Below are 129528 nucleotides of genomic sequence, written 5' to 3'. Positions count from 1 at the left end.
TGGCTTATGAGAGACATTTAATAAATTCCACAATATTCCCTAAAACCAACCTCAGCCCCAGTGGTGAGTTGATCAGGGGCTGCTGTTCACTGCACTGTTCCAGATGTTCAATAAATAAATCAAACAGCTAAATTTGCTAAACAGCTAGACAGCTAGATTTGCCTCATCATATTTCATATGCTCAGAAATAGATGGAGGGGCAATGTCAGATTAACAGCTGGAACCTTCTGTAGAACTATATGTAGCTCTCTCTAGTGGCCTGGAGTGGTTTCTGCACACAACCAGAAGGACGCAAGAGATTGATTAGAATGGTTTAGAGTGGTGCCCCATTAGTTTTCTTAATCACAGATTGAGATTGTATTGATGTTTTAGGGTTTCAGTTGCTGTTTTTCTTTCCTATCCACTCCTGTATTACCTAATTCTGTCCTATCCTACCATATTTGTCCAGTCTTTTTCTGGGACACATGTAAGTTGATTACATGCATTCAAACAGAATGTAATACAAAGTAACACAGAGTAATTAAATACTAAATACAACCAAATGTGCAGACACAAAAAGTATTTCTCAAATAAAGCCAACTTCAAGCCTCAGTGGCTTTTACAATCTGTACGGTATATGACACCCTCTGTCCTTAGACCTTTTTACCGGATAATGAAAAATTGTAGCCCCCCCAAAAAAACAGGTAGGAAGGTGGAAGAAACCTCAGCAAAAGCAACGAGGGATGAGTTGAGGATAAGTCTCTTATGCAGGAGAGACAGGCATGCAATACATGCTGCATATACACAATAGAGAAGACAGGGAATAAAGTCAAGGACAATCGGGTACTTTGTACTTCTAAATGGTAAATGGCCTGCACTTATATAGCGCTTTTCTACCTTTGGTACGCAAAGTGCTTTACACTACTTCTCATTCACCCATCTGCACTCACAATCACACACACTCTCACAGGGGAGCTGTTATGCAGTTGCCCAACACTCAGCGGGAGCAACTAAGTTGTGGTTCACTGTCTTGCTCAAGGGCACTGCGATATGTGACCGGAGGAGCTGGGGATCGAACCAACAACTCTGGGATTGGTGGACGGCTGCTCTACCTCCTGTGTCACAGTCATCCCGTCTTCTACTGTAGATGTTGAGAAGAACAGACAAATACCGAAATGTAGATTTCCCCCATGTTAGATTGTCTAAGTTTGGAAAATTTGGAAATTTTAGATTAAATCATTTTACATCTAATCAGCTAATTCTGATTAAATGTTTTTGGGGGGCTATGAGCATACAGTACTGTAAATTAGAGACCAAAATGTGTGTAGTACTGGGCAGACCAGACAGAAATGTAAAAGGGAAGAAAACAAGTACACAATTACACAATGGGCTGTCAGTAATGCGTTACAAAGAGCAAATGTAGCAAAATACGGGCAAATGAAAAGGTCTTAGTAAAGAACATCTTATAACTTATTATAAATGTAACATCTTATTTTTGCTTTACATTTGCTCAGCCACACGTCAAGGTCGCAACTTGGCAATGGCACTGCTCCCAAGGAACAATCACAGATCAAAGTTCTCCCCTCCTGCCTTCTTTCTCTCTGTCTCTCTCTCTGCCATCATCCCAATGCTTCATTGACTCGGCAGCTGAGCAGAATCAACACTGATGGCACCCAGTGGAACTCCAGTATGCAGCTGGAAGAGTAGCAAGAGAGTTTGTGTGTGTACTATATTACTCATGTTGTGGGGACTCAAATGTTGTTCACATTGTGGGGACTCATCTTTTAGTGTGAAGACTTGGTTTCAAGTTTGAGTAAGGTTGGGGTTATGTTGAGTATTGGGTGGGGATTAAGCAAGTACGGATTATGGATAAAGTCTTCAAACAATACTTGTACAGTAAGTTAAAGTGATGTCCTCTGACGTAATGGAAACACAGCTCTGTATGTGTGTGTGTGTGTGTGTGTGTGCGTGTGTGTGCACTTCAAATGGACGAATAATTCACATGTGTGTTTATGTTACACAGTCCACAGCCTGAAGAAGTCTGTGTCACTGTAGGTCTGATTGGGGGTTTCTGTTTACTCCCACATGTATCTGAGACACAGATACTTTATATTAACTAAAAAATTTCTCATCACTGACAGTAGCACATACAACGTGACGTGAAAAAGTGGACAAATCATCTCCCCTCTCATTTATCCAGTCACTGCAGCTTATGACGCCAGGAAGCGTCAGAACACTGCTGAGCACTAAATCAAGAGCCTTAGCTTTGTAGCTCAGCTCCCTTTATCACCAGAGTGCAAAATGACTCCTTCATTATTGCAGCAGTTGCCGCTAAGCAGCTGTCAATCACGTAATTGCTTTTACCTTCATTCATAAATAATCCTGCCTTCATGTGCTGCCACAAATACTGGAAATACAATGTGCTGACATAGACACTGCCAAAAAATGTCCTCTTGGGTCATTACTGCAAGTGGAAGTTTCAAAAATTATTTAGATATACCGGTACATGTTTCCCAAATATGACTTTCTTTTGTTGCATATTTTTGTATGTCCTCCATGTTTTAGGGACAAATGCAATTATTTCACAATTAATATGCAATACAATAGAAGCTTTAATATAATGCTGTGTAAATGAAACCAATACAGTAATTGCAGAGAATCATGAAAACAAATGTGCAATATACAGTAAATGGTCTGCACTCATATAGTGCTTTTCTACCTATTGGCACTCAAAGCGCTTTACACTGCTTCTTATTCACCCATTCACACTCACAATCACACACACTCACACACCAATGGGGGAGCCGGCCAACACTCACCGGGAGCAACTAAGTTGGGGTTCAGTATCTTGCTCAAGAACGGGGATTTAACTAACAACTGTGAGATTGGTGGACAACCGCTCTACCTTTCTGCACCACAGCCCAGTAACTACAGTAACTAAAGAAAGAGATGCTTTCAGGTGGGTGTTTATCAATTAAAGTCCATATCATGGATATATATATATATATATATTTAATGTTAAGCTGAGGCAATGAAAAGCAAATTTTAAGTATGCCAGTTTTTCTAAGACAGGTGACAGGTTTTTTGGAACACAAACAGATAAGCACTTTGCAGATTATATCATTAACGTATGTTTATTTTGGTTTACTGTATTAACATTGGTCTGTTGCTAGCTGTCACTGCCTTTTGGCATGATTTTTATTGCACATTGCAGATGATCACTTTAATGAAGCAGTATTTGCTTTTTTGCAACTCTTGTAAAGTTAATCAAAGTGTGTTCTACTTTGGCCCCCAGGACTTCATTTTAGGGTAGAGCAGATGCACAGTACAGACCAACCTGAGAAACCAGTCTGCTCCAACCTGGGGGCCTATAAGGGGGGCTGAGCACAGAGGACAATTTGTTCGTTGGTTTTGTGTGTGCATGATGGAGGGTCAGGGGACAGGCGAAGTGCAACCTGTCTACACATGAGCAGAAGGTATCCATACACACACAGGTGCACACAAACACACACACACACACACACACACACACACACATACTGCACATGTGACTATAAACATATGAATCAGTAAAAGCACATGTGGGGACATGCTGCACACACAAACATTCACATTAATGGAGAATCAAATACAATAGACCAATAAACTATGTCTACAGTGACTCCTAACTATTTCAATTCATTCCACTGCCTTTCTTGATGCATCAACATGAAACCTGAGGAAACAACAACATAAAACTGCAACAAGAACGTAAAGTTTGTAGGCTATCTGATCAGACTACATACTCCACAGACTGCATTTTGCTTCTGAGTGCTAAATAGGTGACCCAGAACAAAACATTGCAGAGCAGAGCCATGCTGGACAATACTGGCTCCCCGGCTGTCCTGCTGTACAGCACACCTTCCATACTGTGACTGCAGCTGCTCTGTCCTGTCTCGTGTGGGCATATGTATTTATGCATGTGTGTACGTATCCCCTGCACAGCGTCTGCCTGACCGCAGCTGTCCCTACCTCTACGAAGGTCTCCAGGGCAAGGCTGACCTCTCTCCTGAAGTCACTTCAAAGAGACCAGGGATGGCGTAAAGGGGTATGGGGTGCTGGGCAGGCCAGCACGGCTGCTGCTTCTCTGTGCTTTGGGAGCCTGGGAACTGGGGCTGGAGTTCAGGTTAGGGGGTGGAAGGGTTGGCTGTGTTGCAGGAGGTGAAGGGAGTCACAAACAGGGCAGACACAGGAGATATGGGAATCAGGATAGGGATGTTGTTATACTCGAAAGCTGGAAGTTCAGCTGTGTGTGCACCATTAAAACTGAACAGACCTCCTGTACTATGGTGTCAGTTCATAGTGCCAGGGGCTGTGTGTGTGCCTGTATGTGATTTACTCACAAGTGTAATGTCTCACCCACAGGGAGCCTGGGGTCCATCTTGGTAAGAAATTATGGCCCCCATGAGCCTGAGGATCAGGTTAGGAAGGACAAAATACAAAAACACCTGACGAAAGTAGGCAGTCTTCTTTAACAAAGCAACACAATTTCCCTATAGGGTTAGAAAAATTCTGAATCTTGAATCTTGACACAGCCATGAGATAGGTCAAGTTGTAAAGCTCATAGTTTGTTTTATAATGTCCTATAATGATAAATAATCTTTGACTTTAAACGAATCAAGTAAAACAGAGCAAAGGAGACAGAAAGGAAAAGAAAAGGAAAAGTGTAAGGAGAGGTGCCAATATTGAGATTATTTTTTATTTTTTGGAAATTTTAGTATTTTGGATAGATTGTACTGCACACAGCTTTAGGAGCAGCAGTGTTACGCTGATGGTCTGTCATTGATATATATTTAATTAGTGGGTTGGATATTTATTTTGTATAGACATTAATGGTTCTCAGATGACTTCTAAAAGGGTCCCCTCTATACCACCTTGATGTTCAAATTTGTGGTTTGACGGAAATGTCTCAAAAACCATTGGATGTGTTCCCATGAAATTTGTCTCCGTTAGAATGCATTGTAAAAATATTGGTAATCTCTTTATTGCCATCATCAAGTAAAGACAAATTTGTCGTTATTTTGGTTTATGGAAAAACTAATTACATTCTCATTACTCAGCTGTGTTTTGTGTTTAGTGATAATCAGTAAATGTTATCATGGTAACATGCCAATTTGAGATGTGAGGTGGTAAACATGATATCTTCTATATCTAAGAGTCAGCATTTAGTTAAAAAAATACTGAATGCACTCCGCTCTGTTTTCATACACTCAATACAATCAATGTTACCTTTCAGTGCAGAGCTGAAATTTTATATTTAAGCCAAAGTTGACAACCGACTGGCTGATGTACTGATTTAAGTTTTTTGTATGTGCATTTGGGCATGTAGGTGTGCGTATGCGTGTGTGTCACAGGGACACGTCTGGACACAGCAATGACAACAGAAGGTCTCCCCCATGTTGCCTTTTTTCTTTTTCAAGCTGTCTCTTTACCCCCACCTCCATGACCCACACATCCCTTGCATACACACACACATACCTTCCCAGGATGGTTATTGCCCATACTCCCAGGCCAGCTGATGGCAATGTGTGTATGTGAGAAGCCAGAACAGTATACACATATATTATCTGACACACAAGGTCCACCTGTGTCTGCACCTGTGTGTGCCCAGCCATGACCCAAACCTATACCCTCTGCCACTGCTGCCCAGCTCCACACTCCACACCATCTGGGGAAACAGACAGAAGAGAGAACAGATGAAGGAAGGCCTCAATGTGCCAGAACATTAACGCACACAAAAACTAAATTCTACTTTTATATTTTAAATAATATTTCATTCTCAAATTAAATATTAGTTCATTATTAATGGAGTATATAATAATGAAAAGAGAGCTAGGGCTACTTTTGGCCAAACCTATGAGAAGATGCTTACAGTTTCATTTAACAACACAGACGTTTTATAAGAAGACGGCTGATGCTGCTGGCTTAAAAAGTTATACACACAAATTCAAGAAATTAATTGAACCCTTAATATGCACTAAACAATTTAGTGTGCATTATACTGATCAGTTGTTGAGCAGGGCAGATACAGATACAGAGCAGTCAGATACTGCCTTGGAGCTGTCTGTTCTTGCTGGCTAAAACCAATACTTAATATAACAAATGTACAAATATACTTAGGCTGTAGGGACTTCTGACTCAGATAACACTCCTTTGCTAAGAAACGACACACATTCTGCACATCCTGTAACACATTTAAAAATACAACTAACAGGAAAAGACAGAAAGCTAACTAAAAGGTTTTTTAAAAGGTTTTTTAATGAGGAAAATCATTTAAAAATATTCATATTCAATATATTTATTCAAAAGAACACTTAATAGACCTATACAGATGTGTTAGAAATACACAAACTCAATACTCAAATAAAAGTAAAGAAGTGCAATATTTCCATAAAAGAAACTCCACTACAAGTAGCAGTTTGAAATACAAAAGTACTGTACATGGTCTAAAACTTAAAATTCAAACATACAAGTGCTTATGTGGCTAACATACAGCAGGTGTGTCCAAGTATGTCTTACATCAGATGTCCACTAACTAAAAACAATCATCTATCAGTCCACTTTACTATATAAAATATGTGGGGGATTTTTTTGACTACCAATTAAGTAAGCCAGTTTCTTTAGTCATGCTCCGTTTAACTTTTAAAGGGGAACCCAATGTACAGTAGTTTTGATAAGAAATATTGTGAACTATTGGTTTAATCTTTCACCCATCATTATATTTTATAACTTAAATGAAGTGTTTATTTAAAACACTGATGTGTAAGGTGACTATAGTGCTCACACAAATGCACAAGAGTAAAACCTTTATTTGCCTCCTAAATATTGAAGAGTGTAAAATAGAATCAAATGTGAATATATTGTATAGTTTCAAGTAAAAATTACTATTACTATCAGTAGCTCTGATATCAGTTTTCTTTAATAATCAAGTTGATTGTTCAGTGTCAGGAAAGCAGACCATGCTCTTCCTCATTCCCCAGCCCAAGATAACATTCAGATTTATTGTTTCGTCTGACAAACACACTAAACTGAAGAAAATGTAAAAAAACCAAATTAATTTACTGAAAAATGCTAAAGTGTTTAACTGGCACTGCATTAAAAAATAAATTTGAGAAACTTTTTCAAGGTTCTATTTGTTTTGTAAAGCCCTACATGTATTGTCACCTCATCTTTGAACTTCTCTGCCCCTATTTCCAGGTCTAGACCTCTCAGATCCTTTTAGTAGCTGCTTCTTAACTGTTCCACGAGTAAAGCTATTGGGTAAGAGAGAATGTGTATTTGCAGTAGCTGCCCTAAAGCTTTGGATTAGCCTTCCGCTTTCAATTAAGTTCTACCCCTTGACAATTTTAAATTAAGACACAAGACATGCTGGGTTCTCCTATTTTATTTTTTTATGTTTTTATTTGTTGCTTTAAATATATTTTCATATTTTTTTCAGTTTTTAATTTAAATCTATTTAGTTTTTATCTTCATATTACTATATAGATATTTTTATCTGATATCAGATATTATTCTGTTTCTATTAGCACGCATTCCCGCCGTTGTACCTTGTATTGTGATTTTACAGTTTGCCTATTTATCCCTTTATTTGAATTAACCTCATGCCACACTATTTAGTTAATAATTGAAATGAAATACTGTGGAAACACTAAGTTGAATAGAAAATACACTGGAGAATATTACTGAGTCAGTACTAATAAAACGAGGCCACTCAGCAACACTTCATCCAATTAATTTCACTGTTCCCCTTATTCCATAATTTAGAACCTCCACTGCATACTCTCACAAATGAACAGCCGCAACACCTGAATCTCGCGATATTTGGCTCATTCGCCGACAGGGACAAACTGGATGTGAGGGAGAGGGATGATCAGAGAGCCCCACAGTGGATGAGAACCAGACATGGAGCTGAAAACCGTGAAAACCGAACAAGGTAAGACGAGGCCAGACGGTGAGTGTATGTGTTTGTGTGAGAGAGAGAGAAAACGGTAGGGGGGTGTTGCCGTTTCTGTGGATGACGTCACGAGCTTTCCTGAAAGCCAAAGCAACCGTTGGCTGCGGTAACAGCAGCTTTCGTTGCTTCTCGGAAATCCGTTTGATGTTGCTTGAAACTGTTATTCCAGCACCGGCTGATGTTGACAGCGACGCTTGACTACAAACAGTTGGCAGTTTTGCTTGAAGTGCAGCGTAGCTCAGAAAGGAGGGGAAAAAACCCAATAAAACCCGAGCGGTTTAAGAACAGCAGGTGCACGGGAATACCATCGCACCTGCCGCTACAGGTAATGCCGTTAGCTAGCCACACTGTTGTGACAGTAAACATGACTTAAAGCCCGCTAAAGCTAGCTAGCTACATAATGTGTGTTTACATCGTGATAAAGTCAATAAGGTGGGACCCGCGTTTGGAGCTTAGTGCCAGCACAATCTGCATCTTTGTCTCGAAAACTGTTTAAAAAAATGCCATGTTTAACGCCATGTTTTATGCAACATGCGTCAATTTATGAGCCAGTTAGCACAGTCACGTAGATGACGCAGTGCTGTAATGAAGTGTGTGCAGTGGTGCAGTGTAAACAGCTGAAGTACAATTACTCTAGTAATGCAGTGTACTTAAATGCACTTGTATGTGAGCATGTTCTTTTAAGGAGTATTTTCTACGCCTGTACATATCTCAAAGTTACATTAACGGCAGCTACTTTGTGTGTACACCACTCACTAACTACATTTAACCTACCGGTAAGCTTCATTTTACGTTACTTTTTTTACATGGCCACAAACTCCTTTAAAATATGATTATTAAAACATCTTGCAAATTAGTTTGTCATCAGAGTGTAATAGTGTGATAATCTTTTAACGTCATTGTGAGGATAGGCTTTGCTATCTTTTATTTTTTTATCCAAGTGTTTTTGATTCACGTTTAAATAATTTTGAGGTTTGGGAACGAATTGCAAGCCAAGCAATAAATTAATTATAAAACTAATCATTCGTTAGCAATCTCTCCTTAATAATGTTATTTTTAGAACCATTTTCCTAATACCTTTGTACTTATGCAAATTTTAAATGCAGGAGTAATGTATTAGAGTATTTTACAACTCTGGTATTGCAAAGATATTAATACTTTTTCCACTGTCTGGTGTTACCTACCCATTCATGTTCTACCCAGCAGCAGTGTCTCAGTTTGACCACCAAAAATTTATTCTGACAAATTAATAGACTCACTTCATGCATTACTATTTAGTTAGAAAATTTATGTTGATGCTGTGTAGGTCACAGATTTGATTAAAATGGTATGTCACACATGACAGAGAATGGTATTTATGATGATAATAATGGGGATAGCTTTTCTGATGCTGCTGCTGCTGCTATAGTAATTACAATCTCAGGAAAAGTATGATCCTGTGACTAGAGTTGTTGTTACTATTTGTTTTAGGACAAAATCTGATTCAAAGTTATTCATACCACTAATTACTGAAAGCTGTCCAGGACAGGCATCAGTACACCATACAATTTGATTAAATCAATTTATGTATCTTTTTTAACTTTACATGTATTCAGATGAAGTCACTATAATTTTTACATGAAATGTGGGTTTTTCCCCCTGTCGACAAACAAAATTCTGTCTGTTAATATCATGTTTGACAGATCTCTGTGGTTGTAAAAAACATGCAAACTCTGTCGCTATAGATATAGAAAATAACTAATGGTTTCAGTCAGATGTGATAGTCTGTTTACCTGTTAACAATACCTAGTAAATGCAAACAATAGATCTGCTTATGTTTAATTGTCTTTCAGAACTGTGTTTGGCTTGTATTATGTTTTTCCAGTTGACATTCTTTTGCAGTTGCAAAGTGGTGTAACCTACTTCAGAAGCTACTCATTAAGGAACTAAAATGCCCATTAATTTTTTTTCCCATACACAATATTACATGACTCATAGCCTGAGCAATTCTGTGGCTTGAATCAGCATGAAACACTCCCAGTTAAATCATCAGTATGACAAATGATCATCTGCATTAGGAAATTACTGGTTATTTGACTTTGTAGTAAACCTGTGTACAAACATCAAGGTACATATTTACTTTGACTTCCAAGGTACATTCTGGCAAGAAGCATCCAATTACCAAGTTTTGAATCCTGTGCCATACAGCACTAACTCAAAACACAATTTGTTGCCTAACTCAGTTCAGTTGATTTAAATGTTAAAACAACTGAGAAAAACCTCATCTTTAGCATAGTTTATCTAAGTATTGAGATAGATAGATAAGATAGATTAAGAAATACTGAAATGGAAATTCACAATGGGGAAAACACTATCAAAACTAGCTGACCCACCCAGTTTGCAACTATGTTAACTTGTCGCATTGCTTTCATGGTGGGGGTAGCAGACTCAGGTCCATGTTGTCTGTTTCCATTTGTCCATTTGTCTGTCTCTGTTTCTTGTGATTCAGTTTTCTTCTCACTATTTCTCTTGTCACATTTCTTTCCATGTTGCTGCCTCTGGAATTAAATATCCTGAAATAAAGGTCTAGCAGGAGCTTCAGCTGGTTTGCTGGTTTACCATGTCAGTAGATATTGCTATAGCAACAGCTACTCTAGTGGCAAGGGGATGCCACTGTCTATTTTCTCCTCTCCTGTGCTCCCCTAAGTGCAGTTAGGGACATGCTGTTGCAGATTAATGTTAAAGCAAGCCGAGGCTTCATTCTACTGTTAAACACTGTAGTGTCAAAGCTTAATCCAGAATTGTGCAGTGCCTATAAAAAGGGATTCAATCCCCTTGACTGTAATTATTAGGGCTGGGTGTCATTTCACTTCTTGTTGGACTTCAGATGTTAAGCCTATGTAGCTGGACAAGGCTCTGGTCCCACCAAGACCCTATATAACTAATACATTCCTGACCAGTTCAAACCCAATTAGGCAAATAGCTTAAACTGTGTATTATTGTTTTTGACAATAAAACTATAATCACTTGTTCATATTGCTAAAATTCATGGAGGTTTTAGGTTATCTTTTCCTCATGAAAAATATGACACTTTATCAGCATCTCTACATGTTTGGGTTGCTAAAATCCTTTTTGCCTGTCCTGAAATGGAGAAAGATTAACATCTTATTAATCTTGACTAATAAAGCTTATGCTTTTGACATACTGTATGCAAGAGAGAGAAATTAAATTAAATTAACGCCTGAACTGATTATTTTAGCAGTCCTACATATTGTACAGTAAGTGTAAGTGTGCATTTGTTCATCTGGTTTCATATAGGTTAGTTCTCAGCTGCCTCAACATTTAAACAAAAAGCTCTATGTCTTTTAGTAGAGCGAGTGCGTGGATTTAAGTGCATCTGTTCTCGACTTGGTTATGACAATACAGTGCATCCAAGTGTCTGCAGCAGCACAGACATTAGCTGATCTGAATACTGATTTCAAGCTAGATTCCTGCAACTGCTAGTCTAGCCATGGTTGTGCTGATCTCCATTCAAGCTGAGCAGCGTAGTGTTGTTGCACGTTGTGTAATACAGTGTAGTAGGGTGCATTTAAGGTGAACGTGGCAGCTATGCAGAGGGAGTGAGGGGAGGGAGAGCGGGAAGGAGACAACAGAGAGGTGCAGAGATTTGGGTAGAGAGGAAGAGTGTAAGAGCATCCCTAACTGCTGTTGTTGCTATTTATAGCCAAACCGTACTCCACAGTACTGAGATGCTCTTCCAGATATGGACAGATAAATCACCCCCCCCCACACACACACACACACACACACGCACACACACAAACATTCAGACAACAATTTGACATGCAGAAATACAGCAAGCACAGAAAGGTAGGCTGTTTTTGCACACAGCACCACCAGCTCACCAGAACAAAAGCAGTATGAATGAATGAGAGGCAAAGCCCAGGGATATTTGTGTGGCAATCAAGGTCAGTTTTTGCTTCATCAAGAGCGATGCAATAATTCATCTTGTTTTCCATTGACTGTTAGGAGTAGAACTAAATGCATGAATGGGTGGGGAGGGAGCAAAGGGAGTATATGTCCTCAGTAACTAGTTGTTGTTGTCAGATTGTATGAAAGGGCTTTGGAAGGGAAGAGAGGGAGCAGCAGAGGAAGAGAAAAATAAACCCATGCCTTTCTTTTGTCTTTATTTTTTCTTCTTCCACTTCCTTTCAGGCTGACTCACTTTTGGTGAGGCGGAAGGTCTGGAGTGGGAACGAGAGAGGAGGTGGTGGAGGAGAAGGGGGAGAACAAGAAGGGAGGGAAGCACAGAGATAAGCCACAACAGGAAGCAAAACGACACACACATACACATTTACACTGCGTGTTTGTGTGTGTCTGAGAGAGAGAGAGAGTGCCCGAGCCAGAGGGTGAACGGGAAAGGAAGGGAGGGAGAGTGACGCGGAGGCTGGGAGAGCCGGCCCCCCCACCTCTCCACCTCTCCCTCTCTTTCGCTCCTCTCCTCCTCTCCTCCCCTCCTCCCTCTCTGTCTCTGTGGAGCAGGCGTGTAGCGGCATCAGACTCGGCGAGAAGGAACCATGAGCGATGTAACCATCGTTAGAGAGGGATGGCTCCAGAAACGGGGTAAGTACATTCAGTACCTCTCATCTCTGCATCTATTTTCTCTCCACTTCTTCTCTGCCTCTCGTCTAGACTGAAGGCCTGGCTTTGCCTGTCCACATGTGCCGGTGGGAGGATGTGAGTGTTTGCGATTGAGTGCGTCTATGATCACATGGAGGTCTTATTATCTAGTATGCGTGTGTATAGGTGGGTGTTTGCCTTCACAGGGATGTTTCTTTATTACAAGCTTGTATGGCTGTTTGTTTGCTGAGCCTGTGTACTTCCATGAGGTTTTGTCTGAGAGTATCTGTATGCACAAGTTCATGTGTGTGATGTTCTTAACAACTACCAGACCCATAGTCACACTGCTGGTGTGTAGTAAAAATAAGAAACAAGTCATTTGTATCTGGGCCAAACCAGTAGTTGTCAAAAAGTGAACTTAAATGCTCTGTAATTGCCAACTGTACTGTATGTTAGCACTTTTGTTCTCACAAAGCAGATATTCATTGGGTCGTATGTCTGCTGGGGTTGATTCTTTCAGGCACAAGTGTGTAAACATATCTGTTTTAAAGAGGAGTCTCAGGGGTAGAACTAGGGGGATTTCCAGACTTTTAGGCCAATGAGCATCATCCCCTTGACTACTGTTGACCAGGAAGTGACATGATACATAGACAGCAGGCTTATGGGTAATGTAGGCTCACACAATGGCACAGGAGGACACTGTACTGGATAACGCATTGCTCCTTACTGCATGGAGTGGATGCTTAGACTATGTCACAGACACAGTACATATATTGTTGCAGAAGTAGACGGTAGGGTCTTTGAATATGTGTGCTACTGTGATCCTCTGACAGTCCTCTGTGCATATAAAGAGAAACACTTCGCCCCCAGTCACGATGCAGTGCTACCAGTATGCGTCAGTGTGTCAGAGAGATAGAGGTTGTAGGGAAAGAGGGGTGGTGTTTGTGGCAGTAAAATTAATGTTTGTCTGCATCATATGCTAAATGTGTGTTTGTGTGTGTGTGTGATTTGGGGGGATGGAGCGGGGTCGGGGTGCTGACTCACTGTCCAGTGTCCAGGTCGTGATACAGCAAAGACTGCAGTCTCAGTCATTTGAAAGCCTTTTACTAAAACATACCACCAAGAAGGTAGTGAAACCTTTTAACACACACACACACACACACACACACTCACACACAAATTATATTTAGTTGTGTTTTCACTGTTTGGAAAGCACTGTACTTTCTAACCATAGTTTTCTTTTGACTTCAGTGACATGATAACAGTAACACAAAAAGAGAAACTAAAAGACAGAATCAGTTGATGACTGGAAAGAAAGGCCGGTGAAATAGACGGGAAGAGAACTGAAAGAAGGTCTTTTAGAACTCTATATAAAAGAGACCTTTAGGTCTCTTTATTGTAAAGTATTGTAGAGTATTGTAAATTACTTGAATATTTCAAGTTACATGAACTTAATGCAAAGCAGGGCTTCATATCAATATGGTCAAATGCAATTCAATACAGTATATCTGCCATGAATTCTACTTTTACAATGTTATAATTTCTCAGTTTTTAAGTTGAAACTATCAGAAAGGTGATAATTCTTCTCTCTGTTTGTTATTGAGTTCATAGTGGGTGGTGGAGTTGCATTATAAGAAGAAATGGCTCTAAAGTTTTGGCCACCCTATTTAAAATGATTGAGGGGGCCAAAACTTTAAAACCATCTTTGTCTTATAATGCACTCCAGTATGACTCCACTACCCATTATGACCTCACTAATAAACAGAAAGTAGAATCATTACCTATCTGAAAGCTTGTGATGCACACTTTCAGTCAGAACCTGCCAGAACATCTGCATGTAATATGAAGGTAATGTATACATCTTGTGATTGTGAAGGTTTTGTTTGACAAAGTCTGAATCATTAGGGTAATTGGTCAAATGTCATAGATGGAATAAAGTGTTTTCTCACTTGAGCTACTAAAGTTGTGTACTGTAACACTATAAAAGCTTTCCTTCCTTTTTCCCCCCTTTCATCTTTCAAACTTAAAATACTGTGGTTTATCTAGATATTGTAAAAGAATGAGAAGCGATGCAACATAAAATAACAACAAACATAAAGGTAGTTAAAAAAAAACAGTAAAATGCACATAAATGTATTTTACAAAAGTATTAAAGCAAACATCTACACCTATTGTTTTGGAACCAACTTTGCTCATCAGCATCAGGTAATCATCTTCTTGGAATACAGAGACAAATCTGCAAATCATCACCTCTGCAAAGTATAGCACAGTGTGTCCTCAGATGACCGAGCCTTTCACTACTCACTTGCTCACAACCATGGTGATGATTTCCTTCCTCCCTTATTAAATGAGAGTGGGGAGTGCATTCAGCTGCAGCATTTCTTTATCTTTGGAAATAATGAACATTTGAAAAATACCAGAATGTGTCACACAGTCTGGTGTAAAGGCAACCAACGGCAAGCAGACCAATGAAACTAATTTTTACAGAGACATGGTGTTATGTTATAAATAAAAACTGAATTATTCAGTATAAGACTAGATGTAATGGAAAGATGTGAGCTAAAGGGTAAAGCCTTGGGAAGATATGTTTAACTTTATCAGTGTTTGCTTTTGTTTCACTCAACGGGAATTAGAAGGCAGCTTTATTGCAACTTAAAATCTGAATCTGAACTCCATTTTCACCAGTTTACCTTCTGTCAGCCCATGTGAGGCCACAGAGGTCAATGTCAGCCAATGTAGTTGAGGATACTGTTTCCTCCACCAGCATCAGCCCACACAGCAGTCAGCACAACAGATGGCTAGGAGGGAGGGGATGAGGAGAAGCACTGAGAGAGTCACCATCTTTCCTTTGACACTTTCTGTCCCCCAGAAGTGTTCCTCTACAAAGCTACTAATTTGATAAGATGCAGCCAAGTTACTTTTTTTGGAACTTAAGATTGGTGATTATGTGTAACAGCCTATACATTTCACTTCAAAAACAGTCACCTAATGATATTAGAATCAATATCTCAGTATTGTGTGTTTTTTCATGGAGTTCAATGATTGTGGAGACTGAAGTGGAAACAATTACTATTGGCTTTCGAAAAACATTTAGCGTGAACAATTCAGGTGTCTTGGGGGGCTATGGCAGCTTAATCCTGATGTGATTTTGTATTGGACATGATGCAGTATTAATTTACATAGATGCATCCTACACTAAAGTATTTGCTCTGCTTGTGTTGCAGTGGTTGTGTATATTTTCTTATCTTGTGTCATTATAAAATTCAGTGGCAATTAAAAGTTTGCAAACCCTTCAGAACTTCTGTATTGATATAACTCTATATAAAACTGTATAGAGAACCCAATCAAACCAATGTGACAAGTACCAATACCAAAAACTGACAATAGGAAATTGGCATGATGGTAAGTCCATGATACAATATTTATTACTTAATTACAATACTTATTACTTAATTTTTTAATAAATAAAAATGATGTTGAAAAAGGGAATTCTGAAGACCTTTGTCTTCAACAAGAACAGTTGTTTGATTCTCACCAGGCTGGATAAGATTGCAGAAGAACTACTGAAAGGTTTGGACTTTTCGTGTTGAATGAAAAATGATGTGCAAATACTGCATTCGAGCTTAAGATGCTGATCCAATCTGTGAAAAGTGGCGGTTGCTTGTCATTATTGATGGAATTATGAATTCTGAGTTCTACAGTTTTCCATCACAATGTCAGTTATCTATCTGTATATGGAAGTTCAACAGAAATGTAGAGTACTCCGTAAGACAACAGCCCTAAACAGACTATTCTGTCAAGGTGTAGTTAACCTACATTGTAATTTTTTGGAATAGCCAACCTGCCTAAAGTTCTGACCTTAATTCTATAGAAATGCTGTGGAACTGAAGCAAATAATTCATAAGAGAGCCAACCAACATTCCTTTTGAAGGTGTTGTGTAAGGAGAATTGAGCTGATATGCATTCAAGCCAGTGTACTGATAAATAGTTACTGTAAATATTTAGGTGAAGTTATTGCTGCAACAGGGGGTTACACTAGTCTCCGAAAGGTGGTGGTTCACACACTTTAGTCAATATATTAGAGACATATTAAAGATAGATGTCTAAATTGTTTATTTTCTTCCACATTTTTAAGGGTGTTACAAATGTTCAAGCATCACTGTAGGTCATTTTACTTTGAAGACAAGTCAGCAAAGGGGTTCCCTTAATTATTCAATATCTTGATTTATAAAAATCCATGTATATGTCCCAACATAGCAATGCATTTTGGCATAATAGTATGATAGATATCAAACTGAACTATCCATCTCTAGTTAATCCCTTTGGGAACTGTATTGTATTGTATGCACTACACTGTACACCTTAAACTACTGTGGGGTTCATTGGGTGCAGTGCAGTGAGGCAGCCATCTTGGCTCAGTGAGTTCAGTGAGTTCAATGTTGCTCAAGGCTGGCTGGCTGGATCAGGTGGCAGTGCCAGATCTCTAATATCAATCACTAGCCGCTGCTGCTGCTGCCTCTGCCGCCACCACTGTCTGCTGTGTCACCCTTCTATTCTTCTCTTCTTCTGTCCTGCCTCTGGTATAGAGCCTGTCGATGCAATTCCACCGTTTTATTGCAAATCACATGCTGTTTCTTTCTCCATCTATTCATGTCTCCCTGTACTCTAGTTACTCTTTCTAGTTATTTCTGTTTGCATGCATATACTGGGCATATACTGGGCAGTAGCAGAAAAGCACACAGTGCAGGCATTGTTATCAAAGGCATCCTCTTGCACATCCGGAGGAAGTGTACGCTCCACTGTGGCTTTACAAACTGTCTCCATTGTCCTAAGAATGACTCACTCAACACTGCAGAGAATGGCAGTCAGCCAGACAATCAAACAGACCGACAGCTCACCGCAAAACAGACAGACTAGTCTGCAGAGCCTACAGAAAAATAGCATGGGAAAGTCAGGCAGAGAGACAGATAATTTGTGACAGATACAGCCAGCATTAGACAGACAACTTGCAACCACTGGGTACAAACACAGAATGAAAGATAGATGGCTAATGTACACACATGGCACATGGGGTCACCTTTGTATTCAGGTAGAATGTGTAATATTTGTTTTTCAGTCATTTGGTAGAATATTGAAATTAAATTCAGCTCCATCTGAAGCTCCACCCAGTATTGATTAAAAAAAAATACTAAATCATCATAATGTCACAAACTTGATGGAACAGAGAAAGATGTCTCTTCTGGTTAAAAAAAAATTTCTCTTGAGAAAATCTGCTCCATGCAATGTATGACGTGATAAATAAAACACAGCAATATGCATATCTACTCAAAAGAAAAACTTCTGCTTATATAATGACTTTTGAAAACTAGTCAGAGAAGTAGCGTAAAGACAAATTTCAGTGTAACTTTGTTGGCATTACTTTGACTCATCCTTATCTTTATGCTTGTCCAGTTGTTGTAAATGTCGTCGTAGCTTTTAATTTTCCTTAAAATTGCAGTATATTTACAGTAAATTTTAGAAACATAGAATATAAAGTGAAATTTCTGGGCTTAGTGGCCTGAAGCTATATAACTCTGCAAACTCAGTCACGATCAGTGATATGTTTTAGGATGCATTCTTGTAAAGGCCATCCCAATAGAGAGATGGTTTAATGGATGGCTAAATGAATGAACTAATGTAGTGTGAGGAAGTCTTATATAAATGAATGAATGGATCAGTGAATGGTTTGCTGATGATTGCAGAGAGAAGACTTGGGTAGAGGAAGAGAGAAATGGTGAATGGAGGAGATGTTGAATAATGGGATTACTTTTTTAGCTCAGTACACTGAAATGCTGATCTGAAACATTTGTTCACATTCCGTATGAATGTGTACACATGACTACTTTTATTTTATTGGCAGAGGCTACTTTTGAATGTTTTGCTCAGAACAGGGCTAGCAAACTCCAGACCCCGAAGACTCCACAGCCCTGGGATAGTGGGAAACAAGCAGGACTGTGGCCCAGAGTTCACCACCCCTTTTTCTTTTTTTCTTTTTTTTTTGTATTTTCTGCGTATCCCGTGAGATCCAGGTCACCACAGCAGCTCTTGACCGCATATTGATTTGGCACAGCTTTTACGCCGGATGCCCTGCCTGATGCAACCCTCCCCAATTTCTACCTGGCTTGGACCAGCACTGCACAGCTGGGGATGGGAATGGGCTGTTTGGGGTTCAGGGTCTTACCCAGAGACTCTTCGACATATAGACGGGATCAGGGATTGAACCAATGACCCTGTGGTCCGTGAATGACTGCCTTACCAAAAATAAATAAATAAATTACAAATCGTGATCTGTCCATCTCACTGAAAAAAATAAAAACAGAAATTAAATGTTTATTGCTATATTGACCATCCCAATTTTGATAAGAAATATATTTAACTCTGACAATATTACGTTTGTATCACCCTGAATTAAAATATTCTGGCTGTTTTACAGTGTTATAAGTTTATAACTTATAGTCTGCAGATTAGTCCTGCAGATTTGACATATTTCAATAATGTGTAATGAATGTTAATACGTATGTCAGGAAATATATAGTGCCAGCACTGCCAATGTGGCCAGGTTAAAGGGACAGTCAGTCTATTTATATCTTCTCACCTGTAATCTCTCTCTGACAGGATTAACTATCCACTAGTTGCAGCCTGCTGTGCTACTCAGACATTCTAAAAAAAACCCCCCTATAATCATGTTATGGGCTTTTTTTTCTGTCTGAGCGCATGTGTGCTTCCATGCTTGTACAAGACAATCTCCAGCCATTTATTAGCATTCCATGATAAAGTCTTTTAATCTGACACTAGTGTATAGTAGTGGACAGCAGTGGTAATCATGTCAGTGAGGTTTGGCTCAACGTTCTGAGGTGTCCTAATATCCCCCATATGGTCCACTGGCTGGAATCTACTCCTCACCAAGCTCTCATTTGAATACTGCTTAATATACCAAGGTGAAGAGGAAGACGCACATTTGCATACACTCAGTGGTAAGAAAGAAATCAAGACATCTGACAGGGGATTGGGCTCAAAGGGACAGGAGGACAAGGAGATGGTATTTGTGTTGGTGTTTTTGTGTGTGTGGTGTGTGTGTGTGTGTGTGTTGAGAGAATGACGCTGTACAATTGTTGACTTGCCATCTGTCATCAAGAGAAGGGTTCTATCTTTGTGTGTGTATGTGTGTGAGAGGAAAGATGAGATGCAAAAGAAAGAAAGAAACAGTAAGTGAGGTGCAGATGTCTCACAGCGCAGTGGCTGGAACATGAGGTTCAATGGCAGACTGCTGTATGAGAAGGGGTGGAGGGGGAGAACAGAGATGAAAAGAGAACGAACATCTGCCATATTCAGATATTGCTCTGTGGTTAGAGTGTTTCTACACAAAGCTTGAGCTTGAATAGACCTGGGACACAGCCTGCTCATTAAATATGTTGTAAGTTCAGAGAGAACCAGTACTATTAGGAGTTTCGCAAATATTCTTCAGTGTATTTTGGCCAAAATGTGGATCTTAAGGCAACATGTAATGTGTAACTTCCTACAGTAATATAGTAAATAACCAGAAAATATGCTTTTTTTTTTTATTAAATGTGTGTAGTCTCTTTACTTTTAGTGCGTAAAGAGACTTATAAATGTAATCTTACAAAGCAGAAAAATGTCACATTCATATACTATAGTGTATTGTATAGTGTGTGTGTGTGTTTGTGTTTGTGTGTCAGGCAATATATTGTACTTGAAGAAGAATCCAAAACAACTATAGTGGGTCTATAGCTGAGCTGTGGTCTGAATTTCCCCGTAATCATCAATTAATTTTCACATAATTGTCGTTGTTGTAAATTTTTCAGTTAGAATACAATACAGACCTAAATATGTTATAAGCATTAGCTGTGACTTCCTTGGAAATTTAACTAGCAGATTCAATTAGCCTGTAATTCAGATACTCATGGTTGAATAGAAACAAAGCAATTATTTTTATGAAGTTGCTTTGAAGAAGGCTTTGTATTCAAATACATAAGCTGATTTGTAAGCCTATTCCTTATGAAATATTATTTAATTATTTATTTATATTAGTGATTATAGTTTCAAATGTCTGAGTCTCAGTCGCCTGATGAGGTCCAGGTAAGGTGGGCATTTGGTCAGCAACAACTTCTTGTTTGTCATGTTGCAGCATGACAAACACGAGCTCCGAAGGAATTGTTTATATGTTATGGACTGCATTATAAAGCTGCCTGTCACCTCAGAGTGTCAGACAGTTAAATACTAATTGCAAGTGCAGCGCAATTTCTGTTGTCAAAACTCTACAGTAGTTACACTGACCAATCACATATACAGAGCATCATGCAAACAAAAGTCATATGGCCTTTTAAGTAGCCCTTTTATTGGATAGTGTTTTGGTAAACTGTCCTTACGAGACCCCAGGGATTTTGGCAGCAGGTGAGCCAAAACAAATATGATTCCAGTCTCTATAACTTAAGCATGTTAGTTGCGCATGGTGGAGCATGACTGATTGTGAAGGAATAAGAAGAGGCTGACTTGACCCTTGTTTGAGCTTATAATATTATGCCTTGCAAACATGATTTACTGGAACCTCTCAAATATCTCTTTATTAAAATAAAACTGCTCATCAACCATACGCTGTATAATGATGTGTTAAACCTCCGTTCATTTATGTAACCGGTGCTTTGAATAATTATAAAACTTTTATCTCCTGGGCCAATGTGCTCTTATGCTTGTTTGTATGTTTGTATCTATAGGTTAACAGGCAGGCAGGGAGATGTGTTGCTTCTCGGCTGCTATAGGAAAGGAGTCAGGCTTCACAAAAGACAAAAAGACGGGAGGGGGGTCTTATGTGGTCGACACAACCACACACACACATGCACACATAATGCCAGCTGCCACCCACAGCCGCAGCCCAGCATTTCTGAATTAATAATACAGAGCCAACCACTCTGGAATAATAGTTACTTGTACACACACACATGCACAAAGCTTTGCACCTGTTCACCACTGCTCAACTGGACAGGGTTGGGCTGGTTAAGGCCCCCTAAAATACACACACACACACACACACACACACACACACACACACACACACACACACACACACACACACACACACACACACACACACACACACACACACACACACACACACACACACTCCTTGTGGCCTGTCTGTTGTAGGCAACAGTTAGACAGCTGTGTCTGTCTCCAGACCCTCCCCTTGTTCATGACAGCTATTCTTATTGACTGATTGGTCCAGCTGCCCTACTCTTGTCCTCTAATTGGCTGGTTATACACCCAATGAGATGAATAAAAAGCTTAAAATTTAAATATGAAAGTCAGATTAAAATGGAGAACCTTAATGAACCCCACATTGATCCCACAAATGCAAGAATTTTGCAAAATAAATATGGAGGAATATGTAAACGTGTGTAAACAACAAAAATCTCAGATATCCAACTTAAGATAGACTCTAAAGGGAAAAATAGATGTCCTTCATCTAAATTGATGACACTTTAAGTTGGACTTAAGTGAACTTCACTGTCATTTAAAATAATTAATTAGAAAGCGATGTAAGGCATTTTGGAAATAAATTCTATTAAATGTCAGTGTCAGTGATAAATTAAGAAATCAATGATGCCAGCACACAATGGCATCCAAAGGAGAGAACAGAGAGATGCAATATACAAGCAATCAGTGCAATTTGATTAGCCTGCTCGTTGGCCATGTTTGCCTTCCTTGATCACATTGGGTCCACTGCTCTCTGAACACAAGCAGCATGGCATGTCTATTGTTATGGGTGTTTAAAAATAAAAAAGATTTTTATTTATTAGGGATTTTATATTATTGTTTTATTTTTACCTTCTTGGCAGGATAGAAGACATTCAAACGAATCAATCCTGGTGTTATCAATGGCATGTTATATCATTGTAGTTTTGTGTGGGTGCATGGATGTGTATGGATGTACTTTAATAAAAATAGAACATTTAATGGAATTGTGTTCAATATTCTAAGTGTGGTTTACTAGAGTCTACATATGAACTGCTGCGTTGTTATAGTTGATCATAACATGCTGTATATCCTATATGGATATAATATAAGCTTAATCTTTAGAACTGTAGCATATGATGTCTTTGTATAGTAACCTATAGGCGTTTATGAACTATCCTATTTTTTTTTACTTAATGAATAGGCTGTTGACTTCTTATGTTATAATTCTTTCTGTTCTTGCTGTTAGATCGTGAATCGATCCCTCCAAGAATTTGGATTCTGGATTGTGTGCAAACATTGCAACCTGCATTGTAGTTTTTTTGGAAAGGCTGTCATGAAATCAGGCAGTTTAGGTGTTATGGTTGTATTTGTAGAAGTGGATGAAAGAAAAGGCAAGACTTTGTAGTGTGAGGAGAAGAGCTCTTACTGGTCTGGCGGTTAAACTGGGACCATGTGTGTCTCCTGTCACTAATGGTCATGTTTCACAGGCCAGGCTTCTGCAAACAGAGTACAAAGCAAACAGGCGAGAAAAGCCATGAATAAAATCTTTAAATGATATGTTTTACATTCACAGTCTGCATAAATTTGATTAGATATTTAAGGCCACCACATCCATACAGGTCTTTTGCTTTCTGGCATTTCTCTATTCCAAATAACTTGTATACAAACCTCACATGCATTGACATTAATCGGCAAATATTATTCTGCAAAATTGTTTTCAAAGTCAGTTGGGCAGTCTTCAGTTGTACATTTTGACCTAAGTTAACCAGTACAATATCCCATAAAAATTCTAGAATTTAAGGGTATGGCCCTAAGTTATGTAGGCAAAGAGCCCATCTTTAGCCGCCTTGTCTCTCAGGCATATTAATTGTTGTCAATTGGGACACCAATTAATTAATTAATTAAACACCAATAACACCAGATCCAAGATTGGAACTTAAAACCTACAGTACTTCTGGCATTGTTTGTAAACTTTAGAAAAGTTGAAAAAACATTTGTATTTAAGTATTAATTATTATGGACACACCTTGCAGGAAATTGTAATTTAATTGGTTGTCTCTCTTCGTTAAATTGGTAATGTCACAGAAACTGCCAACTTGCTGGAGTTTGATCATGAGTTTATAGTGTACAAAACCTGTTGAAGTCAATTACATTTTAATGTAACAGAAAAGAAAAATGAAGACAAAATAATTATCTTTATTGTAAGAAAACACAGATGAAAGAGAGAGAGATAAAGTAGTTAGAGTAATGAATAAGGACAGTAAGCTTAGAGTCGCTGTTGGTAAGTGACTTTCATCTATCCACAGTGTGTATGTGTGGGTGGGTGGGTGTCTGGGTGAGCATGTGGGTGACTGGATGGGTGGGTAGATGGGTACGGCTCACTGGTGAGGCGGAGTTTGCGTGGTAGCCACAGCCTCTTGTCTGGTAAAGGTGGTGTTTAGCAGCAACCCTCCAGCTCAGATTTTAATATGCTAACACTGGAATAATCCCATGTTTTAGGAAGCAATGGACCTTACTGCCTTTCTAGCAACACACATGATTGAACACACAGACACACATCTCCAGGTGTAAGACGATGACAGCATGCAGAAATACATATTCTTACACATGTTATATTCTCTAATACCAGTGCTGAGAGGGAGGGCTTAGGATGAGAGTTGTCTTGGCTACTGGGTGTGTGTTAGCCACTTTACAGCTCTGTCAGCATCACAGCAGTGGCCAACATGCTCAAGGAAGCCACCACCATCTACTGGACTGGTGTGGTACTGCACGAGAGGCAAGGAAAAGAGATAAGGGGAGGAAAACAATAAGAAGTGGAAATGTAAAGAAGAAGAGGGGTTTTACTCCTAGTTTAGCAGTCATTTTGATAAATAAGGTATTCTTCCTGGGGTTTAGTGCTATTTATTCATAGTGTTATGAACTTACAATATGTTGCCACTTTGCGCGTGTATGTATGTTTGTATGAGTGTGCCTCCTTCTGTACCAGCTGGGGGAGCAGAGGGGCACCAGGGCAGCCTGCCTGTGTGAGTGTTTGACTGTGTGTCTGTGCTTCCAGCACAGCCTACCAGGAGGCTCTGGCTGTGTGCAGCTGGCTGGGTGAAATCTCCTAGTGGCCCCCAAGGGATGGCCACACTCCCATGGGTTTCCACTCAATCTGGCTGCCCTGTGGTTGCCCTGCCCTGTAACAGCTATGTGTCACTGTTATAGCTTTAACTGCATATTCTCTCATTCAGTTTCATGTTATGTTATGCTTAGCTCTCTCTCTTTTTTTTTTTTCCCCCCCATTCTTCAGTTTCTTCCCTGCTGCTGTAGCCTGCATTTACTATCATTCCACAGACTGAGGCACAGGCTTGCATAATTGCACCAGCACTAAACCTTTAAACCTAGCCTCAGCCCCAGCTTCAAACTGATTTTAATTAGATACTTCTAATGTTTTTTCCCCTCTGACAGATTTTGAATCACAATTAAGCAAGGGGGAAAAATACCTTGTGAACTTTGATAGGAACCTCACTGTGCGGCTTTTGTCGTCAGTGATGGTGACCGAATTTAAAGCACTAATGCAAATGCACATGCAAAGAGGCGTACTAACATCAGTCATACCCCGATGTGGTAGTGAGACTAATGCACTGTAAGTGGATTGGCTTTGGTGAGCCTGGATTCACCTTGATGTCTGAGCAGACAGGAGTTAGAATTGGTGGGATCAGGGTCATGACTATGTTGTATTCTTATAAATGTGCAGAATGAAATAAAATGTGCTGATAATAGCAAAAGTCTTTAACTGACTTTTGGACCAGTAAGAGTTCTGCAACTCGCATTCTTGCTTGACTCCAGCATTCTTGAACACACTAGGACAGATGCCTTCTTCAAGTATCTTACCACACAATTTCCCACATTCTTAACCTTCTAGTGCCCTATCTGCTGTCCAGTACCTAATCTCTTTTCTTCCTTCCTCCTCCTCCTCCCTCTCCACAAGTATTACTGCCTTTACTGCTTTTAAACCCCTCAGCACACTGTTGTGTCTGGAGGTGTCTTGACCTGTGTCTATAAGGAGATCATCTTAAGCTGCAGGCCAATTTAATCTCAAACCCACCCTGCTGTTGTTCAACGGTGCAACCCCCATAGTGCTTTGCTGTGCAAAAGCACAGATTAATTGGTTATTGGCCATTAATGTGGTCTATATTTTAATTTATTTAATTTTATTTTAATTTTATTTTAATTTGAAGTTCCCAGAGTTGCTTGTTTTGTAAATAAACACATACACTTTTAAATTGACTTGCTTATTTTGTACATGAATGAACTTTAAAAGATATAAGAAAACATTTTTATTTGCTAAATGAGTAGATCTATTATCAAAACAGTTAATTCTGTATATATTGATTGATTAATCAATTATTCGAACACTTGCAGCACACAGACATTTGCATGTGTTTATTTCCCTTAGCGTATCAGCTCATATAGTACTTTCCTGTCATTCAGTTAAAGACTGAGAAAGTTGCAGTCACCTAAAGTAAAAAAAGTTGTCCGTTAGCTTTTTCTTTTCTTAGTTTGCTTCTAGGCCGGGGGATGAGTCAAACCATTTCTCCATTACATGGTTAGTAAACTTTCTATGAATTCTGTCCTGTTACAGCTTAGTCTCCTGTGTTTGTGGCCTGAACACTGAATGTGTGCTTACACATTTACAGTCTGTATGAGTCTATGTATATGTGGACAGACAACACATTGCTCTTCTTACTGGTGAGCTGCCGTGTATGTGCTGGAACGTTGCTGAACCTCCCCTACACCCTCTCCAACCGCCTACCGTTACCTCTATACACCCCCACCAGCCACAACTCCACCTCCCAGAGTGCCAGTCAAACAGCTATGTCTCTGCGCCATCTGCATATCAGCTCCAGCCGCGGCCAAAGCATTAAATTAAATCCCTGTTTGGGTTGATTAACAAATGGCTGGTGAGCTCACATAGTTACTGAGTTATTTATTTAATTGCCATCAAGGTTTTTCCTGCTTGTCATCTGTCTTGATTTTTGCTGATATTTGGCATTGTGTAGCAGGAGAGCAGAGGTGTGCTGATGTCCTAAAGGATTGAGCGTGAAATGGAGAGAGAGAAACTGTAAAGTTTGTATGACTCTCTTCTGTTTTGCTGGCTCAACGTCAACCTTACCATTTGTACCTGTCTTCTGTTTTACATCTCTGCCTTTCTCTTTCTTTTTTCCCCCCTGTCCCAAAATGAATAGTTAATCAGTCCGCTAATTGAGTGACAGTTTCTCAGTGCGTTGTTGTAATTGTCCAATCAGAAGGCTTGGAACGGACACAGTCACAGCTGATTCATCTCTGCCTCTTACTGCTAAATCCACAAGCTGCAACTGGAGGATGTGCCAACAAGATTTATTTCTCGTAGACATTCCAAAATAACTTTTAAAAAGTCTGGTATCATTTTTAATCTTCTCCCAAAATCTGGTCTTGAGGGACAAACGCTTGCGAAAAGTTTGTCACCTTTTGCCACATACTACCGGTGGATTTGGATGTTTCCTTTCAATGTCTTCATTTATTCTAGATTTTTTAAAATCAGCAATCAGTTAAGTTGATTATTAATTTCTAACCAATAAAGGTACAAGGAACAGTAAGAAAAGTAGAACAGAAGACAGCACTTCAGAACTGCTGCACATGCCTTTGTTTTAAACAATTAAGTTTGTAATTTGAATGCACTTCAGTACGGTTTATTTTAACTTCCTAAATATCCTCTGTTCTTTAGATCTTTCAGATCACCCACATTCTCCTGTATTACCGATACCCTGTCGTTCTAACAAGAAACAAGAGACTCCTGTTGTCTTAAGCACTGTGTAGTGTAGTATTTACTAATTGGCCTTAAGGGAAAAGTAAAGTTGTGCAGAAAACTAAATGAAACTGAAGTGAGGAGTCCGAGAGAGATGGTGTGGGAAGGAGACCGGCTGTTCTGTTTTCTCCAGCAGTCCAAACTAGAGACATGTGGCTCCCCAGACAAGCTGTCCAGAGTGGGAGAGCTCGCTGGACTCATTACAGGCAGGGCCAAGACGGGATAGCTTGACAGAACACCATTGGATCATTCAGAGAATTGGAACGATGGAAACAGAACTGTGTTAGTTTGTGTGCACATGTAAGTGTCTGTCTGTATTTGTGTGTGTATGTTTGTTTGTTTGGACGGACATGTGCGGACAACTGTCCATCTCCTCTCTCCGTCTGTGCCACCCCTGGTTGCCCCGTCCTCCGCCCCCCAGTGGACATGTACACACAAACACACACTCAAGCCACACACATATATGCTGTTGAGCCCCGCCAGAAGGATTGCTTAAATGTTTTCAGTTGTACTGGACAGCTGAGCGATGAAGTGGCCAGCCACAGGCTTCCATTGGTTGGACACTTCCTCTACAAACTGACTCAGAGAAATGACTGGACTTGGACCAGCCAGCCAGTCATCACTGCCAGTTTATAATAGTTTATCAGTTTAACTTTCTCTTTATCCTCATCCATTTTGTCATTTAGTACATCTCTCTCCTATCCAGTTTGATGGTTTTCTTTTCCATATGCTAACATTTTTTAGTCTTTAGTTTTTCAGCTCAGTGCTGAAATGGATACGCCTGTCACCTGTCAGTTTCTCTAACCATTCAACCTGAGTGCTTACTCAGTTTTACATGTGTTATTGTGATAAGAACCTGCAGGAGCAGTTAATACAGTTAATAGAGACACTTGTCCTGAACAATACAACTTCAGCAACAGGCTCAAATATTTTAGTAGAGGTAAACCATGTGTATGTGTAGTGTATGTTTGGAATATTTTTAACTCATTGCAGAGCTTTTAACAGCAGACATTGTGTAAAAAAAAAACAAAAACAAAAATGTTACATTAACTTGCCTTACACTATATTGGTTTGGTCATAATAAATGAGATAACATTCTTGATTGTGGTGAGTTCACTTAAAACATCCTCTCCCTTTTTCCTATTTGCTTTCTATTAATTACTTTTGTATTAATTTTTCTGTACCTCTTCTTTGTCCTTCTCACTGTCCTCCCACCCCTCCCATTCACCCCCTTTCACAACACTCTGTTTATCACTAGCAACTGATCCAAAGAATATGTTTTGTTTCTGAAAGAATAGGAGAAGGACACGGGAGAGGAGCTGAGAGTGGGTGGATTTGTGAAGAAGAGAAAAATAGGACTAAGAGGGGAAAGAAGAGGTGTGATTTGGTAATTCTTGTGACACACTGGCACTCAACAGCATTTTGTTATCTATCTGTATCTCTGTCTGTCCCGGTGTGGTGGTTCAAATCAGCTGCTAACCCACACACATACATATATACACACATACTCCACCATCACCGGCAGCACCCAGAGGTACCAGCAGGGCCCGCAGTCGCGCGGTCCCTTCAGCAGAGCAGGTGTTTCTCTGTGATGTGTTAACGAGCACGGCCTGCTGTCATTTCCACTTTAAATGGATGTCACAAATAGAATACACACATACACACGCTGCGTATTTTCCCCTCACAGCAAATTCGCCAAGGTAATCAGAGCTGTTGCTGTGTGTGTATGTGTGTGTGCTGTTAGAAGTGTGTGTATGTGTGCATGAACATATGCATCTTTTTGTCTGTCTTCACAATGTGTGTAAATGTATGTGTAGATGTCAAGGAACCACTGATTAATTAAAAGGGCTTGAGACGTAGGTACCATTTGTGTTCTCATTTCACTTTTATTTCTATTGTGCATCTAAGTATTATTTAAGTTCTGTGTTCTGCGGGGGTACGCACAGTTTCCTTCCTGCATTTGTACTCATTGTACTTGTCCAACTATGTGTGAATATGCAAGTGTGTGTACTTTAATCCATGTGTGCATCCCTGCTGTTTCCAGTAAGTGTTATCAGCCTCTGTGGTGTGGAAATGTTTGACACTCATGTAATCCTTCAGCGGGTCATCTGATAAAGCTGTGGTGCCACCTTAGTGCCAGTTTATGCCAGCCAGTTGGGTAATACTCTGTCACCAGCTGCTCAGCAGATGTTGTTATTTGTTGCTGTGTTCTAAGAAGGTTTATTCTTTATTTGTAATCTTATCTCATCTCATGTCATCTCATCGCATTTGTCCGGTCCTCTTCACATTTTCAGTATATGTGTTTTCAAATTGTGAGTTTAGATATGTGTGTGTGTGTGTATGTGTGTGCGTGTTTGGTGGAGGGGTCATCACCTCGACACCTGCCCATGTATCAGCCAGATGATGTTTCTGGCATGGATAGTTTGAGTGTTGAGCTGGTAAACATGTTTTTGTCATTTTTTACATGATAATCCGATCTGAATCTGGCAAGCACTGTGGGAGTCATACAGATACTGTGTGTCTGTGTGTGTGTAAACACTAAAGTGTGTATATGTGTGTAATATCCTTTGGACAGATGAGAGTTGAGTGGACAGGCTCTTATCTGTCTAGGGAAGAAAATCTGTATTTAAAAGCAAGACCATCATCATTATTGCTATTAGTGCTTTCCATATAATCACTATGGTCATTGTGATCATATTTACCCTGAGTGCTCGTGGGCTCAAGATTTGAATTCAGTTGTTTGCACTGTTTGACACGTAAGACTTAATTCTTTACACCTTCTTTTTGTATACATTTTTTTGTCTTTAGGTGAATACATAAAGAACTGGCGACCGCGTTATTTCCTGTTGAAGACAGACGGCTCTTTCATCGGCTACAAAGAGAAACCTCAGGATGCAGACCTGCCCTATCCCCTAAATAACTTCTCTGTAGCAAGTATGTTACCTATTATATCACACCAGCATCTTGTCACTGTACCTGTCTCTTTATCAGTCTCATTCTTTGTGTAGCAATTCCTAACTGAAGAATGCAGCATTTAGGTTCCTGATGCACTAAATTGGATTTTGTTTGAATATTGCTTTAACTGTATCAACTCAGATTTTACCATCTTTGGGATAAAACACAGAAACATGCTGTTCACAGAAAGCATTTCAGTTCTCAGAAGTAGTGGACTAGTAGGTATGTGTAGCTAAGTGGATTGCATCTTCTCGTACTTCTCTGCAGGCTCATAATTGACAACAATCATAATGTAATTAAGCTTAGTGTACAACAATTCATCTTATGATACTGGTGTATTTCTGAAATGTCAGTGAAATCACCTCTATCATGTAAATTGCCCTGAGATGTTGCTAAAATGTTGGTTCTGGTTTCATCACATAGAGCCACACTGAAATGGTACAACAGCTATTGCATCAGTTTCACTCGTGGTGTGTCAAAACATCTTGTCAGACATCAGTCCACACAGTATTAGTATGCTTTACAGAATTCACTAAGGGCTCTAATTAACCATTTATCAGTATATCATCTGTCTGCACCTGGTTAACAAGCTCCACAGCGTCATTGACATGTGCAATTAACCAGCTAATGAGTTAACAAGATTAATTTTAATGTCTCTCAGTCTCATTACCACCACCATTGCCTCTCATTGTTCATGCAATAAATGCAGGTTGGCAGTAAAGCTTTGTTTCTGCTTTCAGGCATTTCAGTTTTGAAATAAGGGTTTTTGTCATCTTAAATCTGTGTCCCAAAACCCAACGCAAGATAAACTACTATATGCATGGCTTTTGAATAGATATTATATTCATTCTTAAGAAACTAAACATGACTTTATGCAATTACTTTATGTATGTAAATCTGTGAACATTAAAAACAATAGGGTTGGTTAAACTGGTACCAGATTTTTTTTTAATTCTCTCTATGCTATGCTGCTTTAATACAGGCATAACACTTTTGCTTATTATACTGAAGGATACTAGATACAGTGTGTGATCAATAATAATGGTTCTTAAGAACACCAATCTACAAGATAAAATGAAAAGGAGGCTCAAAAGGGGATCATGCAAACAAACGCAATATAGATCACTTATATTAATCCAAATGGCAAACATCTATACAGAAGAGAAGAGCAGGGTAAGAAAAATAGCGTTTAAATGCTTTCGTATAATGTGATTGTGTGAGTTAGTTTTTTGGTTTATTTTTATAAGTTGTATTGAAGTAAAGGCATAGATACATGGTTTGACAGATTTTTATTGGATTTTTCTTTTCTAATTTTCTAGAAAATCTACACCCACATTATGGGTATATTGGCTACTATGAATGTGCTGGATAAAATGGACAAAACGTATGTGTATTTACAATATCTGGTAAAGCATATGTCTCTTAATAATGAAATGGATCCATGTTGCTGCAGTTGTTTACTATTTCATCTTCAATCATCACAAGCTACTAAACATAATTAGATAAGTGCCTCCTGGCACAAGGCTGATGCAGATGCCACTGTATTTACTTGCATAGCATATTTATAGTTAACACGTAAATGCTGCACAGAACTTTTTGTTTGAATTTGGTATTCGTTGACATATTTAAGTTAATATAGTATATGTAAAGTTAAAAATGATCATAGGGAAAGTAGAGGAGAAGTGGTGCAAGATACTAAAAAAGCAGAAAAGAACATTGTGATAAATGGCAGAATAAAAGCTGATACTTCAGAGAAAATGATAACGAATGGAGCATCCCAGGTTTGAGGAGGAAGAAATATCGCACTCTAGAATGGAAGACAAGCACAGGGAATGAGCGATGGGAGTTGATCAGAGGGGGCAGAGGAAGAGAAAATTGGAGACCTTGGGAGGATAGGAGAAGAAGCGAGAAGATGGAGATAGAAGGATGATTAGAGTGATGAGCAATGGGTGAGAGCTGAAGATACTGTAGGGATGGAGGAATTGAAGGTTGAGGTTTGGGTGGGAGGAAGGGAAAATGAGGGAGGAGAGGAGTGTCGGCAGCACTGAACAGACAGGGAGGAGGAGATGAAGACAGGATGGAGAATGAGGAAAAAAGGGAGAGGAAAAGAATTTGTGAGGAGGACAAGCCAGGCCATACATCCGGCCCCGGCTGCTTGGCATCGCGCTGGCACTGCCACATCTGTTGCCCAAAGCTGGGAGGCCAGGTGGTGTGTGTGTGTGCGCGTGTGTGTGTGTTTGTTTATTTGTGTGTGCTTGTGTGTGTGTGTTTATGTGTCTGTGAACAACAGAAGTGGTCAGATGGAACAGAGATGGTACAGGCCTGTTCCCTGCAGAGGGACTCATACATACAAGCCTGTCGCTCACACACACACACACACACACACACACACACACACACACACACACACACACACACACACACACACACACACACTAAACTCACTAAACTGCTACTCATTAAATTGCTACACAAATTTCACAATTGCTTGCTGTAGCAAACAACCCAATTTCAGCTAACATTCAAACTTTAGAGTCACTTTTACATTTGGTTGTGTGTCCATTCTGGGTGTGGGTTTTGTTGGCATCACCCATAGCATGATCTTGTTATCTGGCAGCACATCAGGCCTTGTTCACAACTCAGGTAGTAACTTTGTGTGTGTGTGTGTGTGTGTGTGTGTGTGTGTGTGTGTGTGTGTGTATTGAAATTCTGTTGTGTGTATGACCTAAGTGGTGCTGTCATTAACCTTCCTGTCTATATTTAGGCTGAGCCATGACATGCTGTGCTGTTCCACACTTAAACCGAAAGTAATTGGAAGAAGTTAATGGTAGGCAGAAGGGAAGAAGAGGAGGAAGGGGAGAGGAAATAAGTGGAGGAGCAATGAAGGCAGGAGAGAAGGTGAGAGAATGACAGGAGATAAAAAAGGACAACAGGGAGGAGGAGGAGATGGAGGGTGATATATGCAGAACAAAGAAGAAGTGGGGAAGATGAGAGGACTGAAGATGGATCATTATGCTGTTTTACATCAGCTTTTGTCCCCAATAACCACAGAGACTGCTGAGGGACAATGAAGATGCATGCCTTCCCACAGCAAGCTCACAGCCCCATCTGGCTATGTGTGCGTACGTTTCTGCGTTTGTGTACTGTATTATGCATTTGTGTAATAATGGCCTACAGTATTGCCCATTTTCACAGAAATGTGTCTCTTCGGATATTCGCCAGATGCGTATGTGCTGCAACACATAATATGCCTTGGCACAGAAAAGCACCTTTATTTGAGTCATCGGTTGCTAAAGTTATTGCTTATTTTTAAATCAACAAAATATAATACTGTACCAGCTGGGTGTTTTCTTAATGATAATGTTAAGGGCAACTTGTAAATCAACATAAATCTCTCTGTTTTTGAATACAAATGTATATTTTAATTCTAGTAATGAACAGGCCTACAAAAATGTACCCAACCGACATTTTGACATGTCAAATCATGAAAAATAATAGGTGTTACTCAATCCCTCATGGTAGTGTGTAGTATCTGAGCAATACATGAATGAACCAGCATGCCCAAAACCAGCAAGCTGAAAATTAAAAACTGAAATTCATCCTGCCATAATCAATCATCTGTGATTGCACTATTGAGTCATACAGTATCACAGTTTCAGAATTTGTTTGTGTTGATATGGACACCTACTAGTGTTTTCAAACTGACTTTTTTGACCCTGTTCTCTAAGGTAAAGCAAGACAAGACATTCAGAACTCCGTGTGCAAGACAGTTCAACATATACTATACAGTTTAGAGAGGAATATAACAAATACAGTGAAGAAGAAAATAAAAAAAAACAATAATAAATATTCAAAAAGAAAAACAACCAGTCTACAAAAAGACACTTTAAACACTTTATGTACACAAATGCACATAGTATCTACGTGAACCTTTTAAAACATCAGTGTAGTTCTAAGTGCAGTTTTTCCAATAGGAGTACCTCTTCCAATTTAACTTTGTGATATTCAAAATTGGTTTAATTGTATAATAAAATATAGCATCATCCCTCTGGTTGTCTGCTACAGAATGTCAGCTGATGAAGACGGAGAGGCCGAAGCCAAACACATTCATCATTCGCTGCCTCCAGTGGACCACTGTCATTGAGAGGACTTTCCATGTGGACACCCCTGATGAGAGGTAAGTCCTCTAAAGATGTCGTTCTTAGAGAATCCTTCAGTCATTGTTGCTCAGTGAGCAGCGAAGTTGTCAAGCACTGTTTTCCTGAGTCTGGCTTTATTTGAATTAAGATGGTAATAATATTCAGGAAGAGTTTTCTTTAAAGCTTGGAGGGAGAAATAAACTTTTATATGAAGTCTCTTAAAGCTAAGATGGTTCGGGTACAGATCCCAGATGAAACAGGTTATTGAACTCTGCCTGTATTGGTGAAGAGGCTGCCTGACATTTCTCTCACTGCAGCAGTATGGATGACAAAGCCGCTTACAATCTGCCAGTTAAAATAACAAAAATGTCTAACTTTCTCTTTCAAATACTGAAACCTAATAGTTCATATTAAGAACTTTATTGCACACAAGAGCAAATACCAGAGGAGTGTTTACAATTCGGGTTTTTACAACTATATATATATATATATATATATATATATATATATAAATTGTGTGTGTAAACGCCACAATATACGTGTGTGTGTGTGTCTTAGGAAAAGAGAGAGGGTGAGAGAGACAGAGTGGAAAGGAGACCTTTCAAGTAGCGTCGGCATAAATTCTCCAGCTGCTCAGTTCCTTTCTGAGGAGCTGAGGTGTTTATCTCCAGAAAATGAACAGCTTTGCCCAGAAGACCACAGATGCTTCTGTGCATCCTTTGAGTCTCTGTGTGTGTGTGTTTTTATTTGTGCTTGTGTGTGAGTGTTGCAGCTGTCTGTCCAACTTTGTCTCTGATATATGTTGCTTTCTGACAGTTTTGCCTCTAGATAATCAAATAAACATTTCAGAGTAAACGTAAAACAAATCACTATCTATTTCTGAATGAACAATACGTGAAATCTATAAGTGGATGACTGTAATCTCCAGATGTGCAATACGGTTGTTGTAGAAATGTGTGCGGTGTGTGTGCAAGATTTGTGCATCATTGTAGTTTGACAAGGTAGAAAAACATTTATGTTTGTGTGCACATACGCCACAACTGGGTGTCTGTGCCTCTGTGTGTGTGTTACTGTATCTGTGGTACTGTACCACTACTGGCAGGGCTCCAGCTACCACAGCCCCAGCCGTGAGCAAAGAGGGTGGCACATGTTGGCGTGGCGCCCGACTGTAGGCAGGCCCATTATCTCTCATTAGTAAAAAAAACCCTCATTATTCTGTACAAAAAACACTTTAACCAAGAGAGAGAGCATTTATCTGCTGCCTGACCTTGAGAGAGTTCCCATTGCTTTTCATGTAGCTACAGGCACTCATACACGCTCATCATGGGTGCCCATTGTTGTAGGTAGAGTGTAACTTGAGTTTGCCCTTGTTTTTGAGTGTGTAGGGTATGCTCAGAAGTCTTTACAGTAGAAAGAGATTCAGATCTTAAAAACACACTGCTCTGTTTAGGTTCAGATGGATGTTCTTCCAGATCCCTCAAGGAAACATATGGGCATCTTACTCAAAACAAAACAAGTACACAGGGGTGATCGTTTGGGAGTCAAACAGGTTTCATTATTTATGATCTTCTCACAGCAAACACTGGGTAAGTGTATTTGAAAGTGCACACTTATCGTAAATCCTGAATTACTTCTCTAGGGTGTTGAGGATTTCTGAATATTTGAATATCATCTTTGGTTCACCTTAGTTTCGGCTCTTTACTGTTTTGTGCAAACATGTAACCTCTGCAAGTGGCATAGGATTAACACTGTTTGAGTGAAGATCAGTGGGGAAGAACATTCAAAGAGATTGTCGTTTGTCGGAACCCTTGTGAGTCTTGTGGTAACAACATATTCAGCATTTTCATTTTATGTTTAGAAATATTACTGATAACCAACATCATTTCTCAAATTATTATAAATTCCAGGACACTGATACAATGTGGCATACAACTTAAAACTTCTGTTTTAGTCCAAATCGTTCTAGTCTTTTTCTTATATTTTTACAGAGCAGGGGCATGTTTTGCCCTGTGCATAAACCATTATATTCATCATTGTTAAATACAGTTAACGTGTTTACTCATCCTGATGCATGGCTGGCCTTCTGCTACAGATGACACACACACTTCCAACAGATGTTGAACAACACTACTAATGGAAAGTCAATGGGGAGGAACAATGTTAGCAAACAACAATGCATTGTTCCCTCTTATGCATGGGTGTGCGATTGTTCTCTCTCTCTCTTGCTCCGTCTCTCTCTATCTCTCTCAAAAAACATACACACACCCAAGCACAGACTGGTAGGCATTAGTTCTGCTTCATGATCATTGCTCATTCGGTTGATTCTCTAGCTGACCATGTTTCCTCTCTGTTGAACAAATAGGTGTTTTTGTTAATTGAAAACACTTAAGCACCTTTAAAGTGCAGTAACTGTCCTACAGGAAAATCTTATATTTTGCACCTGTGTAATGTATTGTTACCATGGCTTGTTTCAATTATATATTACTCTGTGAAAGTATCACACTGTTTAATCAATGAAGCATTTCAAATCAGACCAAACCTCATGGCACAGTGCATCATAGTAGGAACAATTGTGGAATATCTTATATTATAGTTGTGCAATGTCTAATAGCAGTAGTCTGATACCTGTGCTTCTAACCTTTAGGTGTTCAATTTCTGTTGAGGTTGTATAAAAATGAACACGACAAGGACTGCATTTTTCTCCCTAATCATTTTGTCTATAAAATGAAAAAATCAGATGCAAATGACTTATACATTAGGTGACCAATACTGTAGCTTCATTTCTAAATGTGACCTGTGTGTCTTTTCTGTTCATTTAAACAGTAAAGCATGTCAGAAGCTGTTGTTGATACACAGAACTTTGTCTTTTACAATGTTCTAAACCCAGAGATGAGTGGACAGAGGCCATCCAGATGGTGGCTGACAAGCTGCAGAGACAAGAAGAGGAAAGGATCCAGTGCAGCCCAACCTCCAACATTGACAACATGGTCGAGGAGGAGATGGACATCTCCACCACACACCACAAACGCAAGGTAAAATGTGACGGCAGACACACGCAGACCGACTCACTCTCACACAATCCATAATCCAAGCACAGAAATTATTACAGATGTAATATTGCTGTTCCTTGCCATGTAATGGGTTTTACAGCATGTAATTAAAAAGTTACAGGTTTGTGTCAACTAATGAAATAGCCACTGTAACAACAAGGTTGTAACAAGGTTTTTCCCAAATTGTGGTCTAAACTTTAATAACTAGAAAAAAATAGAATAGAACATAATTTATGGTAGATGTATAAAGTAAAGTAAGCAGTTTAAACTATTATCAAGGGCCATGCAAGCTCTACTGTTCATTACAATTCACACTTTAAGAGTTTTGTTTGATGTAATTTTGCTTAAGTCTGTTTATCTTATAAAACTTTTACTAGTTATTCAATAGTAAAAGTCATGGATTTCTGGGTAATACTTATTAATATTTCCGTAATTAATGGACAGAGCACCACACCAAAGCAAGACTGTCAGGCCTATTAAGTAGAGACGGTTGACATCAAATGTCACGTCAGACTAGTAATTTTGTTGTCTTGGTCAGAAAGTTGCTGATATTTTAATTTAAACAAAAATTTTCGGGTGTGTTTCATTGAGGCAAAATTATTGGTTGCTTGTGTTCAGATAACATTTCCAAATTTACTTCTTCGGTACCATTAAAAATGTGGTTTGCAGAAAAACACATTATTCTTCAAAAAGGTAAAAAAGGGGTTAAACTATTTATTATGTTGCAGACACCCTATTCTGCTAGTAGGCCATCAATTTTTCAAAATGACGTAACATTAAATTGCTCAACTTTAGCACAGTTTAATCACAGATACTGCTCTTCTGTGTTTTCCTGCTTTAGACAATGAGTGACTTTGACTACCTGAAGCTACTGGGAAAGGGAACCTTCGGCAAAGTGATTCTTGTTCGAGAAAAGGCCAGCGGGAAGTATTACGCCATGAAAATCCTTAAAAAAGAAGTCATCATAGCCAAGGTCAGTATGGCAGAGACAATTCAACTCTTCATCAATCTTTTTACCGTATTTTCAGTGGACTACATGAAATTTACATTGTAACATTTTAGCCGCAATTAGGCTATTTTTAATTAATTTTTCCAATGTCAGTATCTGATGTATTTTTTATATTTCATGTAGTGCTCTTCAGTTGCCCTCTAGCTTTGTTTAATTGTGTTGTGTCCGCATAGGATGAAGTGGCTCACACACTCACAGAGAGCAGAGTACTGAAAAACACAAGACACCCCTTTCTCACTGTAAGTACATCATAATGTATGGACACAACTAGTTTAAATTCGGAGAAGGTGCCTTCATAAAATATTTCCAGTTATATTTATATTGATAAAATTGCAATTTCTAATCATCAGTCCCCATGATGTCACACTGAAAGCATGCTATTCGAAATTTCTGCAAATGTATTAAAAATAAAAGCCTGACATATCTTTACAAATGTATAGAAACTCTTAATTCAAATCCTCTTTGTTGAAGACCTCTTTACAGCAGTCAAAACTCAACACTTTCTCAGCAAGCTTTTTACCTTTGTAGTTCGACATTTCATCCCATTCTTCTTGTCAGTTACTTTGAAACTTTATACTGGTTGGAAAGCATTTATAAACGGCCACCTTCAGGTCTCTCCACAGATGTAATACGTGGCTTAATTGAATCCTGAGATGGTTGTCCTTTACGGCAGGTCCCATCTCTACAGAGAACATCTGAAGCTTGGGTATAGTGACCTCTGAGTTGTTGGCTTTTGTTGGCTTGCAACAAAATTGTAGACAAAAGGTCTACTGAGAGATTTTGAATTTGGGCTCCAGTTCGTTTCTCAACATGTCCTAAAGATTAATAATCTTTAATTTAAAGCATGTTTCACTGTGTCATCATAGGTTGTGTAGGTTTGATTGAAGCATAGACATGACATTTTAAATATTTAATATAAAATCTACAATAAAAAAATGTGCAAATGGTGAAGTGATCTGGGTACTTTCTGAAGCCACTTTGTGCAAATGCAAATATACAGATGTCTTTAAGAGTCACACACACAGTACATTTTATTCTGTACATACCTGGGTCTCTTGTGGCTAATTATGAGACAGCAAGACAGCAAATTGTTGTACATTGATGGCTGAACCCTTAGCTTTACACTCTCTTTGCTGTACTCATAGAGACACTATCCATTGCCATTTCTGTCAGATTGCTCATAGATACACCCACACATGTTTAGAAATTTGTGAACGCTTTCCGACTTTTTTCTTTTTCTCCATATTTTTTATATAACATGTAACCAAATTTCTCTTCAAGACCGAAAACTACATAAAACGAACCCAATTAAACAAGCTACACAGAAACATTGCAGCTAATCATTTTTTATTTTAGTAATTTGTATAATAAGTATTGTGTTAAAAGTATACTTTATGACCCTGTTTTGGTGCAGTAACCTCATCTAAACATTTCTCGTAACAGTTCATTAGCCCTCCACTTTGAGGGATGTTATCCAGTTTTTTTTCTTACAGGACAGCTTCAACTCAGAGATATTGCAGGCCTATCAGGCCCAAGTCATGACGCTCCCGCCACCAGATTTCACAGATAGGATGAGTTTATTATTCTAGAAATGTTGTGTTTGATCGTCACCAAACACATTTCTTATTCAAGAGAAAAAGTTCTCATCAACGCACAGAACATTTTTCCAACAGCCTTACGGTGTATCCCCAAGGCCTAGAGGTTTTCTCTTTGCAGCTCTACCATCAACGTCGTTGTTGTTTAATGTTGTCCTAATGGTGGACAGATAAACATTGATATTAGATCTTTAGTTTCTTAGGGGCTACCCCCTCTAGGTAATTTCTACCATATTTGAGTAGGATCTTAGTTGTTACCTTGGAGTTCATTTTCACCTCCCAGATTCTTAAACATATTTTTATTATTGTGATTGTGTTGGTTAAACACTCATATGGGACATAATAATGGTGTTAAATGTTCTGCATTTGTATACAATCTGCCTGACAGTGGACTGCTGGGATCTAAACTCTTGTAAAAAAATCTTTAGTAACCTTTTTCACCCTGGTAAGCATCGCTAACTGTTCCTCTAAGGTCGTCAGAAATGTACTTTTCTCGAGAAAGGACACATTTCTACAAACCTGTATTGTCAGGTTTCAGACCCAGATAAATGAGAGAGGCCTTCAGCCTTACGGCTGAACATCATCCTATTGTTTCTAAACAACTGACTCTAATTTCTCCTTCAAATGAACTGATGAAGATTGGATAATTTTCCACAATAAAAAATTTAAATATGTTCAATGTTTTGCCTCATTCATTTATTTGGATTCCCTTTAACTTGGATGACTTAAGTGAACATTTTAAAACATTTTATCATCATATTTGCTGTATGCTATATAAGATTCATTCACAATGGGGAAAATTCCATGTTACAGCAGCAGAAAAAGTGGGCAAATATGCCACTTTTATATAAGAATTATATAAGAATTTCTGTACAAAATGAAAAGCCAATATAAAGTCAATATTAAAAAAAATCAAGTCCAATCAAGAACATTCTGGTATTTGAAAAGGTTGACAAATCTCCAAATACCAATGTATATCAATATTCACACATATTGTCATGAGAGTAATTATTGTTCACATAAGAGTTTACCCCTGTCCTACCTGCAGCCGAAAAAAGACTCCAACCAACTGTTCTTTTGTTTAGCAGCTTTCTCTCTCGAAAGAAAACAGACACACAGTTACTTCACACACACACCCCTACCTGCTTTGAATAAACAAATACGTATAAACTGTTTAAAGCAATGAATGATGAATGATCACATTTTGTTGCTCCTGCTGGTTTAGCTACAAGGGGACCAGATTCCATGCTGTGTATGAAATCGTTCACTCATTCTTTCCAGGGTTCATGGGCTGTACTGAGTACAGTACATGTGTGCAGTAAAATAATGTGTTGCTTGGCAAAATGAAGTAACAATGTTTGATGCCGTATTAAAATTATCCATCTGTGGAACTCATTATGTTTGTGTTGTTTCACAAATAAAGGAGTAATTTATTTGTCAATAAATGCATCATATTAGTTACAGTACTTCATTATAGTAATGAGCAACAGCTTTATCTTGCACTGTGAGATAATTTGAGGACACTATGCATTAAATATATCTGGTTGTACAATGGCAAATTCATTAAAGACCAAACTGAAAGACAAAAGTGAGTGTAGAGTGGAAGTAAAACTGCTGACTAAGCAGCATTATGTTCTTGTTTCAGTCATTGAAGTATTCATTCCAGACTAAAGACCGCCTTTGTTTCGTCATGGAGTATGTGAATGGCGGAGAGGTAAGACAAAAACACAATGGCACTTTCACGATGGTTTTAGTTTATGAGATTTGCCATCATTTTGTTAATGCTTTTAACAGCCAGTTAAACCACAGCTCCACCACACTAACTGTCAATGGTTGAGCGCTCCACCTCCTCTCCGATAAGCTGTTGAAACTCTGAAAAAAAAAAGACATTTGCTTATGGCAACATATTTACAAAATGGTAATACTGCTGCAGATGTCATGTTAAAACAACAGAGACTGTTCAAAGTGTTAATGAATGTTTAAAATATAAATTATAAGACATTGGTCTGAATTCATTGACATTAAAAATCTCTTGCATGTAAGCACACAGTTTTACTTGGGGCAATATAATTGGTGAGTGTGACAGCAGTGCTGCACAGGAATGTTTAGACATGCAAACACTTGAAGTGTCTAAAGTTTGCTGTTTGATTGCTTTCTAACACAGTTAATTTGCCAACCAACTGGCCCCTCGCATGCCTTCTCATCTCTCTTTTCCATTCCATCCCTCTCCTGCTTGTGTCATTTATGAACACACCTATGGGGCAGATAAAGCCAGAATGACATTCAGAGACGAAATGAGTTTGGATTCCCCTACTTTTCCATTTCTCAGATTTTTAATCGGACCGTTTTTGCAATCTTGGTTCATTCCCTCAGAGTAGCTGTCACCTGCTCCCCTCTCAGTTAGTTAAGCAGTTTAGCCAGTGCCAGGCCTGAGCAAACACACACATGCTGAAAACACCAGCAAACACACACACACGGCAATTTTTACCTCAACGGACAAATTGTGACCACACATACCACACAAACATACGTACACACACACACACACACAACCCATTACAAACCTGCCACAGTAACAGCTGCCAGTACACTGATGAAGGCCCACCTGTCGTGTTACCCCCTCTCACCACACCCCCACCACACACACTCACATACACACTACACACAGACACCATTTGAGCAAGGTGGTCTGTGAGCAACACTCCAGCGGCCATATGCAAACCTCCCCGAACAATTAATGGGGAGATGTGTGCCCCTTGGCCTCATGGGTAATTTGTACAACTTGACTGGTGTGGCACAGCAGGCTGTTGTCATTTTGGTGCCACATGTGTAGCAGTGTGGCAGTGACAACTTGACAACTGACACACAGAGAGAGGAGAGAGACGGAACGTGAGGTAAGTGTTAAAAAAGCAACACTGAGGAGAAACGGGAGGTCAGGCCACATGGGAAAAAAGGAGTTGTATGCTCCTTAAAGTAGGAAAATTAGCTTTTTTCCAATACCACAGAGGGATAGATATGACGAAGGCTCAGGGGGCAAGGCCAGTTAGGCCACTAATGAGTGCTACACTAGAGGCAGTTGGGATGGGAGGTGGGTAAGCGGCTTGGCAACAGCGGCGGTCGGCCTGTCTTTAACTAGACTGGTGTATTGATTAAACTCTTGATTTGGCCCCTGTTGCTGAACTCAGTGCCAGCACTGTGCCAACCTAGCCCAGAGGGTAACGTGGAAGAGGTATGTGAGTATGTGGTGAGGGGGACTGGTAGATGAGGCGCCAGCTGCCGAGTGCCTCCACCCACCCTCCTCTGAGATGCCTCCCCACCCCCACCCAACCCCTCTCCACATGCACCCTTTACACACACACACTTACACACCTCGCTCACCCTCCCCTCCGCTATCTATCATCTCAATATGGTGCGGGCAGCCAGTTTGTGTTGTGCTAATTTCCTACAATAAATCAGTAATTATTGCTGTGCCGTCCCTGCTGTCTCCCCCCTCCCCCTTTTTACCCTCTCTTCTTCTCTCTTACTCTCTCCTTTTCCCGCAGCTGTTTTTCCATTTGTCCAGAGAGCGGGTGTTCTCAGAGGAGCGCACACGCTTCTATGGTGCAGAGATCGTCTCGGCGCTCGACTACCTGCATTCAGCCAAGATTGTGTATCGGGACCTCAAGGTAAACAGAAGCAGAGAAGGGAGGCTAGTTGGGGGGCAGGGATGAGTGTGATCAGATATGTGAGAGAAAACTTTTTTTTTTTAGTCCCTCTTGTGTTTCCATATTTTTTGTTTTTTCATCCAGGATTAGATGAGTGGCTCAGGATGTGTAGTAATTAAAAAAGGGACTGGGAGAAGCACACACAAACATAAAGCAGTAAAGAAGCATGGGAGGTAGGGGGGAGGTAGGGTGCTGATGCCACAGAGGTAGAGAGGTAGATGGCTCTGTCTGAGCGTCTGCCTAGCAGCCTTGGCCCCAGCTCAGCTCACAGCAGCCAAGAAAACAGAAGAAAAAGCAGACAGAGAGAAAAACATTTCAGCCATTAAAATTAAAAGGTTGAGTGGCTTCACTACATGCCTGAAGTTTATTTCCCTTCTCTGCTCTGATTTGTGTGTGCCTGAATGTGCATACTGCTACTGTGGGGTATAGTACAATGTGTTTTTTCTTTACCTGTCTGCCTCTGCTCTCCTCTCCAAAGTTGTAAAACCTTGACTACACAGTATAAAAAAGGTTTTAACAAAGCTGTCAAGTATGTGTGTTAAATCTGAAATGCAATTAATGAGAATAAAAACTTTGACCAAAAGCTGTTTTGATGAATTCAAGCCACTTATGCTTTGTCACGATTACAGCGTTCTCTTCCATTCCCAAAGATATTTGAGATTCTGGCAGTGAAAGTTGCATTTTATGAATTGTTGTTTATTATGTTTCTCTTTTCAGTTGGAAAACCTGATGCTGGATAAAGATGGCCATATCAAAATCACTGACTTTGGACTCTGCAAGGAGGGCATCACAGATGCTGCTACCATGAAAACCTTCTGTGGTACACCAGAGTACCTTGCACCTGAGGTAACACTTTTCTTTTTAATCTGTTTCATCTAATTTACTTTTCACTTTTATCTTTGTTACGCCTTGTCTTGCCATGAATCTCTTCACTGTAATTCTTTTATTCTGTAAGATGCTTCATTCATTACTTAAAGTGAGTAATAGTCATTGTTTTCAATCCCTTGCATTTTGTTACTCACCTTTACTTGTATCTTTCTTTGATCTTTATCACTGATTTATCCATTTTAACACTATGAACCTTGTACACCCTTATACCTTGATAGCCACCCAAAATCATCACTGCATCTATATATATATATATATATATATATATATATATATATATATATATATATATATATAACCATGCTTTTGTTTTTTTGTGTCACTTTTATTTTATTAAATCTGAGCATCAAATGAAAAATTGTTATTTCAGTCTCTGTTCAAATTACTGTCATTGACTGTATCCACATAGTTTTATACAGATTATTAGTTTTGTCTATCAGCTACAGATATGTATAGTCATGCACCGTCAGGCCAAGGGAGTTAAGTCGCATTTTTCTATCAAGTGCTTAACATGGTCAACTTTAAAATTATTGAAATCAAAACACAAAAATTAATACAGCATACCCACTGCAGAAATGTGCTAAGATATTCTTCTCTGCCTACAGTATATTATAGATAATATATAGAGTAAGTAGACAAGGTTGCTGAATTTAGTGTGTTAAAACACATTAGAGAATAATTACATTACAGGTGTTATGGTTACATCATAAACATTTTTAGTGTGATGGATTTGTGGACCACATCCACAGCACAGTGTAGACATTTTATAAATTGTGTTCACCGGTGGATAAATAACAAAAATCTTAGGGTCTGCGTGTCAAGTTCTGTAAACTGAGCAGATTGACTGAGGCCCTGTAGTACATAAAAGCATCTGTGACATCCACAGGCAGCCTATCATTAGGCAGCATTTCTGCACCACTCAGGGTTCCACCAGGATGGCCCCTGTGAACTGTGGGACTCACGTTGCCCACTACACCTGTTTATTGAACAACAGTCCTGGCTGATTACCAGGATTATTAGTGATTGTACACATGAATGACCCGCACAAGCCACACATACACACAAGCACAATACCCTTTACTTATGAAGTTATGATCCAGGCACCGTTCCTCACCCTTAACCTACCTATTTACTATTTACTATAATACCCAGCATTTTGCAAGGTTGTTTGAAACTTTCCTATAATGGAATTTAGGTATGCACATTTTTATTTACAGATTACACAAGCAAACTGTTTTCTATAATATCAGGGTGAACGGTAAATATGCAGCTTATGCGTGTGAATGAGGGTGTTTGTTGAAGAGGAAAAGGGCGCAGCGCTCACACACAAGCACACACGCACAACGATTCTTGCAATAGTTTGTTTTGTTTTGTTTTGTTTTGGTTTTTTTTGCAGCCATCCACTGTCCAGCTATCGGCGCTGCCTCACGCAAAGGCCAGCAGATCAACTGGCGAGAGCGTTGCAGGACTGTGGGTGGTGTAGACAGAGCGATGGAGATGTGGAGATGAAGGCAGGAGGGGGAGAGGCATAGTGTATATCCCACTTGAAAAAGTATGGAGGACAATTTGGCGCAGCATTTTGTGCTTTTTTTTAGAGTCCCTTCCTTTGCGTGCCAAAAGCTGATTGGAGGCTGTTGGTTATTTTTCACAGGATGTGAGTCTGTGTGCATTTATGTGTGTGCGCGTGTGTGCTGTGTGTGTGATTGCAGTAGAAAGTGCGGGCTAAAGCGAGGCAGATGGCGGCAGATGGGCGAGGTTGGAGGAAGGTGCTCGGAAAAAACCTGGAAATCTTCACCACCACCGCCGCCGCCATTCGCCCGCCCGCACGCTTTGCTCGCCCGCCCGCGTGTAAAAATAACACAGTTTGCTCGGAGCCAAGTTACAGAGATGCAAAGTAGCCGGGATTAAAAAGAGAAAAGGGGAGGTGGGGGTTAGAGACAGAGGAAGATGAGAAGGGAGAGAAAATATTTCAGGGTTACAGGAGTGAAATTCAGACAGTTCCTGTGTTTGCCGTCAGTGAAAGGGCAGATAAGAAGTCAATAACAAGGGTTTTCTGCTTCATACCTGAAGGAACTCCTCAACTCAACACTGTAAAATTAACAATTCTTCCACACTTGTAAAGCAGTAGATTGTTTTTGTGTTGTTTGTTTCAAGGATAGTCAAAAAAAGTGAGATTATTGAACAATAAGTAGTGTAAGGTCCTTGTAAAGTGATGGAACAGGATCAGAGAAAACACATGGGCAGTGTTTTTTCTCTGTTTTCTCATATTTTTTGCGTTTGACACATTCCCTTGTGACTGTTTTTTGTTAAAAGTGTTGAGGGGGGTGGCTTTTTTCCATTTATTTGTGTTTGCATGTTGTATATGATAGGCATTGTGTGTGTGTGTGTGTGTGTGTGTGTGCGTGCGTGTGTGTGTTTTCTGCAACTGTAAATGTTTCATAAACACAGCAACACAGTCGGGCATTAGTAAAACACTGCATGATTTCAGAATTCTGACAGCATAAACTGATTTCCAAATTAGGGAATAGAAGGTCTCTGTTTGACATCAACAATATGTGAGTGTATATGTTCCCTCTACAGTACAAGAGGTGTGTGTTTGTGTCCCCTGTTGTGTATGTGGGCCGGTACAGCCACAGGCTGTGTGCCCATCCCTTCCCATCTAGTCCTGTCCACGCTGCCAAAGACCTCGTCCCGCGAGCTGCATAGCTGCCACATGGCCACGCTAAGAAGGACCAGGACAGGGCAAGACCTTCTCCCTCAAGGCTGCTTCTCTTTTCTTCTCTGCTCTCCCCTCCTATCCTCTCCTCCCCTCCCCTCATTTCCTTGTTACTTCTGCCTTGTCCTATTTATTTTGTTCTGTCTTGTTCTCAACTAAACACACACCACACAAACTCTGCATACACAAACTCACTCACACACTCCCATGCCTCCATGCCTAAGGCTGTGGGGCAGCATTCTGGCTTTATGTGGATTAATCTGCTCCCTGCCTGCAACCGAGCTGCCACCACTTTCTTTGGTCCCAGGACACACACAGACGCACACACAACCTCTTACACTGATGCACACATACATACACATGCCCAGCTGGACAGCTTGTGTTTGTATACATTTCTATACCTTTTTTGTACAAAGAGCACTGTAGAACGGCATCGAAAACAGCTTTCTGAGCTGCTCTGAATTTCATAAGCTGCACATTGTGTGTGTCCTCTTCAAGCTGCAGGGACTTAAACAACACCAAACATCTCCTAGTTTGCCTCACTCTCAAAACTTTATGAATTTGATGAGGATGGATAAATATTCCATCTGCTGTGTCTGTATGTGTGCGTGTGTGTCTCTGACAGTCTCCCAGCAGTCTAAGCCAGTGTTATCCCTCCAGCCGTACCAATCAATAGTATATCTGGAGCTGGCGGCGCAATTCATTCCCCCAGCTCTTCTCTGCAGCTGCCAATAGGGTGACCAGCTTAATGCTCACACACATTCACACATAAAATAGCACTTCCAACTCTCTTATTCACTTCCACGCATGTTGACTTGTACACACTGAAGCAGCCGCCTGCATCATTAGCAGTTTAGTGTCGGGTGTGTGTGTGAGCGCAGTCATTTAATGACCAGATTTCTGTGGTATTGAGCTGCTGTGGAAACTCGCAGGCAGCTCTTTGATGTTTTCTTTCACCTGGTGTCAATGCACAATGACATTTAACATGATTTACATTTGGATTTGTTCAGGAAAATGCCATCATCATTTATTAGGAGAAGCTGGTGAGAAAAAGTGCGAGAAGAATAAGTAAATTGTGCTCACCTCTGGAAGCCTTTCTTACACTGGTGTAACTGTAAATTAAAATAACTCTCACAGAACTGTGGGCTTTAGGGTGCAGGATTCATGATCTGTAATATCAAGATAACACTGAATACTTATTAGTTACTGAAACAAGCATTTATCAGCTTCTGAGTTAGAAGCTGGTTTATTAGAGCTAGTATCACAGAGAATAATTTTGAAATACCATGCTCATGCTGCAGTCTAGGCTATTTATGTATTTATGACACCTGTGCTATCTGCATCTGCCACCCATCTCGCTTCGACTAATGGCACATATTAGTTCAGTGTGCCGTATATTTTTAAATCTTTTGGTGTTGTGACATTTGCTGTATAGTTTTATCATGTATTTTTTAATAGTTGTGGCAAAAACAGGTTTTCGTGTGAGTATGTTTTTGCGTGTTTGCATTTAGTCTTAGTGTCTGTTAGCGCCTGGTCACGTCCACCCTGCCTGGTCTGCTTTTACAGTGAGTGAGATGTTATTATTATTGACGAGATGTACAACATATGCTGTTCTGGCTGCTTGCCAACCCTGCCTGCCTGCCTGCCTGTCTGTCTGTCACACATACATACAACACAAGTATACACATATACACACATAACAATAATAAGCTTATTATGTTAATGGGACCCAACAGCACCTGAATTACTTCTCTTTCTGCATCTCCCTCCCTTTTCATTCTCTTCCATTTCCTTGCTCTTCCAGAGGTGAACAAATGGGGACATGAGGTGATGAAAGCAAAGGAGCGCGTAAAGAAAGACCCGATTAGAGAATGGAGTGGGTAGAATAAGACAAGATGTAGAGGACAGGCAGGGAATAAGAGCAGGAAGGCAGCCCAGACAAGCTTTGATAGGACCACACACACACACACACACACACACACAAGAGCTCACATTACCTGTTTTAACCAGCTTGACGGTTTGACTGGCCCTGACCCGTGTTGTGGGCTGTTCTGCATTTTCCATCCAGGGACATTTCTGTCTGTCCCTGCCAGTCCCTTATCAGTGTGCCAGGAGGAGCTGGCAGGGACCTGGGGGCATCTAGTGGGCCACACCAACACACTGACTCGCTTACTATAACAGGGAATTCTGAAGACCTGCCATGCTATGATGCTTACCTCTGTATGTATGTGTATATGGAGAGGGGGGCACTGCCTGCACCTCTGCTCTTGTTATCTGTGACGCTGCATCTGCTCATTTCCACCAAGTTTTGGTGTTTTGTTTTGTTTTTTTTTACTTATCCCCTGAGCAAAATGGCATATTGACTCACTTGGTTACTCTCCTCGCTCATCTGCCTCACTGAATACCTCGGGAAGGTGTCCCATAAGTAAGTAATTGTGTGCCTGTGTCTGTCTTCTCTCCACAGGTCCTTGAGGACAATGACTATGGTCGGGCAGTGGACTGGTGGGGTTTAGGTGTGGTGACGTATGAGATGATGTGCGGCCGACTGCCATTCTACAACCAGGACCACGAGAAGCTGTTTGAGCTCATCCTCATGGAGGACATCAAGTTCCCTCGCACGCTGTCAGCTGACGCCAAGTCCCTGCTGTCCGGTCTGCTCATCAAAGACCCAAATAAACGGTGTGCCCAGGTTATGCAGACATATGAGCAGATGTATAGCTTGTAGATGTGTTTGTCAGTCATAAAAACTGTTATCAGTTGGACTACCATGTGTTCAGCTCATTGGTTCAGATCAAATGTGGCTTCTACTGATCTCAGTTTTGCTGAATTCCTTTCCTCCAGGCTTGGTGGAGGACCAGATGATGCAAAAGAAATTATGAGACACAGTTTCTTCTCTGGTGTTGACTGGCAGGATGTTTATGATAAAAAGGTATAAAGCACATGTTGCTGAAACCATATGCTTCCACTGTGTTTTTGATGTCTAATGAAGCACGATAGGATGGTGGAAATTAACTGCTCATAAAGATGTGTACTAATGCGATAAAATCTAATGATTTTTTTAGTGAAATGTTAGTGCATTGTATGAGGAATTGTATATATACTGAGGGTCTGTAACACCACCATGTTAGTCAGGTGCTGGGCTTCCTTCCTTTTTCTTTGGTCTTACTCTCCCGTCTCTTCTCTCTTTCCTTTTCTCTCTCTCTCTTTTTTTTTTTTTTTACAATTCTTTCCTTTTAAATCTGCTCTTATCTCTACTTTGCTTTCCTTCTTTTCCCTCTTCTCACTTTTCCTCTTATCTTCCTTCTCGTTACGTTTTGTTTCCTTCCCAATCCTTTTGTTCCTGTCTTCTTTTCTTTGCTGTCCTCTCTTCTATCCTCCCTTTCACCCTGCTTCTTTTCTATTCTTTTCTTACCTCCTTTCTTTGTATTTCCCTCTTTTCTCTTCTTTTGCTGCTCTATTTTCCTGTCCTCTTTCCTTTCCTTCCTCATTTCCTCTCATCTTGTTTCTCTCTTTTTTAAAATAAATGCTGGAGAGAAAAGAAGATGAGACATCTTCCTTTCTCTCCATCATTTATTTTCCTCCTCTCTCCTTGCTCTTATCATTTCTTTGTAATAAAAAAGTAAAAACTATATAAGATACATCAGATAAAGAGAGACACCACAAAAATACTACAACAGTGTTTGAGAAACCATATTTACCGTGTATGTAATAAGGCCATAACATTAGGGCTCTTGCAGGAGCAAAGTCAAATTAGAGTATTGCAGTATTGTCATGTAGTCTGCTAATTCACAGAGCTGCTGTTTCTGACATTTTGTGACATCAGTATTTTGGTCTCCTTTTTGTTTCCTTCTTACCTCTTTGTGTCAGCTGGTCCCTCCCTTCAAGCCTCAAGTGACATCGGAGACAGACACTAGATACTTTGACGAGGAGTTCACAGCCCAGACCATCACAATCACTCCACCAGAAAAATGTGAGTGTCTCTGACTCTCTCTGTCTCTCTCTCTTTTTCACACATGTATGAACAAACATATGCCCACATAAAACTTGACAAATTCTCACTTTCGTTTTTTAACATTGCTGCTAATATTCTCGGATCAGAGAAAAATATAGAAAAACAGAGTGAAGAGTGCTTTGCTCTAATTGGATAGTTGGATGATAAAAACTAGAATACACTATGTAAAGCTGATGTACTATATACCTTTTAAGTTACTGGGTATTCATTCTGTAGAGGATGATGATATTAATAAATAGTTTGGCTGCACATGTATTAGATCGTATTTGTTAAGCAGCTCATAGTGATGAAATTCTGCTTTTTTTATTATCTTTAATATTTGCGCTTTTAAACAATCCGTCAGTGCTCCCTCTTTTTTTTCAGGTGAAACATTTTCCCTCGAATGAACTGGGGGAACAAATACTCACAGCTGTTGCTTCAAGTGTCTCCGTAATAATCCTCGGGCCACATGCAGCTCTTCACAGGCTTTTGAGATAAAGATACCAGTTTCAAAATGTTCAGCACTGAATTATGCATGAGCGGAACTGATGTGTTTCTCTACGCTAATGTGAGGTTCCACTTGTTTTGTAGGTCGCACATCAGCTAGTTAGCAGGAGACAGGCACATCAAAGACACACTCGTTAATTGAATCGTGTTTGGTTTTAATTTACATTACAATACAAACACAATGCTTTGTAATGTTTGATTATACTTGGAGATTATAAAATCAACCCGGCAGTTTAAAATTTCCAGTTTTTATGTACTTACACAAAATTAAAATGTCATTTCAGTGGTAAATAGTCAACCCATCAATTATCTCTTTCCTTTCCTAGTTGATGAGGATGGGATGAACTGTTTGGACAATGAGAGACGACCACACTTCCCACAGTTCTCTTACTCTGCCAGTGGACGGGAATAAAATGTCCATCGTGGTGACATCATCACAGCTGGTCTCTGAGGTCATCAGTGTGGGACAGAAAGACCCACAGCTTTGGACCGAGCCAGAACAAATCCAACTTGAAGGATTTTGCCCTTCTCCCTCTCCTCTTTCACCTCTCTTTTTCACTTCTCCAGGCTGCTTCTCTGTTTTGATTTTTCTGTGAATGCCTATTTAGAAGGACCTTCCAGACCAAATTACCCTCTAATCCTGCTCTGCAACCCTAGGCAATACAAGTTGTGATCAGTTTCTGTGTAATGTCCCTTTAATGACACGAGCATCACTGTTTGGACTGCTGTGCTTTGACATGCATCGGGCCCCCCCTCCCCCCAATAAGACTATACAAAACAAACATCGACCTTAACAACAGCTGATGCATTTTTGCATTTTTTAACTAATGTTTTTGTGACTTCTTATCTGTATAAAGGAGATATTTTAGGTCATTCAAAATCAAACTGCCGTTACTGCATTACTGGTTGTATCTCAGGCTTTTACAAACAGACAGTTCCCTGACTGGGTCTTATCTCAAATGCTCACATGAAATAATGCTGGGATTGACTGAGGCTGCCTGGTATTTAGGAAACGGTTGCCACCAGTGAGCAGAGTCCTACACACCTCAGGTTTTGCTCAGTGCAATTCATTATTGTTGTTGCTGCTATTTCAACCACACCTACTACAGGTACTACAATTCATACTACTACTATATTACTACTGCTACTATAAAAATCCGGTGCTACACTACTAGCTAAATGCTGCAGGTCATTATACAGGCTCCAGTATCATCTACCTGTTTTAACGTCTATGCTTGTACAGCTGCAGAACAGGTGTTGGTACTACTCTAAATGTACATTTCACATCTATAGATTAAGATGATGATAGGATGGTGTGTGTGTGAGAGATTATAATATAGGTTTTTGATCAAGATAGCACCTCAAAGCACAGCAGTTCAGAAGGATGATGCTCCTACATCCTGAGCTTTACTACATTTACCCACAATGCAGTTTGAGGTGGAAGCTTTATCCATCACTGCAGAGGTGAAAATGAGAGAAAACAGTTGGTTTAAATGTTTGTTTTTTTCTATACCACAGTCCCTCTGAATTTCAGCCACTTATGCCCATAAGGGAAAACAAAACCGAAACGGTACTTTATGTCGAAGGAAAGTTTTACTGTGACATATTGTTATCATGGCTTTGGGAACTGCACGACTGTACCTCTCTGTCTTTGTGTAGTAAAGAAAAACTGCAGGAGGAACAGATTTACCACAGAGGTGAAAGTCCAGGATGGCAGTTTGGGCCTTGTGATGAGAAGAGAGAGAGTGTACAGGTGAAGAGCTCTTAGAATGATACCATATGAAATATTTATAATGTGATCGTTTATGACGTATTCATGAGTTCGGTAACACATGATCTTCTGTTTCCTGTGAGTTTCTTATGATGGATTTTTAAAAAAAAAGACTATGCTTTGGGAGGAGGTATGCATCAAAAGTTATGGGTTTACACCACAGCAATGGCTATAATATATATGTTCTATTTATTGTTCTATTCTTCATTTTTATATTTAACTTTTTCTATTGTTATTACATTATTCTTAAAAAAGTTATTTCTTAGGGCTGAGAAGAAAAAAGTCACCTCAAGAAAAATGGCTGAAGAATGTAGGAGGGAAAGCAGATAGCCTTCCTGCTCCATTGTATATGGCTTTTGTGTTATTTTGTGACCAAATGTGACAGCAGAGAAGTGAGCAGACGCGTTAAAGGCAGGTGTTAGTTTACTGTGAGCTTGAATAAGAGGAAACAGAAGAAGGAACATGTATTTATTTGCTTACATTTTCTTCTCCAAGGCTCATCCATGTAAATGGATACTGTCACAATTTTTCCTCATATTTAATCTTGCCACAGGTGTTTGTTGGTGAAGGCTGAGGCAGAGGTCAGAGAGAAAGATGAAGTGGAAGTTGAGCAGAAAGAAGCACAAGAAGTCTGAATGTAAAGCGGTAAGGAAGGAAAATCCGTCTTAATTTTGTAACTTATTCCTGAGCCCACAACAGGACATTGTGAGCACAAGAAAATGTTTTTTGGATGCGCACAAATTATACATCAGAAACAGTTGTCGCGCAAAGACTAAGACTAAAGAATAAACAACAGTAAATGAGTAAAGCGGCGCCACATAGGTTAATAAAACATTTAAATGTGCAGCAGCATCCAGATACATTTATTGAGCACAATGGATTTTAGATTGTGCCAAATAAATTATTCTTTGTGTGATATTGTCTCCTTCAAATGTAATCTGTGTGTGTGCAAAAAAAAAAGATTTTCCTGTGCTCAGTGTCTTATTGTGAGCTCAGGAATGAGGCACAGGAAAAGAAGCAACACTGAACTGTAAGTGCTACTGTTTACTGTAAGTGTGTCAAGACAGAGTAGAAGAGAAAGTGAAAAGAGAGGCAAGTGTTTGTATATTAAATGTGCGTTTGTAAGGTCATACAGCGTTTTTCTTGTCAGTTCCGGCTTTGTGATGAGAAAGCACCGTCTTTGCCGTGTGCTGTCATTTCTCTGGTCTTAACTTTGTTTGTTTGCAGTTGTTGTGTTGTCATGTCTTCCAGTCTGAGGAATGAGATTTCAGATCCCCTAAATTTCTGTCTTTAAGCCTTATGGTTACACTCAGAAAAAGTCACAAATGTTGACATCCAGTACTTCGGTTAAAAAAAAAAAAAGTCTAGATCTTAGAGATCTCATCAGGATCTATAAACCATTTATTATAAGGAAGACATGCATTAAAACACGTGCACCAGGGGATGTGCTCATATTAGGCATAGAAAATTGTATTCCAGTATATTTATTTGAATGTTTTTATTCTTGAAGGATAACTTGAAGTTTTCTATTTAATTTATTTAATGTCATTTTGAGTTTAGCAGAAAGGGGGTGTAGTCATGTTCACTGCAGTTTAAGTCTTCAGACTTTTTTTTTTCTATACAGATACTTTATGACAAATTACCTGTTTTTGCGCTGCTCCATATGCTTTTCCATTAAAATGCTATTAGCTAGCAAAGATGCTTTATGGCAGAAAGTATAAAAGGATGGCGTTGGCGTGCATGCTGTAGTCCTCCACTGTCCGCACTACCAGTCCTGAGTCAAAGTGGCTCTGAGAACTCATGAAAAGTACTTCTGTGATCGATTGAGCCTGTCTGGCACAGCTGAAGTAGCTGAATAGTTCAAAATGAGTACAAATCCCACCCAGCTGGCACCTTCGACAGACTCAAGCAAACACTCCCAATTATTTGGAAGGATTTCAGGTCTGATTTGACCCAGGTCTATGGGCGACTGAGGAGTTCTAGCTGTATGTGCATGCTTAACGCCAAAATCTAGAAACCATAGTCCATAAAATACTGCTTTGTAGCTTTGGCCACAGCACTTTCACATTCATCACTTTTTATATGATTCAGAGAAATCTGATTCAGCCCTGCTTTAAAGGAAGGTTTTAAGCTTTTTTATGGTTTTAAGAAAATAAGGATTTTTAAATTTCCCCTTCACATACCACTGCTAGTTTTGAGGTTGCTCTGATATGTAGAGTTGGCAAGACCTGGTTGATTGTGTCCCACATAACAGAGACAAGTCAGTGCTGTCAATGCAAAATTGGCTGATATTTTAATAAACTGGTCAGTGTTAATAAAGTAAACTGTTTGGGGAAAAACACTTGAGCAATTTTTGCAACTCCACTGAAGTCACTGACTCCTCTTTTGTCTAAGAAGTTTTTCCTCTAGTGAGCCTCCCAAATGTCTTTGTTTAATCCTCTAGAGATTCAACTCCATTTCAGTTAGTAGTAGCATCCATGTCAGAGTTTCCTCCACACACTTAAGTGGACAAGGTGGCACTAAGTTATCCTCCTTATTAATGTGTTATTTCCTTTTAAAAACTATGAATCAATTGTGTCAATTGTTATCACCAAACAGTGGTTATTGAACTGGGTATGAAAATGCAGTTTCAGCCCCCTTTCAGCTTTACTGGTTCCATCGAATGGTGCGAATTGACGTCGATATCTGACACTGCACTGACAGTGTTCTCTCTTAAAGCTGCTGTTGTCTGTACTGTAAATCTATCACACAACAGATCTGACTCCAGTAGTATTTGAATAATATGTAAAATCTTTTCAAAGACCTCAGCTGCTCTGTATTGATCTTGCTCGGTGTTAATGAACCCACGGCGTCAGCCAAAAATCAGACACCGTGGTCCGCCTGGCATTTAATGCAGATAATAAGCGTTTGGAAGGATTTCTGAAAGTATTTGACCTCATGTCTGCAACAGAATCCCTCCCCTCTCTTCTCTCTCTGGTACTAGTCTAATATCATCATGATTATTAACATGAACAAGCATGAGATGCATTTATTTATAAACAGCAAACAAAAAAACAGCAAACATGTACAAACGTTACAAGATGTGTAACTGAGGTTTAATTTCATGTCCATCTACTGTGGATTTACAGTTGTGTGAGACATTTCTGGACAGCTCCCAGCTGTTTGCAGGGTGGGTTATGTTTCCCAAAAGTCAGCTCTGCTCTGCAACACGTCAACGGAGCAGAGACGATGTTGACTCTCAGACAGTGTAGGAAAACTCAGCAGATCAAGAAAGATTCACGAAAAAGCAGATCAAACAGCCTTATTCTGTCCCTCATGCTGTCAGGATGCAGTGGTGCTGGCCAGTGAGGCCACGAGGATGTGAAAACAACAAATTACCATCAACATGAAGCTGTTTTTTACACTGTACATCCTTAGTATTTTTACACATAAAATGTATATGATAGGGATGCACATTATTTTCCTTCTTACAGACAGCTTTAATAAAGCACTATGTCAATCAGCTGTGGTGTCGAATTTTTGTTTGTTTTGTAGCAACATTTGGAGTGTTCAGCTCAGTTAAAAGAAACCAAAAATTTTACTCAGACTGCATTAACTGTATTTGTTTTTGCAAGAGAGATAATTATCTAGGAAGTCTCTGCTTAAAAGCTTCTCGTATTGTAATTTATAAACTTTGTTTTCCCCTAAAAACAACATACTAGTACCTCTAATAGTATCTGGTTAGGAAAAAATGTGTAAAGAAATAAAGGGTTGCAGTATAAAATAATACATATGTAAAGTTGTAGATAAACAGAATAGTTGAGTCCCAGTCTCCCTGCACACCCCCTTCAGCAACAGAAGATGAGTAACAGTCTGTGTCGTCTTACAGAGATTATTGATCGTGACAACATTAGACCCAAACAGAACAGCAGAGAAAGGTGATGATAGACGCAGGCAGGACAAACTCACATGGGCAGGGTATCAATCCGTCTTGCTTTGGGGAGCTAGAAAGACACACACAAACTCACAATTAAGCACAATCACTATCTGAACATGAGACACACATAACCTGGTGAGTCAGAATATAGGCATGTTTTTTTTCCCCCTCTAGCTAATCCATACCCATAGACTTATTAGTCATGAAGGGACAAATGTCTTCTTACCGATTTTATTTAGTACACTGACACTATGACATCCTCCTGGAGGAAAATCAATCACAAATTCCTTTAGTGGCACTGTGTGTGTGTGAGTGAGTACCTCTATGCGTAGGTTCTGCATCTCCTCAGTGAGTGTCTTCCTCTCCTGCATCAGCTGGTTCTGTTTGGCCAGCAGCTCACACACCTGCTGGGCACTGCTCTGACAGTGACGGTCCAACTGCTGCAGCCTGTAATACACACACACACAATATTGACTGAAACTGTGTGGGGGGGACATACCCTCCTGGCTGACATAAAACCAAATGTTGTAAATATTGGAAGAACTAGATCCACAAAGAGCTTTTAATATCACTGACTTTACGTTGATCAAATAATCAACACTGTTTACATGAATGTGACATCTGTGTATGTTTTCTACAGTGACTGCAGACAAGGAGGTGATGTGAGAGCTTAAAAGTAAAGATCCAGATGAGGCAAGATGTGAGTGAGCCGCATACAGTTTTTACTGTCATCAAACCACCGATTTAAAAAAATCTTGTTATAAAGTTATAAATGCTCTAAAGCTATGCTCTAAACATGGACAAACTTTCTTTATGGTTTCTGGCAAATAATAGGTTAAAAAACAACTTGCATAAATACAAATGTTTCACTACATTTTGATGAAGAGACTAATTTGCCCATTGACTGGTAAACAAGCAGTGTGCCCCAGTTTCATACTAAAAGTTACACAATAATTTTATGATTCATTAGTTGATGAACAGAAAAATAAAAACTCATTAGTTCTTGTGCAAATATTGCTCATACCAGCTTCTATAATGACACAATTACCTGGCACATAGACGTGGAATGTGGAGTAAGAGACTAAAAACTATTCCTCATTGAGTATTTAAACAGATGTTAAAGCAAATGTATCAACTTTTTTTGTACCGCAGCTAATCTGATTTATTACACTGAAGAAATCAAAGTAGTCCACATCAGCAGAAGTGGAACAAACCTTTTTTTACTCAAATACATAAAAGCACCTATACAACATAATGCTCAGTTACAAATAAAAAGTGCATTTTGAAGTTTACAAACATCATTGGTATTTTAAGTTCTTTCAGTAGAAGTACATGACCCTTGAGTGAGAAATATCCAATCCATCAAGTAGCTGACACTGCTCGTCGCAGTCTACTTTCAAACTTATATAGGAGAAATCATTCTTTGGTGGACGTGCTAAAAACTGTCATTTTAATTTTTCATTTTCTTTTGTGAACAAATTTGAGACGCAGTAGTTTTTAACTGGGTCCAAGTTAAGGTGACACATTGGTTGGCAAGCGACATACTGACTGATGTCTTTTCACTGCAATCTTCAGAGGTATTTGACACTGTCACACTGTAGATCATCCGTCTGCTGAGAAAAGTGTTGATTATTACTGAGACTTCCAATTAGTGTCTCCTCTGACACTGCTGCTCCTACAGACAATGAACCCTTTCACTCCACTGTGTGTGTGTTGTAGAGGTGGTTTCCAGCTGGGGTTTGGGGGGTAAGCATGTTTGAATAGTGTGTGTATTTGGGGGTGAAATGGCTGTTAAATTATTTTCCACCAGCAACCCATTATGTCACCCATTCATCCATCGACCCAGTCAGTCAGTCACCCCCTCCCAGCCAGTGCAGCGGTGAATTCATTCACTCTCTTACACACACACACACACACACACACACACACACAAACACACAGCCTCAGAATGAGGTGGAGGAAACAGCACTGGAATCCACATTTGCATATTCAAACAGCCGCCCAATATTTAACCACATTTCTCTCTCTCACTATTATTATTATTTTTGTCTTGTCTGTATTTATGTCTTTCTTTAGTCGTGATACATAATTACATACTTGTTTGATATAATTCATCCTCCAGCCACTTACCCGACCACTACACTAAAACAACCTGACCAACAAAATGTTAACACTTCATCCTCAAAATGCCCTTTGAAATGTGGGCAATGGCCAAAAATTCTTACAATGGTACTGAACTAATATTTGTCCACACAACCACAGAAACGACATATTCTTACACAGATGATCGCGCTACTGAACGTACAGTAGTTTTCACTACTCACCATGACAACATATTCATTTTCAACCTAATTTTTTCGAGATGACTGCAAGTACTGCAACAGTATTGTATTTTGATACCGTTTCTCAACAATGGCGGAAAGTGACCAAGTGCAAACACACACACACAGAAAAGTATGAAGAGTAAAACATTTTATACTATTTTACATTTTTGCCTACAGTTTGAAGTGAAAGATTGAAAACTTGTTACAGTACTCCACTATTATGAACTAAAGAAAAAGTCCAAACTTTAAAATTGATCATAGATTTGTGTTATTCTTCCATTACTGTACAACAGATGTCTCAGGACTTAGAGGATGAAGAAGACTAATTTGAATTTCACCTGTTTGAGACCTCAAAACTATTAACAATGAAACAGCGTGAGAAGGGACTGTCCCTCTTTTGTTGAGCACCTCAGCACTCGTATGCAGCCTATAAGGAGGAATCATCACAAATCAATAAGCATTGAAAACCACTACACTTTGTATTGAAAGGAAATATTCACGAGTAAAATCATTTTTCACTTTATCTAACAATAAGTAAATAAGTAAGGAATAATGCGTGTGGTAAAGAGGAAAAGGATGAAGAGGAGAGATGTGAGGCAGAGACACACAGAGAGGGGGGGGGACAGATGCCCCTGCCCTGCTGGTCATGTTGGCAGTGGCAGGGCTGCCTATGTGAGACAGATGGGTGAAGCGAACATCCCAACTCTCCTCCACAATCTGCTCCCCCCCATATTGTTCTTATTGCCCTGCACTCTCTCCTTTTACACCACAGGGTTTAATCCCATGCCTGCTTGTCCCTTTTCGTTAGGCTTGTCCCCTAATTTCTCATCAAGTGACTGAGTCCTTATACCCAGTTACAGCACAACCTGTCCTCCTTAACCCTCAGTCTCCCCCTCCCTCTTTTTTCCATCATGTCCGAAGGCCTGCTGGGTGGTTAATCTCAGACCCGGAGGCTCGGTCCGGTCCTGGAGGGCAATGGCAATGACTCCCCTCCCCGCCTGGTGTTCCTACAGCCGGCTGCCAAGCTGTTCTGACCAGCCGCCCCTCTCTCCTTCCTCCCACTCCCTCCTACGCTATCACACAGCAGGGCACCGCCACGTCACACAGCAACACACACCACGAGCCCTGCTGTGAGCGAAGACACAAGATACAGACACAACTGATGTGGCGCACACAATGTGCGGGAGATATTAACTACACACACACAGCAGAGAACCTAAAGGTCAGAAACAGAGCCTGTTGTTGTGAAGCTGTAAATGTTTGATGAGCGAAGTGTTGAGAATGTCTCGACTGAAGGCCTTTAGCTTCACACCACAAAATCTTACTCACCGACAGGCTAAACCTCATCCAGTAACAATTTCTGTGCATGTGTATGGACGAAAGACGTCTAAACAGACTCAGCAGTTTTACACCTGTTTTGGTAAAAAGAAAAAAACAACAGCAACTTCTGTATCGGTATAATCCAAAGAACAGAGGTCTCAGAATGGGGTGAATCAAAACAAACGTTATGCGTAAAGCAGTTCCTTCTCAAATTAGATGCCCTGACTTCAATGAAAAGATTGTGTATCCCCCATTTCACATAATATAACTTAATAGTGTCTTAGAAATGTTGTTGCCTTGTACACATCCACATCTTTCAAATGCCTTCAGTCTGTAACACAGGCTTCAGGTCAAAATAACCCTGATGACATCAGAGTTTTTTCCTCAGACTTGGTACAGCTGCTTCAGTTCCATTAAAAAACAAAACAGTAGTAATCCCCACAATCAGATAGGGAATTTTGATGCAGGCCACATTAAAATTTCCAAAATACAGTTATGTAGGAGAAATGCTACCAACTGTTCAAATTATCTGCAAATTTCTTTTAGTCATGTCCAAACACTTGTAAAAAATATCAGCAGGCTTCTGGATACACTAGTCTGCCAGTAAGTCAGCCAGTCAGGTCGTGGCCTGGGATGTTTCAGGCAGCTGTGATTTATGTTATGCAGTAAGTAAAGCTTTGACCCTGGCATACACACACATAAACAACCACACGCATACTGTTTATCTGACCAGAGAGCCACTAACCTCTGGCCTTCTTATACAACACACACACACACACACACACACACACTCCCTAATCCAGCTCTTGTATCACCTTGCATACCCTGCCTCAGTTGGGGGATGTGTGATTAAAGTAGTGCTCCCTCCAGCAGCAGCAAATCCAATAACTGGCCTCTATCGACTGGCACACTCATTAATTAGGGCTTAATATGGCTTAATGCTCGGGCACTGCCCTACACTAACCCTCCCGCACACACACACACACACACACACACACACACACACACACACACACACACACACACACACACACAGAGCAGACTGGCTTTTCTTTGCTCGCTGTCTGGAACTGGTGAGCAAGGGAGGAAGCTTGGATGGATTCATGGATAGACTGATGACAAAATAGATACGGGGATGTTAAAGAAAAGAGTGAAAAGTGAGGGTTGACGATTTGTGGCATTGGATCAAGGGACAAAGAGGCTGAAGGCTCCAGCTCCAGCCGCCAACCCCCTGCTGGCCTTGCTACTGCTGACCTGGCTGACGGCTGGTCGTGGAGGAGGATTAGAGAGAGAGAGCCTCTCTCTCTGACCCGGTGAAAGGACACCACCTGCTGGATCGCACAGTTTACACAACCCCTACAAATAAAAAGAATTCCTCAATTATCCTGCAAAAATACCTGAAAAAGCTTCCAGAGCAGTTGTGCTAGTAAGTGTGCATTTTGCTCACCATCAGACATAATAAAAGCAAGTTTTGCTGCGAGGCAGTTTGCAGTAATTTCCCCTGACAGCACAATAATCAAGCCCTGCTCACAATCTGCACCTCGATCCACCGCACTCTCTTTTGCTGCTAGTAAGGAGATTAATTACAAAACACACGCACGCAAAACGTTACCTCGCTGTGGCACAAATCAGTCGTAGCCCACAGCAAGTGTCTCTCTGTTCTGTGTGTTTGTCTGTGTTTGCATATTTATTTACAGGTGGGAGCGTATGTCCTAAAGGCATGGTCCAAAGGGAAAGTGCTAACGTCATGTTAGAGAAACGGAGAGACGGTAAAATTGAAAAAAGATTTGGAAGCATTGGTCAGTTCTGTCATTTTGAAACCCCGCATGAACGTGTGTGGATTTCTTTTTTTTATGTGTTTTACTAGACTCCATGAAGCTTGCCACTTATGAAAATATTTAATACGGCAAATACATTATCACAATAAAAAGATGTCCATGTCTTACATGGAATGTATCAGCTGCCAGCATTTCCACCAGACCCCACCGCAGTGACTACACTGTGGAGCAGAAAAATATAGAGGGTTGTGTGCAAATTTCTACCTGCAGCAAAAGAGGATAACGCAGAAACAGAAACGCACTAAGAAACGGGGGAAATAAATGAAGATAATGTTAACTAAAACCCCTAACCATCATGAAAACCGCACACATTTAACTAACTGAACTTGCACGCATACTCTTCTCTGTGTGTGTGTGTGTATAGCATGCAGGGTCCTAAGTGGTGAAGAATTCAGGCAGACGGCCTGGGCTTGCCTGGTTACAACAACACTGCCCAGGGCACGAAGGATGCAGCTGCCACAGAGACACGCACACACAACCATATTTTGCCCAATCCTAGGCCCACCGTCACCACCCTCACACCCCACCGTTCTAGCTAAATCTTGGCTGGCAAAGAACGTGTGTGTGTGTGCGCGCGCCTGAAGGCCATGCCTCGCTTCATCAACCTGTCATGCCAGTTGTTGCTCTTACTAACATGTATGTTTGACATGGGAACATGATGGGTGACACTGTGTGTTTTGTTGTTTGATCTTCAGTTTATGTACTGTTACCTGTTATTAACAAAAACACCCTGATTGGCACGTTTCAAACATTTCTGACCTCAACATGTCTCCGCCAAGTTTAATTAAAACGCACTTCCCCGTAAAGTCACGTCCTAACATTTTTGAAACATGTATCCAACTGCTCCGGTTTAAATGAACTTAAGGTAATTTCATTAGTTATATTCTTAGAAGTCATTATTATAGGACTGAAAAAACAGACGTGCAAATCGTATAGCAATATACAGTTTATAGTAATAGAAATACTTCTACCTATTACAAATCTCACAATGGTAAATTTGTTTTGATTTGCTTATGTATTCACTTAAGTATTAGACGTTGGGTGTAGTCACTGATGCTAATGAATGTTTTCATTAGCATCTTGAGAGGCACTTTCCAACCCTGCTTCTAAATTGTGTGCCTTCTTGTGAAGAACTCTGCAATGTATGTTATGAAAACTGCTGTTCAGTATGTACCAGTCATATTTGTAGTGTCCACGGGTTACTAATTGATACAAATGAAAAAATTTTAATATAAAAAGTTTTTAGAAATCCCTAACAACAAATCTTTTTATCCTTTTGAAATTATAAATCTTTAAAAGATCAGACCAGCTACTTCTACTTTTTCAGCAAATCCTATTTACTTTAAATTGCTGCTATTTTCATACTGTTGTGTTTTAAAGTTCTGCATTAAAATTCAAATTAAACTGAAAATACAAAGTGATTTGAAACTCTAGTCACAACAAATGTGTTTGTATGAAGTTTAATGACTGCAAAGTGGGAATTTAGTTGTTGGATTAAATAAAATCCTGTTTCAAGAAGATCACATGTGAAAAAAAAAAAGATCTCTGAATGATAGGCAATACCTTTAAAAAAACTAAATATTGGTATGGTATAATTTAATAAAACACTAGGTAATAGGTTTTGTTGCATGATTTGTTATAAATCCTACAAAAACCGAAACATTGTTCACAAAGTTTGTTTTTCTTACGAGTTCATAGTTGCTTCACACAAATATAATGAAAATAAAATATGTGCAAACATATATAAAACATGCTCTCTTAACCTATAAAAATACATATCACCATGGAGGTGATATATCACCATGTAGGCCTATTAAGTAAATTAACAGCTGCATGCACTGTAGGACGAAAAGACGTACCACGCCGTTTTTGACATGAAACCACTTATAAAACTACCAACTCCTTTTTTTTTTTTGGATCCAATTCTTTTTATTTTTCTTCTTCTTGGTCACAATTATAATTGGCAAATATCATCCATGACACTGGCTTTGTGCCATCAACTTGATGTACTTTCCTGTAGTCTAAACAATTATATTTTTACCTAAGGAGAAATTATTTTTAAAAAGTAAAAGGGTAATTATTTGTGAAAATCAATCTGTTCCATGATCAAAACTGGTCTTTACACACTTCTACATCAACTCACACCAGAGAAACACAGTAAAATAAAAATGTTCTTGGCAAGCTAGTGCTGTAGTTAAATGAAAACACATTTGGGGGAAACTCAGAAATATGTTTATAACCTGACTTTTAATCACAATGCTGTAAACAACACAGAAGTCCCTGCTTTTATTTTGTTTTAACAGAGGTTTCAGAGCTGCTGCAGGCTGTCATATCATCAATTCAATGTCAAAGAGATTGCTGCCATGAGGCCTGCTGACTCTTTTTAAGTGTTATGTTTGAGTGTTTGCTTCCCTGGCATTAAAGTGTTTCTGCTGCTGTTACTTTTAACATTTTCTAAAAGAAGGGGCAGGTGTTTCTGTACGACTTTTCTAGTTGTAGTTCTATGAAGTAGTGTTAGCGAGTGTCACTGACTGGGGCTTGGGATGTGATGCTTTGCACAGTTAACGCTCCAGCTTGCAAGCCTCTGGCTACAGCCCGACATCTGAGCTGCAAATCTGTGCGTCTGTGTGTGTGTGTGTGTGTAATAGAGCTGTAAAGCCACCGTTTGACAATGCTCTTTCAGCAGGCCGCCCTGCGGTTGCTCCCGGCTACAGAAGCCAGCTGGGCAATGCAGAGACAGATACTATGAGAAAAGAAAGAGAGGAAGATGAAGACTAAGGTGGATGACTGATCAGCGCCATCCAGAGGTAAGAACATGAGCGTGAGAGAAATGAAAAAACATTAAGTAACTGTGGAATTAAGTGTTCTCTGCTGGCACACCCCTAGTTTTGCAGTTGTTTGGTAGTTGAAAAACACTTTTTTTCTTTAATATAGCATATATCCATCGTGATTGTGAAGTACATTTGTCTTTTAGGGGAAAACGTGTAATAAAGTGACAGCTCTACCAGTGTGTGAAAAAATGTCTGACTTTAAAGCCTAATGAAAAAAAAATCAGTTCAAAGTTTAAAGAGGTGATAATAGTGATGTTAATGTGGAATGTGAAGAGTAACGATTGTGTATTTACTGTATTTTTTCTCCACGTCTCAATCTTTTATCATCCCTACATCTCTCAGTACATCTCAGATCACACAAACAGTTGCTCATCATACACACAGATGCACGCACAAAGACACACACAGAGATGAGACAAATGAAAGCGGTTTCTTTTGCCCAGTCTCTGCCAACTTCATTTGCAAATGAAAAGTTTTGCGAAGAGCGTCCTTTTGCTTCTGGGGCATGGCAGCACACTGTGTGTTTGGGGATGAGGGGGCGAGGAGAGAAGAGGGGGCTGACAGAGGGTGTGTGTATGTGTGTGTGGCAGGAGCCCAGATGAAGCAGCCCTCGCCCGGGGCTCGATGTCCGCCCGCGGTAGCAGCAAGCCTGTTCCTTCTTCCCCGGCCCGCCGCGACCATTTGTTCCATTAACCAATCTCCTGGAGCCTCTGGTGCAAACACACACACACACACACATATCCATGGGCATACATACTTCAACAACTGCTTGCACAGCTCATGCCACACATGGCCCTTCATTCCTGCTCCATCCTTTGCTCTATCCCTCCCTCCCCTCCTACTCTTCTCCAGACGCACGCACCATCTTTCTTTGTGGAGGCCATATGGCCCAGTGAAGCCTGTGGATCTACAGGCACATCTGCGTATATGTTCCTGCTCTCCTTAAAGGGATGCACGTTGAGCTGTGTGCTCACTTAAACACTCACACACTCATACTGTACATGCACACATTAGGGCTGATGAACACTGTGCTGTCATTACATGTGGTTAAAGCAAGTGTTGGTTTTGTGGTTGTCTGTTGTACTGTGTACTGTGTGTGTGTGTGTGTGTTTATGAGAGAGCCTGTGTACTGTATGTGCCCTAAGTGTGTAGATGCACAGTGATAATTGGTGAAACAGCCTGCGAACAGCTGTGGGGTGATAAAAGGTTGTGTGCTGTTTGGTATAGAAAGCAGAGGGGAGGACAAGAAGAGAGCAGAGGAGATGAAGAGTAAAGTTGGAGAAAAAGAAAAGGGCAAAGTGGAAAGTGAAAAGAGATTTTTAAAACAGGGGTGGGGGGTGTAGGGTAAGTTAGGAGGAGAAGACAAGTGGAGACAAACAGGAGCTGAAGGACAGTTACAGTTGAGAAACACGATGAGAGCAGCAGAGAAGTCCTTTTATACACAGGTTTTGGACTTAACATTCCTAACAGTATTTCTTGCATGATATATTTTAGACAAAAGTTATTTTTAATAATATAAAAAACACTTTTAAACTCAAGTCTGAGGAAAAAACATCCCAGTCAAAGAAATCCACCTACAGTGGGTGCCCTATAATCTCACAGCCAGTTATAAATGTACTGTGTCCTTGTCTAGTGTCTTTCCTTATATTATTTTCTTTTATTCTTATATTAGAACTGTTGCTGCAAGCCAGATATTAACAATAATAATTTTTAAAAAATCCTAAATTGACACCAAATGAAAAAACTTTCATGGGTAGGACGTATTATACAAGTCATAACTACTTTCATATTCATTCCAAATATCATATTTATAATTGTCTTTCTCCAGTTTCTCCAGTAACTAACATTTTAAATCGAGCTGTTTGCTGTTTGCTCAAAATTGTATCCAACAGTGACAAATCACACAATAATGACTTATAAATCTAATTAGTTTGGAAATATTGAATTTTCTTTTTCCATCTATAATTTGGTTTTATTAGACAGTATATAACAGTATGATACATACTTATTATTGGTTTAAACTATAGGGTGAAAAGATTTACTTGTGTTTTCTGAAATATAAAAGCAGAGGGAAATTATTTAAACTAGTTAGAAATGTCATCAGTCCAGTAAAGATTAAGAAAAAGAAGCTTCAGATGACTGGAACAGTTAAAATCTATGCAAACATTTCCTGTTATGTTTACTTGTGTAAAAATTTACATTTGACTTATTCAGTGATAAATGAATCTGACTGCTCATAAACAGAGATATAAGCTTAAAATGAATCATTTACAGTAACTGGCTTTGTATCTTCTTTACCTCCCCTGCCTGCTCTGCTCCATCTCTCCACTCGCCACCCTCCGCTCCATCCCTTCATTTCCAGGCAAAAAAAAAGAAAGAAAAAAAAAGAAAAACAACACAGAAATAGTGAAATAAATAATTAAATGGTGCAGCAAAACATTGTGTGCTAAAACCCCTGTGTAGTTTGGCAATCAGCTTGCCCATGTAAAAATAAATCAAGCTGATTTTCCAAATGTTTTGTGCGTGGTGCGCTGTTGCCGCTCTTCGCAGCACAGATTGCAAGCCGATGGAGAGGCCGTGGGGAGGGGCGGGGCACTGGATATTGAACCCACTTGCACCAGCTTGTTAACACATACACCTTAGCCCTGGAGCGGCGCGGCAGGGTGCCCACCAAGCACTCGGGACCTGCAGGGGATCAACAAATGTATACCCGATGTATGGACGCACACCCTGAGATTTATGAGAACACAAACATTGTATTCAGGACCAGAACAGCACCATATGTAGAGAGTGACGTACAAGCTTATACACAACTATGCACACACAAGACCTATGATATTTAGGTCTGCCTCTGCAGCTTAATTCAGTGATTACAAAGTGCACAACATAACTGCAATAAAATACATACCAATACATACTGTAGAGCTCTCTTTAATCTAAAATCAATTTAACGAAAATATATATTTAGTTTTGTTTTGTTTTTTTACTTTTTTTAGTCCTGCCCAGAACCAGAAACATAGTCAAATGCAGAAAAAACAAGTACCAGCTGCAATGTGGCTCATCGTAAATGTGAGTCATACATCATGTCTGTCCTGTGCCTCCTTACAATAAATCACCTTACAAAAATGCCAAAAATACATATATTCACTGCTCAGAACGAATTAATGCATCTACAAACATACACACTTTCTACCAGTAGAGTTGTCTCCAAGAAATCAAATACAAAAATGTGGTCAAGCAGCTTAATTGTCACTCCAAAAGTGACCTCATGTAGAACTGAACTCAAGAGATTTTTAAATATCAGGAGGATTCATCAACCAACTAAGTGTCAAAGCAGAAAATAAAACTCACTAAATGCCAAGAGTGATTATCGTGGTTCAGTTGGGAGAAGAGGGAACTTAGTTGCCAACTTCCCAGCCAATCCACTTTTGGCAGCCAGATTCCTACTCTGCTAAACCTCCTGAGAACATGCAATAGCAACCCATGCACACACAGACACACACATAAAAATACCCGCATAACATATGCGTGGAAACATACAGAATATTTATACTTTACACAACTTAAAATTGTTTTTCATTCTATGAAACACACAAAAATAGTCACACACACAACCAGGAGACAGCTGTGACATGGTAAACTTTGTTTTTTGGCAGCGTTTGACTGTCGTCAGGTTAACACTGGTGGGTGGTAGACAATATGTAGTGTCAGTAATGGAGCAGGAGAAGAGGGTGAGTGTGTGTGTGAGTTTCATTGTGTATAAGAGTTAGATGGAGTTGGGGGGGGGGGGGTTACTGGGGTGGAGATCCTGAAGAGTGGGGCAACAACACCCACACACTCTCACCCACATCCATGGAGCCAGGCTGTATGCCAGGGACCCTGTGGAGACACACACCGACTGGGCTCTGCACTCAGGGGGTGTACGCACATGCACTCTTACATACTTACAGATTCTGTAGCATAAGCCAAAGATGGAACTAGTTATGAATGCAGCTACTATAGGTCAATGCTTCCAAAATCAGCCGCTTTTTTTTGCCAGTATAGCAGAGCTATGTGTAAAACTGGATAATTTATGTCATCCTCAAAAATATCCAGGAGTGAAAGAGACAATGTGGTAGCAAAAGCATGTGCACAACCTTAGGGCTTCAACAATTTGAAAAAAGTTGGGAAGATGTGTAAAACATAAATAAAAACAGAATGTAATGTTTGCAAATCGCATCAACCCATATTTTATTCACAACATATAAGATGTTGGAACTGAGACATTTTTCCATTTCATGGAAAATATTAGCTCATTTTGAATTTCATGGCAGCAACACATCTCAAAATAGTTGGAATAGGGGCAACAAAAGGCTGGAAAAGCAATTGCCGCAAATAAAAAAACAAATGTGTGAGCATTTGACAACTAATTGGGTAGCTGGCAACAAGTCAGTAACATGACTGGGTATAAAAGGAGCATTTCAGAGAGGCAGAGGTTCACCAATCTGTGATAAACTGCATCTAAAAAGTGTGGAAAAATGTTCCTCAAGGTAAAATTGAGAAGTACAATAAATATTATCATCAAAACATTCAGAGAAGAAGGAGGAATCTCTGTGCGCAAGGGACAAGGCCGAAGGTCAAAATTAAATGCGCGTGTTCTTCGGGGCCTCGGGCAGCACTGCATCAAAAACAGGCCTGATTCTGATCCTGATTTACTGCATGGGCTCAGGAACACTTCCAGAAATCACTGTCCATGAACAAAGTTCACTGTGAAATCCAAAAATGTAAGTTAAAGCTGTATCATTCTTAGAAGAAGTCATATGTGGACACAATCCAGAAACAATACAGTGTTCTCAGGTCTTAAAATGGAAAACTGTTCTGTGGTCAGATGAATCAAAATTTGAAATTCTTTTTGAAAACCATGGACGCTGTGTCCTGTGGACTAAAAAGGAGAGGGACCATCCAGCTTGTTATCAGCAGACAGTTCAAAAGCCTGCATCTCTGATGGTATGGGGGTGCATGAGTGCCTATGATGTGGGCAGCTTACACATCTGGAAAGACACCATCAATGCTGAAAAGTACATAGAGGTTTTAGAACAACATATGCTCCCATCCAGACAAAGTCTGTTTCAGGGAAGGCCTTGCATATTTCAGCAAGACAATGCTACACTACAAACTGCATCCATCACAACAGCATGGCTTCGCAGGAGAAGAGTCCAGGTGCTGAACTGGCCTGGCTGCAGTTCAGACATTTCACCAATAGAAAACATTTGGCGCATCATAAAACACAAAAATTTCCAGCAACAGCGGCCCAGGACTGTTGAGCAGCTAGAATCCTGCATCAGACAAGAATGGGACAATATTCCTCTACTGAACTCCACTTTGCAAGTCACAAGTTATATGATTCACATTATTTGTCTTGTCCAAATCCAGGAATATCAATTTATTATCATAGAAGATAAAGACAACCAAAAAAATATTAATCTTTCGGAATGTATAACCAGTGACCTTTGGGCATTTTCAATAAAAATTTACTTTCATGGTTATTTGATCGCAGATTAATTTTCTCTTAATTGACTAATGAATCAAGTTATTACAGCAAATATCAGAATTTACTGATCATAACAGTTAAGTGGAATGACCTCTGCTGTCAGACTGTTACTCGCACATGAATACAGTTACTGTCACAAGTGTTTCATGTGAGTCTGTAAATAGCCAATATGTTCTATTATTAAAGTTTATCAGAGTACGCAGCTCAATGTTTTACCAGACAACTGGAGAAGAAACAACACAAAACACAGTGCCAGCAAAAATGTAAACAATGGACATTGGATGCGCAGAAGTGGGACTGCTTGGGGACAATCTTGGGAAGAAATTGTAATTTTTAGTAAGACCTGCTACAGTACCCACCAAACAGAAAGAAAATAGTACTCTGGGGCACTCACATTGATCATCAAAATACATTCTGTGATAGCCAGCGCTGGTTTAACATTTAAACAAAGAAAAACAAAATGACATAAATATGTCAGAAGATGTATTTCGACTATGGTAGTAGTTGTATTTATGTATTTATGTGTGTATTAATGTGTTTGTTTGCATACCTGTCCTTCATGCGCTGGTGCATGCGGCCATGTTGGACGCACTGTTCCTCCATGTCAGAGCATCGAATTCTGAGACTTCCTACAGTCTCTTCTAGGTGTTGTTTCTCCAGGGTGAGCTGCTCTAGCTCACTTCTGTGCACGCACGCACGCACACACACACACACACACACACACACACACGTGATTGTTAACACAGATGCTACAGCTAAAAATCTACATTATTAATACACCTTGTACTACTAATCAATGTGAAGTACACTCAGATGAAACTAATGCAGATATTACAGTCCTAAAGTAAATTCTAGAAATGTGATAAATGTATTGAATTTTTTTTCAAGAGGTGCTGAGTCATCTGTATGATTGATTGTTCAGAAGACTAGGATGCTACTTACTGTAAATTTATTGTGTAATACTGGTCATACCGAAATGTTACCCACTCAATTTATATCAAAGAGAGCAGGCTAAAAATACAACTGGTTATTAAGGAAATGTAATTCTGTTAGAAAAAAGTTAGTTGGTTTGGGTTTTTAATTGGTAAGTAATATCTTCTGAGACCAATTACTCTGCTTATAAAGGATGAGTGTGTGTGTGTGTTTATATATATATACATATATAAACAAACACACACACATATACATTTGTTTTTTTGTTTGTTTGTTTTTTTTGGATTACGATCACATTAACTTAGGAGTGTTTTGCGCATTTTCCCATCATTTCAGAGTGACAATAGGCAGGAAATGTGGGGAGAGAAAGAGGGTAATACCATGCACAAACATATTTGACCAGATGTCACACTTATGTGGTGTGCACCTTAACCACTTGTCTATTTCTGCTTCCGACTTAAACTGGTTCATCAGCAGTCCCCATACCTTACCACTTATCAGACATAGAATCAAACAACTCAAACAAACAACTTTTTTATTCATCTTCCTGCAACTGTCTCATAGTAACCTCACTTAGCCTGACTGCTGCGGTCCAGCAGGAATTTAACCGCAACACTGCATTTAGACTCCAGGAGGTCAAACAACCCGCAGCACAAAACACTGCTGCTAAACTGCACAACACACATGCAGCAGATGTAAGATATGAGTCAATATGCTGGTATGTGAGCACGTACTGTATGTGAGATCCTACCCATAAAATACATTCAAGGTGTTGGTTATTACTGTGTACAAACACACACGTGTGTTTGGTACTGATGTCCATCCATAAGAACACACCGTACTTCAGTGTGTATGCACGTGTCCTGTGGCTGGTGAGGTTAGTGCAGTCTGGCAGGGCCAGATTGGGGGCTGTCATGTGACTAATGTGCAGCACAGCTCCAACAGCTGACAGGACACTGGGCCCAGGGTCACTCTCATACACAGGGAAACACACAAATACACACACACACACACACATATACAGGCAGCCCAGATGGAGAGTTGTGCAGGCCTGCTGTGACAACTGTAGCATCAGGTTAACAAGAAAACAAGTCAGACTGGAAAGCAGTATGTAGTATGTTGACATGCTCTGTCCAAACAGGCTAGATAGATGATGCTTCCTGAAATGATGACATGGATGTCTAACAGATAGAGGGAATAAACAACTGAGCAAAAGAACAAACGCAAGGTATAAAGAAGCTGTCTGTATCTACACAAGTAAATTTTAAGTCATAGTATGAAAATGTTTTCACAGGAAAAATGGCTAAGTGAATAATTATGATGTAAAAATCCAAACAATAAACATGGATGGAAGCATAAATGAGTGAATAAATGTTCAGACAAACTGGAAATACATATAATAAATACTGACCGACCATTTTCTGTCAGCTCTTCCAGTTTATTGCCCAGTTTGCAGCACTCTTCCTTCAGCTTCCTTAACAGGGAATTTTGGGAACTCAGTAGTCCATCCAACTCTCCAACTGCAATCAATCATGGGAAAGCATTCCGTTAAGATGAGGTTAACCTTTATGTGACATACAAGTTAGAAGCTTTGTCATTTTAAATGAATTGGTTTACTTCAGTACTTCAGGTTTACTATCAGTATTTCATAAATTGTAATTAACTGATTGTTGAATATCAATTAAGGAAAACTGACATAAATTTGCATCCCTTCTACTTGTACAGTGCATAGTAGCTAGTGTATATTATATAAATTTAGACTTGTATATGTACTGCTCCGCCTGAAAATGACAAATCCATGGATGTGCATGAAAGATACATTTTTACGACAATGACAGGCTGAAGTGCAGCCTCAAACCTGACATAAGGTAAACAGGAAATGAGCTCTGAAAAAAGAGGTTCTATTTTACGTATTGGGAGTACAGAGGAAAAAAATAACTCCTGCACATGCGTGTATGAGTCTGTCATTAACTGTTGGATGTTTCTTTAACGAAATTCTATTTACATCGGCCAATTGGATATTTGTTAAAGAGTAACATTACAAGGTCAATTTAATAGTAAAGAGAAAGAAAATATTGATGACCGATAGACATCACACATAATGGATTTTAAATATCAAAAATTACATAAGTATATTTTTGTCACAATATGAGTTTAAAGACCGCAGTGGGTATGACTGAAGTGCTCTTTTTTGATCTGCACATCACTAAAAACTGTTAAATAATTTTTATTATATTTTAAAATTCAAAACAAGCTGCAGAACAGGGTGAAGTACCAGGAAATAAGTACTTTTAATTTTAGTGTAGCATACAGAATTTGTGTCTGAATTTAAAAAATATCTAATTAAACTTAAGTTTCCTCATTAATCCAGGATTACATTTTATTTTTTTTTATTTTATAAAGAAAAATAAATCTTCTTATGGGGTGGCATCGCTATGTCTGTTAATGCAAACCATGCATTTATATAACTGGCCAGCCCACCCCACAGCTTCACATGCAGTACCAAAGAAAACCCATCTACTTTTAGCAAAACAATTAAATCTATTGTAATACAGTAAATAACGCAGCGAATAAGAGATACAAACAGTCCTTTGAGTGTATTCCCCAAAATGCCTTTGTCAACATTAACATTAGAATCAAAACTGTTCAAACACTAGGAGATGTACAGAGAAAAACACAAGTACAGAGAATTGAAGACAGAAATATAAAGTGTGTGAAAAGGGTAAAATGAGATGGAGAAAAAGAAGGAATTGGTGCTTAAAAGTGCTTTCTTTCTCCTTTCCACCCTTCCTGCCACGTCCTCATTTGCTCATGGGGGCCTCTTTCTGAACAATCCAAAACTGGGCTTTCATCGTTGCTTTGAAATGATTCACATTCAGCTCTCCAACATATGTCTGCTCTTTTAAAATAACAATGGCTGCCGTTTGGATTGAGGGAATGATCCACCTGCTCCAGCATTCTGTTACAGTCAACCGAAACCAAAAACACCAAGTCTTTGAAAAGTAGCTCAGACTTAAAAAGAGTTTTTTTTTTTTTTAATATACAGTACATTTTGGAGGGGGAGAAAGTGAAAAATCTATGATAGTGATTTTCTGTGCTATGATATGTACATTTACCTGCAGGCTGAAATTTGACTCTACACTTTTGTCATCTCTCTGTTCTTCTTTATGTTCTACGGAAATGCAATTAAAATATAGTCATGGACTTAAAGAGGTGGAAAGGCCAATACCTCCAAAGGTTTCATTCCTAAATTGTACTCTTAATGGTGCTTCAAGATCCACATTGTTACTCTTGAGTGAGTGTTTTTTTTTAAATTCCACTCTAAATACAGTAGTCCTCCAACCTCTGACCATGTATGGACGGCAAATATTTGGATGCTAAAGAACATGAAATTAAAAGTACACAACTCAGAAACACGTACATTTAAAAAAGTTCGGTCAGTGCTGGAAAAGTTGCATAAAGAATGCTAATTAGCTGAACAGGCTTTGAATGCGTCTGGCCATGCGTAGGCCAAAAAGAACCCTGGGACACAGAAACACAGCAGAACTGGCACTGGAAACAAACAGAGGAAAAATGAGGGAGGGAGGAATGGAGGGAAGAAGCATGGCAGGGAGGGAGGGACAGAAAAAAATATCTGATATCATCTAGAGGCTGCTCTGTACGCATTTGCTCAAACATTAAAAAACAAAAACAAAAAAAGGTGGTGTAGAAGAAGGGAGAGGGGGATGGATGGATGGAAGGACAAACGGATGGACAGAGAGGCGGGATTTGGAGAGCAAAAAAGCTAATTATCCAGCTCGTCTGTTGGGTTACACGGGGATAGGAAGTGATGCGGGCTACTAAAGGACGTCCACCCCTCCATCCTCTTCCCATCCACAGTTTCCTGCTGTGCTCTGATGTCAGCTCTCTTTAGACAACATGTGTGCTGCCGACACACGCCAAAAACAAATCCTTTGTATACCCCCCTCCTCCATGCCTCCCCTCTCTCTATACACTCCATCTTTGTTCTGCGTACCAGCAGGCTCCCTAGTTGTTGAAGGGAACTACAGGTAAATAAAAAGATAGAAGAAGCAAGTGGAAGAATGGTTGAGGGTGAGAGGTGGGTGTTAGGAGGGGGATCCAGATGGTGCAACAGATGTGCTAGCAGCAGCAGCTCTGCTGTGCAGACAGACAGGAAGCTCTGAGCTGGGTCTCTGTGCTCTGCTCCCATCACCTTTCTTCTGCTCTGCCCTGCTATTCGCTCTTCACTCCTCATGGCTTCCGTTTTGTTCTTTTTGCTCTGTTCTGCTCTTTTGAGGTCACTTCAGCTCAGTCTTGCGCTGCTCAGATGATTTACTTCTCTGCTCATACCCTCCCTAGCAAGGTGGCACAGTGAGAAATAAAACCATAATTCAACGGGAATGTACAGATTCAAGACACCATACCAGCAAAGATCCACCCAGCAGAAGTGTCCTTGAGGAAGAGGTTGAAAGTATCCCAGCTTAGGGGCTGTGGTGCTGTAGCTGACCAACTCTGCTGTTTTTCTCCTCGCTTTTCTGGATATTATGACTCAGTTCTGCTTTATTCTGTTCTGGTCTCCATTTCAATCCTGCTCACACCACTTTCCTCCTCTGAATAAGATAACGAATATCCCGTGTACAGCCATGGCCTACAGTAAACCTTCTGACACTGCAAAATTTCTGCCTTTGTGTACCCATGTGGAGATGTTCTCAGTTGTTTGTGGCTCTCCAGAGAAAACCTTTTCATGCTGGACTTTTGGAAGTTTGATGTCAAATGTACAAATGTCCACCAGATACCATCTGCTGCAATTTTAGCATATAACTAGAAGCCGACAGGCACATGCTGTAACTGCAGCATCTCAGTATAAGGAAATTCAGTTACTGTTATATTTATTGCCATTTCTTATAAGCTTACTGTCCATTAGTGAGTTTTGTTTTACTTCTTTGTGTTTGCTTAGAGAAATGGTTTGGGATTTTTAAAGCGTATCCTAAAGTCTTAACAATGCAATTTAAGGTAGTTTGTGGTAGTATAGGACTGAAAATCAATCAATCAATCTATACTCAACCCAGCCCTTCCACTTCCTTCTCTCACTTTTTATTGCTCCACCACACTCTACACAGCCTTTCAGGCACTAGCTATTATCAAATTACAAAAGAGTAATGTTTTAAAATCTTCCTTGGAATTCTGTGACTAACCAGTAGCTAACATCTCGCCATTGTTTGCAGTGCTGTTCTGTGAGTTTGGGTCAAAGAATGCTCTACTCTTTAGACAATTTTTGGAGATATTTCTACTAAATAAATATTGGCCAATAAGCTATAACACAATGATGAGAAGCATATCTCTGTGACAATAGGTCTTATTAATTGTTTCTCTTCTGCACAGGTGAAATGTTGCATTTCACCCAAAATATGGCTCTGCCTTAACAAATGGTCAATCCTTGTTCTGTGCAAAAAGCAATTCAAAGTTCGGCTGAAACTTGTAAGTAATGTCAATAGAGTGTTGGACAAGACAAATTTTAGTCTTTGCACAGACTGAAAACTTAACACGTTGTCCCTGTTCCCTCTTCTTAGAAAAAGTTGTAGCAACCTATACTTACTGTCACTTACATTTCTGCAAAACATTGTTGTTCTGAGAGCAACTTAAAAAAAACAATCGAATTGAACCAATCCTTTAATATAGTTACAGCAAAAATGCAATTTCTTGTTCGTTTTTGGCTCTTCTCAAAAGTCTATATAGCAGTAGAAGAAATGCTAGAATTTTCCTTCGGCAAACATACAACTGTTACTACTATTAGGAACTAAATATACAAATTATAAAAGTTTCTAAAACAACAATTAGCATGGTCATCATAAATGTGTTCTCAATAAAAACAAAATGTGGCTACTGAAGAACAGACTACTTGAAAGATGTTTTTTGAGCAACTGACATCACAAATGATACCAAAGTAAATCTGAAACAGATCCAATTAATTTGATAAAGTCAGAGTTAAGAATGAGACAATAAGCTATGAGAAATATTTCTGGCCTAGACACTGACCTCTCTGCTGGTGTTGAGCCTCTGTTTTTTCCAGCAGAACAGTCAGCTCTCTCTCTCTTTCCTTGGCTAAAAGCATCACCGATGTCATTTTCTCCTCTTCAGTTCGTTCTGCACTCTGTCTCTCCTGTCTGGGGAAAATGAAATACATGCAAATATTTTAAAAATACATTTCAACAACAGTTATTCTTATCTTTTTTTGGTTTTAAGTCTGGTTTGGTTGTTGGCTCACATTATACTAATGCAGGTTAATATATTAAAAACATTCAGGAACATACTCATTAATATTGATTTTTAGATGTGCCATTAAAATCTTCAGAGCCATCTTGCAAACACCAGCAACCTGGTCCTAATGTGATTTACGTTCAGCAGTTGACTAAGCAGTGCAATTCAATAAATTCCATCATACCTGATAACTGTCTCTCGTAGAAGACAAGGCTGATTTGTGTGAGGGAGACTGGGTATGTGGAAATGATTGGAAAGGAGGATGACAGTGCACACTGTACAACAAGAGAGTAAAATAAATCACAGAAACAAGGATGAAGAAAAGGTGGTCAAAAGGTCACTGTCAGCTTGAAGACCCCTGAGTGACACTGCAGTTGTCTACAATACACACACTTCATCCCATTACAAATTGGTCCAGAATAAAATCATTATTGTCTGGTGGAAAAAAGGTAAATTACCATGGCCTAAAAAAGACAACATTCATTACAACTGAAAGGTTTGTTAACTTTGTTCAAGGTGATTGTCATTGTGTCCAACTGTTACAAATATAATTTTTTATCCACACTAATACCAAAAACACAAAACTATTGCCAAGAACTTCAGCATTTGACAATCATAACAGCTATTTACTAGACTGTACTTAACATCTTTGCGACTGTCTGACATATTTGTTAGTGATCATATCAATGTAACCTCCACCCTCATTTGCCTCAATATCAAAATTGAGCAGGTAAAATACAAAATGAGGAGCTTATCTATGGTGGATTTGATTAACTGGGCATTTTACTCCTGTTTGAACAAAACTTTCTAACTCAACTAAGTTCAAACGTACACAAACAACAGAGGAACAGACAAAGAAGGAAATAAACGAAAAACTACAAACACAGGAAAAAACGAACAAATAAACAGAACTCTTCCTGAAGTCCAAAGGCGCTAATGAAGAGAGAATTCTCCAGTTTAAGTGAAAACTTTTCTCCCCTACAGCGCTTGGCCTGCATCTCTAAAGTGACCGCGTCTGTCTGTTCCTTCGTGTGTGTGTGTGTTCTCCTGCTGTCCTGCTGTCTGGGGTGTGAAAGCGGGTGGCGGGTGTGCAGGGGACACAAGGAGAATGTGTGTGTCTCTATTCGTATGAGTGTGTGAGTGAATGAACCCCCGCTGGGCTTGAACAGCAGCCTGAGCCACCAAAGCGCACACCAGGGCTCAGCGGGAGATGGCGGGCAGGCGTTGCCAGCCATTTGGTCCTGCAAGAGGTTCCAGGGGGCTGTGTGTATTTGTGTATGTATATGTGTGTGTGTTTGTGTGCGACTGGGGTGGAGGGGGGAGAGACTCACACCAGACCTGTTTACTCACCAATTAGCATCAGACAGACCGCCAGAAAGTTCCAGCAGTCAGCAATAGAGTGGTGGTGAGGAAAAAGAGGGTGATAAAAAAACAGAAGACGGCAGAAAAGCAAAAAGACTGAGAGCTACACATTTGGCATCTGTTGGTCTTGCTGATCTACAGCAAACCAAATTGTTAAAAGGTACAACCTAATAAACTTGAATACAACAGAACAGACAAGAGGGTCTGCATTCTGGGAGAGTAGGGCAAACTAGTGGTGATGTTTTAAAGTTTTGATTGAGTAAATCAGGCTTCATATACCCCAAGATGGGGGTCTGAGACAAAGGCCCGAAAGCCTCTTCAAGGATCAGTATAAATCTGGCAGGTCGGGCCAAGTTATGTGGTTCTTTCCTACGCCATTTTGTATCCCCAATGAAATAAAACATCTTTATTTGCAAAATGCTCACACAAAATGGCTGCTGATGAGCATTGTCAAATTGAAGCATAAAAAAAGAAAGCAAAGAAGAGTCTTCATTGGGGAGCCTAGCCTGGATCAAGTGTTAAGGGTGATCGAGTAGAGCATAGGCTGAATATGTGGGGTTGGAGCTGGATAATTCTCTCTGGACAATAATCTGCCTTCCAGTTAAATGGTGAATGGGCTCTGGTGTGCTGCCTGTGGCAGGAACTCTTGTTTGGGCCTAAGAGGCAACAGACTGAGTGTTGAGTTAGCAGATAGCTGGGCCTGTTTGTGTATGCCTGGCCTGATGCACTGTAGGACAGCTTGATAAGTATGGCAAGAGCTGCATGGGCCAGAGGCCTAAGGTAGGCTGGAATGGCTCTGGGGCTGCGGCCAGGTACAGTGGCTGCTGGGTAAGTGGGAGGTGGCAGAGGCGGTGGCTGGCTGACTAGATGGCTGGAGCTGTGATGAAGAAGAGGGGCCCCAGCCCACAATGCCTGCCTAAGTGGGCACTATTCAAGCTGTTGCCCATTAGATGTGGGGTGCCAGGGCCTGACCAAGCGCGGAGTTTGCAGCACCCCATGGTGCAGCTGGCATTTCACGCCAGAACCACCAAATGCCGCGGTTAATCAGAAAACAAGCACAAATTGGAGTCAGACGGTGGACTTGGAGGAACTGGAGATATTCTCCAACGCCAGACAACACTGACCACTGTTTGGACTTGAGTTTTAAAGATTATATTCTCTCCCAATAAACAGAACATCACTCACATATAAACAGATAATTCATGTATACAGCTGTGCATGGCCTGTGCATGACCTCAATGGATGTGTTTGTTCATACTGCAAAATCTTCACATTTATGTAAAGTTTTATAAACATATATTTTAATTTTATATTATTCAAATGATTGAGAAACATCACTAAAAAGTGATATGGAAGCAATCAGTTACCAAAGTATAGTGGTAAGAGAAATAATGCATTTATACTCATAGTTTAGTATACATATCTAAACTATTGTAAGAGAGAACAATTACAAATACAGTAAGTCCATATTTTTGCTCAGCTATGTTTCTGTGTTGCAACATACCAGGTGTGAAATTAACGTGAACAGATTGCCAACCTAACCTACAGCATAAACACGGAAACACACAAACTTTGTTCAGAACAAAGGAAACTGATTGTTGCAAAATATTGATAAATAAAGATGGTAAAGCAAGAGGAAGACCAATAGCACCAATTGTTTCATAGAGGACCAATTGTACTAACAGCTCACTGTAAAGTCTTAGTACAGTCTATAATCAGTCCATCACACACTTGTGAATTGTCATATTTTAGAATGATGACTAACATCTAATTAACATTATCAGGAAAACAGAAATTCGGATTGCACATTTGAAAATAAAAGTGATACAAATAAAATATCAATGTTATTTACATTTAAATTAGGTTTATAAGTGGCACCAACAGGCCAATTGATTGGGGATACTTGATACTGAACTGAAGGTAGGACTGGTCGAAAATGAATTGATGCTGTACTATTAATATTGTACTATTAAAATTGTTAACTATTTTCTTGTATCTCAACTGCTCAAAATGGTAACACTAGTGATGATTCATTTTTGTGGAGGAATTCCAGTGGATCCACAGCTATGTATGATAGACTGCATCAATCAGAATACATAAATATTAAATGGTTTGATACAGAAAACTACACAGACAATATCTGCGTATGTGTGAGTATGTTTATGTGTGTGACTGAGAGATGTTGAGACTGAGGCCTTGTGTAGGCCTCTAACTGATACTGCCAACAATGGATGAGTGCAACACAGAAAAAATAAGTTGACATATTGAACATTTGCTGTGCTGCATGTCGGTGATGCTGTGTACAATAAACATCTGAAATCTTTTGTGTGGCAGATGACACACAGTGTCACAATTTTCTCTCGCACACCTCAATGTGTTTTAGCACATTTTTATTAAACCTCAGGGTGATGTAAGTCAATCACTCTTCTCCCACATTTCCCTCCCGACACCCCCTCTTTTCATCTCACTGCTATACTTTATGAAACAAACACACCCAACACAGAGGCATCCTGATGCAGTCTCACCGCTTGTTTACTGTGTCCAGACCTTAATTCTGTTCGTCCATCTATCCGTCCAGAGCATTCCCTTCTCTGCTCCGATCCCTTTTTCTGCTGTTTCTATCTCTCCCTGCTCTTTTCCCTCCCACCCTTTTTTCCTGTAACTAAACTGGCTGTGTCTTTCTCCATCTGCTGGTTCTTCCTTCAGCGGCCCTGCACCTGTTCACACCTCCTCTCCTGTTGGCCACCTCGTCTCTCTACTACCCTCTCCCCCCCTTTATCTCTCTCATTCTCTCTCTCTCTCTCTCTCCCTCTCTCTCTGCTCAGTGCGATGCTGCCAGGCCCATTCCTGGCTCAGTTAGCCTCTCTGTCATTCAATCCATCTGTCGGCAAGTCAACTTTGTTTACAGCGGGTGGCCCAAGCCTCTTTTCTTCTTCAAGGAGCGCTGAAGCCCCCCCACTGCCACCAAGGTCAGTAGCAAGCCAATTGTGCTCGGAAAACAGAGAACTGCAACTGCAAAAACATTAAATATGCCCTCAAACAAGCATTCGTGCATATGTATGGGAAGCAACTCTACTCAAATATACACCTTAAAAGCTGTCTCTCATACATAAGAATAAATGCATGTACACACAGCTACAAATGCACATGACCCTCACAGAAAACATTTGCTGTGACAGCACACATTCCCTCAGAAAAAAAAAAAAACAGCTCGAGAATGAAGTAATTAGCTGATGATTGGCCTCTGTCATCATCTATCTGCTCACTAAATAGAGCGAGAGAAGTTTAAAAGTCTTAATTGGCACAGATGACTGGTGGTCTTAACACAGGAAGAGCGCGCTGGCAGTGTAGGCATCTGTGATTTTTAAAAATAAACACATAGCATACGTACAATATGCTCCCATACTGACCCAATCGAAAAACCCAGGACTCAACATCAGTGTCAAATCTGTGCCCTACAGAAATAGTTATGCGTAGCATATGTGGAAGGGCTGAGGGTCAAATCACTTTCAGATGAGAAGGTAAATTATTGCCTGGAATTAATTATTTCAATAAGGATACCAGCTTCAAATTACTTCTCACTAGACATTTGTTAAAAGTGTATAATACTGCGCATCTTACACTACCTCAATGTTATTCGATTAATATATTAATAATTATTTTATTAAAGACAGCATATAATTATAATTATGATAGCTATACAATAAAAAATATTAGTTTGTGCAAGAGAGTACATATCTTACTGATATAATATTTCACGTGAACACGTGTCAATGTTTTTAAAAGACAAAGCTGGAAGGAAAACTTTCAAATTAATTTTAAAAAAAAAGCAAGGAGAGGAAAAAAGTGTGCAAACTGAAGGTTTGTACCACATGGAGTGTTCTCTCCTAGTGTGAGCACAGTCCACCTGTGTTGGAATTCGCTTCACGCTCAAGACGTACCTGATGTTGTTTCAAACGCCCCCTCACCCCTCCCACCTGGTTATAAGCTTGGGGGCAACTGGCAGGAAGAACATGAGCCACTTCGCTCTCCAAACCCACCCAAGTAATCTCTAAGTAATCACTCAACTCTCCTATTATCTTCATACTTTCTATCTCTCCTGTTCATTTCTCCCACACTCGCTGAAAATCCTCTCCTCTCTGTACTCCTGGGCCATTAGATCACATGCCTAGTGAGGGAGAGGTGGTCATTGAGGTGGAAAACAAAGAGGCTTTTTCTAAACTCAGTGGGGGGATAGGGCTTGAGATGGCTCTGTAGGGGGGCTTGTGCCCACATGGTGCCCACCATCATATGTACAGTGTTTAACCCTTTTCTCCTTGCAACATCCATATCTCCTCAACTTTTTCTTCACATGTAAATCCAGCTTTATTTGCTTTGCCTTCCATTTGCAACCTCACTGTCACTATTTTAAATATGCTGCATGTCTATCTATATATCTCCTTACTAACAGACTGCAAAAAAAGCTTCAGGGTTGTATCAATGTATCTTTTAACCTGTTTCATGCTGTGCTTTGTTTGAAACAGCTTTGGTATTTTTGGTATGTTTAACAGTGAACTGAATATTAACAAAATCCAAGAGAACAATACAGCAACAGATCTTTTGAAGTATTTTCTTATATAGGTATTTTTATAGTACAACTTATGTGGATCGCCTGCATTTTGTCATTGCTTATAATCACTACATTTAAAAACAGAAACTAAACATTTAACAACAATCTGCATATCATGCATATCCCAAACTCTCTGTCTAAAACTGTTAATTTGGTTCTGCAATTTTCATTCAAATGTGAAGCAGCAGTGGAACAAGTTTAACTGATTCTAAAGGAGTCAATCCTTAAAAAGCTGAGGGAATATCAAGTGTTTTGGGGGAACACTTTCCTTTCCAATACCTTTCTTATAGAATGTCATTGTATACTGTATAGCTTAGTACCACTCTCCTCTCTTTTAAAATATCTTTCGTATCTCTGCTAATATTATCTGCTTAGCAGCTATTTTTCTCTAGTCTTAGTCTCTACCCTTCCATCTCTTGCCGCTGTTTTAGTGACCAACCTGATACAATCCACAGATCGGGGCACTGCCCTACTACCTATATCATAAAGCTTGGCAACGTCTGACCACAAAGGGTGAGAAAGAGAAGGATTGAAGGCAGGAGAAACAGAAAAAAGAGAACAAAGAGCAGATGATGGATAAAAATGAAGAGGATGGACAGATAAAAAAAAGATCAATCAGGCAAAACACTGTGACAGAAGTAAAAGAGAAATGAGGGGAAAAGAAGAGCAGAGAGGTTCTGTCATGTTGGATGAAAGCTGTGCCTACTGGGCAGTGGGCACAGCGTAGATTCACTGATGGTGCCACCCTCACAGTGGGGGTGTGTTAAGGCAAAAAACTAAGCAGAACACACCCACAGTTAAACCCACCCACACACACACACACACACACACAAACAACAAATTGCAAATTGATAACGGATGCACAAGATACATGCACTACACCCAAAACTTTGTGTAAACTCTTCACTGTTCCTGGTTAGCTATTCTATGAATGATTAGATATATACTTGTTTAGACGCTCTGCCCTTACATTTCCTTAGAGGTTAGGCAAGAGTAGATGAGCATACTGTAGCATGAGGTCAGGAGTAGATAGATGACAGAGAGCTGGTTCTCTCCCTTTCATTATCTGTACTCCAGCAGTAATGTGTGTATGTAGGCCAGTGTCCCAGGGCACACTTGGCTGGGGTGACAACAGTTGTAACCGACAGATTTGCCTCCATCTTGCCTGAGGTCTCACAGTAAGCGATCTGTCTATTCTATCTATTCCCAGCCCAACAGGATGGACAGATTACAGCACTGTTTAGTAATCCTTGTACTTGTAGTGTGTGATTTTACACAGCTGAATTTATAGAATGTAAAATTGTACTATTTGTTAATCATTTATTTATGGTGCTACAGGGAGTCATGACATCATGATATTACTTATCCTCTAATAAAACACAGATAATGGATGGGTGGAAGAAGCAAGAGAGACATTCCACTCCCAGCAGCCATATGTGAATAGTTACCTGGCTTTTATGAGTAAGCAACAGAAGAAAAACTCTGTAGAAAATAAGAGAAAGAGATGGAGTTACTGTGACAAAGAAGAACAACGAAGAAAGCTGTCATAATTAAACCCACGTGTTTCCAAAACAAAACACTTTTAATTCTATATCCATAACTGTTTTGCAAGTGTAGTTGTATAAAATCCATATGGATTGTCATCCTGACACTAAATCTAAAATCAGAGTATGAAGATTAAAGTGTCTTGTGCTGTTTTTATGTGGATTGTGGATTACTTGGTATGAATGTGGTAATGAGTGCTTAGTGTTGGAGGTAAAAATTAGAGAAGCTATGCCAGAAGCTATTTCACTTTACCAAATATAGGATTAAAAGTGAAAGAAAAGAATAAGCATGTGAAATATTAAGGGCTGTAGCACAATCAGTGTGTGGCTTTATTTTGTCATGAGTGCGCACATGCATGCATACGTTCATATTTCTATCCTTATTAGGACTCTCGAGCCTTACCCTACCCTAACTATCATGACTAAAAGCCTTACTCCTAACTTTTATGCCTACCCTAACCCAAACTGGATTCTGTTATTAAACTACTTTTTGTGTGCTAACTAATTAGGAAGCACAACAACAAGCAAAAAAACACACATACACAAAATAATATGAAAAAAATTACATTTTCATTATAGCACATTGTTTCTGTTTAAAAGGCCAAGTTACTCGTTTTTTTACCACTTTGTAGTAATTTGCATATTTGGAGAATGGATGCAGTTCAATTTATTAGTGCCCAACTTGACAAAAAAAACATTGCTGTAATTACTGTAACAATTAACTAAATTAACACAAGTGAAGTTACCACTAAAGATCAGAAAAATAAAAACGCAGCAGCGAGTAAGACAGTGTGACTCAAAGACAAAAAAAGATGGAGAGTCAAAGCAACTGAAAGAAGATGAAAGACCAAGTAGGTCTCAACAGACTGAGCGAGACAGACAGCAAGAGTGCAGGAGAGAGAGGTGAGAAGGCAGTATGGCAGATAGGGCACTCCAACAGTGAGGAGAGAAGAACGCAGCAAGGTCTCGTCACTGGGCCAACGGGCCCACCACTGTCAACATCATGGCACACTGTGGTACACACACACGCACACACATGGCTGGCCGACGGCCCTCCCAGCTGCCCTATCCGTAACTGTCTGATTAGTTGTGCTAAGCAGCCCCTCCCCTGCCAACCATGGTGCCATCTGCTACCCAACAACATGGCTGCCGACCAGACAAGCACACACACGCGTGCGTACAAACACACAAACACACAGCAAGCCTCATACCTGGCACTGCCCCACTGCTGTCACACAGAGACACATCAAACTTCACAGACACAGGTGTAGCCCAAAGGTATCAACACTTAACATTTGCACAAAGGCATGCACACAGACTCATCTAATTGCACGCTCACAAATGAGTCAACACAGATCACGAAACATGGATACTTCAAGCATGTGTTCATAAAAGGCCACACACACAGTTGCCGTTGAGGTTGTGTGCATGCATGTATGTGGTGACAGTGGTTAGGCACTGTTAATGCCAGGTAGAAAGGAAGATGCTGTGCTCAAGTGTGTGTGCGCTTACTGGCAGCGCTTGAAGGTTCATTACGGCCCCCACCTCCCTCGAGTGACTGGAGCCTGCATGGTGCCCCGGCCCTTTTATTCCAGGCCGTGATTGGACAAGGGCCTCCCACTGAGTTGGTTTGCAGCAGTTTTGTCGCGCCCAGATTTCACTCGCTGCTCAAAGTGAGCCTCTGGCGGGACACGGCATCTGCTGCCTCACCTTCCTCATTTACACTTCTCCGCCCTCACACACACAGAGTTCTGTTCACCGCCTTACCAGACCTTGCTATCAGGATGTACAACTAAAGGGAGGAGGGGAAAAAAGACAACTAGTATGAGGTACAGAGAGAGTAGCAGCGTGACATGTTTAATAGAGTTTAGGGAACTTTGTGCATAAGAATCACAGCAGTTGGTCAAGAGCTTTGTCTGACTTTTTCACTACATTTCCAAGCATACATAATCTGTTTTGGGGGTCAAAGAATACAGACTGTGTTTTAAATACAGAAATGCTATTTTGCCCTTCTAGCTCTTTCTACCCAATTGGCCTTATTTCACCCACTGGGAAGAAATAGACGTATTACATCTCATTAGATTCGGTGAAATGTGGGTGATCATCTCTTTACATTGTCTCCAAGTGTTGGCTGCATATATTGGTTTTATGTTTGCAGCTATATGACACATCTCTTCAGCAAACCTGGACAGTAGTGCACTATGTACTACAATGCACTGAGGAAGCTGCATGTACAATAAATGCAAGTACAGATCTGAAGATCCAGTCAACAAGATTTCAAATTTTTGATATAATATGAACAGCTCTGATACATTGAAAATTATCTAGTGTAATTATCTTCCTTTAATTGTTTAAAATTTACTGTGCCATCAAATCAAAGGTGAGAGTTATTGTTTCAGTGACTGTACGTTAAGCTTGGTTGACCGGATGACTCTGCTTTCATGGCCACAGATGCCATAGTCTTGTCTCACCTCATCTGACTGTCCTGGAGACAGGACAGGTGGGACACTCAGATTATTATGTCCATCCATACAGTTACATCTGACATGGTGTCTCTTCATCAAAATCATGAAGCATCTTAATCATTTGCCTTCAATTTGCAGAGGTGTTCAAACTCCTTATTTTGTCCCACATATTGCCATCTCAAATAGGAGTTGAGTTGCCCCTGACACTCCTCTTAAAGTGTTCCACAGGACAAAACAGATTCAATAACTGAGAACAATCTGGGCAAGATGAAGAAAAAAATCACTTACAAAGTCAAACAAAGAGAGAGTGGACATGGATGTAAATTAGAACTTCAAAACCCCAAAAGAAGGTCCCCATATCCAAACAATTAAAATGTTTTCTTTTATTTAGATCAAATCATCACACATTAGCAGAGATAGACAGACTGCAGAGATATTTTAGCTATGGCTTCTTTATGGTTACATCATTTTAACTGTTCACCAACAGTGTATCAATGAACTTACTACAAACCATTTGATTACCTGTAATCAAAAATTACAAATTTGATTTTGGCAAAGTTGAACAAGGAAAAAAAACTAGAGGTGCTTCCCTGTGGCCCGTCTCCTAGAGCAGATTTTTAGCTTCAGTTTCCTAGTCTTTTTAATTGAAAGATCTAAGCTCAAAGCTTTTTGCACTGCTGGAGTCCATGAGGGACTTCCTGGGTTTTTGCCACTCCAGGCACCCACGACCTTCCAATTACAATTCTAAGCAACTGCCTCAGCAAGCTTGGGTATGATAACAGGCCTCAGTTACGCTCACTAAAACTTTCATCACCCAAGAGCCGCCATGCCTCCTGACTGAATTCACTACCAGAGAGTTTTTAGAAACAAAAGCTGTTCGTGACATACAGACACAGATCAAATTATGTGAACAGACATGTTTGGATATTTTCTGGCCCAGGAATCCATAGTTAGAAGTTTGAGTCAAGAAAGTGACAGCAAATAAACTTGTTCACTGAAGTAATTTCAACTTTACGTCCATCTCCAGCTCTAAGCAAGCACCTCATGAACAGGGATGCTTGATTTCATGGGGATATCAAAACTGGTGGAAGATTTGGGGCCTCGCAGACTTGTACAAGTACAAAACTGGCCCACAGTTCTCAAAAAGTCATGGATCCGCAAACGCATGCAAACACACACATCTACCAATTCATGCTGATCTGGCACGTGCTGAAACAGAACCTATGCTGGGCAGTTTTCAGTATGGTCTTTGGGATCCGTGATCAGAACACAGGAAGGGAGAAGGCTGGAGCGAGACAAGGAAAGAAGAAGAAAGTGAAGAAAGATAGGAGCAAACAAACAAAACAAACTTAGCAAAGCCCTCTGTTGGGCTGGGGCCGGGGCTGTGGTGTGCGTGTGTGCGTATTTGTGAGGCGATGTGAACAGAGTGGCGAGGATTAGGACAGATCCCAGGCTGTCCAACTCACAGCTGGCTGATGATCCAATCCTGGAGCACAGCACAGCGCACCAGCCGCCATGGGACTCATAGATGCTTGCATGCATCTGTGTGTGTGTGTGTGTGTGTGTGTGCGTTTATGTTTGTGATTGTGAGTAGAGGCATGCAGATTCAACTGATGTATCAGTGTGCACATTTGCAAGCATGCTCTTGTACAAACAAGTATGTGTGTGTATGCCTGCATGTGTATGTGTTTATCAGAAATGAAGGCAGGGCTATCAGAAATCAAACAGAGGCTGTCTGTGCTTCATGTCCCCTGTTTAAAGACAGGCTGTGATCATTTGGGCCATGAGAAGAGGACAAAATGAAAGTGGAGAGCGAGCAAGTTGCAAAGATAGTATCAAAGAGCTGTCTTCGAAGCTGGCCATACAAATACCTTCAAGCCCCAGTACTGTGAACCTCACACTCTTTCTCCCTATAAACACAAACAGTTACACAAACCAGTCCACTACAGATATAAAGACTCATGCATTGCTCTGTAGTGAACAACAGGAAAGGGCACACAGAGACATGCTCATGAATAAACTACATGTAGTTTTGCATAACCCCAAAAGGCCCACAGATGGACAGAAATGGAGAGACAGACAGAGGTGGACAGATGGAGGAAATGGAGAAAATTGCTTTAGGTTTATTTATTTACCTCGAAAAGGCATGAGGGAAAAAAGCCACAGTAAAGATTAAAAGTGAACAAAGGGGGGAAACAACAGAGGGAATTATAAATGTGTATTATACCTGAAACATTTCCAGTTATGTTAGATGAATTTCTTCATTTCCACACCTCAAAAAGAATGTAGTGTAATTATAAAGAGACTCTTAAATCAAAAGATACAGATAGATCAATGGATGGATGGAAATACTTAATGACCTCCTAAGACATCAAGTTTAGCAAAACAAGAATTCGGAACAGAGCTGAAATAATTTTTTTGTGAAGGTAATTCTGTTACACTACATGTGACCATGTACAGTAAACCTTCTTCTTGTACAATATTTTAGCAAAGTATTATCCATATTAAATCAGTTTCAGAAGCGATTTTCACTGCTAATGCCCAAAATTGAATCTGAATGGCTACATGCTTAGCCAAGTCAACAGCTGTCAAACATCTAGTATGCATCTGCGGACAGATAAAACTATAAACTCTCTCATGCACAAACACCCACACACATGGCAGTATAAATGCTTTAGTCCACTGGCTCTTCAAGTACAAGTCAAAGTCATAATGTTGCCACATTAATATGCATGTCATTGTTCACAGCTGGCTGCAAAATACACACACCAGACACACACACACCTAACCTCATCCCTTAAACACACGACAGCCAGCCATGCAGCCACTGGGTTAGCTGTGGCCAGCTGAAAGCCAAACACACATAAATACAGATCAGAGCCAAGAGGAGCAGTGGAAACACACAAACACACACACACATAGCCAGGCTGACAGGCATGAACACAAACGCACAGATTTCACAAACTTGCCTCCTGCAGCCTCCAGCACTACAGGGCACCACCGCCACATCTGTGCCCATCTCAGACACCTTGGTTGTGGGCAGCGGGGGTGAGAAAGTGCCCTGGGCGGCTGGCATGGGCTAGCAGTGGATGGTGTGGAAAGGAACAGCAGCAAGAGGATGACAGGGGATTGAGAAAGGAGGAATTTAGGAGGACATGAAAAAGAATGGAATCAGCAAAGAGAAGAGAAGAGCTGGAGGTAGAATAGTTACATTTATGGATAAATGGGATTAATGGATAAAAAAATAACAATAGAAGGTATACACAAGGAGTAAAATAGAATAGAAAGATGTAAAAACAAACATTAAAAGTATAAGACGGAGGTAAGAGAAAGGGGAGCCGGTAACGGAATGGGTGCATGTGTATGTGTTCGCCAGGGACAAAAGAAAGGCTCATGCACCATTTTGGCTCTGCTGGAGTTGTTGCTGGACTGGGCACTGGCTTGATGGCACAGAGTGGGCAGTGTGTTTGTGTGTGCACATTTGTGTGTGTTTGTTGCATTATGTTGTGGCATGCTTAACAGGATTAGAGGTGACCTGGTGAGGTCCAGTTGGTACCGGGACCATGGCACAGCGGCACGCATGTGTGTTTATGTGTGTGTGGTTTGTATAATAGGATTAGCTGTTACCTGGTGCGGTACAGTTGGTGTGCTGGTCTGAACTGGACTAGACTGGGCTGAGCTGGGCAGGAGCTGGGCAGAGGGGAGTATTGTGTGTATTCGTGTGTGAGTGTGAGTGTGGTGGCATGTATAATAGGATTAGGTACTACCTGGTGAGGTGCAGTTGGCGCTGGGCATTTGCCAGCTGTTCTGCTAGGCTCAGGGCTTTGGCCTGCCATTGGCTCCCATCCTTCTGGACTGTGTCCAGATGCTGCCGACAGCCAACCAGCTCTGAGCTCAGCCTTTCTACTTCCTGTCCCGCAGAGATGGAAGGAGAGAGGGAAGAGGAGGAGAGGAAATTTTCAAAATCCACCTTATGCCCTTAAACAAATGCAATGTTAAAGGCCAAAAAGGCCCTCCCCTATACTGTATATATATATATTCAGCATTTTCTTTGGACACTCTTTATGGCTGATACCTGTAGTAACAAATTTGGAAGTACGAATAAATGAAAGTTTAGAAAAAAATATTTTAGACTCTCAACAGGACCAACTAACATCCAACAGGAATCTGACTGGCTGGAAAACTACTGACTTAATCTATTCCATCTAATATATCTAAAAGAATCATCGGGTTGAATACAAACGTACCTGGGCAGCCTTTTCCATCTGTCTGCTGGTCTTGGTGTTAAGCTCTCTGAGCTCCCTCTCTGCCTCTTCTTTCTTCAACTGGGTCTGGCTAAGCTGGTATCGCAGGTCCACACACATCTAGATGGAAAAGAACCATTAAAAACAGCCAGCCCTTTGAATAACACATATTATTGGTATTCTTCATTAACCACAAATATTTGATTTTCTGTTTGTCATATAGTCCTATATTTACCATGGATTCATTTGAATGATTACACGGTGTCGTGGCTAAAGCTCACAGATTCAGATCGTGTATGTTTTATTGCTAATCTAACTGCATAATTTAACTTCTTCCCTGAGTAAATTGGTACAGATTCGGTTTCTTCAACTAGTTAACAATATCAGCAAGGTAACAATTTGCTGACATGCAAAGCTTGATTTCTAGTTTATGCCAAATCCTGAAACCCACCATGCAGCTTGCTTGTCAATGCTTGCTGCCAATTGCATACATATATTCTCAGACTTGTTAAATAAAACTTAATAAATATCTTCAAATAAAGCTTGGTTATTTACCTTACCCTAAGCTCATTTATGGACTCAGGTTAAATTACTCTTTCCACAACCGCCGGAAAAGTAAATTGTGAAATACACAAACCTTTGCTGCCATCCAGTGGACTAATAAAAGCAGTACGTATAGACTTTACTGACAGCAGTATCTGTATATCCACTATTTCTTTGAGTAGCAGTAAAAGCTTCCCTTGCAACACTAAGACTGTATTTCATAAAGCTAAAAGCTGCCTTACCAGTTGTCCTGAAAAGTAATGTTGATCTGAACTGCTCAGTGCAGACCATGATCGTAACTTAATATATATCGTAACTTAATTATATCTTATACAATGAACACAGTATACCTTGGTATTGTCTTGTTCCTGACTGGTAAGTTTGCAAAAAGTGTCCTCTAGCTGAGTGGTCAGTGAATTCTTGTCTCTGTGAGCTCTGGCTAGCTGCCCCTCTAACTCGGCAACATGCTTCGTGAGGCTGGACACCTGGAACACACAAAAAAAAATATGCGTTTGAATCCATCCTGTTCAGTCTCGTGGGGAAGCTGGAGCCTATCCCAGACCCTCTATTCCTTGGACAGAATAGGGAGACAAGACAGACAACCATTCACATACACCTATAGCATTTGGACTTACCATCAGCAGTGCTAACCACAATGCTGCCCACTAGCACCATACAGGAATCTTTATTGTTCATCATTGAGTACATATACATGTTTACAATGAACTTCGTTCTCAGCATTTATCCCATCCCCCTTGGGGGGAGCAGTGGGCAGCCACAGGTGCTATCAGGGACCTAGTACTGAGTGTGTGGCTCAGGATTACACATGGTGGATGGGCTGGAATTTGAGATGGGATACTTCTTTATCCTAGCCTGATACTCCTTATGCCCCAACCTTTGAGCCACCAGTGTTGAACATTCTATAATAATTAATATTGAAATTAAATAGACCTCTTCTGAGAATGTTTAAAAGTAAATTATTACTTTAATTATTATTTGCAGTTTTATGTTCACATTAAAGTACAGTTCAGTATTTCAGTGCAACCCCAGCTGTAGATTTGACCTACATTACAAATAGTGGATATAGAAAACATCCACCCCTTTCAAAGTTTCACATTTTGTTGTCTGACAGCCTGGAATAAAACATAACACAAAACATAAATGTTTCAATCTTGATTTACTAAATGAAGGTGAAAATGTACAAGTGAAAGAAAAAAACAAAACACAAAAAAGACAGAAATTTTGTTTAAAAAAATACAAAACTGGAATAACTTCTTTCGTTGGTGGACTGCAGTCTTCAGGTCATTAATTCAGGATATTCACTTTTTTCTCCTGTAACCAATATATGGTCAATTTGGCTGTGCCCTTTGGGTCGATAAAATGAAAGGTGAACCTTCTTCCCACTCCAAGCTTTTTGGCAGAGGGCAGAAGGGCTTTCTCAATAATTTGACAGTACTTAAAACGTACCATAAAAAGTACCATAGCTCCTTTTTCCATTTTGCCTCAGAATGTTCCAGGTGCTCTTTGGCAAAGCTGAATAAAGACTTAATGTTTGTTAGAGTGTTTTGTTTTCTTGCAACCCCCCCATAAAATTGCACACAGTGACTCGTCTTTGTCATGAAGCCCTTTAAATCCCTTCAAAGTTGTCACTGGCCTCTGGATAACCTCTCTGACCAGCTTTATCCTCACTCTGCCATCCAGTTCAGAAGGATGACCTACCTCACCAAGCAGAGTCATGGTGGTACCAAACACATCCTAATTCTTAATTATAAACTTAACTGTGCTCGGTTGAGTTTGGGATGGACAAATCCTTTGGTATCCATTTCCTGACTTAACCCTGCCCCTGAGATTTTTAAAAGACTTTTAAAAAGTACCTTATCTGCCTTAGTAGACTGTTTTCAGTTGCATTACCAAGCACTGGAATGCTCTAGGAAAAGCCTTTTTTCCCTGAAATATAGTTAGGTGGAAAAGTTTGTGGAAATGTCAAAACATTAAAACAAAAATCATCAAAATAATATTTAATCCACATTCAACAAGTACTGCAAGTACCTTTATCAAAAATAAAAAAGCTACTTATCAAAAAGAATGCAAATTTCATTATTTTACTTATTATTATTTTCTTATACTTTTTAAAAATACATTCCTTTACAATTTTGTTATTTCTGATAATGAAAGAACATTTGTACGAGCTGAATGTGTATTAATATTATTACTATTATGTTAAGTTAGGGTTAAATTTGCATCCCCTTCAATACCATTTCAATTTCAATGTGCCTCATCCTTTGCCAAATCAGGCTAATTCAGTTTTTCACATTTTATTCATTTTCAGAGCTATTACTATTTTTCTCAATGTAAACTGCACTAGTAAATCAAACTGGAAAAAGTTTTTTGTGTGCTCATTTTACAATGTGAAAAAACAAAATGCTAATGTTTTGAAAGGGGTGATTCTTATCTATACACACTGTACATACATATATAGATAGATAGATAGATAGATCTATCTATACCCTGCAAAATATTTTCAGTCCTCATTCTCAGAAAAAGTTAACCAGAAATATTTACCATATCTGCCAGTTCATCCTTTTGTTTGCGGATCTCAGCCCGGCCCTGCTCTCTGGCCTCAGCCAACCTCTCTGTCAAGGCCTGTGCTTCTCGTCCCAGCTGTTCCCTTTGTCGAGCGAGCTCCCTCGACAACTGTTCACATTTCACCTCCACCTGTATGCATATAAACAGATATCAAAGATTTGCCAGAGGGAAACAGCCACAGTAGAAAGTGGAGAAACTTTTGTATGATTATTATAAATTATCCTTTAGCTGGTTGAAACTCCTATAGATCAAAAATGCTGTGTAATAGAACACAACTGGTGTTTGTATATTTTCCTGACCCTTGCTTTGTGAAGATTTGCTTCTTCTGCAATTTCCACAGCCTGTTTGACCTGAAGACATGCAGACCACTCCCTTTGCTGTGCCTCTTGCTGACTAGCTCGCACAGCACACAGAGCCACCAGCAACTCATCACGCTCTCTTGAAAAATCAACATAACAGTAAATGAACGCACATCATTATAAAAGGTGTTTTTTTTTTTTGGTAAATTTTACTCTGTCCATATGAAAATCTTTACAGTCAAAAATATGAAGGGTTGATCTGCTATGTATAACATGTGACAGATTCAATTAATATACTTGTGCGTGTATGCCTGTGTTACCACTGACTTTATGACCCTGTCAATAGCCTGGACATGCAGATTTGCATGAGTCCCAGCCAATACGGCTTCATGCTGTGCACATTTCAGACACAATCCTGAAACATGGGGAGCTCCATCCACCCTTAGTGCATTTGCCGCCTGTTTCTCCATGTGTTTGAGACGAACCTTTAACTCCTCACATTCCTTCTGACTAACCGACAGATCCCTCCTGATGATGAAAGTAAAATATGAGATATGGAAAAACTGAGAAAGAAAACAGCCAAGGAAGAAGAGGTGTATTATCCTGCTAATGCTTAAACATTTATTGCTTTAAAAAAACAATGAAAATACCTTGGCTACTGGCTATACTGCCTTTACAGCTACTGTAGATAGGAAACTTACCTGAGGGAGATGACCTGAGCCTCCAAGCTTTCAATCTGGGCCTGGTATATAACGTTTAACTGTTCCTGGAAAACAAAAACAAACACTAAACAATGACTTGAAAATTTCTTACACTTTCACATTCTTGGAATACACATAAAAACCTAGTACTGTTGACCTTTTCTGGCTGCTGTGAGCCATGTGGGTTAAATATTGATGATGCAAAGTGGTCAGTAATTACTGTAGAAGAGAATAAAAACCGATCCATCATCCCTACCAGCGCATTTTTTGATGCGGTATGTTCTGCTCTCTGCAGCATGTTGTGGTCTCTATTAGAAGCCTTGTGGCTGTTAGCTGCCATACTCTCATTCATCTGGAAAATATTTCAGAACAGATGATGAGCCACTTTTCTCAAATGGTGATCATTTAACTAACAATGCCAATGTCATTTGGATTTAAACCTAATAAGGCTTCTGTGTGCACACATTACCGTAGAGTTATGGATTGTATAATCTTTCAGAGATTCATCCACAGCTTTAGATTTGAGTTCGTATTGAAGCTTCTCATTCTCTGCCACCACTACTCTAACCCGCTGTTTTAACCCCTGCAGCTCTTCCTGAAATTACACACAAAAAAATCAGCAACTCCTAAAAAAAAAACCAGCACTTATACAGTAAATATATGTCCATGTGCATAAACGCACCCATACCTTGCAGAATTTTACCTCAGCTTCCAGGTGTTGGATGTACTCTGACTGGTTATGAATGATTGGGACCAAATCTTGAAAGGCAGGCAAACTGGACCTTCCATCCTGCTGAACTGTCTAAGGGTAGACAAGTTGGGGTAAGTGTAATTGTTAATCCAACATAGAATGTATTTGAAGCAAAACAGCATGAGGTCACAGAAAAAGCCTGCAAGATTTAATATATTAAATATTGAGAATGACAGATAATTAAGAAATAGACTTTCCGTAGTTGCAAAAAGCTACATATTCTACCTTTGATCGAGACGGTTTCTTTGAAGGAGAGAGAGGAGTGGGGATTTCTCTGCACTGCTTCAGTAGAAGGCTCTTTAGTTGATTAACTATAATGACAAATGAGACCAAACAAGCAAATAAACAGTACATATTTTAATATAACTTTGTGTATTTCCTTTCAACAAGATTATAAGTTGCAATATCTTCAAGTAAAGCACTATAAAATCATTGCCAGACATACATCCCACATCTATTCACTAAGTCACCTGCTTCACTCTGACTCTTTTGGCTCCATGCTGCCTTGTCCTCTTCTGCCATAGAGGTGAAGAGGGTGCCATCATTACCTCTGATCCCCTCCACATCTTCTCGATCTGGATGCAGCTGTTCCAGAGCACCGCTTAGCTGCTGGATGCTCTGGTTAGCCCGCTCTGAACCCAATAGAAACAGACACTCAGCTTATACAGTATGTCATTTCTAAAATTATAAATTACAGAGAGGGGATTACAGAAATGACACAGGAGCAAATCACTAGACAATAACCCAAATTACACCACTAACAATTAACTGAGAATTATCAATGGACGCTTATACTTTCACACCTACATTAATTTAGGACTTTTAATAATATATCAATACATCCATCCACTGATTATCTCTAACCGCTTATCCTGTGTATGGTCATGGGAGGGCTTGAGCCTATCCCAGCTGTCATAGGGTGAGAGGCCGGGTACACCCTGGACAGGTCGCCAGTCTAACTCAAGGCCACCACAGAGAAACACAGACAAACAACCATTCACAATCACATTCACACCTAAGGGCAATTTAGAGTCACCAATGTACCTAACATGCATGTCTTTGGACTGTGGGAGGAAACCTGACTATTTGGAAGAAACCCATGCTAGCAGGGGGAGAACACACAAGCTCTACATAAAGGCCGCAGATGGACAGGGAAACAAACCTGCAACCTTGCTAGTATATTAACCTTATCAAGTAATTTTGTACAAGAAAAAAGCAAACTTGTGTTTCTTGAATATCTCAATAGATATATAGGGAGACTATAACCCCAAATCCAGAGAAGTAGGGATGATGTAAAAACCTAAATAAAACAGAATGCAATGATTTGTAAATCTCACCAACCCATATTTTATTCACAAGAGAAATAAACAACATATCAGATGTTGAAACTGAGACATTTTAACATTTCATAGAAAATATTAGCTCATTTTGAATTTAATGGCAGCAACACATCACAAAAAAGTTGGAATAGGGTGATGTTTACCATTGAGTAGCATCCCTATTTTAACAGCTGTCTGGAAAGTGAGGAGACCATTTGCTGGAGTTTTAGGGGAGAAACGTTGTCCCATTCTTGTTTGATGCAGGATTCTAGCTGCTCAACTGTCTACTGATAACAAGCTGGATGGTCGCTCTTCTCTTTAATCTGCAGGACACAGTGTTCATGGTTTTGATTTATCTAAGCACAGATAGTTTTTCATTTTTCTTCAGGCCATTTTAATTTTGGCCCAGAGGACACGGTGGTGTTTCTGGATTGTGCTCACATATGAATTCTTCTTAGCCCGATACAGCTTTAACTTACATTTGTGGAATGCACAGAAAAACTTTGTTTACAGACAGTTATTTCTGGAAGTGTTCCCAAGCTCATGCAGTGATGTCCAGTAGAGATTTATAGCTGGAATTTGGGATTTTGAAATGGGATTTTCAAAGTGTTCTCAACTTAGATTGAGGAACATTCTAAAATTGCATCACAATGTTTAGATGCAGTTTGTCACTGATTGGTTAACCTCTGCCCATCTTTACATTCAAGAGGCTCTCACTCTCTGAAATGCTCCTTTTATACCCAGTCATGTTACTGACCTGATGCCAACTAACCCAATTAGTTGGAAAATGCTCCTCCAATTGTTTTTGATTTGCAGCAACTACTTTTCAAGACTTTTGTTGCCCCTGTTCCAACTTTTTTTGAGATGTGTTGCTGCCATTGAATTCAAAATGAGCTAATATTTTCCATGAAACCGTAAAATTTCTCAGTTTCAACAAAAAAAATTTGAAAAAATATAGGTTAATGAGATTTGTAAATTATTGCATCCTGTTTTTATTTACGTTTTACACATCATCCCAACTTCTTTGGAACTGAGGTTGTAAATAGCGTTGAAAAGCTCAAAAGTCCAAGGACTTTAACACTTAAGTTATTCTTTACACTGCAAGTGTTGCTAAATTTTCACCTTTTCCTTTTTGTTTGTTTTTTTAAAAACATCACCTTTAATTTAGCAAATTGATGGAATTTGATACCATGTTCTTAAATTGATTATTGAAGAAAATAACTATAATTCAAACTCTTTGCATTACCTGATAATGCAAGGAGGTGTTCGTTTCAATCAAATACCCTTCAAAAGGCCCTTTCAAAGCACATATTTTGAGATATTGCAGTAGAAACAGGATAAGTGTAAGTACTAACACTAATTACACTCGACTAAAAATATTGTGCTTCTTGAAAACTTCTGGATGTATCTTATAGATTTTGAGCTGCTAATCACATAGAAGTGTAATTGAACTTATCACAATATCATAAGCTTAAATCTTCTATTTTCTTGTCACATTGTTATTTGTGTTCAGCTTCATAAATGGTTTATCAAAATCAAAAGTTATTCTTTTATACAAATGTTTTGTCCAGTGTTATTGATGGCTGCTCTGCTTGTAATTTGAATGTCCTGGGATTGTTCATGTGAAAACTAGCTTGACATACTGGAAGACTTAACTGGGAAATATACCAATCTGCTATAGAACCGTGAAGGTTTTCAGTCTGTACAAGCTACTTGGATAAGTAGTAAAATGTGCCTTCAATACTATCAAAGCTCTAAATGTTGGTGTCAAACAGAACCTAACATTAAACATTCAATATCTGTTCTATGTGTTTAGACCAATACAGTGAGCTAAACTTAATGTAATGTTTCATTAACTCCAAAATTGTTTTATGTGGAACTCCTTACCATCTGACATCTATTGCATTACAGAGTTGGCACGTTTTAAATCCAAGCTGAAGAGGCATTTGTTCAAAGTGGCTTTTGATTCTTCGTAGTAAGGACATATTTTGTGCTTTTAACTATTTAATCTATTTAAATACTTTTACTTTTATAAATTATTATTTGAGTCATATTGTTTTCATCTTACTTTTTTTAATATATGGTTTTTGTAAATTGCTTGCTTATATATTCTGTTTATTTGTTGTACAGCACTTTGGTCAGCTCCTGGTTGTTTTTAAAGCCCTATATAAATAAAGACCGATTAATTGATTGATTGATTGATTGATATTTAGGTAAATTACACACTTTTTGTCCTGGCGCTCGTTCAGGAAAAAGTCTTTCGATGATTTGGATGTGAAAGGGCATGATGAAGTAACGTCTGATATTCTGCAAATGTGGCGTTAGCTAAGAGAGTATGTTAAATTTCTACCAGGATACCTATTAATTTGCTGATGTTAGACTATTTTGACTGGTGACTCGGCAACAGGCGGCAGTGATACAATTATAACGTTAGTTAACTGCTCTATTACTGTAGGTATGTTAAATATAACTCAGGGATTTTGTAAACCACCCATTTTGAGCTAACACTTAGCTAGCTAACAGGTGTTTTAACTAGCCAGTTTATTTTTAAACCAATTTCGCCTAATTATCTAGCTAGCTACAGCAGCTACTCATATGAAGTAACGTTAACGTTGTAAGCAAATGTAGTTTTTTTATAAATGATATCTTACGCCGGAGCCCCTTTTGGTAATCGCCAAGCTGCTCCGCTTCCTCCTCATCTGAATTTAATGGTTTCATTGATGTATAATTTGTATTATTTCATGATATGTAACTAATTAATCGTGCTAGGCTAGGTACAACAACTACATCAACAGCCATCATACAACAAACGTCATAACGTTCAACGAGCATTAACGTGTGTGTTCGTTTGTTTTAAAATATCTGCGCACCCCGAGGGCGGTGGTGTAGTTTCCTATAATTTAACTATGTCTTCGCCATGGCGGGGAGCTTAGTCGGTATGTACGTAAATACTCAAAACAAGCGAACATTGCCCCCACTTTCGCATACTGGATGCTATGTGTATGCTTGCTGGGAGTTGTAGTCTTACTTTGTAGTCAAATTAGTAGGTTCACGTCTGCCACCCCGTATAGAATACGATGTATTGCAACTCAAGATTCTGACCTTTAAATGATTTTTACAAGCAATACGGAAGTACATAAGTGTGAAAAGTAATCAGTACCCTTTCCTCAAGTAAATATTATAATAACACACCATATGCAAGTAGGGTTAAAACTCATACAGCTAAATGTGGCCAACTCAAAGTAGTAATAGTAGTAACACTATACCCTCCAGGCTACTTTAGATTTTTTAACAACCACAAGCTGTATAAGATTGTGTAGGGCCTACCTGTAATCTGAAGCCTAAAAACACAATCATAAGCTTTGCAGAAGACAACGGTGGTGGTAAACACATCAAAAAAGATATTTATTCAAGTACAAACATAAAAAACAAGGTGTTGAGGCTAAAACGCCATTGAATAATGAGCTTTTATTTGTGAGCTGACCAGAAACTAGTCATCAAGTCGTCAACACCCAGTTGTAGCCTGTATTTTTTTAAGTTGAATTTCCTATATGGCTGCTTTGTGTGGAGACAAACCTAAACACTAATTCATTTAAGATGTTTTCCATTCCATATCTTCCGCTTACCCTTGTGGATTCTTTGTTTATCAAATAAAACAAAGTGATTGGTGTGAAAAAGACTAAATGTAGGTCTAAAGTTGTGGCAGCTGCACCGAACATCTTGTATTGTTGATAGTGCTGTCAAAAAATTAATAAATACACAGTCCTACACCATACAAGCCATATTGATGTTTCTGCAAATTGTGGGTTCTCTTTGTCCCCTGGTGGTCAAAACATATCACAGCAGTTTTGATAAAAAGCAGTTTGCTTGGGGACATTTCTTCTGCAGGATAAAATATGATGCAGATGGCAATATAGCCTCAGTGGATGCAGAGTCACAGATTGATGGCTACAAACAAGTAAATTATCACTTGGTGTCTTGGTGCACTGTTTGGCTTAAGTATGCAGTGCTGCTCCTCTGTGTCACTTTCACTTCTTTTATTTTATCTTCTCTCCGCAGTTCACTGAGTCACCATCAAGCACTCCTACCTGCACGCACATGCTTGCAGACACAGATCGCTGATACAAGATGAACAGGCTGGTGATTGCTTGTGGAATTACTCAGAAATTATTTCAAATCAGAAATAGGCCAGGCTGTGAAAGTGCAGACATTTCACATCTTCAACATTCTTTTGTAGCATCTATAAGCAGCAAAACTAATATGTACTAATAACTGTGAGGAGCTTTAAGGACATCTGATATTTGTGGATGTGTTGCTCTTGCAAGGCATTTGCAACTGTTTAAACGTGTGGTGATATTTGTAAATGATATACAATAGAGAAGTGTTTTAATATAAGTATTCTTTTAATTATTCTCTTCCCATCACAACTGTGATGAAAGCCTAAAGATTTGAAAAAAACAGAACAAAATTTGTAAGCTAACTTTTTTACTATGTGACTTTGTTTTTTTTAACAGTGTTGACACATTCAGAAACAAGCATATTTTTTCATGTAGTTAAGTATAAGTATATAACTTTTTAAATATTCTTACATCTTTTTTTTAGTTTGTACTCAATCCTTCATTTACATTGATACACTAATAATTCATATGAAAAGTTGCAACTAGAGCTTTTAAAAACACTTAACTATATTTACCATCTGTCAGATCTACCTTAGTAACTTTTCAAGTGGTATCACAAGGATCTGAAAATACTAATATGACTATACAGTACCCCCAGTATATTATGTGTTTGGTATATTTCCTCTTTGGACCCTCTATAATCTAAATGTGGCCCCAAGTTCTAGGAAAAATTACACATTGGGGAGTTTCAATAGACAAAGTAAAAATAATTTTTACTGTGTGTGTGTGAGAGAGAGAGAGAGAGAGAGAGAGAGAGAGAGACTGTTCAGTGGAAGAGTGTATCTCAGAAGTTCGTTTGTTGCCGCTTACAAAAGGGTCAGACAAAGGTAACCATGGATACACTCACTTCCTCTTGCACAACAGCAGATTACTTCCTGTTCAATGAGTGTCAACTGTACTTTTGTTTTTTGCGACATTTTAGTTTTCAGCAGAAGAGGCAGTGAGTCAGACTTTGGTGGGTTCATTCATAAATAGACACTGCTGATGATCAGCATGACATTTGAGTTTATTGTGACAGTTTAAACACAGACTTTGGGTAATGTGGATTTGAAAATTAGCTAGTTCAGTTGTTGTTGGGGTTTGAGTTTAGTGCAACCATTTTATCTTAAAAACCTTTACACTGATTCAAAAGCCCATCATAAAATTCTAAGGACATGTAATGAAACACTCAACCCTAAGTTGGAGCATTTGATAGAGGATAACACTTCATGTCTTCAAGTTTTTACCAGTGGGGCAAAGTGGACAGATTCCCATGGTAGATTTTGGTAAATTGGCAAACTATAAAAACATTTTTACTAATATTTAGGGGCACTATGTATTGTTTCAGTTTTGTGCTACATATTTCTATTACATTTCAGAGGCAAATAATGTACGTTTACACCACTACATGTGTTTGACAGCAGTAACTAAGAGTTACCTTGCTGATTAGGATTTTTAGGATTAGGAGCTAACTGATTAGCTTGATCTCATCGAAATAATTCAGTAAAAGATGGCATAAAATTGCATAATTTTTAACAATTTGATATATTAACATTACATGTGCCATCTTGTCCACATAATACAGTATTACCACATCATATTCCCACACTGTATACTAAAATACAATACAATCAGAAGCAGGTTCAGCATTATTATGTAATGATGAGACCCTGTCTTGTAAAAGAACACTGTTTAATCGGTCGATCCATAACTAATCAAACATGGTAGTATTTTTCCAGAATAATGCAACCACAAGAGAACACAAGCCAGGGTCTTCTTGTGCCAGTCCCAAGTCTGGATAAATGCAGAGGGTCAGGAAGGTCATCCAACGTAAAACACATGCCAAATTAAAAATTTGAATCATGACTATCACACCGAAAATTACTCCCATACCGGATCGGTCAGGGCCCGGGTTAACAATAACCTCCACCAGTGCTGTTGACCTACAGGGTACTGGTGGAAATTGGACTACTGTTGGTCGAAGAAGGAGAGGAGGAGGGCGTGTCTGAGGCAGAGAGAGAAGAGGAAAGCTAAGAATGTAGGACTGACAGTAGGGACTTTGAATCTTGGGACTATGACAGGGAAGGCTAGAGAGTTAATTGACATGATGCAGAGAAGGAAGGTGGACATACTGTGTGTCCAGGGGACCAGGTGGAAATGTAGCAAGGCTAGAAGCTTAGGAGCAGGGTTCAAGTTCAAATAGGAGTCATCCAGAAAGAGGAGTTTGTGAGGAACGTTCTAGAGGTGACCAGAGTATCAGACAGGTTGATGAGTCTGAAGCTGGAAATTGAAGGCGTGATGTTCAATGTTGTTAGTGCTTATGTCCCACAGGTAGGATGTCAGTTAGAAGAGAAGGAGAAATTCTGGATTGGCTCTAGTGAACAGAGCCATTCCAGATTCTTCCAGACGAGACAGGAACAAAGGTGAAATATAAGAGCAGAGGTAGAAGCACTCAGGTGGACTACATCTTGTGTAGACGTTGTAATCTGAAAGAGATCAGTGACTGTAAAGTATTGGTAGGGGAGAGTCTAGAGTAGACAGGAGTACAGGACGTTGAAGAGGATAAAGAGTGGAAAGGCAGTTGGTCCTGATGACATACCTGTGGAGGTATGGCGGTAGGAGAGGTGGCAGTAGAGTTTCTGACTAGTTTGTTTAACAAGATCTTGGAGAGTGAGAGGATCCCCGAGCAATGGAGGAGAAGTGTACTGGTGCCTATTTTTAAGAACAAGGGAGATGTGCAGAGCTGTGGCAACTACGGAGGAATAAAGCTGATGAGCCACACAATGAAGTTGTGGGAAAGAGTAGTGGAAGCTCGGCTAAGGGCAGAGGTGAGCATTTGTGAGTGGTAATGTTTTTATGCCTAGAAAGAGTACAACAAATGCAGTATTTGCTTTTAGGATGCTGATGGAGAAGTACAGACTGGGTCACAGGGAGTTGCACTGTGTCTTCATAGATTTAGAGAAAGCGTATGACAAGGTGCCGAGAGAAGAGCTGTGGTATTGTATGAGAAAGTCTGGAGTGGCAGAGAAGTATGTTAGAGTGGTGCAGGACATGTATGAGTGCTGTAAGACTGTGGTGAGGTGTGTTGTAGGTGTGACAGGGGAGTTTAAGGTGGAGTTGGGTCTGCATCAAGGATCGGCACTGAGCCCCTTCTTGTTTGCTCTGGTGATGGACAGGCTGACAGATGAGGTTAGACAGGAATCTCCGTGGACTATGATGTTTGCAGATGACATTGTGATCTGTAGTAAGAGCAGGGAGCAGGTGGAGGAAAATCTAGAAAAGTGGAGGTCTGCTCTGGAAAACAGAGGAATGAAGCTTAGCCGCAGCAAGACAAAATACATGTGTGTCAATGAGAGGGACCCAGGTGGAACGATGAGGTTACAGGGAGCAGAGGTGAAGAAGGTGCAGGACTTTAAGTACTCAGAAGTCAGAAAGTCAAGAGGAAGACTAAAGATGAGATTTATGGCTGTAGGGAGAGAGGACATGAAGTTAGTTGGAGTGAGAGAAGAGGATACAGAGGACAGGGTTAGATGGAGGCAGTATGTACAGTATGTGTATGTATGTCTATCATACAGAGTGGTTTGTTGACTCCAAGACTCCCAAATATAAAGTCAGACTTTATTTTAAAAAAATCATGCTATAAACTTTTTTAAAACTTGAATAATTTATTATTGTTTTTATCTCTAATGGGTTTGACCAACCTTATCCACTGTACTCATGTTAAATGTATTCTTGTATACACATGCAAGATAATTTGTTTGAGAAAGTTGAGATGTTACTCATGTTGTCCTTGTAGTTACAAAAACCGACATCACTGACAAACTTTGGAAACACTTATTATACACAGGACTTTTCAGACATTTAAATGGACTGGTTGCGCCAGGAAGGCCTTCCAGTGTAAAAACTGTGCCAAATCAACATGCGGACAAATGATCCCCTGTGGTGACCCTGAATGTACGAGATAAGCTGAAAGGACAAAAAAAAATGGACAGTATGTCTCCTGACTGCAACTTTCTGCATTTATCCTCATTTAAAAACAGATCTGTGGTAAAGAAAATTAGAAATTTTGGCTGGTCCTTTTAACTACTGTGTTTGCTTCACATAAGTACTTTATATGACAAATGGGACAGTTTACTGCACCATAGCAGTAAAATAGTCTCATTAGGTATAAAAACGCTTGTCTGCAAAAGAACAGTTATACTAGGGAGTGTTTGCATGCTGGGGTATTTCCAGGAAACCACATCAGCCTACAAATTTGACTGTGGTGGGGGCTGTAGGTGGATGTGAAAGCCCATGCAGTCACACAGTTGTTAAATGTCACCTCTGCCCTGCCATATATGCCACATTATGTTATATGTATATATAATTATAACAATTCCCCACATGTCACTGCCATAACTCCTCTTGCTCCAAACTCCCCCCTCCCACTGCACAATCTATCCTCCTTAGTTAAGTGTTTTTATATGAGGGTGGGGGTTCCCATTTATTTTTCTTTTTAAGACACCCTGACCTATGGCTGGAAAAAACTGAATAATGGCAAAAAAAAAAGCACCTAAGAAAACCTCATCATTTGAACTGTTTTTGTATGGAAATGTGTAAAGATGAGAAAAGACAAAGAACAATGGAGGCGGAGAAAATTTAAAAAAAGAGCTAACCCAGTTAGACATGGGAAAATTGGTGCACTCTGCAACATCTGAACCAGGCTTCAGTGATCAGTTATCTGATGGCTTTTGCAGCCCCCACTGCACTTCCTATACTGGAGATGGATATGGTGCCGATACTGAGCAAATGCATTTTAGCCGAAAAAGTCTTAGGCAACATACAGTGGAGCAGGGAGAGGCAATGCTGTAATGAGAGTGCAATGTTGAGTGCACACAAACATGATGCATGTGCAAGTGCTTGTAGGGTAACACTCCTAGTTGTATCAAATGCACATGCTCTGTGATAGTGGAAGTACACACACACACACACCTTTTCCTCTCCATCTTCATCAGTGTCTTTCATGTGCTCTCATTCTTAGTCTCTCTCTCTCACACACACACACACCCACACACAATAACTAAAGAGACAAGAACCACATTAGACAGATTTTAGATTTCTTAATAAAAATAATTCATTTAAGGACAACATATAAATAATTATTGAATCACACAATACAGATATTTTGATATGAATAAATACTTAACAAATAAAACCAGGTTTTTTTCATACAATACCCTATTGTCAAAAGGTCACACAAAGAAACTTCCACACTGTTTGCATGTTTTGTTACACCTTCTGCTCTTAAGTGGATGCTCGTCCTACTGTTGGAATGTCCCTAAGCGAGTCGGCGTCCTAAATGCCTCAGCAGCTTAGACAAGTCATGTGCAACTTATGTGATCTTCTCCTGGACAAACTCAGCCAGAACCCTGTTAACTGGTCCTGTTGAGCTGACCGCTAATTGGCCTTTATTTGATTAAGGTTTGTCAAGAGGTGATTAAAGCACACAGAGATCTACGTACAGGCCATCAACATGTGGGCTGGCCTAACAGCTTTAGATACAGTTGAATGAAAAGGCAGACCGAGAGCCTGTTTGTCAATGTTTTTCTAACTAGAGCCACAGATGGACATCTGCCTACTGCTGTGGAATTCTTTAGCAGAGATTAGAGGAGGGGTGAACTGTTCCAGCTGATATCACATTTGAGTTACTTTGTTAAATGTTTTACATTTGAGGTTATCTCTGTAGATAAAGATTTCCTTGTATTTTAATAAAACAGGCAAAACAAATGGTGCATATTTTGGGATTTTCAATGACATAAAGATTAGTCTGTGGTGACACAGAATTGGAGATGTCTATCTGTAGCACTCCAGTTAGTTTCAAATGGTCCAGGCTCATTTTTGAGGAGGTAACAACAACTGTTTGGAGATTGATGGCACATGTATTCTTTTTTTTTCTTTTGGCTTAAAAAGAAATATATCAAAATACATTTAAAAATGCCAAAACAATTAAAAAAACAAACAAACAAAAAAACAGGAATGTCAGTTTTGCGTATTTCAGATGTACACATTTGTGCACTGTGTGTGTTGGTGATGAGGCATCAGGTTGGAAGGTCCTATAATATGGACCAAGATCCATATTCACAAAAGCATTTTATATAGGTGGGAGCACTGACAGAATCAGGCCCCTCTGGTCCATAAAATTTCAATCACTACTTAAAGGCAAAACTTATCGAGGATCAGCCCCAATACTGTGCTGTTGCAACAACAGCACGAAACACATTCATATAAACAAGATTAGCAATGGGATTGTTCTCTGAAGTTTTGAAATTGTCACCTTGGCACATCCAGTGGGGTGGAGCAGAGGGGAATGCATTTTTCTATGTGTTTGTTTACCTACACATCACCTCAGGCTCAGGTGGGGTGCGTACAATCTCACAGAGCTGTGTTGCCATGTGCATGTGTGTGCATAAGTGAGTATGTAATGATAGGGTGAATAATCATCCAGGCTTCACTCGTCATCATGTTCTCAGTTCTCTACATAGCTGGCAATCCCCTTCTCGCAGAACTGGAGCTTCTACATTTGCGTGCGAATGTGTAGGTAGGTATCTGAGAGCCTGTGTCTATGCGTTTCTAGGTGCTTAAGTGGTCAGTAAACAGGAAAACAACATCCAAGGCAACAGATCTGTTTTGGAGGAGAAGAGGGGAAATAAAACAAAGGAAAGGAGGAATACAAAGCGAATACATCCTGTGTCGACTGTGTTCTCTGCCTTCTGCCCACTGACAATGCCAGCATGTAGGCTACAATGGAGAGGCTTGTTTTTCTGTACATGTAGCACCAAAACTAGCAGGGGCCCAGCCTGTCTGTCTTGCACTGTCTGGACACATGACCTGTACTCACTTTTCATATTAGCCAATTCACAATTTTAACTCCATACGAGATAACAAATTTTCTTAGCAAAATTGTATTTAGAGATGACATAACTTTTGGAGAGTATTGAGTACGATTTATTTTCACAGATTGGTTGCTGGGCTTCCCCAACTACTGCATCCCTCACTCTACAGAGCAAATGCTAGACAGACAGGCAGACAGATACACAGATGGATTAAGACAAAGACTGATGAGGGGTATAAATCCTTGGCTGTGGTCTAGAAAGCAATGTCAGATGCTTCTCCTTATGTGAACATACAATCATTTTGTCTGGCACTACGTACCTCTAAATACATATTGTACACAAGAGCAAAGTCGGTTGTTCTGACATGTTGCCAAACCTCCCACCGTGTAAGTGCACAGGGCACATCAGATGATGATAATTGCACAAAGAGGTATTCTGTAGGCCATGTCTACAGCAAGCACACACACACAAACACACACACACACATACATACACACATACATACACTCCCCCCCACATACACACACTCTCTTTTCACATTCTACATGGGGGGTATAAATTTCAGGCCATAAGGTTACTAGTTAGTCACTAGCTAGTTAGTAAGTTGGTTAGTTAGTATCAGAGGTGCATTGACTGGCATGGGGCGCCCACCGTAGGGCAGCGGCTCTAGCGTGCTAGCAATGTGTCATCACTGTTGTAGAGTGCGTGGGTGAGTATGTGGTCAGCCGCGGTAAATCTGTTTGAAGTGGTAACACTCATTGCAGTAGCCCTGTTTCTCTTGGTTGGCATAGTGGTCGCAGCCTTGAGTCCGGCAACGTTGCTTGGACTTTTCCTTGGGCGCCTGCGCCCGCCTGCCCGCCTCTCTGCCCTGACCGCGTGTGTGGCACTCTGGGCAGAGGTCTGTGCAACCTGGAGACACATTACTGCAGCCACTCCGCCGGCACTGAGTCTGGGTCTGGGATTGCTGCGAAGATCTGGGTTTGGCTGCTCGGTCACGCTTTTTATGCAGAAATGGGGAGCAAAGACAAAGGGGAGAAAGGTCACTTGGCAATTTGCAGGATAATCCAAGAGTGGAAAAAAGGCAGTAAGAATCACAGTAAAAAGACACAGGAAAGACAAGATGCAACCAACAGATTACAGCAAGATAAACAAGACTTTTATGACAGACCCCTACCATGACTAGAGGAGGGGAGTGTGGCGTGCGATGTGCCACTTGGTTGAGCCGCGCGCTTTGTTCTTTGACGTAGCACTTGTCGCAGTAGCCCTCTAGCATTGTCTTGCCAACCGCACCACACCCAGTCCCACGACACCGTGATGCGTTCTGGAAGCCTGCCTCCAAACCATGCCGGCTCTGGACCGGGGCAGGAGGAGGGGTCAGGTCTGGAACAGAGAACATAAGTAATCACTCCATATCCAAATAAACACTGCACAACAATTATTTCCACAATGGAAAATATGTTTGCAACATAGATTGTTACAATTTAAGATTAGGACTTAAGATATTCTTTGACTTCACATGAAAGAGACATTTAATGGTTTAGTTTTAGGACTTACGGTGGTTAGTCTGATAGTCTACGTAGCAAATAGTGCAGAAACCCAATTTTTCTGGCGTCCCAAAGAACTGGCAGCCAGATCTTTTGCAAGGTCGAGCCAGAGGGGTTTGCCAGGCGGAAGTATGCCCTGGCGTTATGGTGAGGCACGGTCGCTCAGTGTCCCTGGCCTGACTCCAAGCTGAAGCCGAGGCCTCAGTCCTGGGGTTACTCTGCTGTGGCTCTCCCCTTTCTGGAGCCTGCTGCTTCTGCATGCAGGGTGGACACAGGCCATTGAATATCCTGAACACCTCCTGTCTACACATGCTGCAGCGCTCTGTCTCTGTCTCACAGGCACCCCACTGGGGAACTATTGGCCCCCCATTTGGGCCTGGGAGTCCTGTAGCAGCCGTTCCAGCCCCAGGGGGTCCATGGTTCTGCCTGGAGTTAAAACAACGCTCACAAAGACCATCATGCTCCACACTAAGGGTGAAGAGGCAGCCAATTGTCTTGCACTTCATGGCATGAGTCTCACTGTACAGGCTGAGGCTGGGAGCAGTGGGTGGGGCTGATCGGGGGCTGGATAGCACCACCCCTTTCCCAGATGAAGAGGATGGGGGACTACTGCTTCGCACTCCTCTGGAGCTCACCTCAGTCTCTGATCCCCCTGTCACACCTACTCCACCTTGTACTCCTCCTCCCTTGGTCTGTACAACCCCTTCTATCCTCGCTCCTCCACCAACAGTGGCCTGTCGCTTCTCGAAGCATTCGTGACAATGAGGCTGTGTGTCCACAGAGACATAGAAGGTGCATCTTGGTGTGGCACAGCGGATCTCAATGAGGGAGAGCTGAGAGACAGAGAACGGGGGTGGGCGCTGTGGCTGTGCGGCCCATGCCTGCTCCTTGTCTTCCTGCCAGCGCTGGTACTCGTGGTTGACAAGCTGTAGGTAGTCCTCCATCAGGTTCATATCTTCAGGGAGATTCCCCTCATCCAAGCTTTGGACAGAGACATAAAAAGTTTTTTGTAATTTTAGAATTTCTCAGTTAAATTCTAAGTTAACAAAGTTGTTGTGATCAGTGTACTGACTTGAATTGAATTATACCAGCATAACATAGTTATAACAGCATAATCTAATAAAAAAGTTAAGTATGAGTTGCAACATGCACTGGGATATCATATTTTTTGCGTTTTCTCTCAAATTTTGTGAATTTAGTGGACAGATCTTATAATTTGTAAGTACCGTGCAGCATTCATGATCCGGGTGGCATCGTAGCCCAAACCTATGATGGGAATCTCTATCAATAACAGGTACTCTTTGAGAAGCCGCTCTTTCTGCTGCTGTTCTTTCTCCATCAGGAAGTGAACCTTTAGCTCCTCAAAGCCACTGCGCCCTGGGTTGATCAGCGGTACTGCTCGGATCTCTGGAAATATCAAACCAAGATGTTACACAGAATTATAAACATAAGTAAATACATATCAGGCTTCCTTAGTTCTACCTTTGTCATCCCAGCTACGCAACATCTTAGTGTTTCCTACCTGGGCCACTGTCTTTGATAGTGATGAGGGGCGCAAAGTGCTGTGAGTCGTACCCAAGCACTATTGGGTATTTGTAGCACTCTGTAGGTTCCCAGTGTAGAGGCAGATAAATCCCACCCACATTCAAAGGAGAGATGGAGGACCCAGATTTCATACTCCTGACCACCTGGTCTGTTTAAAGAATATCAATTCAGGATTTATTACTGATAAAAAAATATGGTCAAAGAACAAGTTAAATGTTTTTGTAGTATGAGACATATTGTTGGTATATGCAGGGCTAGAACAACAAACTTTACATTTCTGATCTCTTCTTTAAAAATAGCCTATACTGCTATTTCTTTCACTGTATTTGAACAATGTTGTAAAACGAATGACTGCTTATTTACGCACTACAACTGCAATTGGAAGATGATAAGCTGTAATCAAATACTAATAACATAAAAAACACAAACAGTAAAATGTTAAGGCAGGCTGAGGAGATACTTTTGCCTTTTCTATCACCAAAACACAAGACCAGAGAGTCTTTGAAGAATAACTAAAGAGCTATAAATATACTTATAATGACAAATGAGTACCTGCAATGACGATGATGGGTCTGCGAAGAATGTTAGAGAGGACGAAGATGTGAATATCTTCCAGAGAGTCAAACTGGAGGCCGTTGCTACTAGAGACCGGGGATGCCATTTTCACAATCTTGTCCCACTCCTCCTCCCAGTTCTGGGACAACACATAAAGCATTAGGAAATAAACTTGTGCTCATGTGTATAACAAATTTGATCTGCGTAAAGGTACTCAATTTACCGTCAACAAATCTAGTACAAGAATGCAAACTGCAGTCATCAAAATGTAAGCTTAACGCATGGATTTCATCTAAACGTCATACCGTGGTGGTGTATCGGAGTCCAGTCTGGGTGAATTCCTGCGACTGGAGCAGCTCTGCCTGAAAGCGAGCTTTAAAGACACCAGTGTCTGTCTCTTTCAAAACACCATGGAGGGCTTTTCGAAGCACCAGGTCTGTGTCCTGAACACCCAACATGTACTGAGAGGCTGCATGGAGCAAACAGTTTCCATCTCCTATAAACACAAACAAAAGAAGCAGTTAACACATTTGAGTTGCTAAGTACATGGGACACAAATTTCTAATTCTAATTTCTGTGCAGGTTCATGTGCACATGCAAATGTAATGAGAACACAGTATTGACAACAGACTACTGAAGTGTGCACACATGCAAGCGTAAAAAACAGGCTGGGGATTTCCAGGCTGTCAGGCCAGTTATTGCACTGGTATCACTATTATATTAACTATTATATGACCCCTAAGATGTCTGAAAGCCCAGTATGTACCAAGCTGATCTGAGGAAAAAAATTGGCCCTAATTTACCTGAAACAACAAAAATTTAAATACCACTCCTTTAGAACAATTTTTGCTTGTATTATCTCCAATAATATGTTTTCCATTTTCATATCAACAAAAACTACTTCCTCTTTAATACACTTACCAGCTAGGTTTCTCAAAATGCAGTTGTGCGTGATACGATGAACAAATAAAAACCTTGGAATTTTATTTAGTCTCCTATGGCAGCACTGGGTCTTTTTCTCATTGTGAAACATGATAGCTCATGTGTGTCAATGTGTGTATCTCTAAAAAAACCCTGTTGCCACAATAAACACAGGAATTTCCCAGTGCTAACTTCTGTCTTTTGTGTGTGTGTGTGTGTGTGTGTGTGTGTGTGTGTGTGTGTGTGTGTGTGTGTGTGTGTGTGTGTGTGTGTGTGTGTGTGTGTGTGTGTGTGTGTGTGTGTGTGTGTGTGTGTGTGTGTTTCCCTCTTATGCTCCAGACTCATCTGTACTACTCAGCTGGTCCTGGACTTTCCACAGGGGAGTGGTTTGGACTGGGTGGAATGTTATCTGTTTAACTACTGCTATCAACACCCAATGAAGGCTATGATTGACGAACACTGAGATAACACATTCACTCACATGCCCAAATGTCTTCAAATATACTGTAAGGTGCATACTCTTATCTATCTTCATTATCTGTTCACTTATGTTTACTTGACAAAGGTTCACACTCATCTGAAACATACACACCTTTCTCTGCATAATGTTGCAACATACAAAAACGAAACTTTCACACCAAGATATTCTAATCAAAGACTTGTTCACACTGCAAAAGTCTACATCTATACAGGAAAAAGCTATTTAAGTCACATTTAGGAAACAGTTTACCCGCACTACAGTGCCAGCATTCTAAATGTGTTTTGTCCAAGGTAAGCCACATCATGCCACAGGCCAAACTGTGATCAAATTTACCTGTGCTACATGTGATGACTGTAAAATGAGATATAGTGGGTTTCATTCAAGCAATCATCCCGCTGTACCTTTTGAAAAAAAAAACAAAAAAAACATCTGCCTCTATTTCAGACTAGCTAGCTGTTGTTGCATTTCTGCGCTCTTGCATCACTCTCAACAAAAACATAAAATGAACAGTTCTCTAGTGAGAAAAGGCATCCTCAACAGCACCACCCTCAGCTGAGATACTTGGACAGGCATACGAAGATAGTCACAAATGCAGAAGCACACATGTATGATCAGTTCCTCTTGTGCACAAAAACACACAGACTTTTGACCCGGAATTGAGCTGCTTGACAACTAAGGATGAAAGACAGTCTTTTGGTCCCATCAGTCTATATATAGACACTTCCTCTGTATTAAGCTGGGACACGTCCTGAAAACACATCAGCAAAGAACCGGACTAAATCCTCATCTTGTTGCAAACCAGGTGACACAAGCGTGCAATGTTGTGCTTTCCAGAAGGACTTCAGCTCTGAGTCACGCATCATCCACTATTCCACTACTTGTCTGTCAGCTGTCTAGTGAGAATAATCCAGCTAAACACATCCCCGGCCAAGACTATTGTTGCTACAGAAATCAAAAGGACTAAAGTGTTTAATAGAAAGTAATGTGCGTACATCCCTAAAAAGAGAGACTCATGCTTGTTGAACAGAACACCGTGGGAGTGTGTGTGCCCTTGCTGCTACTCCAGTATGTAGAGTCAGTGTATTGTAGCTGAACAAATCCTGCCTGTCGGGGACACATGACAGACATGGGATGCTGTTTGGGAAAAACCCTCGGATGCATCGCAGACATTCAAGACAGAACATTCACTGAATTTCAATTATGCGTTTCTTCACTGGGTGGAGAAATTGCATGGAAAAAGAAAAAGGGTATGGCCCCATTATTTTAATTGCTAGTGAAGTGAAGGTTTTATGAGGATCAGTTGTATTTCTTATGGTAGCCTAGAGATTATATTTAGAAAGACTGAAACAAGGTTTAAACTTTTTTAAATTCAAATAGATCGACAGGATTTGAGAAGAGAATGATCTTCCAACAGTGTTGTGAATCTGAGAGGCTTGATTTACACAACTTGCTCTGACCGGACCATCACTTACAGACTTCGACTATTTCTCATGTTCTGAGTGTGTGTGTCTGCTAAGCTCCAGTGACTCAGCAGCATTTGGTACTCTATATGTGTGAGTGTGTGTGTGTGTGTCCGTCCTCTGCTCAAAGTCATGTCTGGGTCCTTCAGAGTTAGACAGCCTGGCTCCAAATTCTGTCTCATCTTTATGACATCACATTCACAAGCCAGGAAATTCCATCCATCCAGGTTACTGGCAGCAAAAGTCAATTCAGGGGTCTTTCTGAAGAGGAACAATGTGCTGATGCTAGTTACAGTAACTAGTTTAGTCACTACAAACCTCTAAACCAGAAAGGCCACTCGCAAAGATACTATTTACGAAAAACAACCACGGGGACACAAAACAGCCAGCAAGTTCCTCATCCATCCAGTAACTGTTCAAAGTAAATTCTGAGATGAAATCGATATAGGAATTTCTCAGTGCTGTGTGTTAATTGCATCCTGTGAGAAAATAATAAACTATTTCCTCTGGAAACTCACATGTTAAAGATAAACAACACAAAAGCAGTTTTATTTCCGCTTCCTTTCTCTGTTTTGAATGCTATGGTTGATGTTTCCCTTCAAAGGACGTTTTTTTTCCCATCATCTAAAAATAGAGATTAGTCCTAAGTGCACACCAGATGTGTTTAAATGACGGCAGTATATGTAAAACACAATGAGACATAGCTGGATGTGTTCACATTGGATTTTACAAGCCACATTGAGTGGTGACCCATCTAAGCATCATAAACCCCAAGTCAATCAACCAGGTGGGGAGCTTAAGGTAGATTTTTTTTTTACGTTTTAAGAACCACAGGCATTCAGACTCCTTGCACGCCTACACAGAAAAAGAGGGGACGTGCCCCTAAAGTTGTAAATGAAAAACTGGAAATAGTCAGTTCTGAAACATCGACAGTAAATAACAGTCCTACATGTGACGCCAGAGAATTTCCCAGTATAGAGCTATGATCAAAAGTAATCAGGCCCAATTCTGAATGTTTGCCGGGCCTGGGATGTTCCCGCGTTACAACATCCACGTAACAGAAAACATGACTTAGCAATGGTAGTGACTGAATTCAAACACTCAGCTCCGCACAGTAAAACCAAGGGGGCTGCTGAATGAGTGTATGTGAAAGCGGAACCTGTATCCCTCGATTGTTGTCATTTACAGTAACCCTGCTTGTGAGTAATGAGATCTAAAAATTTACATATCAAATAGCCTTGACTCATAGATACACAGCTCACCAATCAGTGAAAATGAAACAAAAGCAAAATATGTCCTCAAGCCCATACCTAAAAAGATGGTGATAGTTCCTGAAATCCAGGAACGAATGTTCGACATCAGTTCTGGTTTAAATGCTACCAGAAATGTCTGCTTCAAAAACCACTAATATTAACCTGTGGTAAATGCCCCAAAACTCCTCATAATTTGTTTCCATATTCATAGTGCTTCACACAAGAGTAAGATAATGGCAGAAAGCTAATTTACCAGAGATGCCAGATTCTGTTAGACTACCTAAACAGGAGCTAGGTTTTTCTTACCATTGGTACGTAAAGGCACCATCTTCTTCACCTCCCGACACCAGTTGAGCTTCTTCTCCTGCTCCAATGAAATCTGCATGGCTCGGTCCAGGATGGCAGCCTGCACCACCTCCCTGAAAGCCTGCGGGAAATGGTTCATGGCGATCATCTCCAGCGTGTACCGGTGCATACTCCGCAGGTGGTGCATCAGGCCTCCACTGGCAGATGGCTTCAACACGTCATTGGGGACTCGCTGACGGATCTTCACCGCCTTCAGCAGGTTGGAGACAAACAGGAATTTGGGGAGGAAGTTCTGACCCTGTGACATGGCGGATAGTTGGCCAAGTGAATGGAAGGCGGGGAGGAAGAGGAGAAGGAGAGGGGGAGGAGGGACCAACCGCCAATGCTCGAACGTGAAAACTGGATAGAGAGAAGCAGAGTGGATATGTTATTTTACAGGAATGAAAGTAGGAAACAACAGAACAAATTGGTCTGGAAATTTTCACTAAAGATTCCCCTCCCTTATTAATTGAGACTTAAGAGATCTTAATTTACAGCTTGCTTGGGAAACCACCCAGCACACAGGATCATCCCACTACAGAGACTTTTGGGGGTTTTTTTGAGTGGAGATTCTGGTAGGCCAAAATGAATAAAGTACAAAAAGAACCCTTTGTATCCTTGTTTTATCATTAATTCTTCTTTTTTGTCTTAATGGTTTTTGAGACCTTCCCCCAACAGGGCATACCACTGAGCTCAAAGTCTTCTGGTGCTTTCTAGATATCAACTGAAGACCAGCTCCCAGGCTGCCTGGGAGGTCACACACAGACGTCCCCAAGCCTTTTTCCTAGTTCACACCTTTGTCAGCCTGCATTAAATCTTACACAGCTTTACACATAGTAAAGCTAGGAGTGATCACATTTTCAGCACGAGTGCCTGTGTGAAACTAGAGTTTGAGTGCGGATACCGCAACATTACCGTTCTCTGTATCAGTATGTTTTCATAGATTTTTTTTCCATCTAGCGAATGTTAAATTGACTGCACGTTTCTACCTATTGGTACTTAAAACACTGCTTCTCATTTACCTATTCACACTCCCATCATAAACACACTGAGGAGTGAGCTGCTATGCAGCTGGCCAACACTCACTGGGAGCAACTATGTTAGGGTTCGGTGTGTTGCTCAAGGACACTTCGACAAAAGACCAGAGGAGCCGGGGATCGAACCACAAACCGGGGGGATTGGTGGATGACCGCTCTACTTCCTGTGCAACAGTCGCCCCAATGGCCCCAGTGGAATATGTAAAACCCCAATCAATCATTATTTAATGCATGTGACTACAAAATAATTTTCCTGCATAAAAGACAACCTAAAGTTTGCAAAGTTTCATGGTTTAAATCAGGACATTCCAATTTGAAGACTACATAAAAAAAAGATTTTAAGAAATTCTTTTAACCACGACTGTCAGCACATACAGCTGACAGGAAGTAGAAAGTGATGGTCAGCAAGTGTAGGCCTGGAGGTTGACTTCCCCAAACATCCTCAAACCAAACCGGTCTGACGCTGCCAGTCGGTGGACCACACACTTAAGTTCCCGATTGCAAACACCTGATAACTCGGCGAATAGTGGCCTCTTAGTCCCCTCACTAACCAAACAGCAGGAGCTGCAACAGCAGACTAGGCCACGCTAAAGGACAACTCTCTCACGAGGCACAGACAGCAGACACCTGGATGTCAGAGGGGGCACGCTGACTCCGATGGTTGATCTGCTGTTTGCTGTGTTGGCACCGCTGGCAGACTTTACGCAGACGGCGTAGTAGCACAGTGGTTGACGCTGCGGTTTTAAGTGTAGCCGGCTACACAAAAACACAATAACAGGAGACTTTGCTGACGTTAAAAGCTTACGTAATTCCAGTGACAACTACCTTTGAAACAATGTAACGTTCGATCGGCTCGCACAGCCCGGGGATCGAGACGCTGCTGCGGCGCTGACTGCACCTTCGGCCGTTTAAATGCCCTGTGATCCGCTGGAGGGGTGACGTCTTTGTAAACAATGGCTGTCAAAGCCACTGTCGTGAACAGCCTTCAAGCTTCCTCCATGTCCCCACAAACACGACCATACATTACTCAAGGCCCAAACGCGTTGTAGCCGCCAGGTCTCATCCCCTCACCGCCACCCCCTTTTTGGTAAGAAAAGCTGTCCACATGGGGGAGGCGCACGGCCGGAGGACGGGGGTCTTACCTGTGTAATATGTCGGGGTAATAACAAAGCCCTCTCGGATGCTCAGGCTAGTCCTCTCTCAGCCACTTCACTCAGCCTCACCGCAGCGGTCCTCGGCGCCATTCAATCTTCTCTTTCCTTCAGTATCAGCTCTATTTTGGAGTCTTCGCAGCTTGCGATACAGCTCAAAAGAGCACACACGTCCGCAAACGATAGTTTTTTAAAAAAAGGAAAAAGTCAAGGGGATTTCCACACGGGGACTTTCCGTCCACCCATTTTCCTTCTCAGTCACAACTGCAGTTACAGCTCCCCGCCGCCAGGGGTTGTCTATCTGTCTGACTCAATACTGAAAAGCATATCCCACCTACTGTGCACAAAGAAGCGTCACTGAGGGAGACAGACAGGTCGCGTCATCATCTATTTTGTGAGACAGCCTCAGAAATAAATCATTAACCTGCAACGAGACCAGACTCAGCGAATAAGAGAGGAAAACGAAAGAACAACTCTTCATTTGATCATAAGTAGATTGTGGCTATAAATGACTGCACGCAGGTTTGTATTTTTTCGTGTTTGCGTAACGATGAGTAGAGGCACTCAGTAAGATGGGGAGAAGACCCCAACCCCCCCCCTTAAGAACCTCTGTTACTGAAAAACTGCGAAGTGTTTGAATTTAAATCAGTGTGTACAGCAAGAAGAAGCATAAAGAATTATAGTTTGGGGGTTACTAGATTGGTAAATTATTAGATGCATTTTTGTAATCACAAAAAAAACATTATTAAAACAATGCTATGAGATTGACCCGTACTTCTTTTTCTTGCGTTAGATCTTACATATGCATTTAAATGTTTTGAAAAATTCACAAATTTGTTTTTTTCTTATATATATATGTTATAGAGCATAATCAGAGCATGAGGGGCTTTTCTGACTTTTCAATAACTTACTTACGTTTCGTAAATAAAATTAAATAAAATAATATTTTAGGCTAAACAACTTCAACATTCTGTGCCCAACTTTGTCAAAATACACAGATCCTTAAAGGCCAACATGGAAACATTTGATCAATTCAAAATCTAATTATGTGTATAACTCAACAACAGAAACTTGCAACATTGACTTTTAAAATAACATTAGATCACAAACATAAACTTTGCTGATATTTGGTGGACACAGGTGGAGTTGCTTGAGGTGGCCATCTCTCTCCCGAATGGCATCCTCGATTTACCCTATATAGTGATCGTGTTTTGACTGTTAGGAAATTAAGTGGGATTTCATTTCTTCTTTCAAGAAACGTCAGAAGTGAATATGCCGAATGAATTTACATTCATGTATCTTTTGTAAGTTTAGTTGTTAATTTTTTTTATTTAGTGTGCAGCCAACATGGACTTCTAATACACTAAGAAAAAACAGTAGCACGGGTGTAACCTCTGACAAGATCATAACTTATGTATATGTAAGTTTAAACTGCAAATGAAGAATCTTATGTGACAAATCCATCTAAATTGATTTTTTTAACAAAGAAACATGGCAACACCTGTGTAAGTGTAAACTGTGCACATTATTCACTTTTGATTAACTTTGTTTCTATGCTGCACTTGTTTTACATAATTTAGGTTTGTGCCAAGCGTAAACATACAATCTTCACACGTATAGAAAACACAGCATCCATCACCCGACATGCAGCTTTTATGCGGTTGTCAAAGTTAAAACCCTAGAAATCTATGTGTCAAATCACAGGCAGCTTTGTGCATCAGAGGCCTATGATGGGTAACGGGTTGTGTTATCAATGACAGCATGTGGAAGAGTACAGTAACTGTTTTCTGCGATCTAGCAGTACAAAAGCTACAACAGTAAAGCAGTCACAACTGTGTTTTTGTTCCTAGTACCACATTTGCTGGTGTTGCGTGTGTAAGCCTGATAGCGGAGATGCAGCAGCACGACTCATTTAGATGGTGTGAATGGAAAAATACCAGTTATTTTTGTGTGCTTGGCTGTATTGTCAACGTATATACAGTAGGTCCTTGTAGCTCATGTTTATGCCTTTAGTGAAACATCAGTCAGTATAAGGCCGATGTAAACCAGCATTTTTGGTATTAATTAATTTTTTTTATGTCTTATTCAATTAAGCTTGCATTTACCTGTAATATTAAACAAAGATGCCCACATGAAGTTCCCAGATATTTGTCAACCAATTGTCAGTAGTTAGTCATTTTATATTTATATAAAACAGCATTATCTTCCCATATAAGAATCAGGAAACTGTAGGTATTTAGTATTTGACATGATTATCATTATCTTTTTTTTTTTTTGGCAATTAATTACATGGTCAAGTGTCAATCACGTATAATATTACTATAAAACAGACCACCGCAAATTCAGTAGAACCACATTGAAGTTATACCTGGGCAAACACGTAATGAAAGTAGATTTAACAAGAATCTGACTTCAGATTTTATTATTACTGCATGTAAGAAGTCAATTAGAAGATTAAAACATTTTGTCTCATCTACCTGTTGTTATCAAACTAAAACTGCCCGATGTTGGTGCTAATTCACTCCTCGCTTTCTATTTGCCTTTCCCTTCCCTGTGGAAAGACTCTTAGTTCTGTTATGTGCCTAAACATTGGAAACTACAGTTCCATTCCTAGCTGCTCGTGTGGGGAACAGAAACTCACCTGACAGCATGGATTCATGAGGAACGAGCTCACTGACTCAACCTGACCTGACATGTAGTACTTAACAGTATCTTATGCTAAACAAGCACAATATTACTTTAACTGATTTGAGTAATTATTCTAAGTATTTGAAAAACACTTCAAAAACACTCTAACTGTTGACTGCTTGAATTGACTGAAGACTATGTTGTCAGCAACTGATAATGATGCTATAAATAATGCTGATGACTTTATCCTGGATCACATGCTGGATTAGTCACAGGTGGAACTGATAATATTGTAGGAACTGGCTGTGGAAGCAACAAAAGCAAATCACCTCATTCATTAGCACATGGAAAACCCCAAAATAGACAGTTAGCCCAGTTCACCAGGTGGTTTGATATGAGCAATCCTCTAATTTCCTCCCCGTCCAAATCTTTCGCAGCATTAGTGTAGACGGTCTGATATAACTCTTGCTGAGAGGTGTTCAACAACAACAACTTAAAAAAACAAAACAAATTTCCCCTAGGATGTTTCTCAGTGAAGGAAATTTCTAAAGGACGAAGAGTTTTCCCCAAAGTAAAGTTTAACTAATACTTGATTTTCAGTCCTTCATAAAGGAAGTCACACTTCTGCAACTCTGGTGTCTGGAAAGATTTCAGTGAATTTGCAAAGATGAAAAATAATTACCCTCCTGGAAACTTCTTCTCAGATTGGATAACAGTTTTTTGCTTTCACACATTAACATGGTCTCTGACAAAAGGCTTTGACTGATTAGTCATAATACACAAGTAGTGGTGAAATGTACTTAGGTTGACTTACTCGTGTATTGTTCTTAATGTAAGGACAAAAGTCAAGTATCAGTACTTGACTTTAGTATTTGTATTTCATGACTCTTTACACCACACCCGAAAAGGAAATGTGGAATTCACAGCTATTGTTACTTCAAAAAAGCAAAAGTGTAGGTTTTAAAAACGCAGTGCATTGATCTTGCTGACAAATTACTACAGTAAAATACTGATCAAACATTATTTCTTCAGCAATAGCAATGTTTTTATAAACTGAAATTTTATAATAAAATATAGCCTATTGCAGTTAATATTTACATACATCATACTTTACTAACAATTTTTGTAAATGTATATTTGGACTATTTGTACAATATGGTATATCAATGCCACCTAAACTGAATACATTACGCCCCTTTGAAAGTTTAGTGCTATTTACATATATTGTACTAATAATATACTGTAAAAATAATCAAAAAACAAAACAAAGCAGATGTTTACTGCAAGAAGTTGAGAAACATGATAAAACAGGAGTCAGAAACACTAGACTTTGGCTGACAGTAACCTGTTGTTACTTTATACACTTTATATGTTTTAATTTCCAACATCCTATTTTAGCATCTATGCACAACACAACCCCTTCATCGAATAGAAAAGCCACAATATAAATGGATTCTGAGGTTTATCATAATCACATGTATGTTGGCCATTTACATGGCTATCTACTGGTAATCCAGGGTACTTTACATTAATCCATAAGCCTCATAATACATACCTATATATGTCTTCCAGAGTCATATGTCTCTTGTGTTCTGACAGTGTGGCCAGTCCCTCAGAGTGACTTCTGAACCCAGATTGTTCCATCAGAGCCCCAAAAGCCTCGGGGCCCCATCCTGGTATGAGCTGGCAGAACAGTGGGGAGAGCCCTGGGGAGAACTGTGAAGGGGAACATCTCAGTGTTCTTCAGGCTCATCAACTCAGTGGAAAGCACCTTGGAGGCGGATCGAAACCATCCCCACTGCAAATCACTCGACAGAGCTTTGTGTAGAGGTACCAAATGACATTAGCTTCACATTATGTGATTGTCATATATGTGTGTTTTTTTGGGGGGGGACATTACTCGACAGACATCCTAAAAGTTAACCTGCAGAGAGAAACCAATATGTATGTGACAGGTAGAAAATGAAAGAGCCTTAGAAGCTAATTTACTGATGTAACCTGACCTCTAGTGGCATTTCTGTAGAAACACAGGGCAGAAGCACATTGACCAAATGTAGTACATGTTCTGATTGTGATGATTAACTCTCCAGTCTATCACAGGGCCAACACAGACAGACAACCACTCACACCTAATAGTCACCAATTAGAGTCAAATACAGATGCCGTATAGAGTATATTGTGATGTTTTATAAGTTAAAAAAACAATGGACAGAAACATAAATCTAAAATTGGCCAATATGGATAATACTTTTAGTAAAGCATGTTTTGTTGCTAATACTGTTGCACATTTAATTTTAAATGTGTCACTTGAACTTCAGTTTTCAGTTACAAAATCTTACTCTTTCAAAAATACAAATTACTTTGAGTGTGAATCAACTGAATATGTCCTTATCTCACTTAAAGCTTCTACCAATTAGTAGATAAAGATACTATAAATATGCAGCAGTTGGTCATTTGGCAGAATGACTTATTTTACCTTCTTAATTACATTTAGCTGTTAATACTTTTATACTTACTACAACAGCTATTTTTGAGACAGGGCACTCAAAATGGATTTTTTTTAAACAGCTTTATTGTACTTTGTTGTATCTGAATACATCTTCCAGCTGCTATTACATGGACTATGAATTAACTGTCATTGTTTATTCCTGTAAATTAACTTGGAAGCAACTTCAGACAGGCAGATAACTCATAGTTTGAGGTGTGCAGTTTACACTAATTTTAGATTAATGCTCACCGTGTGCACTAAATTCAAGGTACAATATGTCTGTATGTATGTATTATTAAACTAGCAGTTCTCTTTTGCTCTGTTGTCCTTTTGCTCTTTTGCTAAACAGTGAACTTTACCAACCCTGCTGCAAAGAGTTGCTGCTTCTGATGCTCATGTAGCATTTAGGAAGGTTGACTGTCTAAAACATGATCAGGTCTCAGGACAGTTTTGTTAAGGATACACTGGTTGAAGAAGTACTACGAAGAAGTACTTTACTTAGCTAAAAGTAGAAATACTCAATATATGCAAAACATCCTGGATTAAAAATGTTACTGACACTATTAGCATCAGCATATAGCCAAAGTAAAAGTACACATGCTGCATATCATTTCATCACGATATCACGTTGACATCTACTGTATGTATGCATTGATGCTTGATGTGGTAATATTCTGACTTTTAACCATGTGGGCCTGATTAGTGATATACAGTATCTCCACATCTGCATAGATAGATTAATGATAGATTAATGGACCAATAGTTCAGCTACAGAAAATAATATGCAATTATTTTAAAGTAGTGTTTATAATCATATTCTCAAATGTGAGTGTTTGGTGCTTTTCTTTGACGCACATGACTGTAATTTAATAATTCAATAATGAAAACAATCCTACCTAACCTAGGGTTACAATCCTACTATAAACTGTATATTAACTTCTGTGTATAAATAATGCTTTCATACTGTTAGCGGTGAAGCATACCGTAAAAACACACGCTTTAAGTATCATGTGTAATCATAGCCTAATTGTTGTTGCAATATATTTTCTGAATATATTCTATCTGTATATATTTTCTGTATACTAGTATGTTCTATGCTTTTCGAGCAGTTGTTCTAGTGTTTCACCATGTCTCCAGTAGAGGGTAATATCTGACAGTTTATAGAAACCTAACATGTTTGAACTTGTGAATTTCACCATGCAACAGTCCAACAATGGAGTGGTTGTTTTCTTTACAATATGGTGAAAAGTTCAATCAGTTAGCTTGGAGGGAAATCATCCTACTGTTAATGTTTAACTGTGAAGTATTTAAAAAGGATTTGGATGATGACAACGTTTCATTTTACTTTCTTCCCCTGCCCTTCTTTAACTGCTCTTCTTTGTTTACTTTTTCCTCGCTTGTTTCTTCCTAACCCCATTAACAGTTTCTCACCCTCATGTCATTTTCTCTCTCTTGCCTCTGACTGCATATCTCCTGCACTTTATTCTGTCTGCACCCCTTCCACAGAGAAACGAGAGCTGTCAAGACATGCTAAAAAATGTCACAATTCTCAGTCAGGCCCATCCCAGGGTGTGGCTCTTTAGGTGTATGCATGTCATAATTCATGACTCACATCTGTGGATCTGCGTGTTATTTATCAACTATTTTCTTTGATGCATGAGTGGATACAATCCCATGAGTCTGAGTACGAACAGAGTCAGGAACATTTATATGCAAGTGGAGTTTGTGCCCAACCTCACTGACAAGAGTTTTCACAAAGTAAAACCTCAAACTCGCATACAGATTTGGATGAGTTTTAAAATTAAATTTAGGGTCCTTCTTTATGCTTGTTTCCTTGTCCACAGTGGCTCTAACTGTTGTGCCTGAATTGAATGCATGATGATGAAACATTTAATACATGATACATACAAACTATTACAATCCTTTTATGTTTTTCTCCTTTTTCCCTCTCTCTCCCTCTATCTCTCCTAGCATAAATATGTTTCCTGCATAGAAAAGAAAAAGTCTGGAAATATAACCTCTCCAAAACAGAAACTCCTTTATTGCATAAAAATACACAGAATACCAAAAATGTGCAATCGATACTACAGCAGAAAAACAGTTAATACGAATCAAATTTACTATACAATGAAAAATGATTTGAAAAGGGAGCATTGCCAACAGATTCATGCCTAAGTAAATATGTTTTTTCACCGCACTTCCAGAACATGCAGGCAATTTGAGTAGGTACATGCCTGAATCTGAATTTATTCTCACTTGAAACCACTTGGCCCAAGCAATTACTTTGTAGCAGTTATTTATGCAGCAAGTTTCTGCATAAACAACTTAAAATAAGTTAGATGATTAAAGCACAAGTGAGGGTTGTGAACTACTAGTAATTTTAGATAATGTATTACGTCTCTTTTTCATTATGCAGTCACAAATCATCTGTCCTCACTGCTCTTTCATGTATCGAAATAACAGTCTTGTTTGGGCATGATTTTGTTCTGCACAAGAAATTAACTGGAATTGACTATGAGTTGGTTAAACCAGTCCAACATGCAATTAAAGGATTCACCAATAAAAACACTTAAAAAGCTAAGGCACATATATCAAAAGGTGGTAGACCTTAATCTCTAGACCTTAGTTTCGTCAAACCAGCATGTTGTTAGGAGCACTGATAAAACACCAGGCTGTTTTTTTTTTTTTTTTTTTTAAATCTTTCGATTGAAAACTGTTTAGTCATCTGAGTGTACCCTCTAAATTTGCCTATTTTGAGGCAAAAGGACACGGAATACACAGAAATGGGGTATATTGTTCCTTTTTAGCCATTTAGACCAGAAATTCCAAAGTAACTGTTGGCTTGAAGCGGTAATTACCAAACTTCCAGTTCAATGAGTAAAGAAAATTAATGTGCACAAATTGACGTAATCGATTGAAGCGATTTCATATAAAGCTCCAGCAGTGATCAGAAGCAACAACTGCAGCCAAGCCAGAAAACTCAATAGACATTTTCTTTAGCGGCATCATATCAACCATCAAAACCATTTGTCTGCACATGAAGGTTATTAGTATTGTTCAACCCCCCCCCAAAAAAACAGCACAGTCAACTTCCACAGTTATACCCCTTCAGTAATAAGAACACAAACATTTCTGGAGACAAAAAGCAGATGATAATTAAAAAAAAAAAGAAAAGCATAAAAAGATGCACAACCTAAACTACATGTACTTTTTCACGCGTTTGGAGATTACATTTAGCTTTAAAGTCCATTAATTCGAGTCCAAGCCACAGCAACACAACATCATAAAAGATACGTGGTGAGGGAAATGAAAAGGGGAAATTAGCACAAGGAACTACACCTAATAACCTAATTAATGATTCCTTTTGCATTCTGTGCAAAAACATTAGTCTGGTTTGCTTTCTGAGTCTAAAATAAGTCAGGTTAAAAGGTCACTATGTTGTACACCTAATGACATCCGTTGGGTTAAGTGCACTTTGGTGGTCTTGCATTGACAGATATAGTTAAAACAGTCCAGATAAAATGTGGAATATGTTTCTCTCAAATACAGAATGTGAAAAACATCATAAAAACATTTATGATGCTGATTTAATCTAAAATAGAGATCTCTACATTAAAACAGATACAACATCCAATCACAATTCAGTTCCAGCAATAATCATCCCTTGTTTCACTGGTGGATGGTAGACGAGGGGTACGCCACTGAGTGACCAAAAGTAACTGAACTGAGCCAGTGAGGATCTTTGGTGAAATGGTACAGTGTAAAAATGTTCATTGGCCAGCAGAGATCCAGCCTCAGAGTGATAAGTTGAAATGGCTGCAAGTGGCTGGTTGTGCATGTTTGGTCTTTAAGCAGAGGAATAGATGTATTTGGTCTTGGCCAGCCCGGTCAGCTCGTCCTCATACTTTGGCAGGCAGCAGAAGATGACTGCACAGCCAATGGAGAGTATGGTGGCGCCCCAGCCGAAGCCGTAGGCCCAG

The 129528-nt window shown here is 39.8% G+C and overlaps 4 protein-coding genes across 23 annotated transcripts in view; 1 reads left to right on the top strand and 3 right to left on the bottom strand.

The window, feature by feature from the left end:
- Positions 1-7847: 7847 nt before the first annotated feature.
- On the top strand, positions 7848-57240 carry akt3a (v-akt murine thymoma viral oncogene homolog 3a). 9 transcript variants are annotated; one of them, XM_067515820.1, is made up of 17 exons: positions 7848-7951; positions 12167-12574; positions 28712-28800; positions 30222-30347; positions 33133-33266; positions 33420-33490; positions 34434-34545; positions 37395-37539; positions 38399-38530; positions 38740-38805; positions 41807-41875; positions 43704-43826; positions 44583-44711; positions 49934-50148; positions 50311-50398; positions 51337-51439; positions 52294-57240. In XM_067515820.1, the coding sequence occupies exons 6-17, from the start codon at positions 33436-33438 to the stop codon at positions 52377-52379; spliced, it is 1323 nt and encodes a 440-aa protein (XP_067371921.1). In that variant the 5' UTR covers positions 7848-7951; positions 12167-12574; positions 28712-28800; positions 30222-30347; positions 33133-33266; positions 33420-33435; the 3' UTR covers positions 52380-57240. The 9 variants fall into 9 exon arrangements, 8 of the variants coding, with proteins under 8 accessions (XP_067371921.1, XP_067371928.1, XP_067371952.1 ...); XM_067515827.1 differs by lacking the exon at positions 33133-33266; XM_067515851.1 differs by lacking the exon at positions 33420-33490.
- sdccag8 (SHH signaling and ciliogenesis regulator sdccag8) lies at positions 56749-101934 on the bottom strand. 10 transcript variants are annotated; one of them, XM_067515757.1, is made up of 19 exons: positions 101763-101911; positions 99276-99434; positions 98263-98424; positions 98018-98103; positions 97730-97843; positions 97511-97636; positions 97298-97393; positions 97042-97106; positions 96668-96868; positions 96341-96479; positions 96018-96170; positions 93806-93940; positions 92916-93032; positions 92436-92578; positions 78467-78594; positions 73842-73950; positions 72048-72179; positions 57975-58101; positions 56749-57721 (listed from the first exon to the last, which is right to left on the bottom strand). In XM_067515757.1, exons 2-19 carry the CDS (start codon positions 99358-99360, stop codon positions 57683-57685), a joined length of 2157 nt encoding a protein of 718 aa, XP_067371858.1. In that variant the 5' UTR covers positions 99361-99434; positions 101763-101911; the 3' UTR covers positions 56749-57682. The 10 variants fall into 10 exon arrangements, 9 of the variants coding, with proteins under 9 accessions (XP_067371858.1, XP_067371882.1, XP_067371822.1 ...); XM_067515781.1 differs by lacking the exon at positions 99276-99434 and having other exon boundaries at positions 101763-101927; XR_010915182.1 differs by lacking the exon at positions 56749-57721 and having other exon boundaries at positions 58084-58101; positions 73846-73950.
- Positions 101935-108356: 6422 nt separating this feature from the next.
- tnfaip3 (tumor necrosis factor, alpha-induced protein 3) lies at positions 108357-120678 on the bottom strand. Of its 3 annotated transcripts, none has more exons than XM_067515657.1 (9): positions 120424-120678; positions 118206-118604; positions 114090-114280; positions 113782-113923; positions 113207-113377; positions 112911-113091; positions 111695-112665; positions 111315-111520; positions 108357-111137 (listed from the first exon to the last, which is right to left on the bottom strand). In XM_067515657.1, the coding sequence occupies exons 2-9, from the start codon at positions 118510-118512 to the stop codon at positions 110862-110864; spliced, it is 2445 nt and encodes an 814-aa protein (XP_067371758.1). In that variant the 5' UTR covers positions 118513-118604; positions 120424-120678; the 3' UTR covers positions 108357-110861. The 3 variants fall into 3 exon arrangements, with proteins under 3 accessions (XP_067371758.1, XP_067371767.1, XP_067371776.1); XM_067515666.1 differs by lacking the exon at positions 120424-120678 and adding an exon at positions 120107-120383; XM_067515675.1 differs by lacking the exon at positions 113207-113377.
- An 8033-nt stretch (positions 120679-128711) lies between these two features.
- Positions 128712-129528, bottom strand: part of perp (p53 apoptosis effector related to pmp22) — a 9405-nt gene continuing 8588 nt past the window's right edge. Inside the window, exon 3 of the mRNA XM_067515687.1 lies at positions 128712-129528. This exon is cut by the window's right edge and continues 79 nt beyond it. Within this exon, the coding sequence (XP_067371788.1) occupies positions 129396-129528 (133 nt within the window). The 3' untranslated portion in view covers positions 128712-129395.

Source organism: Channa argus, chromosome 1 (assembly GCF_033026475.1).
Source record: "Channa argus isolate prfri chromosome 1, Channa argus male v1.0, whole genome shotgun sequence".
NCBI lineage: Eukaryota > Metazoa > Chordata > Actinopteri > Anabantiformes > Channidae > Channa > Channa argus.
This window is presented reverse-complemented; position numbering and strand designations above follow the sequence as displayed.

Excerpts from the sequence above, each read along its gene's own strand:
- sdccag8 (XM_067515701.1), bottom strand. The coding sequence starts at position 99,360 with ATGGGACAACGTTTCTCCCCTAAAACTCCAGCAAATGGTCTCCTCACT. Across the intron at positions 97,844-98,017 it reads AGAAACCGTCTCGATCAAAG|ACAGTTCAGCAGGATGGAAG; the intron begins GTAGAATATGTA and ends GTCTACCCTTAG. Across the intron at positions 92,579-92,915 it reads AGATGGAAAAGGCTGCCCAG|GAAGTAGAAAGGCTGAGCTC; the intron begins GTACGTTTGTAT and ends TCTGCGGGACAG.
- tnfaip3 (XM_067515657.1), bottom strand. The coding sequence starts at position 118,512 with ATGTCACAGGGTCAGAACTTCCTCCCCAAATTCCTGTTTGTCTCCAAC. Across the intron at positions 114,281-118,205 it reads GGTGCCTTTACGTACCAATG|GAGATGGAAACTGTTTGCTC; the intron begins GTAAGAAAAACC and ends TTGTGTTTATAG. Across the intron at positions 113,924-114,089 it reads GACTCCGATACACCACCACG|AACTGGGAGGAGGAGTGGGA; the intron begins GTATGACGTTTA and ends GTGTTGTCCCAG.
- akt3a (XM_067515791.1), top strand. The coding sequence starts at position 12,529 with ATGAGCGATGTAACCATCGTTAGAGAGGGATGGCTCCAGAAACGGG. Across the intron at positions 37,540-38,398 it reads CCACACACCACAAACGCAAG|ACAATGAGTGACTTTGACTA; the intron begins GTAAAATGTGAC and ends TTCCTGCTTTAG. Across the intron at positions 51,440-52,293 it reads AATCACTCCACCAGAAAAAT|TTGATGAGGATGGGATGAAC; the intron begins GTGAGTGTCTCT and ends TTCCTTTCCTAG.